Raw genomic sequence first — 144,179 nt, forward strand, 5'->3', positions numbered from 1 at the left:
CAATGTTGCCATAAATAGGGCAGTCTCAGTATTTCTTTGGTTAAATACTGGAAAATAATGATATGCCTATGTTATTCTCCATAATAACATAGTATAATGCATATATAATAAAGATTATAATAATGATATAATCAACATGATAATAGATAATATAGATTTGTAGTTGAATATATTGATGCTATTCTTCTTTCAGATATGTTCTTTAGATTGATGTGATGAAGATTCCATGGAAAGAATGATGAATAAAACCGTCAGCTTTGCTATTGAGGATATTTACAGTTTGTACAGGATACTGATTTCTTCTGTATTAATACTTGGCGGAAAATTAACTTGAAAATGCCTTAGTATAAGACAGTTCGTCTACAGCACGACGCAAACATTTAATTAAAAATGATCTAATTATCCGTTTGATCTGATTTTTGGTATATTGATTCCTGGGACAACAAAGAACAATAGTATAAGCGACGCAACTCTATAATCAAGTCCTTAAAATGTAAGTATGTCCATAAACATTATCCTGTATCAAGTAGTTTTTCAACAAATTTACTTACAATTTTGCTTCGACTCTTTCGATACTTTAATATTCTGATTATTCAGTTCAGACACTATACAAGTGTTAATGTCCGTTTGTCCTTCCGTTTCAGTGCTTCGCTTTTATGGATGTTGTCATCCTTGTTTTCTTTTAAATCTAAAATACGAAAAATCGGTTTGATTAAATCTCTTGGGGCAAAGCCCCTAGAGGCTAGGGGCGAAGCCGCTAGTCCTTAAAGTAGTAGGATGTCTTTCTGTCTAACCACTGAACCGTTCTGGTTCTCCTTTACATTGTAACTTCTGAAGAAGGTCCTGGGAAGGTTAACAACTATTTTGGGGGAGGGTACTATCACCCTCACAAAAGAAATCGCCCCTAAAAGAATCCCGCCCCCTAAAAAAATTAACTAAATTTCAAAAAGGGAGGGGTTTAGGGGCTAGCCCGATACTGTCCCTCAAAAACGTCCTTAACTAATTACCTATTTAAAGTGCTTACAGAATATCTCTGCTACATAAAATATAAAAAAGTCTGCATAATATTAAATTATATAATTCTAATGGATGTAGAATATACGTGAATATTATAAAAAAGGAAAAATTGTCATCAATTTAGTTTGCTATTTTCCCTGTCATTTGTTGGTCAATTCGTTCATTCAGTAAGAGGGCATTGGATGGGACATGAAAATCTAGTGTAAGATCCAAGCAATAAAATTTCCATTATAATTCCATATTTAAAATCACACCCAAAAATTAGAATATTTTCCTTTTTAAAATACGGAAAAGCATTTGAATATATATAAGAAGATTTATTAAGATAGATGTGATTTCTCAACTTCTCAGGGATCTCAAGGGATAAGACAATGGAGGATTGATTGGTTGCAAAATTACCCCTTCTGTAGTTAGATAAAATTAACCCTTCTGTAGTTAGATAAAATAATTTTTTTAAGTTTAAACACTGCTAATTTGAACAAGCCAATCAAGTTTTAATAAAAAAATTTAAGCATAGAAATAAAACTTTGAGTACAAGTTTAATTTGTATTCAAATGTCCCCACCCTCATTGCGAATTTTGATAATTGACTCACAGACGATAACTACTCCTGTAAATAAAACTCCCCCCAAAAAGAACTATGCTTACCCCCCCCCCTCTACCCTATTGAGATTAAGTGTACCATCCCCCCAAAAGTAAAAGGCTTGGCCGAACATTCTTGCTCTTATTCGTTGGCTTAAAAAAGTTTGGAAACTTTAATTAGATCTTAGTTGTGTTGTATTATATACTAGCAGTGTCCAAAGTTTCCACAAATATTTTTGACCTGAAGAAAGCTGAACAAATCAGATTTAGCCAAATAAAAAACGGACAGTGCGCGCACGTTATAGAGTAGCCAGGATGCTAAGAAAATATAATGTAATAACTAAACAATTTACATGAAAAATTTGTAATAATTGAAGTCTTTTGTTCATTTAATAATGTTTATCCTCTAATCTCCATCTTTGTTATGTTTTATCAAAACAACTAAATTTTATTCTATTATAATAGCCGTTTACAATTTCATCTTTAGGGATAAGACAATGGACGATATGGATATCGAGTAAAGCTAAATTAAATTACTCTTCTATAGATGTAAAATATTTGTTTGGGCAGTACTATTTTCAAACAATCAAATAAGATTTAATAGAAATACTTAATAAAAGTTTTTATGCCAACAAATGCGAGAATGTGTATGAAAAACTTTGGGTACCAGTGTAATTACCCAGAGAGAGAGAGAGATAATGGGCTGTTTATTACATTAGTCCCCAAAGTTTATAATAACTTTTTCTTATTCGTTGGCTTAACAAATTTGGGGACTTTTTGATGATTAATTCATTAAGTTGAGTGTTCCAACGTTTCAACTACTAATTTTAATCTACAGAAAAGTTAATTTTGTGTAATATCATTTGGGATGTATATTAATTTGTCTGCCATTGTCTCATCCCTTTAGATCCCTGGTAATTATCAATGTCCCCTCCCTCCCTGCTCTTTCTAGGGTAGATTTCTATAGTATCTTTATGATATGATGTAACAGCAACAATTCAGCCTGTCCCTGCAAGCCAATGTACTATAACCCTTCAATAATTTATAGACTTTAGTATCAACCTTGATCTTTGAACCCTACTCTAGGTAAATGACAATCTTACGATGATAGCCAAAGTTAGGCTCCGATTTTGTACTGTATGTACTATGTACATAAGTATGTATGTTTTTTTAGTTTTACCTAATGTTTACTTTCTAAAACGTACAAAAAGAGACTTTTAAATATAATTATTTAAAGTCAACGTTTAGAAATAAGAAGTATTTTGGTGGTTATTTGCCCTTGTACTTTTGCGTATATTCTCGAATTAATGAGTATATTTCACCAAATTTTACTACCGTTGTCTTAATAGGTTTTTTATTCACAAAAAGACTTTGTCTGTTTGTGTCTTTAAAAGCGAAGCTTTCTTATAATTATTGAAAACGAAGCTTATTAACGGTTAGCTCTTATAGTTAATTTAGACATGTTAGAATTGTCCTATTGATTTAGCCTTGGATGATGATTCCTATATCAGTTAGGTACTATTTTTGAAGCGTAGCAACTCTATAATTAGTAATTAGTAAGTCCGTACGTTCATTTAAAACATGCTGTTTTTTTTTAACTTTTTCACATAAAATTTTGTATTTATTTTTATCCTTTTTATTTGATTTTTAGAATTTGATTCCTAGGACAACAAGGTAGAATATTTTAAGCGAGGCATCTCTAAAATCAGCTCTATAATCAAAGTTTGCTTTTTACTGTATCCTGCATTTAATCATTTAAGTTCTGACACTCTACAAGAGTTATTGTTCGTTTGACTTTCCTTCTGATTTTATGGCAACGCTTTTTATGGATGTTGTCATCCTTGTTTATTTATATAATGCAATAAATGCAGATAAATCTATTTGTCTAGCTGCTGTATTTTAAAGTACTAGCGACTACGCCCCTAAAGGCCTCTAGTATCCCTTAAAGTGGAAGTCGACCATGAAAAAAATTAAAAAAAGATTGGGAAGGGTTTCTTTTTTTTGGGAGGGGGGGGGGTTGATTTCTCTTATGAGGGTAGTTGTACCCTCCCCCAAAATAGTTATAAACCTTCCAAGGACCTGTGAGAAGCTACACTGTATATAAGAACCATATATGTTTCGCGGTTACAGAGATCCTTCGCTACAGATAAAACTAGATTACTATTTTGTATAACTAGCGGCTTCGCCCCTAGCTTTGCCCCTAGAGGTTTAATCAAACCAATTTTTCGTATTTTAGATTCAAAAGAAAAATTTAAAAAAAAAATTTAGGGGGGGGGGGGGTTGTCGACCTCACTAATTTAGTTTTAAAAAGAAAAAAAAAATTGGGGGGTATTTTTCATTTTTTGGGGGGATTAGGGTTGTCTCACCCCCCAAGAAAATAGTTATAAACCTTCCCGGGAAAACATCGTTTTACTTTGTATTATAGATAGGAAAGCTAATTAAATTTTGAATTGCGAATCTACTTTATTATTCACACAGTATGTTCGTCCGTTCTTAAGTCTGTCAGCCCGTAAGGCATACATAACAATCATAGGATCATGGAAAGAAAACGAAGTTGCCGGTTTCATCGTATTTTCACAGTGGCTTTTGAAGGGTTATTTAAGGTTAGGTTAGGTTAAGTAAATGTTAATGATTGCCCCGCAGGGTTAGAAAATATGCTTCGCAGGGCTAGAGCCCCCCGCAGGGGCTAGAAATAGGAGAAAGGCTACTGTAAAAAAAAAGACGAAACCGGAAACTTCGTTTTCTTTCCATGATCCCAATCATATATGGCAAATTCAAAAATACTTGCTTAGTGACTTAACGATTATAATTATAAAAAAAACTTCGCTTTAAAATAATTTCTTTTTAGAATTTGATAAACAAAGAAACTCTTGTTAATGCAAAAAATTAATGATTTGAAATTGAAATAAAATGATTATTCTAATTTTAACATTTTCCCTAATGATTTGACATATAAGGTTTAACAAGTAAATATTGCTTTATCATTAGCTTTAAATTATCAGGAATATAAGATATTTTGGGTCATGTCAAGGAAACAAAGTTTCGGGTTTCTATTTCTAGCACCTGCGTGGAGCTCTAACCCAGCGGGGCCAATTGCCTAAACCTGCGGGGCAATCACCTAACCTAACTTAACCTAAAATAACCTTTCAAAAGCTATCGAGAAAAAACAACGAAACCCGCATCTTCGTTTCCTTCACATGAATCGAGATTTTTAATTCTTCTTTATTTAAGTTCGTCTGTACGTCTGTAATGGATAGCTTTATTGGTAAGTTGAGGCATTATGATTTCTGTATTAATTTAGTAAATTATAGAAAGCATCACAACTTTATATTTATTACCAGCATAAATTTTGTGATGTTGATTCATAAGAAGATTTGACACAATAATGTAATTAAGTGGCAAACTGTAAAAACTGCCATATCAATTATATTGTATTTTAAGAAATAGTATTCAACTAATTAACAAATTATCATTAAATCTTATTTTAACATTAAATTAAAAGTGTAAATTCCATATTACATTAAAGTAATAAAAGAATTAAAATATAGCTGAAACACGCTTGATATAGCACCAGTAGGTCATATTTTCAACGCTTCTAGAACATAAAATTAAATAAAATAAAATTTGCCTTCATTCCTGTTTCTTATTGGGGAAAATAAGGTAGGGCACTTTATCTAACATTTTTTTGGTTTCTCCTTTTTTTCTCCCAACTAATCGATATATAATTAGTGGATGTTGCACCAGATTTTCAAATACTCTGATAAAGTAATACTCACCACTGGTTAAAACAGCGTTACCCCCCTATCCACCCTATTTACCACACCCACTCCCTTTCTACTGGATGAACAAACTGACCAATAAATGAGGTCTATATTAGCAACCTAAATTGATGGCAAATTTTCCTCTGTCAATATATCCATGTATATTATATCCTTTTCTCTACTTAACGATCTTTATGATAACAAGGACAATCATGCAGCTTCACTTGATTGCATAGCTAAATCTGTAAAGAAATAAAATGATATAGTACTTTCCCTCAAAGTGCATATCAATTCCCATATAATGGGTTCCTATGTAAAGCTAGCTAATAAAATCTAAATTCTACGATTAAATGATTTGAATAAGATTTACAAATTATGGACGTATCCCTGTATCTCTAAATTACAACTTACTAAAAACTAGTTACAGAGTAACTATGCTATCAGAAATAAAACACTAAATAATTTGTTACCTAACATGCCAGCGTTCGTGAAGTTGAGACGCTTTTTCGCTTGCGCATTTACGCGCACATTAAGTGAGCGTCGCGCGCCTTCGTAGTTTACGTGCATGTGCTTTCTAATATTGTAAGACAACAACCAAAAATTAGGCGCTTAAAGATGAGTATAAAATGGATAGAAAGAAAGAGAAAGCGAGCGCGGTAGAGAGAGAGAGAGAGAGAGAGAGAGAGAGAGAGAGAGAGAGAGCGAGAGAGAGAGAGAGAGAGAGAGAAATAAAGAGAGAGATTGTGAAAGGGAGCGGAACTTTTGACAATAATTATAACAAATAATCAAAGTATCTAAACAAAAACAATTTATTACATAAAGTAGTAAGGTTTTTTATTCGTCTGTCTGTTAAGATCTCGTTAAATGACCGAGTTATCTTTGCTTAGTAAGATCTCGTAAACTGCCTGACCGTTCGATTAACAATTTTCAGATGAGCCTGAAGTTATTCCAGGGCAGGTTTTAGGCTATTTTACAAGATGGGGAAGGGCAATTAGTATTTTTTGTCATAATCTAAAATCCAAACTAAAAAAACTTAATTCTAATTTGCAATACTTCTTATTTAAAAATGTACGACAGCATCTTCTGTTGAAGTGCGATATAACCAAGGAGGGAGGGATTACTGGACTGTAAATTATACTGGTACCCAAAGTTTTTGAGAACAATTGTTCCCTTATTAGTTGGATTTTAAAAAATCGGTAATTTAATTGAATTTTGATTTGTTGGTTCAAACTGCCAGTGCCCATCATTTGGAGTTTATTCAATTTATCGTAAATTGTCTTATCCCATGTAACCATGAAAAAACAAGACAACACGAAGAAGGTTACGGCTTCTACGGCTTCAAAAGGGTGCGTAAAATTTTGGTGTTCCTTCATTATTTATAAAAATACCCAAAATCAGATAGCAAATTTAGCAAATTGAGTTTTAAATTTTTAGAATTAAATTAAAGAAGATATTTGTTTTGAAATATTTGATATCAAATCAACTATTTAAGTTCTCTAATTCAGTTAGACTAATATAAAAACCAATCAAGTTTTATCTTATTTTTTTATAAGAGTGTCTATTGGTGCAGACGCTAGCCTTAAAAAAGAAATTTTAAGACATTTTGTAGCAAATCATATAAAATAAATAAACTTCAATATCGCGCCCTCAGCATTTAGAAGTTAGAAGGTGGCAGTAAATAGCCTAAAACCAACAAAACATTAAATCTAATATATAATAGCCTGAAACCATTTTGGGACGTATTTAAAGCTTCCTGAATATTGAGAACTGTTCGGTGGTTTTTGAGTTCTTAAACGAACAAACAAAAAACCTTACTAATTTAAAGAAATTGATTAAATGTTTGTCATGAAAAGTTTGGTATGTTTACATGAACATCTTGGTAAAAATGGGCCGGAGAAATGTTGCGCTACGGGGAAAAGACACTCCTAAATTTCAACTTAATTTCATCTCCCTCCCTTGCTATCTCTCTATCTCATTTTCTATCTTTTGCTATCTCTCATTACCCCCCACTACCCGTCCCATCAAATTTCCCCCCTTTTTTCTAATTTTTTAATTCTTTATCTTGATATATTTTCCTGTCGGTTATAAAGCATTAAGATTTTTGGATGTGTCAGTTTATAAATGTCATTGGAATTAGAATGATTATTCAAGTGAAAATTTTTTTAAAAATCAGTGATTATTTATAATTTTGTATCCTATTATATAAAGTAGTAAGGTTTTTTAGTTTGAAGCTTAAGATTTCAATAGCTACCAAACTGATTAAGTTTTACTTTTTAAGTAAGTTTCACACATGTTAATGTAAGGTTTAAGGATATTTCATTATTAGGTTTAAGACTTAGGTCATTTACTGCCCCCTTGTTACCCCTTTGAAAACTGAGCCCCTAGATGCTAGGGGCACTATCACTAATAAATAAATGGTAATAAATGTCTGTAAAATCACCTAATAGACAGAATGACTTAACTTTACAGAGAAGCACTTAATAAGCCAGCCTCTAAATCTAATTGGGTTGTGTGCCTCTTAATGACGTGATTCCATATGTGCTCATTTCTAAACCACCAAATCACAAGGATGACTACATCCATAAAAGCACTGAAATGATAGGACAAACGGACATCAACACTTGTATAGTGTCAGAACTGAATAATCAGAATATAGATGAATAAGAGTCAAAAGAATAAGCAAAATTGTGAGTGAATTTGTTGAAAAACTTCTTGATGAAGGATAAAGTTTATGGACATACTTACATTTTTAGGACTTGATTATAGAGTTGCTTTAATTATAAAATTGTACTTTGTTGTCCTAGGAATCAGTATAACAAAAATTAGATCACATAAAAATTTGATGTTAAAAAAGTAAAAATCAACATGTTTAAAATGGACGTACGGACATTCTGGTAATGATTATAGAGTTGCTACGCTTTCTAAATCGTACCTAACTACTACAGGAATCACCATGCAAAGTTTGAAATTAACGAAAAAAGCTATCCGTCTCGGACGTACGGAAGGACGGACGGACCGACCCTAATTATAGAAAAGCTTCGCTTTTAATAACCTTTAAAGTTGGTGAACTAATTATATGTTTGATCATGCTTTGGCCATAACTCTGTCAAAAATAATTAGTTGGCGGACTTTAATTGCACAACCTTTGTCTGAATGTTCTTACATCTCCAAGGGAAGAGGAATCGTTCTTAAAAAAATACCAACCCTTTAAAAAATTACATTTTCTTTTTAAAACTAGCTAAAGTTATGATTTTAACAAAAGCCATTTTCCCGGGATAGACTAAAACACATTTTTAGATAAAGTCTACAGTTGGTTTCAGGCTATTTTCTTGCCTTCTCTACCCTTTTCGTTTGTCATTCAAGATCTAACTAACCACTGCTACGATTGAGATCTCTATTATAGAGAAGATTCACATAAGTCCTGGAATTGTTTTAGGAAGCGTTTCCATCCTCACCCCTCATTTTAAATACACAGCGTTATATGATCCTTGTACATATAATAGTGTGAGTATGTCTTTCAGCCTGTTTGTCTGTGATAGAGAAAGATCTCGGTAACCGCTTGACCGATATTGTTATCCTTTACACAGAAGCTTCTCATAGTTCCAGGAAATGTTTATAACTAATTTTTATTCCCTTTTCATTTTAAAGTTGAGGGTGAACTCCAATCCCCCTTCCCTCAAGTGCTCCTAGAGTCCACTAGGGGCGTAGCCGCTAGAAATGTATAAAGAAAGACAGTACAGTATGAATATTGGGTTAATGGTAATTGTAAGATCATATCTACAAAATTTATATTCCAGTCAGATATTTACTGCAGCAGTTATTTTCATACCTAGGCCTAGCATATAATTTTTTTTGGTGGAAAAAGTTTTACTTTAATGCTTCTAAAATATAATTTATTGGCGATTATAATTTTTAATTCACTAAAAAAATTAGAGGGGGGTGATACCTACCCTTAAAATAGCTGTAAACTTTCCCAGGACCTACATATGAAGCTACGCTGTAAAGGAGAACCATATAGCTTCAGCGGTCAGTGAGACCCTTCTATACAGACAAAAAAGCTTACTACTTTTTATAATAGGATTAGTGATGATAGCTTATAATTCACTTAGCCTGTCTCTCAGTCTGTAACTCTGTTGGGAAATGTTTGATTTTCTCAATTCAAATTTCAAATTGAAGGTTAATAAAAGGATGATATTATTACCGTCCAACATAAAGCTTTTACTATGGTGCTATTGGCAATTATGCAATTTGGAAAAAAGGTGAGGGAGAGGAAAGGTCACAAATCCGTCCCCTTTTTTCAGAACATTCTAAAAAGCATTTTAGGTAAACTCAATAATGTAAATCAAGGTATAGCGGTAAGCAAGATTTTAAGTTTCTGACGGAGGGACATCATTCTACTTTGGGGTATAGTCCCTTTCGTGGCAACGCACCTTAAGGGGCGATTCTTCGTATTTTTCACAGTAGCTTTTCTCCTATTTCTAGCCCCTGCTGGGGGCTCTTACCATGTGTGGCCAATTGCCTAACCCTGTACTGTGGTGCAATCACCTAACACAATATAACCTAAAATAACCTATAAAAGCCATTTTAAAAATACCACGAAACGCCTCTTAAGGGGCGTTGCAACGAAAGGGACTATTTTCCTACTTTGTGCTATGATCCAAAATATCGTATAATATATTTTTACTTTTTTCTAGTAAAGTATTACTCGCTAAAATGAGAATACCCCTCATTCAAACCCTATAAAATATCATCTTACTTCCTACTGGATGAACGAACTGACCAATAAATGAGAACCATGTTATTTAGCAAACTTTGACGACAAATTTTCCCCTGTCAATATATCCACGTATATTATGATCATATTTATTATCTTCAGAACACATATCCCTCTGTACACATACACACACACACACACACATGCCAAAACAAACATAAAAAATGTTGTCCAAAATGTTTATTTTGATAACTGTTATGATTTGTGATAATATTGTGTCAACACTGGCCACCCAAGATCATCATCAGCATCAGTTTATGAGGCAGGACACACAAATTAGACAGGAATCTAAAGGGATAAGACAATGGCAGTTAAATTGATGATGATAAACAAAATTACCTTTTTTATAGATTAAAATTAGTAGTTAAAACGTTATAACAATCAACTTATTGAACTAACAAACAAAATTTACAATGAATTGAAAACGTTGGGGACTAGTGTATTAAACAGCCCATTGTCCCCTATCTCTCTGCAAATTAAAAGTTTTCATGGCAGCGTAGCTTCTCTTCAAGTATTGGGTGTTTGTTTGTCTGTTAGCGTAAAGTTGTGTGGAATCTCAAACTTAATTCCCTTTAGTTTTTAAAAGACGGTTGAGAAGGGGGGGGGGATGGTACACAAACATCCAATTACCTTATTATAAGGATTTCTTTGAAATTAATGCTGGAAAAGGTACTGTTTTAACAAGATGACGATAATGACGAATGAGTTTTGGGAGGGGGGCCGTGGGGGTACAAATCCCAATACAACTTTCTGGAAAATTGTCCAATAAAGACCTATAATACAGTTATTTCATTGGAATCATGATGACACAATTTAGATTTTTAAAATAGTCTAATGACATTGCACATATCTCTACTTTTTTAAGATGCGCACAAAGACAGAGAAATAGACAAATATTTGGTAGAATAGTAATAATTTAATTTTTGGTAGCAAAACTAATCTATGTCTATCTTTCTGTTTGTCTGTCATTGTGCCTGTTTGTCTTTCAGTTGTTAAATTCTTATGTCTACGTATAATGGATATAGAATAAGAGGATATTTTGTGACAAGGAAATATTTGTCATTAATTTTGGTTGGTAAAATATTCCTCAGATATTGTCAATACGTTCCTCCATGGTCTTTCGAATGATTCTCGTTTGCCTAGAGACTGTAAATTACAATTAATAAATGTATTCTTTGTAAGCACAAAATTTAAAATTAAATTTATCATTTATCTATTTTTCTTAATACTCGATCCAATTTTTTGACAAAGGATTAAACAAAGACTGGATATTTGCTCAGGGATATTAAGGTGAAATACAATGGATATACAATACATGTGGATATATTGACAGCAGAAAATTTGTCTTCCTAATATGGACCTCTTTTATTGGTCAGTTTGTCCATCCAGTAGGAGGGGAGGGGATGTGGTAAAGGGGGATGGACGGGGGGTATTGTTATTTTAGCCAACTGCGAGAATAAGTTTATCAGAGTACTTGAAAACCTGGTGCAACAACCAAGTAATAACATATCGATTGCAGACAAATTGATCTTAAAGACAAAAAATTATTTTTATTATTGGTTGAAAAGTTTTGACACTGCTAGTTGTAATCAACCAATCAATATTTGAATGCCCAAAGTTTTAAGCAAAAGATAGTACTTTGAACACTTTGGGTACCAAAATAATTTACAGTCCAATATCCACTCCCTTACTGCCATTTCTTTAATAAAAGGCCAAATCATAATAAATATTAATCAGAAACAAATTGATAAATAAATTGGATTTTGATAGAAATATTTTTATATCCTATTTTTTTTTCAAGTTTAAGTTTAAGTATTGTAAAGGTCATCCTTATATAGAAGTTTTAGATTTTAGTGAGTATATCTGTCCAATACGAAGAATCTCGATAACCGTTGAATCGATATGGTTCTCCTTTAAATTTTATCTTCACATAGGTTATGGGAAGGTATATAACTATTTTGGTGGAGAAAAGAAATCACTTCTAGAAAAAATGAGACCCAATCCCCCAATTTTCTTTTACTTTTTTAATTAAAACTAAAATTAAAAACTTATGAGGGGGAGGGGCAACGTTCCTCCCCTATTAAAGTACCCAACTATTGAACAATTACATTAAAGTATTAGGTTGAAAACAGCACCTGAGTTTCTGGTATTTAACTAAACTTAGACATCACGCATGATATTGTTTCTATGAAAGTATTTGTCAGGGCTCGGCAGTAAGAATTGTGTAACAAGTCGACGTTTTTACATCGTATTATATAATTTATTGAGAATGGTTTTGAGGTATTTTGTTTTTAGTTTAAAGTCAAAGAATTGTTTAGGCTTAATTACTAGTAATTGTATAAATCAACTAGATGTCTTTACTTGGTTCCTATTAAAAGCGTAAAGTGGTTAATAAAGGTTCCTATCCGTTTACTTTATTCAAAACTTGGGTTAAGTCCCTGTAGTGGCAACGCTCCTTAAGGCGAGTTTCTTCGTTTTTTTTACAGTACCTTTTCTCCTATTTCTATGCACCTCCGGGGGGCTCTAACCCTGCGGGGCCAATTGCCTAACCCAGCGGGTCAATCACCTAACCCTATCAAAATACGATGAATCGTCCCTTAAGGACTATACCCCAAAACTTAACTATCCCTTGATTTCTGCTGATATTAAATTTGAAATAAGAAAGACTAATTGACAGTTCTTGTATGATTTGTTGTTTTTTCATTGTATTTATTTTATTTAATACCTTTGCGAGGCTTGGTCAAATGAATTGGCAAGTTTCTTCAAAACTTTAGTGATATACACATACCCCCCCCCCCCCTCAGAAATGTGTTCTTTGGTTTAGGGGAAGGATCTCATTTGAAAAGAAAATAGACAATAAATTCATGTACATCCCGAATGATGATAAACAAAATTTTTTTTTTTTATAGATCAAATTCCTGGTTGAAAGCTTGGACAAAATTAATTTGAAGCAACAAATCAATATTTTATACTTTTTATGTCAACGAATATGAGAATGTGTTTATAAATATTTGAGTACCAGAATATATACTGTCCATATGTTCCAGACGGAACAAAATGATTGACTTGTAGTGTAGTTTCGTCACAAAAACAAGGATGACAACATCTATTAGTAACGAAGCACAAAACGGTTATTGATGCACAAACACATAAAGTGAATTATAGAGTGAATATCAGTGGTAATAAAAATTACAACGAAAGTTCAGTATTCTATCATAAATAGCAGACAATAAAATCTTATTTTCATCCTAGCTTTAAGGACTGACGGGCAGACAGTCAAAGTGAATTATCGAGCACTTTAGGTAACAACAAACAAAAAAAATGGAATATCTAATGTAAAACAACAATAAATTATTGTTGAACACAGCTTTAGTTTGCACTTTTACTTTTACTTTAGAATTATTTAGTCTTACCATGGAGGGAGGGGTCATTTGACATTTTAAATTATACAGTACCCAAAGTTTTATAAATAGGCTGTCTTATTCGTTGGCCTTATAGCTTAGTGTTCAATATGATTGGTTAGTTGTGTCCAAAGTTTTGGAAAAATAGTTTTAATCTTCATAAGGGGTAATTTTGTTTTACATCGTTGGGGATTTACAATGTACACTGCACAATCGTCTTTTTAACTTATCCCTAAAGGTCCCTGAGGCTTACACATTCTAATTTATTACCGCTAAACTTTGCTACCATTTCTCACAAATTATCCTGTATTCTGGTTAGCTACTAGGTAACTAAACTTGCATATGCAACAGATCTATATTATAGATATATACAGGCAACTACCTCCCTTCCTTTTTCAAAGACCTCTTTCGTCTGCTTCTAAATTATTTTCTGCTACTTGGCTGTGTTAATATAAGCGACACCCTTGGTTGAATTTCAATGACCCAATAAAATTGTTGCACATGAAGAGATAAAGTTATAATTAACCTTTTCTCCTTTCAGTGTTTTACTCTAATCATATGACCTAGATAATTCTTACACGGGGGGTGTAAGAATTAAATCAAAATTGAGGGAAAGCGAGCTTAAAGGAGTATAATACAACCTAGAAGATGGGTGTAGTTTGATTGTCAGGGAGGTGTACACACCCTCTACAAATGAATATACTCAAAAGTGAAACAATCGTTCTACGCTAGTTAAATTGACGCAGAAAGATCGGATTTTTTTACCCCCCCCCCCCCTCCCCCTAAATTTAGGGGTGTGTTATTTTATTTGATTAGTTCAATCATATGGAAATATTTATAAAGATGGACAGAATCTAAAATAAACCTCAAAGCCTTTTAAATGGACTGCGCAATTTCTTTTATCGGACACCCTTAAATTTTAAGGGCTGTTTTTGAGCTTGTATCACAGAGATGAAGACCGCTTATAAGGTGTTTAAGTTGTAGTCCCTACAGTACCCCGTCCCGTTTTAGAAAAATTTTGTTAAAATTTTTGCCCCCAGCCATAATATGGTTGATTTATGCAAAATAATGACCCATGCAAAATAGTTTTTCTGTAATGCGAAAATTGTGATGGTACAAGCACTGCAAAGTTTTTAAAATTTGCAAAAAGACCTGTTTTTAAAGCTCTTGTACCATCTCAAATTAAAAGATTTTTACAAAATTTAAATTCTAGTGTGTCGATATAAACCTGAAATTTACCAAAAAAAATGGGGGCAGTCTCAATTATAACATATTAAGGACAAAGGTGCAGCCACTAATTTTCAAAAGTAAAAATTGCCAAATTGCATACACAAATAATAGGGTTGGGCCAGATTGGACGGATACAGATAACCAACTGATTTAAAATGCTGGATATCCGGTATTCAGGTTTATATTGGCACACTAGAATTGAAATTTTGTAAAAAAAATTTAAAATTGAGATGGAACAAAAGCTTTAAAAACGGTCTTTTTGTAGATTTTAGAAAGTTTGTACCATCTCAATTTTAAAGATTTTCACAAAATTTCAATTCTAGTGTGTCAATATAAACCTGAATACCAGATATCCAGCATTTTGAATCAGTCGGATATCCGTATCCGTCCAATCCGGCTTAACCCTATTATTAATGTATGAAATTTGGCAATTTTTACTTTGGAAAATTACTTGCTGCACCTTTGTCGTTCATATGTTATAATTGAGACTGCCCCCATTTTTTTTTGGTAAATTTCAGGTTTATATCGACACACTAGAATTTAAATTTTGTAAAAATCTTTAAAATTGAGATGGTACAAGAGCTTTAAAAACAGGTCTTTTTGCAAATTTTAAAAACTTTGCAGTGCTTGTACCATCTCAATTTTTGCATTACAGAAAAACTATTTTGCATGGGTCATTATTTTGCATAAATCAACCATATTATGGCTGGGGGCAAAACTTTTAACAAAATTTTTCTAAAACGGGACGGGGTACCCTACAGGGTGTATAAATCCTATATCCTCCTACACCTCCCTTCTGTAGGCTTTAACAAATTTGTAATCATTGTATTTTTATATTATCTTCGCTTCCTTTGTAAATTCTGCTCCTTAAATTTAATTAGTTTCAATGCGTAGTAAAAAGTTTGGTTTTGCTAATTCATGGGGTTTTAAACAAAATGGCCGGAAAAATTAATTCTTGAATGCAAAAGTTTTTAACAGTAGGCAAGATATTCATGTTTTTGTAGTGCTCAAATGAAGATGTGTAGATTTGATTATCATTTTATTCTTTCCTAAAAAAAAAGATTTTTAATGCTCGGCAGCAATGCATCATCCGCGTGTAAGCCTCCGTGAAATCGTCATATTATAAATTTTAAATTCGGCTGGATGTCATAACCTGTTCCTAAAATCTATATTTTCCGATTTTTTTACTTATTACAAGGTGGTTTAATTTTAAGGCCGAGTCTTGCAAATTTTTATCATAAACTTGATTATATCAAAAAGATCATAAAATTTTTAAAAGGTTACATTTTTTATTAGTTTTTAGAATCTCAAATTTAAATATAAGGTATACTACTAGCAGTATAATCGGCTAATTACAGCAGGTTTCCTTTAGTTTAAAACTTATTTATTTCGAATGTGGACTTTTCAAAAAATGGCCCTTCATATTTTTAGGAGGGCTCGAAAGAATTAATAATCAACCCAATAAGCCTTACAATTAACTGCACGGCTCACATAAGCAACCAAATAAGCGTCAGCTGCAGTTACAATTTATCACTTCCAGCCAAAGCTAACCACAACCAACCTCATTCAGGCTGTTGTATCCGTTTAGTTTTGACAAGGTAATAGTCGCCCAAATACTTATGGAGAGGACTTTGTCACTTTCAATTTTATGGTAAAATAGGAAGATGAAGAAAGTTTCCATAAAACGATGGATTCTTCATCTCTTTTTTTAGGGATTTTCTTTCCCACTCCTCTTCTACTCACCCCATATTTTTATGACGTCAGAATTTTGAGGGACTTTCTCTGTCTTCCAAAATTGTTAGGAGGGTTCCCCTTTATTACACCCCTACCCTTGATTAGAGGGGTTAAAAATCAGTTTTTGACAGGACTCGAACCTTAACCCCATTGCGTTTTTTTGCATGTTCCTAATTAGAAAGAGACTTGAAAAAATATACATGAATCATTAAAAATAATACATATTAATTTTGTTAGTAAATAACCTAATTTTGTCACTCATAAGTGTCATAAACCAATAATTACCTCATTAACCACCAAATTATTATTTCTAATTGTAATTACCTACAGAGATAAGGATAAATGAGTAGAGAAGCACAAATAAATATCATGGATCGACCAGCGGACAAAGTTAGTTAAAACTATCTTTCAGAATAATAGATTTTTTTATAGGCTTGTATATTAATGGATATAGAATACGTGGATGTTGTGTGAGATTCTCGCATACCCTGAAAAAATATGTTTCTCGCAGCTGGCTAATGTAATGATACCCGCCATCCCCACCATCTTCTGACTTTACATCATCCCCTTCCCTGACCATGGAGGAACGTATTGACCAATCATTTTAGTGGTGAGCCAGATCGGGGTGAGCCAACTTTCCACCAATGAGAGCACAGCATTTACTGAAATGCCACGCTGTGATTGACTGAAATTCTGCGCACCCCGATCTAGCTTACCACTAAAATGATTTAAAGATCCAGCTCAGGAAAAGTTCCCTGTCACATTTATAAATTGGATAACAACTATCTTCAGAGCTGGATTTTTAAATCATTTTAGTGGTGAGCCAGATCGGGGTGCGCCGAATTTCAGCCAATCACAGCGCGGCATTTCATAAAATGCTGTTCTCTCATTGGTGGAAAGTTGGCTCACCCCGATCTGGCTCACCACTAAAATGATTTAAAGATCCAGCTCAGGGTTCTAAATATTTTCTTTAAAGGATATATATTTAAAGAAAATATTTTTCGAAAACACAACTTTTAGCATTCCTATTTCTGTAAAAATTTAGTATGACATGTAGTAAATAACTAATTATGAAAGAAATATTTAATTTTTTATGAGTGTAGAGTATTTTTTACCCTATCATGAGTATGACACCAGTAGAAATAACATAACAAATTAATTTTGGAAGCGTAGCTACTCTTTCTCGTATTCATTCGAATCCGGTAGATAGGAACCGGTTCTCATCCATACGAAAAAACTATGTCTAGCATCGTATTATATCCAGCTTTCTACGAATATAAAAATGTACAATCATAAGATTAAAACCAATTTTTTTAGCCGGTACCTTCAGCACCTCGGGGCTAAAAAAACTGGTTTTAATCATATTATTGTACATTCTATATCCGCGGAAAGCCGTTTATCTCTGTCTATCTTTACGTCATGCAACTTGGTTTACATTTTTTTGGTTTTTTTAGTATTTTCATAGTAGCTTTTGATAGGTTATTTTAGGTTAGGTTAGGTTAAGTTATGTTAGGTGATTGCCACGCAGGATTAGGCATTTGGCCCCGCATGCTTGGAGCCCCCACAGTGGGCTAGAAATAGGGTAAAAGCTACTGTAAAAATATGACGAAACGCTTATTAAGAGGCGTTGCCACTAAGGGACTATATCCAATTTTTTTGACAAAACTAAGTAAAGGAAAAATCTTTACAATATACTGGTATCCTAAGTTTTAGTAATGTGGTAATACGACACCCAGACGGACAGGCAGTTTACAGAGTTGCTTCGCTGTGACTTATGATAACAAACCCCCTGCACTAATCTTATTATATCACCATCTATCTCATGACCGCTGTTGACCCCGCAACCCAGCGGTCAAACTGGCCTGCCTAAATGTGGGGAGGGGACTCAAACATGCAACTATCACGCGTCCCTCACGCGCTTATATAACCGGGAGGCGCTGCCTCCCCTTTTACCACCGCTGCCCCCACAGCCTGTCTACCGCCGGGAGCTAAGCCCTAGCGCCCCACACCCCCTTCAAACCTAACCATTGTTATAATCTGTTGTATATATATAGTAAACATTGCTTGTAAATATTATTCAGTTTAAATATATAATTTCTGTATGATTGAATCCTGCTTGTTTGTTTTGGTAGAATAATTAAAGGCTAGGGCTCGTTGAACTCGAACTCGTTACCCTGTGGGCCGAGAACGCTCGGCTTACCAGAACTTGGTGTCAGCGTGTTTCAATCGAGCCTTACAGAACTAGCCTATTCTACCTCTGATTGGACCCTTTGGCAAGTAAGGGGACAATCAGCCGCCAACTGAGAAGCCAACTGACCCGTGAGACGGCCTTTTTAGGTCGAATTTCCATCATTTTGAACGCAATATGTGGGCCTCTGGCCTACGGCAAGCAGATTTAGCCTGCTAAAAGCGCCAGTTAAGACGCTTTTTCCGTGCCGTGTAGGAGTAGCGCTAGGTGCGCAGCCATGGCAATCGGATAATTTAGCTCAGACGGCTACAGAACTGAGTCTAAATTGGCAAGTGTAGCTGGGACAAGCCCCAGGACACCCAGGCCAAACCTACGAGACAGACAGCTGGGTGCTGGTCTCCCTAAGAAGGCAATGTGTGGCTGCGAAGCTTCAGCACACAAGTAAGCCCTACCACTGCGACGGATAGCAAATTTTGAGCCACAGGCACGGCAGGACGGGACATTCCCTGCCGCTGCCTCCCAGGATTCGAACCCGAGGCGCTGCAGGACGGGCCATTCCCTGCCGCCATTTTCGGGATTCGAACCAGCGGCGCTGTAGGACGGGTCATTCCCTACCGCCGTCACCCCTCTGAACCTTGCAGGACGGACATTCCCTGCTGCCAGTGCTTCCAGAATCACACCTAGAGCTCCTAGTGATAACAACACATAAGTGTGTATAAATGTCAACCAAGTGATAAAAATAAATATAAAATTGTTGACCCAGTGATAATTAATAAGCTCTAGTGATTCGAAGCTACAGTCTAAGCCACCATGGTAAGCGATACCACCATAGCTGCGGTTCGGCCACCACCGAAGTTTCTGCCAACCCCAGCCGAACAAGAGGCCCCCTTGTCTCAAGGGCAGGACCTCCACTTCCCCTGCCATGTCAGCGTGAGGTTTCCTACTCCTGACCCTGCCCAGCATGTACAGGTTGATGCCATGATCGATTCTGGCAACCGTGTACCAGGGTCTGCTGTAATTTCTGAACACCTCATGCACGCGATGGGCGTGCAACGCATGTTGATTCCGGACAACACCCAAATCCTGACTGCTAACGAGGAAGGCCAGCCCCTCCAGGTAATAGGAAAATTAAAAGAGTTATATATGGCAGTCTCACACACCCTTATACTCCATCTATACCACGTGACTGTGGTCCGGAACCTCTCACACCCTCTGAACCTAGGAGGGTATTTTCTCAAGGAGTTCGGAACTAGGCTCTGTTTCGACATGCAACCACCTTGCTTGTGGGTGCGTGGGGAGTTTATCCCACTCCGTGGCGTCCCCATTGACCGGGAGACAGCCGAGAGAGAGCTAAGTTATGAGGGGCCTCTGCCAGGCCCCCTGCCAGAGCAGCCGCGTGTGGTTGAGAAAGGCACGCACTGGGTGGACGCTGAGCTCAACGCACACAAGGGGGCCAACCTGCTAGCCATGGGGTTGCCTCCAGTGCCCAAGGTGCCGAGGGAGAGCCTGCCAACAACGTTCCCTGAGATTGCCAGCCCTCCAGAGCCCATCTTCTCCGCCGACACCTTTATCAACGGCCAGCCGTGTCCACCTGGCCCCCTCTACCTGGGGCCCCCGGCCAGTCAGCCAGCCCAGCCTGAGCCCAGACCCGTCAAGTCGCGGTCTGCGGCACCCGGAGCCACACTCAACCCCCAGGCATCAGCCTCTCCCGGCGCCGAGCCCGTCAAGTCGCGGCCGGACGCCCACGGAGCCAAGGCTGGACCCAGCACCTCAGCCTCTCCCGGCGCCGAGCCCGTCAAGTCGCGGCCGGACGCCCACGGAGCCAAGGCTGGACCCAGCACCTCGGCCTCTCCCAGTACCGAGCCCGTCAAGTCGTGGCCGGACGCCCTCGGAGCCACCCCTGGCTCCGACACGTCAGCCCCTCCAGAAGCCGAGCCCGTCAAGTCGCGGCCGGTGGGCCCCGGAGCCAAAGCTGACCCCGCACCAGCCACGTATAGGCTAAGCGCTGTCACTCCAACTGATGGCCAGCCACCCCAGCTCCGCACAGCCAAGCGGGTGGTCCTGCCTGGCCGTGGGGTCATGGCAGTCCCTGTTGAGCTAGTAGGCCATCGCACCAAGGATGCCATCCAACTAGCTGCCCCAGAACAGAGGTTTGGGGAGGATCTTGTCATCCCAGAAGGCCTGTATGCCCACAGGCCTGGCTCCGCCACTGTGTTTCGAGTATTGGTGGTAAATGAAGGGGAGGTGCCCCTCCTGCTGGACGCTGGCCTCCCAGTGGCTGGGGAGCTGGTCAAGCCTGACATACTAGAGGTTTCTGATACGCCTCCCCCACGCCTCCACTCGTTCCAAGAGCCTGCTGAGCCCCCAGAAATGCAGGAGTTGTGGGAGGCTCTGGAGATGGAAGACAATGAGTTCCTACGCAAGGACCCCTTGCTCAAGAAGGAGGTCTGGACTATGTTGTCAGAATACAGAGACGTCTTCTCCAATTCTACCCCCGGCTGCACAGATGTGGTTGAGTTGCAGCTGCGCCTCAAGCCAGGGACCCAGCCGATCCGCCAGAGATTTAGGGATCTGAACCCGCGGCAAGAGGCTGAACTGGAGAAGCAACTGGACACCTGGCTACAGGAGGGAGTTATAGAGCCGTCAGACTCCGCCTGGAGCAGCCCCCTGGTGCCCATCAAGAAGAAGGACGGGAGCACCCGCTGGGCCGTCAACTACAGAGCCCTCAACAAGTGCCTGGAGCTGGACAGCTACCCCCTGCCTAGGATCCAGCAGTTGGTAGAACGAGCTGGAGGGCACCGCGTCTACAGTGCCTTAGACGCGGTAGCCGCATACTACACCATCCGTGTGTCCGAGGACAGCCGGCCCTGCACTGCCTTCACCACCCCCAGGGGCTTGTATCAATGGAAAAGGATGCCCTTTGGCCTGGCTACGGCACCGTCTGTCTATTCCAGGTTTATTGCAGGGGTCCTAAATCCACTAGGCACAGCCAACCTCCAGTCATACCTTGACGACGTCCTGACCTTCCACCAGGATACCTGGGCCCACCTGGCCAGGCTCCGAGAGGTCTTGGAAGCCCACCGCAGGGGAGGAATCCGCCTCAAGCCAGCCAAGACCAAGCTGTTTCGATCCAAGGTAGATTATCTGGGCCACACCCTCAGCCGTGAGGGGATAGCCATGCAGGAGGACTATATTGACCGTATCCTGGACTGGCCAGCCCCCAGCACCCCCAAGGATTTGCTGGCGCTGCTGGGGTTCTTTGGATACTACCGCTTGTTCATCCCAGAGTATGCAGACCTCACCTACGAGATGAATCGGCAGAAGACGGCCAAGACCCTAACCTGGACGCCTGAGATGGAAGCCCAGCTGCTGCAACTCAAGGACAAGTTCCGCAAGGCCCCCATCCGAGCGCCGCCCAGGTTTGATTTGCCAGCGGTATTCCAGCTCACCACAGATTTCAGCAGCCGCGCCATCTCTGCCATACTGAGTCAATGCCAGGATGGCAAGGAGAGGCTGATTGCCGCCGTGGGGCGCAAGACAACCGACCCTGAGACGCGCTACCCGTCCTGGAAAGGAGAGATGGCCGCCATTATGTATGGGATCCGAAAATTCCACGGCATCTTGTCCTACCGCAGCTTCCAGATAAACACTGATTCCTCAGCCTTGCTGCAAATGAAATCACTGAACACATCAACAGGGATGGTGGCCCGCTGGCAGGAGGAGCTAGCGGCCCTAGATTTTACTGTCTGCCACCGGCCGGGCACCCAGAATACCAACGCCGACGCCCTCAGCCGCCGGGAAGACGCCAACATGCCAACGGCTAGCGCCGAAGAATTAGCAGAGCAGGCTGAGTATATCCACAACCTTTGCCAGCTAGGGGAGTCCACAGCTAGCCGGCCCCCTGCCGCCCGATTGGACCCAGCTAGAGTATTGGAGGCCCAGACACAGGACCCCCTCCTGCTCCGTGTCCGCCAATGGGTGGCTGATGGCAAAGCCCCAACCAAGGCTGAGCTGCGTGGCAAGGAACGAGACGAGCAGCAGTACGCCAGCCGCTTCCCAGCCTTGGGGCTTGACGAGCATGGCTGCCTCACCACCACTGACCAGACCCTGACAGGGGAGAGGACAAGATACCTGCTGCCTTCGGCCCTCCAGCAGGACGCGTTCTTTCTAGCCCATGGGACCCCCATGGCTGGGCACTTTGGGATGGACGCGACCATCGCCCGCGTGGCCATGCACTTCTGGTGGCCCAACCTGGCCCGTGACGTCCGTCTGATGGTTCAGACTTGCCCTGAGTGTGTCCAGAAGGTTACCAAGGAGAGACTGAAGCAAGGGATACACGTGCCCTCCCGCCAGGGGTATCCACAGCAAGTCCTATTTATCGACCTGGTGGGGCCACTGCCAGAGACCCCAGCTGGGAACCGCTATATCCTCACCTGCCAAGATGGGTTCAGCCGGTTTGTCAGCCTCTACGCCATCCCCAACAAGCGCACCCTCACGGTGGCCGAGACCCTGCTGCACCGCCACCTGGCCACGTTCGGATGCCCCCTGAAGATCCATTCCGACAATGGAATGGAGTTTACTGGCCAGGTATTCCAGGAACTGGCCTCCAGGCTTGAGATTGGCCTGACACATCCACCACCCTACAACCCGCAGTCCAACCGAGTGGAGCGGTTCCATCGGACGCTCAATACAGGCATGCGTCTGTTCCTAGACAGAGACGATAACAACTGGGAGCCCCACTTGCCTGCCATTGCCTTTGCCTACAACACCAAGGCCTGCAGATCCACTGGCGTGACCCCGTTCCTGGCCTTCTTTGGGAGAGAGGCCAAACTTCCGGTGGACATGGTACTACGGCTGCCAGAGACCGAATATGCTTCAGTTCCAGCCAACGTCCAAGCTCTCTTGCAGCGCTACTATGCAGTGTATGATGCCATCCAGCAGAAGGAGGAGGGAGCCATCCGGAGGAGCGCGGCAGCTTACGAAGGCACGGCCAAGTATGAGGTTGGAGACTTGGTCTGGTACCTGGCCTTCCGCCTGGTGCCAGGGAAGGCAGCCAAGATTACCAAGAGATGGACTGGCCCCTGGAAAGTAGTGAGGCAAGCTACCGAAGTCCATTATGTCATCAAACCTGCCTCTCCAGTAGCCAGGATCTCAGAAGTTACCGCGCATGTAGGCCGACTGCGCAAATACACTGGAGATGTGACTGCCCACCAGATCCCAGCAGACATCCAAGTTGATGTGGACGGCGACGAGGATGCCACCGAGCTGCCAGTTGGAGCGGCGGCGCCCGCAGCTAGCGACCCAGGACAGCTCCCAGTGCACCAGCCAGCCGCAGCCGCCCCACAGCCTAGCGGCCAGGATCGTGACCCAGTAGAGGAGAACCTGCAGGAGCAGCCCAACAAACCACCGCCGCCGCCGCCCGCTCCAGAGCCACCCAGAGATGCCATCTGGAATCCTGACGCGGACATGGAGAACCTGCCAGCCAGCAGCGAAGACGAAGACGAAGCTGAAGCCATGTGCCCCCTGTTGATGACAGCCATCCCCATCCGGGTAGGAGCTAGGAGACCAAGCAACCTGAATCAAGCAGGCGCCCCCATGGAGTTCTATGCGCCCTCTGCCATCGTCATTCCCCCCTTAGGAACCACCAGAGTCAGCCTAGGCCTCCGTGTCCAGTTACCAGCTGAGGCCGAGCTAATCCTGCAGACGAGGCAAAATTTCCAGCGGCGGGGCTTGGCCGTCGCCAACCCACGCCTAGAAGCCAACCAGGAGCTGACAATGCTGATATCCAACCACAGCCAGACTGAGCAACGAGTGTCCCGGGGAGCCTGTGTAGCCCGAGCTGTCCTCCATCGAGCTGTGCCCCAAGAAGAGCCTGTCCTGCGCAGGCATAGGCTGTCGTATCCCCAGGTTCAAGGCCTGGTGGCTCGGGAGCCACGCAACCCTTGAAGGGGAGGTTGTGGTAATACGACACCCAGACGGACAGGCAGTTTACAGAGTTGCTTCGCTGTGACTTATGATAACAAACCCCCTGCACTAATCTTATTATATCACCATCTATCTCATGACCGCTGTTGACCCCGCAACCCAGCGGTCAAACTGGCCTGCCTAAATGTGGGGAGGGGACTCAAACATGCAACTATCACGCGTCCCTCACGCGCTTATATAACCGGGAGGCGCTGCCTCCCCTTTTACCACCGCTGCCCCCACAGCCTGTCTACCGCCGGGAGCTAAGCCCTAGCGCCCCACACCCCCTTCAAACCTAACCATTGTTATAATCTGTTGTATATATATAGTAAACATTGCTTGTAAATATTATTCAGTTTAAATATATAATTTCTGTATGATTGAATCCTGCTTGTTTGTTTTGGTAGAATAATTAAAGGCTAGGGCTCGTTGAACTCGAACTCGTTACCCTGTGGGCCGAGAACGCTCGGCTTACCAGAGTAACACTATCTAATTAGTAGAATTATACACATTTTTTTCATATATTGGATTATTTAAACTAGCATTGTCCAAACCATTAACCTATAGTTGTAATCTAAAAAAAGGAAGAAATTTTGTTCATCATCAATGGGGATATACATCAATTTATCGACCATTGTCTTATCCCCTAAGATCCCTGCTAATTTGTTTGTATAATAAAGTGAGATTGAAATGCTCGAAGAAATGAATGAAGTAATGACTGATTCAGGTACGACCAAATTAAATCGGGAAAAAAATCACGAAACCTATTTCAGCTGTCGTTGGGGTGCCAACACTAATTAAAATTGATGACCCTCCATCTGCCATCCAAATATTATTTTAGATTTATTTTGCTTATTGGTTAATTATACATAACACCTGAGGTACTTAAGTTATTTGTTGACAGGAAATACTGGTTCTTTCCTCAAAAGTGCATTGACTCACCCCCCACGTTCCCCTTTTATTGATAAATAGAAAAAAAGGAGTGTTTTTTTCTATGCCTAAACCAAGCGGGGACTTCATTTGCCTGGTTACCCAATAGCCAAAAAAAAAGCTAACCTAACCTGGCATAAAGTAATAAACAAACAAACGAAAACTTACCACTCCGCCCCCCCCCCCTTATTTTTGTTATTTTCATGGGAAACTACTCTTACTAGTAATAGTTAGTTGGGATAATCTAACCTAACCAATAATAATAATATCTTGGATTCATTTTTTTCTGTAATGTGTAATATTGTTCAAAACAAAATGTTATCCACTTTGAATAAACATTTCTCGTATTTATTCGAATCCGTTGGATAGGAACTGGTTCTCATCCATACGAAAAAACTATGTCTAGCATCGTATTATATCCAACTTTCTACGAATATAAAAATGTACAATCATAAGATCAAAACCAGTTTTTTAGCCGGTGCCTTCGGCACCTCGGGGCTAAAAAAACTTATAATTGTACACTCTATATCCGCGGAAAGCTGTTTATAATACGATGCGAGAAATAACTATTAAAAATTCAGATTTTTTCCTTCTAGAATACGTGTATGCTCGAATGCGAGATAAATTTGGTGACTCTAAGCGAACTGTTCAACCCCAACCAGATTTAAATCGACAAGGTAGTAACTAATTTATTAGTAGCTACTCTATAATTATGTTCTGACAATTTAACTCATGTAAAAATAACAGTTCACATAAATATATATATGTATATTGCGTAATTTCTTTGTTAATGTCAATTACAACATTATTAACATTTTAGACATGACTTTTTAAGTAGCTACTCTATAATTCACATTGTATGTCCTTGCGATATGGAGGAAATGTGATTTTCACGTCTACTATTTAAGATAGATAGTAGGAGTAATTATTCAAGATTTCCTGTATTTAATTTACTTGGTCCGTGAGCTTGTCAGCCATGGTTTCCAAGACATAAATACATCTCTTTTTTTCTACATTATAAGAACTGAACATCTGCTTTATATATGACTTAGTCCGTTTATCTATTCATGATTGTGCTTTTCTACTTATGATTGTTGTCATCCTTGTTTAATATCAGAATAGAAAAGTCATAATTGTGCTATCATAAAAAGGAAGCTACGCATAAAAACAAGGATGACAACATCCATAAGTAGCGAAGCACAAAAAAATCGTGGATTGGAATACGTACAGGTAGAGTTAAAGAGGCTTTGTTAGAATCAAGACAGACCAACGTTTAACGAACAGACGGACGGATGGACAGACGGACAATTGCAATTATAGAGTAGCTTCGCTACTAATAAATAATTCAAATTCTTCCACTCAAATATTTAAGAAATCGTGAGAAAGGGCTTTATGCATACAGGGCAATAGGGAAAGAACAATAGGAGATAAATCAATTCTCCCCCAGTATTCAAACAGTATGAAGTTTGTGCTTTTCTTTAGTAGATTTTTTGTCAATTTTTTTAGGGGAAAATTTTAATGATGGTGAGTAAACAAAGTAGTGGGTTTCGATCAAGAATTAGGAAATTGGCCTCGCAGGGTTAGATACCCCCGTATGGCTCAGAAATAGGAGAACAGCTACTGTGAAAATACGACGAAGGCTCGCTAGCTCATTTTCTTCCTATGATCAGAAATTTTATGTTCTTCAATCAACGTGTTAAGAGAATGCAAAGATGATTTTTTCCATGGACCTTTCTCTTTGTCCCTGGCTTACGGGGAGTGGTTTTGACTTTAATGTTGAAATATCCTGAATCCTTATTCAAATAAATTAACTTTTATTTATTAAAAATATACTGACTCTATATCTTGCATTATCCGTTCGTCAGATCAGAAGCTACAAGTAAGGATGTTAAAAGTTTTATTTTTTTCGAGGAATAATAAAATAATCTCATTAGGGGGGCAACTAAGCTTTTTTGGGGGGAGAGGAGGGAGATTTATTTTTTCTTGAACTTTTTAAAATAAAGATATAAATTTTTGTAATTTGTTCGTTTTTGCACATTCATAATAAAAAGTAGTGAGATGTCCGTCTGTCCATCAAAAACAAGGGGCAAATCAACTAGACTTAAAATAAAGAACTATCAAAATATTTTTTATATCAATCTATAAGTTTTGCTCCTATGAAGCTTACCATTCTTTTTTATTGTATGTAGATAATCTTTTAATGTATCTTTTAAAAGATACCAAACCTTAATTTTTAATCAAAAGTGTTAAAAAGAATAATTTTGAATTTATCTTATAAAGGAGAATTTAAGTTAAATAATACGATAAATATGATTGTATGCTTTTTGAAAGTTTGATTAGGTTTAGAAAGCAGTTTAAGACTCGACAGGGCGAGACATAGGAGTAATACCTAGGTAAAGATGTACAATAATAATTTGACTGAAGGAAGAAATGTATAATATTTTACTTACTCAATTTTCAGAATTTTGTTTTACATGAATGAATGCAGCTTATACCAATAACGAAATTAATTCGGAATAAAATCACGAAACCTATACGTGTTTTTTAGTTGTCGTTGGGAGGCAACACATCGTAAAATTGACGACCTCTCCATTTGCCCCCCAAATATTATTTTAGATTTATTTCGCTTGTTGGTTATACCTTATTCCTGACATGAATGTGCTTTCTAAAGAAAAATATTAGATCGTGTCTCAGCTGTAAAGAACTAACAATTTATCCTACAATCATGTAACAGGATATGTGTACGTCTTTTTTTTCTGTTTGTGCCAAAGAATATCGCTAACCAATGAACATATATGGTTCTCCAGTAGCTTCACATAGGTCACAAGAAGGTTTATAACCATTTGGGGGGAGGGTATCAATAACCTTCCAAGATAAATCGCACCTAGAAAAAAACCTCAATCCAAATTGTGTACACCAGGAAAAAAAATTAAAAAGTTATTTTCCTAATACCTTGTTTTAGGGGTGTGTTGACACCAAATTTACTCAAAAACTGATTAGTATTCTATAAAACTGTTAGACGATTCATCAAGTCTAAAATCGATAGGACAATGAAAACATGCCCAAATTAACGATAAGAACATTCGGATTCTTCGTATTTTTCACAGTAGGTTTTCTCCCATTTCTAGCTCCCGCGGGGGGCTCTAACCCAATTACCTAATCCTGTGGGGTAATCACCTAACCTAAAGTAACCTATAAAAAGCCATTTTAAAAATACGACAAATCGCCCCTTAAGGTGCGATGTCACGAAAGGGACTATTCCCGAACATTCCCTTACGGTCGCACGGACCAAACCTGTTTATACAAATAGCTCTGGTTTTAAAATCCCTCGTATGCTCGACTCTTCCAAATTACATTACTATTCCAGATGTAAAGATATTTTTCTAGGAATATAATATTTGTATATTACTTATCTAAGAAATGTATCTTAGGAAAGACAAATTTAAAAGAAAACAAGGCCCTACACGGATTCATAACAAGCAAAGATGAAATTAAAATTATGATTAGGAAATTAAGAATTAACTAGGAGTTAAATAGGAATCTATCGTATCGTTTTATAGACAGCTTTCAAATTAAAATTAAAAATTAGAATATTAAAACTTTTTTATTTCAATATTTGGAGAAAAATTGTCTGTATGGCTGAAAATCGGTTCTAATCCAGTGGAAATTAATCAGCTTCGAAGACATCACCATCGTAGCGGATACAAAAAATAGCGAAACTTTATAGAACACACATTTGAAAAATATCAACAAATTCTGTTGCTTAGAAGTTTATTTCTAAAAAGTTTTTTATTATACAGAATTTCAATATTACAAGTAGATAGCTATTTCATAATTTTCAAATGTCTGTCGTTTGTCATTCAGTTCGTAATCTAAACTCAATCAATCAAGTCACAAACCATTGCGAAGAAAAAATATGTAAAGCGTTAAACAAAACGTAGGTGCAATATAGATTCTTATTTATGGTCTATATTTTAATAGCACAAGCTACACCTTAAATAGGATCCATCTGAAAGAGTCGGTCGATAGAATTCAAATTTTTTCAGAGGTTATAAACGATATATATCTCCTTTTTTAGTGAAGATTCTCTTAACTTTAGGGCATGTTTATTCAATACAACATTGCGATTTTATAATGCAGCGCCTGTGCTATTTTTATACATATTGTCCTTGTTTAGGAAAATCTTCGACGGATCTGACAAATCTGCGAGTCTGGCCAAATGGACGTGTACCTTATCAGTTTGCGGATACTATAGACCACAGGTAAATAATTTTATTTTTCTAGTCAGACTGTTTATTACAATAGTCCTCAAAGTTTTATAATAAAAATATATAATAAATAAAAGTTTTCTTATTCGATGTCTTAACAACTTTGGGGACTTTTGATTGGTTCAAAAATGAACTATAGAGCAATGTCATTAAAAATAAACATTAAATTAAATAAATCAAGAAACCTTTTAAAATTCATAATGTGAAAATCTAGGAACCTTAACCAATAATCAAATCATAATGTCAACTTTTTAAATCAGCCGTCTATCTTAAATAGGAGTCGAGGAAATTATGAAAACTTAAAAATCTAGGAACCGAACTAGCACCCCAACCAATAAGCAAATCTCAATAAAACTAAATAGAAGTAAGCAGAATTTGAATATTTTCTTGGTTTTAATTTATGCAAGGTATTTTTGTCTTTTATTACTGCGCTACTCATAAACATAATTTTCCTTGTTCTTAGAAGAAGCTTATAGTACATAATAAAGAATGACGTCATACAATACAAATGACCAATTAAAGGCCAGTATCCATTTTAATTGACAAATGGTAAAATGCATACTTGCCTAATATTGGTTATTTGTATTGTATGACGTCATTTTTTATTAGCCACTATAAGCTGCATCTTGTTGTTATCTAGATTATCATCTTTTCTTCTTGTTTATATTTGATTGAATTATCTGTTGACCTAGTATTTTTTCTATGATTCTATTTTCTTACATTAAAATTAATAATGTTTTAAACGTACTTTTTGGTGCCATTTTCCTCATAGAACCCAGTCGAACATTGAAAATCTCCTACCCCTTATTTTTAGAAATAAATTAAATTATTTTTTCATGTGTTATATTTTTTCCCTAAGGAAAAGTTAGGTTATATTGGGTACAGGGTAGCCTCACAGGGTTTAAGCACCGTCAGCATTGAAAAATATCTACTCTACCTCCCCCCCCCCCTATTTTTAACTTGCTCTGTATTGTTTAAGCACTGTCAGCATTGAGAAAAAATCTACTCTACCCTTCCCCCTATTTTTAACTTAATTATAAAAATACAGGAAGGTGGGAGGGGTTCTGTATTGTTTATATAACTGTTTTTATATTGTGCTATTGAATTTTCATAAATGTTGTATAATCATTTAGCATATATTAGCATATTCTAAAATACCCTTTGACATACTGTAATGGGAAAGATAGAAAAAAAGTACATTTCAATTTCTAAAGGAAATATTTTTTATATATAACTCAGGAACGGAGGGGACATTTGGGCTATTTTTATGCTAGTCCCCAAAGATTTGTAGTAATGTTTTCTTATTTGTTAGGTAAATAACTTTGGGGACTTTCATAGAATTTGGATAGGTTGGTTCATTAAGTAGTGTGTTAAAACGTTTCAACCACTAATTATAATCTACATAAGGGGTAAATTTTCTGTATCATCATTACAGTACACTAATTTATTGGCCATTGTCTTATCCCTTTAGATCCCTTACATATTTATGCAGTGTACTTTTATATATTTGGAAAAATTGGAATTTAAATTATACTGGTGCCCAATCCCATAGTTTGTAAATATGTTCTGTCATTCGTGTTCGTAAAATCTGAAAGGGACTTTTATTGAATCCCGATTATTTGGTACAAGCTAGCAGGGATCAAACTTCTCCACCTACAGAAGAGGTAATTTTGTTTATCATAATTTTAGTTTATCGCCTTTAGTCTTATTAGCCTTTAAGATATTCATAACCTAGGGTAATGAAATGCACTATGTCCCAATTTAGGTTCTGACACAAAAGTCAAAGCACCTTCATTTGCACTGTGTAAAGTGAAAATAACGTATTTTTTTTAAAGTGGGGAAAGTAACTTTTGTAGAGAAGCTACGCAAATGTCTTAGTGAGATGTCAATAATTATATTTCTAAAAAGAAAATATTAATAACATTTTTGACATTTCTATTACTTTTTACCAATCAAAATCATTATTAATTTTACTTTTATGCTTCCATTATAGCAGCTTCCTACAAAAATGACGTCATAGAATACAAATGACCAATGATAGCTGCAAGTATACATTTTACCATTAGTCAATTAAAATAAATACTGGCCTACTGGTCATATGACTTCATTTTTTAAGGCACTATAAGCTGCTTCGCTTCTATTCTTTATAGTAGCTTAAAGCTACTCAATAGATAAGAACCTTTCATTATATCTATCATCACTACAAAGTAAGTTAAATTGCTGCTAGAAAATGATTCTAATTTTTAAAAACATTTTGGAATCATATGGACAAAAAATAGCATAAAACCATCCCAAGAGATCCCCTGAAAAACATGAACATATTGGTACAGCCATTTCCGAGATCTTTTTTTTTCCTTGCTTAATTTAGATAAAGTACATTTGATAATGTACACTTTATTATGTACTTAATCAAAGTATATACAATTTCTTCAGGAAAACTTTGGTAAAAAAGCATTCATTTTCCCTAAACATAATTAGTTTGGGCCTTTACAGACTTTATCCTTTTGTATTGATATGTTAATTATTTTGTATGTCAATTAAGATCTCGCTAACCACTAAACCAGTTAAATTCTACATTTCAGAGAAGCTTCAAAAGCTATGTGATTTAGTTTGGGCTATTTTAAATTAAAGTCTTTGCATGATTCTTTATGCTAGATTCTTGACTCTTAACCCCCTCTAACTCTTCGAATACAAATCCCAATGGGAAATTATATTAAGCTAAGCTACTGTTTTGGAAGAGATTTTTATTGATTTTATTTTATAAGCCTGTCAAGGTCCTAACTGTAAAAAAACAAAGAAAGAAAAATCGACTTTCTTTCAAAGTGCTCATCAACACCCCTCCCCCAACCCTTATTTTTAAAATGAATTGAACCTTTGTGGGGAGGGAGAAGGGATAATGGTTATTTTCTTTTATATCTAACCCATGCGGTGCCCTATGCCTACGTGGTTACCCAAATGCCCTCTTTAACCTAACTTGCTCTGACCAAGAGTAATAACAAACAAACAAATCCTCTTCCCCTGTTATTCAATTTAAAAAAAGGGGGGAGGGTCTTTGTGCTCGACTAGGCACTTTTAGGAAAAGCAGCAACTATTGTAATAATCAGGGAGTAAGGGAGGGGACAAAGGATCAAATATTCAATTTTTAGGAGTCTCAGATTTTGGGTACTGGATTAAAAGGAATGTGCAAGAATCTAGCAGGTTCTGACCAAATGCCGCTAACTCGCTTTGTTTCGGTACTTGGGCCAAATATCTCGGTACTTAGGCCTACGTGGCCGTCTACGAGATCTTAAAGTGCAGAAGCACAATCAACCTCACTACTTCCAATGAATAAGGCACTGATTCAGTTACAAATAGTGTATTTACCACTATGAAACGGTGGGATCTAAAAAAATAATAACAAAATTAATACAAAATATTAAAAATGTTTCAGTGAATAAGAAAACGTGCATATTTTTTAATAGAAACTGATAAATTTCAAACAGAATCATTTTAAAAATATATAAAATTATTCGTAGGTAAAAATAAGTCAATGATTTGGTCTATTTTAATGAAAAAATAAAGAAATCAATTTGCTATATCTTAAACCAAAAAAATCACTTTAATCTTCAAAATTCAAAGGTTAAAAAGAAAGAATACTCACCAGTCTTAATTCATATCAAGCCAGGAAGTATTAGAGGTAAAATCATAGCACAGCAAACCACGCATTTTATTACAAAACATGATTTTTCGTCACACACAACGTGCTGAGCCCATGGTATAAACAATACAAAGGAAGAAAGCGCGTGGGGCGCACACATATGGCTATGCCGCGCTTCGTTGCTTAGATAATATGATTTCAAACTACAAAAGTCGTCTTCTACTTATATTTCTTGTAAGGTTTAGGTAAAATTAGGTGACGGTTCGATCCCGCAAGGAACACACTATGAAAGTACCAAGACACGCTTTTTAGTTTTGAATATAGCAGACAAGTATCAATAAACTTAATTTGTTATGATGTGGCTGGTTTTAAAATTTTTTTTCTTAAGAAAATATCATTTCATAGATAAAAACTTTATTGTGATATTTGTGTAATAAACAATCTAAGAACCATTAAAATTTTGCGTTATGGGGCTATGGGTTGAACGGGTTCCAGGGAAGATTTTTCTAGCAATTAATTACAGTGTATATACGTCAGTCTGATGTGCTGGTAATCTAATTTTCAAATGAATGCTTTTTTTCTTGGAACTTTTTTCTTATTTTATAGTTTTCTAAAATTTTCTAAATATTTTCTAGATAAATCTGGATATCATGGTCTTTCAGCGAAAACTCTTGAATTGAATTAATTGCCCATTGTCCCCTCTCTTATTCCCTGTGTAATAATGCAAAACAAAGTTTTGAAAAGTAATTACAAATATTTGGCTAGATAGGACAAGTAATTAGTCAGGGAGGTAGGGAGAGAATATTGGTCTGTAAGTTATGCTTAAAAAATTTTTTGTGTAAAAAACTTTTCTCATTCGTTGACTAAAAAATTTGGTAATTCTTGATTTATTGGATTTATAATATGTGATGCTTTCCTAGATTTCTATTATTTAATCAATATAAAACTTATTTGCAAATTTGTCCTGTTTTATTAACCATGTTTCTTATTAGAAAATATTGAAAATATTTATTAAATTTATTCATAAAAAAAGGAATAATTATAAAAGCAAAACTGCTCTAAATGTTAGGTTGTTGAAATAAATAACAGCTTTTTGCTGATATAAAATTTACAATTATATGATTAGAAACAGTTTTTGTAGCTAAGAGATGCCGAAGGCTCGTGCTAAAAAACTGGTTTTAATCTTATGATACGTATGGCTGAGAACCGGTTCTAATATTAATCGGTATTGAAGTGATACTGGAATAGTTATTTCTCGCATCGTATTATAAACGGCTTTCCGCGGATATAGAATGTACAGTTATAAGATTAAAACTAGTTTTTTAGCCCCTAGGTGCCAAAGGCACCGGCTAAAAAAAACTGGTTTTAATCTTATGATTGTACATTTTTATATTCGTAGAAAGCTGGATATAATACGATGCTAGACATAGTTTTTTCGTATGGATGAGAACCGGTTCCTATCCACCGGATTCGAATGAATACGAGAAAATAGTTTAAAACACAACAAAACCAGTTAAAAACTTATTATACGCATTTTCTGAGATTTTTTGCTTCAAATGTGTTGACATATGAACAGATAGAAAGAACTGGATGTTCATGGAGGGAGCGGACATTTGACTGTAAATTACACTGGACCCAAAGTTTCATAACAAGGTCATCTTATTCGTGGGCTCAATAACTTCGGGTACTTCAATTTGATTGGATGGTTCCAAACATAAAATGTCTAATCTTTTCAACCAATAATTACTACTCATAGAATAAGGAGGAATAGAAATGAAAACCCTAAATATTTCTGGGAAATTTGAACGAATCTTTGACTTGCGCAGTAAAGACAATAATGCTAAAGTACAAATCACAATGACTAGTTGTCACTAGTACATACTCTTGTTTTAATTTTGGTAAGTACAATTGACCACATTTGTAATTCTAAAGGGTCAGCTAAATGGGTTCAGCCCCTTCCTCCCCCATCCCCCCTTCCACAAGTTAATGTATGGATGTAGTTGCTATCATGTATAAATCAGCTGTTTAAAAACAAACATAAGAGCGCAACCTAGTTTTATAATATAAATACTGAGACCAATATTTTTTTTGTAAAATTTACATAATTAAATTTTTTTAAGGCTTAATATGCACATTTTTAATCCATTGTGAATAGGGAAGAGGAAGCTGGATTCTTGGGTACATGGCTTTTAGTAAACTATTGCAAAAGGAATTTATTCTGAATATTTTTTCTGAATAATTACTGAAATCATGTTATTTACTAACAGCCTTATAGCCGTTTTGGTCTTTCAAAAGTTCCAATTTTACTTCAGGCTAGCCAGGCAGAATCTTCTACCTGGATTCTATTCTATACTTTATCTTCTTTGTTACTACTACAGAACTGTTTCAATTATGATAATTAGAGACGTTAGCAATATATTGTCCATTGTCTTGTCCTTTAAAATACGTAAATCCAAATTTTTAACAATCTAATATTTGTATTTTTAGAGAATGGGTGACGATGCAGCTTATTTTCTCAAATATTAGTAGTGTTACTAATATTCAGTTTATACCAAGGTATGGTTATATCCTTATAATAAAGTAACAGAATGTCTGTTTGTCTGTCTGTTTGTGTGTACCGAAGGATCTCGCTAACCGCTGGACCGATCGGGCTCTCCTTAACAGGGTAGCTTCTCATAGGTCCCGGGAAGGTTTATATCTATTTGGGGGGAGGGTAACAACACCCTTCCGAGAGAAATCACAATTTTTTTTTAAAATTTACCTATAGAGACTCGAACGCAACATAGCAAGGTATCGTAGAGACTTGAAAGCAACATAGATAGGTATCGTATTATTTTTTAAAAAATATATAAAGTGCCCCTAGAGGCCTCTGGGGGGGGGGGGGGCGTAGCCGCTAGTATTAATATATACTAGTTACTGCACGCTTAGCATCTATACACTTTATTTTCTCTAATATTAGTACTGTTACTAAATTACTAAGTACGGAGAGGGCACATTAGGCTGTTATTTACACTATTCACCAAAGTCTTATAATAACGTTCTCTTATTCTTTGGACTAACAACCTTGGGGAATTTTATTGAAATTTTGATTAGTTGGTTCATTTAGTTGAGTTTCCAAACGTTTTAACCACTAATTCTAATCTACAGAAGCAGTGGCGTGCGAAGCACTTTGTCTAGGGGGGGGCATTTTGAAGATTTTGTAAAATTTTGCCCCCCCCTAAAACAAAGTGCCCCGGGGGGGCACTTTGCTTTAGGGGGGGGCATTTTGATTATATATACTAATTTTAAATAAGGGCGTTTTAAGGGGTGGAATTATTTGATTATGGGCCTTCTAGTCCTTATCCCTTCTTCCCCATCCCTTCCCCCATCCCTATTTCCCATTTATATCCCCCATCTCTTCCCCCCCCCATCTCTTCTCCCCCATCCCTTCTCCCCCATCCCTTCTCCCCCATCCCTTCTCCCCACCCTGTAATGACCGAAGGGAAGGGAGCTAGAAAGCATCTTCGAATAACCATAAAAACCAAAGATATAAAGACTATGTAAAAAATAAAAAAAAATTACTTGTCCTTTCATCTACAGATATAAAAATCTCTTGAAAATATGGAAAACTTTGGGGTATAGTCTCTTTTGTGGCAACGCCTCTTAAGGGGCATTTCGTCCTATTTTCACAGTAGCTTTTAATAGGTTATTCTAGGTTAAGTTAGGTCAGGTGATTTCCCCGCAGGGTTAGGCAATTGGCCCCGCAGGAGCTATAAATAGGTGAAAAGCTACTGTGAAAATACGACGAAATGCACCTTAAGAGGCAATGTCACAAAATGGACTATACCCGAAATTTAAAAGATACAAAAATAGCCAAAAACGTCCTGAAAAGCAGTCCGACCTCCATAAATTTTTAATAGTTAATTATACTCCATAATGATTGGAATGTTAACATTCAGTTTTAGCCTTCTATCTTTAATTGCAGTTGAAAAAATCACATTTCCACCTTAGCATTACATACTGACAGCCATAGTGAATTATAGAGAAGCTAAAAAGTTATATTAACATATCCTACCCTCTTTAAATGGCACTATAAAACTCTGTTAATTTTTGATTAAGTGGTGTTTCCAATGATTTATAAGGGCGGTGCGTGAAGCGCACCTAAAAATATTTACTCCCCCTTTGAACTAAAATCAATTAAAGACAACAAGAGTGGCGTATTTTATCAAGTTAGGAATATAGAGTGTAGTTAGTTTTAAGGGTTTTTAATGAAAATTGCCATAAAAAATCTTTTTGTAAGGGTATGTACACAAAAAATGATAAACTTATCCTGAAAATAATATGACATCATATATAGTTATTCATTTAGACAGACATACAGTGTTGAGAAAAAGGCTTAGATAAATATCAACGCTGTTATTTTTTTATATAAAATAACTTTTTGATTAAATATTTGTTTTTTACACATGTTTTTATAGAAATAAAAACAAATATAATAGTGATAAAAAGCAGAAACCATTTGGAAGGGCGCGAAGCGCAAATTTTTTTCTTCAAATATGCAGGGAGGGAGGGGTTTTTGGGCTATTTATTACACTAGTCCCCAATATTTCATATAAAATTTTCTTCTTCGTTGGCTCAACAACTTTGGGGACTTTAATGGAATTTTGATTGGTTGGTTAATTTAGTCAAGTTTCCATACATTTCATCCATTAATTGTAATCTATATAAGGGGTAATTTTGTGTATCATCATTGGGGATGTACAAAATTTCTTTGGTAAAAAGTTTATATTATACAAAATAAAATACTTCCTATTACCTGGTTTGTTATGTTCAGTGAAATAAGATTATAACCTAATTTCTACACTAATTAAAAAATTTGGTAAGGTTAAATGAATTGTAACTGTCTGTTTGGCGCGAAGCGCCAAAAAATTTTTTTTGTTGAGTATTTCTTGATCTTTTTTTTTGGAAACTGGGATAGTTTTGCTTTTTGTAGGGTAAGGGGCAAAAAGGGGCATTTTTGTTGACCAGGGGGGGGCAAAATGAGCATTTTTCAACATTTAGGGGGGGGCAGGGGGGGCGGTGGCTAGGGGGGGGCAGGGGGGGGGGCGTTTTGGTCGCTAGGGGGGGGCGATTGCCCCAAATGCCCCCTTCGGTTCGCACGCCACTGTACAGAAGAGATAGTTTTTCGGCTGATGTCTTATCCCTTTAGATCCCTGATTTATATAAAATAATCTATACTAGTGAATGTGCCCCTAGCATCTACGGTATCTTTTTTGAACGGGGAGGGAAGTGTCGGAAAAAAACTAGAATAATCCTTACAAATACAAATAAAATAGCGGATAGCCTAAAACCATCCCTGGAACAATGTGCAGAAGCTCTTTATGGTGCCTATATAAAATGTTGTCATACAATACAAATGACCAATGATAGGCCAATACACAGACTAAATTACCAATGGCAGGCCAGAATACATTTTGATTTACAAATAATAGGCCAGTATGACGTCATTTATTATAGGCACTATGAAAAGCTTCAATGTGAAGCTTCTCTATAAATGTGTCTATTTATTTAGAACAGCTAGAGACACAGACTACCTACTGATATCTGAAGATATAGAGAAGTATGGATGTGGTTGCTGCTCTATTGGCGTAGGTAATATTAAGGACTTCCCTAGTCAGGTATTGTAAATAAATTTACTACTTTTCTTATAGATATACAATGTGTTTCAATAAAAACTGCGTTTTCCAGTTTTGGGAATCAACCAGAAGGAGCATGAAAAAATAACTATAGGTCCATATTCTCTGTAAAAATGTACATAACATTGCTTAATGTGTTTTTCAATATCTCTAAAAATGCGGCTGTACTGATAGGTACATGTAGGGTAAAAATGCCTGATATTAAAACTGTGATAACAATAATAATCAAATAACTCATTTATTTTGCAACATATAGGTTAAAAAGTACAATATTAAAGTAATAAAAGGTTAAATCAATGTCCCCATTTGAGATTTTTTACATATTTTCTTTTTTTTGGCTACATGCAAAGAGCTTTTTAGTTTCTTCAGAATTTAGTTTTTTCTATTTCTCTATGGCAAAGTCATTTTTAGTAATAAATCTCTTATAATACTGTGCGCATTGACAATTTCAATATCTTTAAAAATAAGCAAGTTATCTTGATTAAAAATTGTCGTTAAAAAGACTTTTTCTTTAATTACTTGTTATATAAGTTAATATGTCATGTATCAATCAAAAGGGATTAGGAGATTAAAGGGGGAGGGGTGAGGAACGAACATGAACTATCACATTGAATCATAACTAAAGCAAGAATAAAGTTTATCATTTGTTCTGTAAAAATAAGCATTTTTAAATTAAATTTTAAATGTAATTATTAGAATATTTAGTTGAGCATTCTATAATGTCGTTTTCAAGTAAAAAGAAGAATTTAGTTTAACGTTATAGCCCTAAATTTCAACAAGAATGAAGCAACACACATACATTTTGAATTCTTTAAGCTCTAAAAAACGCTATTGTTTAAGAGATATTAAAAAAACACCTTTTATAAAATTGATCAATATTTTTATAGAGAATAAGAATATATAATTATTTTTTTCATACTCCTACTGGTTGTTTCCCAAAACCGGAAAACGCAGTTTTATTTGAAACACCCTGTAGTATTTACAAATTCGCCAACTTCCGTTAGGAGATATATGATTTCTTGTAAAAGTCGTTTGAATGCATATCTAAGATTTTCTTTTAACATTTTTTGTCGTTATCCTCTTTTCTAATTTTTTTCTTCTAATTTTTAAAATTTGATTCTTCCCCCCCCCCCCTTCCCCGGTAAGGAACAACTATTTTAGGTTAGGTTAGGTTATAGGCAAGGGGGCCGAGCGCTGCGGCTAGGCAGGCAAGAGGGCCGAGCGCTGCGGCTAGGCAGGCTAGGGAGCCGAGCGCTGGGGCCAGAGTTCATGGTTCTGCCGGGAAGGGGAGGGGGAGGGGGGAATGCCACTCAAATTTTCAAAATCAAAGAAAAAACTCTAAGAGGATATTACCAATTTTTTTTTAGATTATGTTTTTTCTGCAAGTCGGAATCATAAATCTTCTAAAAACATACACAATTAAATTTCATTCTTATTATTATTGGTTTATGAACTGCGGAAGAGGGTTGTAGTTTAGATTTAATATCCTTCTAAGACAAGATGAAAGAAAAACTATCTTTCCTGTTTTTAACCCCCACACGGTGTCACAGGAGATACGGAAAGTCAAGTGTGACGTCATAAAGATACGTCTAAAACTAAAGGATAAGATGAAAAGTGGGAAAGAAAACCCCTAAAAAAGTGATAGATTTTATGACGTATTTTTATGACGTCCCACACGATACTTTCCTTATCTATGGTTTCACATCTTCTTTGTGAATCTCTGTACACGCCATGTTTTATAAGAAGGAACATACCATCACTTTGTGACATATAGGTTTCAGCGAAGGTGCAGGGGAGCATGTTCTAGTCCTGGCACCTGTCAGTCAAGGCGGATGTGGAGTTAATCATATTGGAGGTAGGTTTCATTTTCATTACCGACCAACAGACCATTAGATTAAATAACTGTATCTACAAAAAGAAAAAAAATTGCTAGCAGATGAAAAAGGTCCTTGGAAAAGGGGGGCAGGTAGTTATCTCTATATACATCTATACTATAGATCTTTTAACAGACCAAAGATTTGTAGAGTAGCTTCACTACAAAAATAAATATCCTTTTATTTAAAGTAGTAAAGTTATTTTTTTCTGAAGCTTAAGATCTCGGAAATTACTAGTAGGAATAGATTGTACGTTTCAGAAAAGCGTTATAAATATCTTGGGCTGGTTTTAAGCTATTTTTCAGACACCCTCACCTCCCCCTAGAGGCTAGAGACAAAAGCAACTAGTTTTGAAATATGCTAACGTAAATAATAAGTAATCAAAAGTTTTATTACATTTTTTCTCTTTTTCTGATTAAAGAAAAACAGTTTTTAAAAAGTAAATGAGAATTTAGATTGGGAAAGCGTTACTTGCAAAAAATGCATAAAAAAATCGTTGATTTTCTTTTGATTAAAAAGAAGAAAAAAAAATTTGGTGCTTTCCCTGAAAGTGGCTAGTCGAGCAAAGAGACTCTCTTCCTCTATTAAATTAGGGCGGGGGGAGTTTTGAGTTTATTTGCATTTTACTTTAGGTCAGGTTTGGTTAGATTATTTTGGTTTCACGGTCCCGCATGGTTAGTAAGGGTTAGGGATAAGGAAAATCCTTTTTTTTAGTAGCGAAGCTACTCTATAATTCACTTTGTCCGTCCGTCAGTCCGTCCGTCAGTCAGTCCGTAACGCTATGGGAGAAATGGGATTTACTCAGCTCCTATAAAAGATAGAATGCTGAATTTTTTTGACAACATTCCCATCATTAAGGAGCACAATTAAGTATAAAACATCAATGGCGGTAGGACAGCTTTTTAGCAGGTTTTAGGCTATTTTTGTATTTTTCTCAATATCTTCTGTGTTTATGGTGCGATTTTCAAAATTTTTTCAGTTATAGATATCTAAATTAAATTTCCAGTCCTTTAAAGAAACCAACTATGACGGTCAGACTGCCTTTAAGCAGGTTTGAGGCTATTTTTGTATTTTTCACATTTTTCTCCATATCTTTGGTGTTTATGGTCCGATTTCCAAAATTTTTTTAGTTATAGATATCAAAATTAAATTTCCTGTCCTTTTGAAAAAACAACTATGACGGTCAGACCTTCTTTCAGCAGGTTTTAGGCTATTTTTGTATTTTTCACATTTTTCTCCATATCTTTGGTGTTTATGGTGCGATTTCCAAAATTTTTTCAGTTATACATATCAAAATTAAATTTCCTGTTGTTTAAAGAAAACAACCATGACGGTCAGGCTTCCTTTTTGCAGGGTTTTGGCTATTTTTAAATTTTTCCATATCTTTGATGTATATAGTCCAATTTTCAAATTTTTTTAAAGTTTAGGATTTAAAAATTAAATTTCCTGTCGTTTTAAGAAAACAAGCATTGCGGTCAGACTGCCTTTTAGCAGGTTTTTGCTATTTTTATATGTTTTACATATTTTCTCATATCTTTGGTGTTTTTGGTCCAATTTTAAAACTTTTTTGGGATATCAGTATCAAAATAATTTTTCCCATTGTTCTGAGCATCTTTTATGTTATTTACTTTGATTGTCTTCATTATACAAAATAAAACAGGGTTTCGTGTTTATTTTCTCCAATAAATCAATTAATAAATACACTTTAAATCTACTTGTACGTATTAACATCCTTAATTTTTTTTGTGCTTCGCTACTTATGGATGTTGTCATCCTTGTTGATTTTTAAAACGTAAGGGGGCTTCTGTGCTCGCTAGCCATATTGAGAGAAAGCACCAAACATATAAATATCTTAAAATACTTCCTCTAAATTTTTAATTCTTCCTGTTATCAAGTTTATTTTCTCAAATTAGTAATAGCTTGTCTGTCTGATGCTTTAGATCTCTGTATCTGCTGAGGATATTTGACTATGCTTCAATTGCCAGAAAAATCAGCCCATAAAAAGTAAAAAGTACTTTTCTTTAGTTACGTTTATTATGTTATTTTCATCATAATTTTTAAAAATACAATTTATTATTAAGAAATTTGCATATTTCATTTTACTACTTACGTTTGTCATAAAGCCGGCAATATTAATTCATAAAATTCGTACAGCATGTTAAATGTACTGTCATTTGTTTTAAATGGTACTGTATAATTGACTGTACATTTCTGAAAATAAAATTTTGGTCATTTAGAATCAAAATTTTCAATGTTAATAATAATACAAAATATTTTTATATATAACTAAAAATATTATCTTATTATGCATAATTATATTATCTATTTTCCTATTTATCAATCTATCTATCTATCTATCTATCTATCTATCTATCTATCTATCTATCTATCTATCTATCTATCTATCTATCTATCTATCTATCTATCTATCTATTTATCTATCTATCTATCTATCTATCTATCTATCTATCTATCTATCTATCTATCTATCTATCTATCTATCTATCTATCTATTTATCTATCTATCTATCTATCTATCTATCTATCTATCTATCTATCTATCTATCTATCTATCTATCTATCTATCTATATATCTATCTATCTATCTATCTATCTATCTATCTATCTATCTATCTATCTATCTATCTATCTATCTATCTATATCTATCTATCTATCTATCTCTATCTATATATCTATCTAGGTATGCACGAGATGCTGCACATATTAGGCCTAACCCATGTCCAGAACCGACCAGACAGATGTAACTACATAGGTAAGCTGGCGGTTGCGCCACTAACATCTAGGGGCTCTATATGGATATGGAAGGGCAGAAAAATAGTCTAAAACCATACACAGACTTTTTCAAAAGTTAAAATGAAATAGCCAAAACCCTTCTAAGGACCCCCCAGGAAATAGCTTAAAACCAACGCAGGACCAGTACCTACAACACCTGAAAAGTAGAACCCAATCAATTCAGCGGTTATTAAGATCTTAAGCTTCATAAAGACAGACGGACGGACGGACAGACATCATTCTTCTTTGTACTATAGATATAGGATATTAGAATATCAGATGTAACTTTAAAGGTAAATATTAGAATATTGTAATTTATATTGAATTCGTGTTGTCTTTTTTATGAGCGAAGCCACTCTATTATTAGGGTCTGTCCGTCAGTCCGTCACGGATAGCTCTTATTGTTATATTAGGCATGTTATAATTATCCTATCGATTTCAAACAGTGTACAAGAATACAATATTCTTTGTCCTATCGTTTCAGAGCTTCGCTTTTATGGATGTTGTCATCCTTTTTTCTAATACAATATTTAACCGCTTATGAAAGGTAAAAGAAAAAAAGCCTAAGAAAAGGTATCATTCATAAGAAAACAGGGATTAAGAGGTTTTTAACCTAATATAAAAGTATTATTATCATTATTTAACAATACAAAAGTAACTGGATGTTTGTCTGTGAATTACAAAGAATCTCACTTACCACTAAACTGAAATGAATCCCCTTTCCAGTGTAGCTTTTCATTAGTCCATGGACGTCTTAAAACTATTTTTGGGACAGGTACCTCCAACTCCCAAGAAAAATGGTATTTTCGGGAATAGTCCCTTTCGTGGCAACGCCCCTTAGGTTAGGTTATATTGGGTTAGGTGATTGCCCCACAGGGTTACTCAATTGGCCCCGCAGGGTTAGAGCCCCCTGCAGGGGCTAGAAATATGAGAAAAGCTACTGTGAAAAAAACGAAGAATCGCGCCTAAAGAAGCAATGCCACGAAAGGTACTATACCTACTTTTTCTTTTTTTAAATATTAAAATTAGGGGTCGCTGATCGTCTCCCCCCTCCCAGATAGACAGACCAACCTAATTTGTGAAATAGATTTGCTTTTAAAAATATATTCATTAATATTCCATTTTTTCGTGAACAATATGAAAAGACAATATGATTATATAGATTGATCTAATAATATGTCCAATCATAGAGAGGGAGGGGACATTGGGCTGTTTATTACACCAGTCCCCAAAGTTTTTTTTATTCTGAAGCTTAACAACTTTCCGGATTTTTATTGAATTTTATTTGTTGATCATTAAGTTGAGTGTCCAAACGTTTTAACCACTAACTGTAATCCACACACGGGGTTATTTTGTTTCATCATAGGGGATGCACATTAATTTTATCGGCCATTATCTTATCCCTTTAGATCTCTGGTCCTTTCACGTCAGTATTTACAACAAAGGTTGATAATTTATCACATGTAAGATGGTGGCTTCGGCTCTAGTATCAAGCCTAACATAACTGTATTGGAAATGTAAGGATGTGGTAGAAAATAGCCCTAAACTACCCCGAGACCTATGTGAAGTTTCCTTTAAAGTAGAATTTAATTGTTTTGGCGATGAGCTAGTTCCTAAATCAGACAAATAAATCTTAATACATTTTATAAAAAAAACAAGGATGACAACATCCAAAAAACGCTCTGAAGCTCTGAAACGGTAGGACAAACGAACATTAACACTTTTAGATTGTCGGAACTGAATAATCGGATACTTTGTTGTTCTAGGAGTATTCCAAAAATCAAATCAATCGGATAATGATATCACATAAAAATTTGTTGTTAAAAAAGTTTAAAAACAACATGTTTAAAATGGACAGGAATCGCCATGCAAAGTTTGGAATCGATAGGACAATTCTAACCTGTTTAAATTAACGAAAGGAGCTAATAGTCCGTGACGTAAGGACGGACCAACCCTATCATTAGAAGCTTCGTTCTTAAAAACACTCACTTCCAAAATAAACAAAAACGTGGACTGTTGTTCTGTCCTCATATATAGTTTTATAATATTGTATTTATGAAAACTGTTTTTTAGGGTTATTTTTATCCCATATACATATCTAATATCTATGTCAATATTTGTTTGATTGGTTTCTATCCAGATTAATGCTGTTTGATGGCTTCTAGAGATTTCCGAGGACATGCAACTCTTTTCTTTGTTTTAGATGTACGAACTTCTGACTTGACTGGTTGGGGAGAATGGGCTATAGGTCAGCTCACAGATTCAGCTGATTGGTTCAGATTAAGGTATCTATCTATAATCTATTTACTGAAAGATTCAGCTGATCGGTTCAGATTAAGGTATCTATCTACCTTTCTATTTATCTGAAAGATTCAGCTGAATGATTCAGGTATCTATCTACTTATATATATATTTATCTGAAAGATCAGCTGATTGATTTAGATTTAGGTAAAAAGTGCTATACACTAGAATAAAATATAATGAAACACTATCAAACGCTTTGTTTATATCAAAGTGCTAATTTAAGAAATTATAATTCATTATGTCAAAATTGACTTTGATGGTTATTTTTAATTGATTAAATTAATGTACTAGCGGCTGCGCCCTTAACATCTAGTGGTTATGTGAAAGATTTTGATTTTAAAATGAAATAGCATAAATCCTTCCTGAAAACTAATTAAAGCTTCTCTAAAATGAATTGGTTCAATGATTAGTGAAATCTTAGCGAACAAACAAAATGCTTACTATTTTTGTATAATAAGATGATAATTTGATTTTAGAATTCCCTATGATTGTTCCTCCTATGTCCATTATTATCAATTACAGGTAACCTTAATTTTTGGTTTATCATCACTGGGGATTCTTGTAAATTTAGATATAAAAGGGCGGAGAAAAGTCCGTGTGTCTGTTTGAACTAAATTATCTTACTTAGTACTGTACCAATTGAGTTCTTTTTAATAGTGAAGCTTTTCATAGGTCATGTTTTAAAATCATATTTATGGTATGTATCTTTAACCTCTCACCCACCCTGTAAAAAATATGTCCGTCTGTCTGTTTAAACTAAAATATCTCACTTAGTATTTTATAGATTAATTCTTTTATAAAGTAAAATTTTTTATAGGTAATTTTTAAAAATTATTTAAAGGGAATGTATCTTTAATTTCCCCCCCAACCCTAAAGGGGTATGTCTAACAGCCAATCATTGTATTAAGTAAGGTAGTCAACTTTTTGATAAGTCGATCTTAGTTTGCAAGTCCTAACTGTGATAACTATTGTGCCTGTTGATAGGACAAGGAATTTCCTCTACTCTAACCCCTTATTCATACACATACAAGGACAATTTTGTCCATAAGTAGCTTAGTATTGAAAGTTTATAATTAGCTTTGATGAAAAAAGTGCAGTAAATTTTTGAAAAGGCAAAGAACGGTAGATTTAAAAATATCACGAAATATTGAAAGCAATTACTTTTATGTAGTAACTGAGAGACATATGGACGGATGTACGGTCATAGCATAGTAAAAGAGTGGCTGCGCTACTAATAATTATATATAGAAGTTTTTTAAAGTGCCTATAAAAAATGACGTCATACTGGCCTAAAATTGGTCAATTATAATGTGAACTTGCCTGTCATTTTTAATTTAGTCTCTATCATTGGTCATTTGTATTGTATGACGTCAATTTTTATGGGCAATATAAAAAGCTTTTTATATCCAGGGTGCAGTATGGAAGGAGGATATTATGAAGAAAGTGGATTATTTTATGGAATCACAGGTCAGTTATTTTTCAATTTTAAAAGGTTTCCCTCAAAGTGTCACGTCGAGCACAGGAACCCCCACCTTATTTTGAAATAAATAAAAGTAACGGGTGGAGGGGGTGTTTTTTTATTACTTTAGTCTTTAAGTTAGGCTAGCAAAGGAAACTTAATTGGAAGGATATAGTAACGGTTAATGTAAAAGCCTAATTTTGAATTTTAGACAAAATTTAATTAGACCATCAATATTTATGGAAAAGCTTTGCTTATATTAACAAACTTTTTTATATGAAGTAGTAAGGTTTCTTATTTGTCTATCTGTTGATGTCTCGCTTACAACTTAACAGATATATGTATTTATTAATTTTGGGTAAACTTAATATTGATACTTAGAATGTTTTATGCTATTTTCTACCAACTTCGTTTCCATATCAAATACATAGATCTAGATGCTAGTGGCACAGACGTTTGTATTAAAAGAAAGCAATATATTTGTATAGACAAATTAACCTTAATTTTTAAGGATTAACAAATTAATCTTATTAATGAAAAAACCCAAATAATTCTGTACATTAAAGTAGTTGGATATGCATCCATTTAACTTTTTTACTCTAAAACGGTTTCTCCAATGTTTAAGGTGTCGAATAATTTTTAATATTTTGAATTTTTAGTAGCGAGGCTACTCTTTAAGTCTTTCTGTCTGTCTGTAAGATTAATGATTTCTAGATTATAATTTTAGAAGTGCAGATAATTCACTTTTCTTCATCCCCCCCATCACTTACCCTTCCCTACATATCACCATCCCGTCTGTTTCCTCTCCCCAACCCTTCTAGGGTCTTCACTCTCACCTAACCTAACATTAACTAGAACGTATAAACATTTCAAAATAAAAAAAACACTCTGTATGTGTATATACAAAATAACGCAACTTTTAATGTTTCAGAATTTGAAAATTTTATCATTACTTTTTGCTTGTTTATGCCAGTATTTATTTAAATGGATTTATTATTACTTGGATCTTACACAGGACTATCATGTACTCCAGTAAAGTGAAATTTGGAGCTAGCTAAAATAATAATTCCATCATCCACCCACATTACCTCATTCCCACCCCCTACTGAGTGAACGAATTGCTTAATAAATGATGTCCATGTTAGCAATCTAAATTGACGACAACTTTTTTTCCTGCCATAATATCCACGTAAATTGTATATCCATTGTTTTAAATAATTTTTTTTTAGGGATGTGAGAGTTTCCAGCGGGGAAAATATATTAATTCTTGTCTAGTCGAAGGTATGCTTTTGTCTTATCTCATTGAAATATTCCCGTTATTGTTTAGTTATTTATTGCATCGTATTATAGACAGCTTTCCGCGGATATTAAACGATAAAATTATAAGATTAAAACTGGGATTTATTATACAACTTTTATTTTAATATTAATGGAAAATTGTCTGTAATATACGAGCTATACATTATTTTTCACAATGACTGAGAAATAAACTAAGTGAATCATAGCGTCGCTTCTAACAAAGTGTTTTATAAGAACTACGGGATTGTAAGGACAATAGAGATAAATAAAAATGCCCTCTTTTTTCAACCAATGTTAACTGACTACCAAAGGCATAATTTTACGCATAATGATTAATTATTGTCCCAACCCCTAATCCCTTACAAAAACTACTAAATATTAAAACTGAAACTTGAACTAAAGTTTGTAATAAATGTGTCTCTAACAACTTTACTAATTGCAAGTTCATCTCTTTTACGTTGTTACATATGCTAAAACATTTCTATAAATTCTATTCATTTGTCTGAAAGCACTTGTATCGTATGATTATATAAAAACAATTAAACAGTGGATCAATCCCTTTTTGAATGGAATTTTTAGGTGCAAAGCTTCTCTATAAACATGCCTTGTTTAATGTTTTTTTATGCCTTTTTGTAAACCTAAACGTTATTGTATTAGACGTTTACTCTAAGATTGAATTGAGTACAGGGTAGCCACGCAGCGGTTAGATTACCGCAGACGAGAGGTAATTGAAGATTGAAGTGCTTTTAAATAAAAAAATTTATATTATATCATATTAATGCACCCAAAAGTAAGGGACAGGCACAAAAAAAACTTTTAAGGTAGTATTACCCCCCACCCCCTTCTACCAACCCCCACTCCTAAAAATTGATAAAATTTGTATTTAGGAGGTTTTACAACAGAGGACGGAAGAATTCTTCGTAATGGATATGAGAGGTATGCTGTTTCCCTCAAAGTGTTTAGTCGAGCCCAGACCCTCCACCCTCTTTAACTTTGAAATAAATTGATAAAGGGGGGGGGGGTGACATTTTTGTTATTATAGGTTAGGTTAAATTTGATACTGACTAGTCCCGCAGGGTTAGAGCAACGCAGTTATAGACCCCAACCAATCAAAGTTTAATAACTGTAACCAAAGTTTTAAAACCATTAAATTATAGAACTTTTCTAGAAACATTGTGGACTTGTATTATTTACAGTCCATTGACCCTTCCCTCCCTGTGAATACTGCAATTCTACAAGATTATTACCATCATTAGATAACAATAATAAAAATACTTTAATTTTAGGTGTTTAGATAAATGGGATGCGAAACATAAAAAGTGTGTTGAATATATAACTACAAGGTAATCATTTCAGGGATCTTAAGGGATAGGACAATGGCTGATAAATTGAAGTACATCCTCAATGTTGATACATAAAATTACCCCTTTGGTTGAAATATTTAGACACTCAATGAACCAACCAACCAAAAATTGAATAAAAGTCCCCAAAGTTGTTGAGCTAACGAATAAGAAAACGTTATTTCAAACTTTGGGGACTAGTGTTTTTTATGGGGCCAGTTTAACCATGTAAATATAATATGCAGTTGTTCAGCAAAAATACACTTTAGAATAAGACAGTATTTCTAAAAATGTTTAAAATTAATTTTCTATGAATGAAGGAATGGATGGTTTATTTTAAAGGATTAAGTTTAAGAGATACAAGGATAGGTAACTGGCAAATAAATAAATCTTCTCTCCAATGCACAAAGGGGCAAATAAATTACAGGATTATTTCAATTTAATTTTAAACATAAAAAGATATTAAAATTATGGGGTTCATTTTTTCTCAATGCGGTTTCTCTTAGGAGAATGGTAGTACCTTTTCCCAAAAACCTTCCATAGACCTAATGAGAAGCTCCATTGTAAAAGAGAGCCATATCGGTTCAGTACACACAAACCGACATCCTGTTATTTTTATATAAGAATGGTGATTTATTTGTCATTGATTTATCCCAGAACCACTGATAATTTTAGAAACTGAATTATCATTTCTCTATTTTTTAATGGGTTATTTGAAATTTCCAGAAAACTTGCTAAATCTAAATGCATAAATTAAAAATCGGACACAAAAAGCGACTTAAGTTAGTTAATATACATCTACAGACAGACTAGAACTAGCGGCCCCTCAACTTTTCCTTTAATTCTTTTTTAGGTAGAGGGAAATTTCTTTCAGGTACTCCCCAAAAATAGTACTTGGACTTATCAAAAACTTCACTGTAAAGGAGAACCATATCGGTCTGGAGGTTAGCAAAGGCAAACAGACATACAAACACCCTATTACTTTTATAAAAGAATAGATTTTATTTGTTACAGGTATCCTACATTTGACCTTGTGGATCCAAACGGGCGCTGCAAAGCCAATGGAATCAACAAAACTAAAAGAAAAACCTATGAACTCTCCCAGGTTATATAACAGACATACTGACAGACTAATAAGCCATCGACAAAGAATTAATAGATATTACAGCATGGCTTTCAAACCGATTAATATCTGCTGGATTAAAACCGGTTCTCAGCAATACTGACAAATCGTCTATTGCATCGTATTAAACACAATTTTTCATGAATGTAAAAATAGAAATCATAAAATTAATACTAGTTTTGTAAGCTACAAGGGACTTATCTTTTAATTTTCAATTTTAATATCCGCGGAAAGCTGTATATAATACGATACGATAAATTACTATTATATTTCAAGAAATCACTTATAATGGTGATTAAAAACCCATATTATAGCCACAGTTTGTATAATGCATATATTGGTTACACAGTTAGTACTTTCAGACAAAGGCTGTTAGAGTTGGTTTTCTTTAGGACGTTTGACTGCGTTATTATATACAACAAAGATAGACAACCAGAGTAAAAAAATCATGTAACCAAATGTATTTAAAAATTATGTAAAAATATTTGATTTTTCTCCAAAATAGTGGGACATATGGGCTTTGAATGCGGCATACGGTGGACCTCTACCTAACTGTCAGGTAATCATCTTTCTAGCATGGCTTCGAAACCGATTAATATCCGCTGGATTAGAACCGGTTTTGATCATCGTATCATGTAAAGCATCATATAACAGACAATTGTCCACGAATATTATAATAAAGATAATAAAATTGATACTGGTTTTGTTAGCCCTTCCCGTCGGCTCCTCTTGGATAACAAAACTGGTTTTAATATTATAACTTGTTATTTTAATATCCGGGGAAAGTTCTCTATTATTTGATGCGATAAATCACTAGTCTTGGCTTCATTAGAACAGGGAGGACATTATCCATAAGAAGCAAAGCGATTAATTACACATATAAAAAGAACAGCCACACAGATGAAAGGAAAAATTCAGCATTACATTTTGTTTTGATTAGAAAATTGTTTTGATTAGAAATTTGTTCAGCATATGATATTTTCATTAATATTATTATAAGTAAAGACATTATCTTAATGAAAGCAAGCTATGTTATTAGAAAATAAGATCTGTTACTTATATTTATTTTCACTTTTAGTATCCACGTAAAGTTGGGAATGGAATCTGTGATGCCGGCAATAACAATTTAGGTAAGTTTTAACAATGGGCGAAATTCTATAAAATTTTCTGGGCTAGCTTTAGATTTGGGGTTGTTTCTCAAGTCTTACATAAAATAAAGGAATGTGTAAGGCTAGACTAAACTTTTATTTATCGAAATTGGCCCAATGACATTTACGTCCAATAGAAGAGAAGCTAAAAAACAGATTTTTTTTAGATTTTTTTACCCACTAATCCTAAATAAAAAGTATTTATTGTCTAAATTTATCCAGTCAGTGGTTTTAATTCTATTTTGTTAGCTTTTTGGATTTTATTTTATAAACCAACGTTTTTGTAACATGGATTAGAAAGTTTTTATCTAGTTTAAAGGTATTGGATTCTGAGCTGTTTGTTATTTATTTTGAAAAAAAACTATTCATGATTTACTATTTCTCTCAGAATAAAACTTGATAAGATTATAGATAAATTGTTACATATTTGTTTTTGCTTTCTTTATGAATACGTGTTCATATGATTAAGCTAAACTAATTAATTATTTTATTCTCTTTATTCCGAACTAGCGGCTATGTCCCTATAGTCCTCTAGGGGCACTTAAATGATGGGGGTGGGAAAGTTAACACTTAACTTTTCATTATAGTTTTAAAAAGGAAAAGGGGGTATTTTTCTTAGGAGGGTGTAGTTACCCTTCCAAAAAAAATTACAGATTCTCTAGACTTATAAGAAACTTCACTGAAAAGAAGAAGAATATTAATAGTATCTGGCGAGATCTTAAGCTACAAACACACACACACAGACAGACATTCTGTTACTTTTGTAATATGATAAAGTCGGTACCAGGACAAACGCAGGAGTCCCAAACGTCGGAGTGGACAAACGCAGTAGTGTTAAAATATTAGTTTAGTTAAGTGTTTCTATACATACAGGTTAGATTCGGTTCAGATATGAATATAAAAATAAGCCCCCCGCAGGTGTTAGGCATTTAAAAACTTACAAGATAGTTTAAAATAGGTTAGGTTCGGTTAAGTTTCCATTCCGACGTTTTGGACTCCTGCGTTTGTCCTAGAACCATAAAGTCCCTAACACTAATGAGCTCCTTAAACTTAACTAAAACCAAAGATTTTTTTGTGAACGCTGGAAAATGTCATGTTTGACGTTATGAAAATACATCTAAAAAGAAGGGATGATAGGAGGTTTGGGAAAGGAAACCCTTAAAAAAGAGATGGATAATAGACGTATTTTTACGGCGTCACGCATGACGATGACACTTTCCAACGCTTTTTTTTTGTTCATAATTTTTGGTGATATTTTCTTTTATATACTTGATAGTTGGACAGAATTATTTTTAATTATTTTGTTCTAATTTTAGGATGTAATTATGACGGTGGAGATTGCTGTCTACCTCAGGTGATTATTTCAGGGACTTGATAATAAATAATAATCGATCACGCTGTTTAGCATTGGATTAATGATTAATGATAAGACACTATACATTTTAATTGACCAATGATAAAATGTATGCTGGCCTAACATTTGTAATTTTTAAAATATCACCTTTTTTTAAGATTTATAAGCTGATTTAATATTAAAGTAGATTTTATGAACGTCTAGAGGCCATAGCCTAAGAAAAGCCAAAGTTTTCTTCAACATAAAACTCATACTAAATTTTTAACTAGTGGCTACACCCCTAGCATCTAGAGACCGATCAAGTAGCAAGTAGGCAGAAAAATAGTATGACACCATCAAAAAACTTTAATTTAGAATTAACAGCTTAACCTCTGCATAGCATATTTGACAAATTGGGCAAGGAAGGGCATAAATATAGCTTAAAACCATAAAAATATCCTGAACCTTATGCAAAGCTTTCCTAAAATGGAGAACTCAATCAATTCTGTGGATGGCAGGACAAAAAAATTATTTTTAGAATCCCATTTTCAAATTTGTTTTCATCAAAAATAAAATCTTCATGAAAAGTTTGTAAATAAAACAAATTATAAAAATTAAAAAATCATAATATACTTGATAATCAAAAACAGGAATAGGTGTGAACAAAATTTTTTTTTGCATTAATCAAGTTGTTAGTTACAGCTGAATCAAAAGTTTCTATCAATGAATTAAAGAATAATACCAAAAAGTACTTTCTTATCTATAGAAATCAATTTTACCCTTCAATTTTTCAACTTTTCTGTTATGCATTTTTTACCATTGCATTGAGTACAAACAAAAAGATAATATACTTTTTATATAATGTACTTCTGTACAAAAAACTTATTTTATGTCTACAGGCGCGTCTCTCTATTTGACTTTGAAGTCCAAAAATAGTGGCTACACTGTTCCTCCATGAAGTCCTGTCCTTGTCATGTGTTTCAGCCTCTCCCAAAGACAATCCTAGCTTAACTAGGCCCTTTTCAAGGCTATGCCTCCAGGTTGTTTTTGGTCTTCCCCGTCTAAGTTTACCAGTGGGGTTTCATCTTATTTGGAATCTTATTGCTATAAACCTTTCCAGGACCTATAAGAAGCTACACTGTAAAGGAGAAACATATCGGTTCATCGGTTAGCTAGATCCTTCTGTATAGACAGACACACACACACACACACACACACATATGTATATACTAATTTCCTCTTACATTGATTACTCGATGGAATCTTAGAAATATTTGTAAACATATCTATTGTATGTCTATTTTGAAAGATACAAATACACAACCAACGATAGAAGGAGATTGATGGTAAAATCCTCTTATGTTCTAGTAAATCATTCTAGTAAATCATTCGCGTAATGAGGTGATGGGTTAGAATCTTGACCACACTACGGCATAATAGAGACGTTACAAACGGTACCTAGTGCTGTTGTGTCCAGCGTATGACAGTAGTGGTGAGATATGGGGGAATGCCTTGGCTCATAAACAGGCTCAAAATATTACCATGTACATAAAGAGGCCGTGCTGTCAAGGGGTCGGTTGTCTGTTGGATCATATTTAACCAATTATCCTTGTAACTGTAACGGCTGTTAGAGTATTGCATGTTTCTATCTACCTTTCGAGAGCATTTTCATATCTTTTTAATTCAACTCATTCAAATTTTGAAACATAGGTATAGCAATATGTGAACCAGCTTATAGTATCATCATAAAAAGTGTTACAAAGGATTCAAATTATAAAGTTTTGCAGATCTATGTCGATTGTTGCCTTACTAGACGGGAATATGCCGTAAATTGGCATGATTTAACCAAACATTGGAACATTTTTCCACTCTTTTGGGGGACACTATAAGCTGTTTCGCAATAGGTGGTCTTGTTTCTTTTTCTGCAATGGGTAGGTGTATGTGATTTGTTCTCTCGCGTTAAAAGAGACTATGTTGTGTGATGCAGGAATCTATAGGGATAAGACAATGGACGATTGATTGATTTACATCCACAATCATGATACAAAAAATTACCAATCATAAGTCTCCAAGTTGCTGAGCCAACGAATAAGAAAACGCTATTATAGAACTTTGGAGACTAGTGTAATAAATAGCCCAATGTCCCCTCCCTCCCTGGTTGGTGCATAACAACAGTAAGACAAACTATGAATGTAAAAATAAAAGATGACCATAACTAAGATTCAAGAACATAAATTTTTAATTTTTATTCTAGCTTTGTTATTATTCTTCAGGAGGGGTTAGTTTCAATTCTGTAAATATTAATAATTTTAAATTTTAAGGGCAATTAAGATGTTTGATTTTCGCTTTCTTAATAAGCAAGTAACCAAAACTAGTTAGGTATTCATCTTCAAGGATTAGTTGGTAATCTAATCCTGTGACCTTTCACTAGAGTGTTCTTACCCATCTACATTTACTCTGTATATTTATCTATTGTCGGTTTCATGTCTCACATATCACACAGCTCTAAAAGCTCAGAATTTTTCTTATTTGGCCAGAAACTATTGTCGATTCTCCTGATCAAGTTGAATCCTCATAAAGAAATTACCATTTAAACTATTGAAATCATGTGTAAGATATAAATTCCAAGGACTGGTCATCTGAAGAATGAATTGCGTAGAATACGTAGTGTAGTGCATTGTATATAACAAGGATAACAATATACAAAACATGTATTTATATTCTTTTGAATAATGTGGTAAGGCTTTTTACGATTTCGATAACTGCTGAACCGATTGAGTTCTCCTTTTTAAGGAAGCTTCTTGTAGGTTCCTGGATGATCTTCGGCTATTTCATTCTTATATCTAAATTTGGTTTTAGGCTATTTTTTATTTTCCATACCCCTTCAAATACATAGCTCCTAGGTGCTAGGAGCTCAGCTGTTAGTGCTTAAAGAAAAGTAAAAGCGAAAAAACTGAGTTTCAGCTGTTCAGGGAATGTTTACATGCACTGGCTCTTATATTTTCTTTAAGATTTCTTTTACATTTTATTTTCCTAAAAAAAGGCATTTCTACATTGCACATTGGGGCAAATCAACCAAAAAGGGGATTTAATTATTTAGTACCCTTAAAATTCATCTCACAAAAATTTCATTTTATACTTTTTTGTAATTAATTTAACAACAAACAAATTCGCTTTTATGTTTTTTTCTGTCATTTGAAAGGAACATGGAGATAAAGGTCATTTTATGAAGGTAGATAGAAAATTACCAGATTAACCCGTCCCGAAAATAGTCCCCCCTTACCCTATCCATCTATCTATCCATCAATCTATCCATCTATCTATCCATATATCTATCCATCTGTCTATCCATCTATCTATCCATCTATCTATCCATCTATCTATCCATCTATCTATCCATCTATCTATCCATCTATCTATCCATCTATCTATCCATCTATCTATCCGTCTATCTATCCATCTATCTATCCATCTATCTATCCATCTATCTATCCATATATCTATCCATCTGTCTATCCATCTATCTATCCATCCATCTATCCATCTATCTATCCATCTATCTATCCATCTATCTATCCATCTATCTATCCATCTATCTATCCATCTATCTATCCATCTATCTATCCATCTCTCTATCCATCTCTCTATCCATCTATATATCGATCCATCTATCTATCCATCAACTATTCATCTCTTTATCCATCAACTATCAATTTATCCATCCATCAATCTATCCCTCTATCTATCCATCCATCTATCCATATGTCTATCCATTTACTTATCCATCTATCTATCCATATATCTATTCATCTACCTATCCATCTATCTATCCATCTATCTATCCATCTATCTATCCATCTATCTATCCATCAACTATCTTGAATTTCGTGTTTAAAATGTCTAATTAGGGGTTTTGGTTATCAGAGCAATATGAGATTTTTTAGTAGCGCAGCTACCCTATCACTAGCTTTTTGGGCCCTTTAAAGTGTAACTAGGTTAATTGTAGTCCGATTTTAGTGTTCAAAGTGTCAAATTTGGGGTCATGGAATTCATTTCAGTAGGAGGGGAGGGGATGGTGTAAATGGGGGTGGATGGGGATCCTTATTTTAGCAAGCTACAAGTTTCACTTTATTTTTATGTTTAATAAATCCATTATAAATGTGGGCATGATTAACATAAATTTTTATTAACTAATATCTATATTTATAATGATATTATGATTCTTGTTTACTGTTTATATGTACACTAGCGGCTTCGCCTCTAGGGGATTTGCCCCAAGAGGTAATTAAACAAGGATGACAACATCCATGAAAGAAGCGAAGCTCTGAAATGGAAGGACAAACGAAATTTAACACTTGTGAAGTGTCAGAACTGAATATTAATGCATGTCTATACAAAATTGTAATTAAAACTGATTAAATACATGTTACTGTTTAAGGACATACTGACGTTTTTAGGACTTGATTATAGAGATGCTTCGCTTATAACAATAGACGTTATTGAAATAGGAATCAGTATTCAAAAAATCAGATGAATAGGATATTTTTAACATTCAAAACCATTATTTGTTGTCAAAAAAGTAAAAATCAACTTGTTATAAATGGATGTACGAACTTTCTGGTAACGATTATAGAGTTGCTGTGCTTTCTAAGTCGTACCTAACTGTTGTAGAAATCAGCATGAAAAGTTTGAGATCGATAGGACAATTCTAGCCTGTTTAAGTTAAGTAAAAGAGCTAACTGGACCGACCCTAATTATAGAAATATGAAAAAATTGAGGGGGATTTTTATTTTTTTTTAAAGATCTTTAAACAACCACAGGACCAGTAGATATATTCCCTGAAGAGTAGAATTCAATCAGTTTAGTGGTTAGCGAGATCTTAAGGGATGGGCGGACAGACAAACAGACATCAAGCTACTTTGTATTATATATTAACACCTAGGGATCTAAGGAACAAAACAATAACCGATTAATATGTACATCCCCAATATTGATACATATTTAATAAATTATATTAAAAAATTATTTGTCTGTAGATGACAATTAGTGGTTGAAAAGTTTTGACACTCATCTTAATGAACCAACCAATCAATTAAATTTCCTGAAGTTCTTATGCTAACGAATATAAAAACGTTAATATAAAACTTTGAAGTTTGGGGACTAGTGTAATTAACAGTCCCCTCCCTTTCTAAATAAAACTGCTGACTTTGAACATGAATACCCTGTAACTACATAATTTAAAAACAAAGCATTACCAATAGACAGACAGAAGACAACTTGCTAATTCCAATTTAGAATGATTATAAGAACCTCACGTTATTTGCATAATAACTTTACCTTTCCGCAGTGAGGTAGGGGACATTGGGCTGTTTATAACACTAGTCCCCAAAGTTTTACAGTTGTGTGTTCAAACGTTTTAACTACTAACTTTAATCTACATAAGGGGTAATTTTGTGTATTATCATTGGGGATGTACAATTTATTGACCTTTGTCTTATCCCTTTAGATCCCTGATATTTGTAATAATCTATAGAAACGATTATTTAGTTACATTAAAACATCAAACATAAAGAGGTTTAGATTTAGGTTATGCCCCCCCCCCCCTCTCCATCATTTAGTGCAATAGAACTTGAAAATATTTATTATTAACTTTAATTCTAAGTCATAATAAATATTTCCCAATATGTCTATGTTTTTGTGTCTTTTATTTATTTGAATTATATCTTAAAAACTGACTTTGAAAGCGCATTTAAACGCCTTTTCTTACAAGCTTTTCGTGCACCCACGTTCAGAAAACGGGCTAAAAACCCCTACGGGGGCGCGGGGGGGGGTAAATGAAACCAGTACTGGCGATTAAAATATGTCTTTGGGTAATCAAATATCGTTTTTTTAGCCGGTGGCAACCGGTGAAAACATGTTTCCTCTTACTGTCTTCTTAAATGTTGATTAAAAAACAAACAAATAAAAACTAAAATCTTGACTTCAACTAGAATTATTTAGGACTAATTTCTTCAATTTGTGTTTTTTTCTTTTATACTGTCAAAATATATGTAATGTATGACTCATCAGAAGTTATTTTGTCTAATTACGTTAATTCTAAGAGATTTTATAATACTTTTAAAATTGTTGGTGAAACACAAAAAGTATGCCTTTTTCTGTAAGAAAATTTTTGCATTTCTTGACTTCCATGCATTAGAATGCTTACTTAAAAAGCGTATTTTTACGATTCCTTTGAAATCTGATGTACATTGGGTATGATAATACTCATAGAATGTTTAAAACTTGATTTGGGGGTGGTGAATTGTTGCCCCTTGTTGCCCCTATGTGCATTGTATTGGAAAACATAGTAAAACTTTTAGGATTAGTTTGGTTTTTAATTTTACAAAATTTGACTGCGGTTACATTGGAGAACAATTAAAGGTTTCAACCTTTCATTAAAAAAAAAATTGTCAATTAGATAATAACAACATTTGCTTTTTCATATCAATATAATTGTACAACGAATCAATTTATACAAAGAATCAGGGTTGGCAGCCGCGACTAAGCCTCAAGTTAACCCGTTGGGATGGTTTGCTTTTTTAAAATTAGGGATTATCATTTTTAGGTCAGGTTTAGACTTCTAGCCGAATTTTAAAAATATAATAGGTTGAGGATCAAATGCGGCTGACGCGCCACTGCCGAGCCCTGCTATAAATAGTAATGATGCTAGTTTTTAATAAGATTATATTTTTGAATTTTATATTTTTATGATCATAAAAAAAGATGTTTTAAGAAATAGAGGGCATCTCTTGAAAAAAAATAAGGAAAAACGACAATCAAACAAATACACAAGGCAGAATAGCTACGCTTTAAACCAACACTATATCTGTATAAATCTTGAAGCATTTGTATCTATTCAATTTTTTGTCTTTTCCCCATAGCTTAAAAACTTGGGGCCTCCTTCGAGAATGCAGGGATAGGTTAACTTAATTTTTAAAGTTTATTACCTGTAAATCTTATCAAAGATACACTATACTTAACTCTAGTCGGTATGTATATCTGTTTAATGGGTTACCTGTCTGTAACGTTTTGATTAATAAAATTGTGCTATAATTTTTAATTCCTTTTTCCAAACTATCCCTTACAAATGCAAATGAAATATTCCAACATAAAATTTCAATGTTTTTTTACTACATGGTACATAGTAGACAGATTATCGACATATTACAATTTTCTTAAAATCTTTAAAATTTCAGGATTTTGAAAAGAAAACGAAGTAGCAGGATTCGTCGTATTTTTAAAGTCACTTTTTATATGTTATTTTAGGTTAGGTAAATGTTAATAAAACCTTACACAATCTACTACCAAAGCTTTCTTATTAATTACATACAGTCATATGCTCTTTTTATATTCAAACAATAAAAATGACCAATGATAGGCCAGTATATATTTTACCACTGGTCATTTGTATTGTATGACGTCTTTTTTATTAGGCACTATTAGCTGGTTTTTATAATATTGTCTCTTGGCCATTGTTTGTTTTGGAATTTTATTTGATTATCCTATTTCCGTGGTTTACTTTTTATAAATAAAGTTATAAATAGACTTTACTGTACTTTACAATATAAACAGTAAACAAAATATTTAATACTTGTATCAACACAGAATTAACAAATGAGCCAGTTGGTTTCCACAAATTGCCTAGTCGAGCACTGAAAACTTCGCTCTTATTTTGAAATAATTAAAAATAAGGGATTTAGAGGAGGAAGGAGGGGGGGGGTAGTTACTCGTTTGTTATTTTACTTCAGGTAGATTAGTTTACATTGGTTACAGGGGTGAGGCATATTTTTATGAAAACTAACCCTTGCTTTTTAATTGATTTCAAGATAAGGGGGAAAACATAGCCATAGAAATAAAGCCTATCCCCTACCGACTTTAGAGTTATATGAATTGAGTTGAGTCATCAAATTTTAATCTTACATTTAATTTAATTTAGGCATCAGCCCAAGATTGTATTGACCCCTGCGGGGTCAGGTGGAAGTTTTACAATGGAACCAACAGTAAGTTCATATGTTTTTTATAAAGAAAAAAAATTAAAATGACAACATACATGATAATCGAAGCATAAAAAGTCATGGATGTACAAACAGCAGATGTTCAGTAGTTTTAAAAAGAGAAAAGCAGAAGTTTTTGATTTTGATAAAATAATCACCAAATCTTTTTTACAAATTAATATTTTTGGCATTGTAGCATGAACGACCGACTAACTTACTAAGTAAAGCGTATAATGGGTGCTCTTTGGTTAATAGTACCTTCACAAATAATAGGCAGTTTTTAAAAGCGAAGCTTTTCTATAATTAGGGTCGTTCCGTCCTTCCGTCCGAGACAGTTGGCTTTTTTGTTATTTTAGGATGTTAGAATTGTCATATCGATTTCAAACTTTGCATTGTGATTCCTTTAGTAGTTAGGTACGAGTTAGAAAGCATAGCAACTCTATAATCATTACCAGAATTTACATACGTCCATTTTAAACATGTTGATTTTTACTTTTTTAACAACAAATTTTTATGTGATCTAACTATCCGATTGTTCTGATTTTTGGTATACTGATTCCTGGGACAACAAAGTACAATACTATAAAAAAAATCTATAATCAAGTCCTAAAATGTAAGTACGTCCATAAACATTATCCTGTAGTTACTCAAAAACTATGTTTTTTTTCCTATTTTGATTGATTGGTTTCATTTAGCAATTCTAACTTCTCAACCAAAAATTAAATTTTATAGAGTAGAATCTAGAAGATTTTAAAAACAATTTCCTATCTATAAAATCTATTAGTGTAGTGTCCCTTAAACTACTGTATTTAATTAATTGAAATATAATATCTTAATAGTTCTAATAAGATAAAAATAAGAAGAAAAGGTAGACTATAACGTCAATATATTTTATAAAACAAAAATTTAATAAAAAACCTATCATTAAACCAAGCGATATGACAATTGACGATAATTTAAATCAACACGAATTTTCAATGAAATTTAATGGTTGGTATGTTTGCTAATTTACCACCAATCAATTTTAAATAAAAGTGTTTTAAAAAAATTTTATAACCCAACAAAAGAGAGAACTTGCTTATAAAACTTTAGGTATAATTAAAAGTTTTTGGCCTTTCCTTTTATGATTAAATGAAATTTTTTATCTTTAATACAAGGTTTTTCAAGTTTCACAGAGATTTAAATGACCGTTACATAGAGACGGACTACTAGATAAGGATGACTTGTAGAGAAGTTTCGCAACCTATGGAAAAGCTTGAAAGTGTCATGTGTGACGTCTTTTTAATGGGTTTCCTTTTCCAATTCTCGTCTCATCCCTCCTTATTAGATGTATTTTTTATGACGTCACACATGACACTTTCCAGTGCTTTCAACCTATGCTTGTCCAGGATCCTGCAGGCAAGCACCAGAAAGTGAAGATTTTTGTCGCGACCATTATTGGTATGGGCCTAACAGATGTGATAACACTTATTGTAGGTAAGATTTACTTTGTAGCTGCTTTGATTGCACAATTTTGTCTGATAGTTCTGAGGTGGATTCTTTAAAAAAATTTGCCCCACTAATCGCTTAGTGGGGCAAAATTGTTTTCGTGAAAAATCCTCCAATAACACATATAAAATCTACAAAAATTAAATAAGATCTTATGTTCATAACCCTTCTATGATTTTGTTTATTTTTAATGTGATTTTGGTGGATTTATCACGAAAACAATTTTGCCCCACTAAGCGATTAGTAGAGCAAACTTTTTTTAAGAATCCACCTCTGGTATAAGTTGAAATATGGACGATTCAAACATTCCATCACTTGTGATTGGACCTTATTATATAAAAGAATTGCTTTTAATATAATCAGACAAAATGACCTAAAAACAAAAAAATAAAATGATGAGTTTTCGGTGGCTGCTTTCTTTTATGAGTGAACAGTAACCTGTGAATTGTTGCATATTGGAATTTAAAAAAAGGAGCATGACTTATGAAAGGTTTACAGAAATTATTATAAACTAACAGTTTAAATTTCGGAGTTTTAAATGTGTAACATTTCTATAAGTATCCGATCCCTCACTCATTCTATCAGAAAACAGAGGAAGAAGAATATTCCCCAATTTTAAATTCTAGTTTTAAACATAAAAGGAAGAATTTTTTTGAGGGGGGGAGGATATTTTTCACTTTGGGCGTTTTCTCTTGGGAGGGTTGTTGTCAGGGGCGTCCAAGCTTTTTATTTTGGGGGGGGTAAAATTTTTTTTTATTAGAGATTTTTTATTTTGGGGGGGGGGTATTTACCCCTCCAAAATTGTTTGGGGAGGGTAAATACCCCCCCAAATCGTTTGGGGGGGTAATCGCCCCATTACCCCCCCCCCATTGGACGTCTATGGTTGTTGTACCCACCTCAAAAATAGTTATAAACCTTCCCTGGACCTGAGAAGCTACATTGTAAAGGTTTACCATATCAGTTCGTTTAGCGGTTAACGAGATACCTTTGTACAAACAGACTCATAGACATCCTGTTACTTTTACATAAGGATTACCGTTTTATAAATTTATACATGTAACAAATCCAAGGCTCCAAAATTGTAATTTAACTAATTTAATTTTACAATCTTTACATATTGTAAATTAAATATTCTAATTCAATTTAAATTACGTTTTGAGAAGCGTAGCATCTCTATAAGTATTATATTCCTTCAATGACTGATTCATTTAAACACTCACTCCCTCCTTCAAATCTCCACCCTCCCAGAAGAATTAACCCAATGGAAAAATACCCCCAAAAAGGGTTAATTGGTTTAAACGTTTTCTTTTCAAAACTAAAGTTCATCAAGTTTAGTGTCTAAACGTTAATACCACTTATTGTAATGCACAGAAGGGGTAACTTTGTGTATAATCATTGGGGATGTTCATCAATTTATCGGCCATTGTCTTATTCCTTTAGATCTCTCCTTGACTTGTAGAGTAGCTTTGCATCCAATAATAATATTCATACAATATTGATATAAATTTGAGATAGTGTATAACTTATATCGATATTTTGATAAATGTATGTAAATAAGTCCTCAGATCAAAAGAATCGATATGAAAGATAAATTTTTAAAATTATTTTTGCCGCAATAATTTTTTTAAAAACATAGGAACATGACATTATAGAAAGATAAATAATGACAAAAAAATCCCAAGCCTCATTAAACAGTTAGATGTCCAATTGTTAATGGTAATCTTATTTATTCATGATATAAAACCTTAAAAACTATCAATAACCTAACATGAAAGCAAAATTTTACAAATCATATGGTAGGAAAAATTATCATTGACACTTGTAGAGTGTCAAAACTTATTATTGCTTTATAAGTCTAAACAAAATGTGTATATAGATTTGTTGCAAAATTGCTCATACGATTTCATTTATAGAAATGCTTCGCCTTTAATATTACACCTTATTGTCCTGGCAAAATCAAATGAATAGGATAATTATATCATACAAAAATTAGTAGGTTTTGAATTGATGTACGGACTTTCTTATAACGATTAAAGAGTTACTAAGCTTTCTAAATAGTACCTTACTGTTACAAGAATCTTCATGAAAAAATTGAAATTAATAGAACAATTCTAACATGCCTAAATTTATGATAAGCGTTATCTGTTACGTACTGACGGAAGTACAGAACCTAATTAAAACCTGCTTTATAAAATAATCTTATCATATATTTGAAGGGTGACTGATGAAAAGTTTCTTCAATGGCAATGTAAGAAGACATGTGATCTGTGTAATATTCCACCTGCCAGGTACAGCCGGCGGTTTACCTCAAAGTGCGTAGTCGAGCATAGAAACCCCTTCCTTCCCCTATTTTGCCAATCTTACACCTCCTCCTCCATATATTCTTTTTATTTGAAAAATAATAGAAGGAGATTATGTGCTCGCCAGTCACTTTGAAGGGAAGCAAAATCTGTTACATTTAAAACTCTTATAAATAATAGGATTATTTCGCTCATAATATAAGTAAATTCTTTTAGTCTCAAATAAAGGTTTTGTATAGAAAAATATTTAAAAATTCAAATAACGTGAAAATGTCTAACAAAGAATTTTGAATTATAACTATGATATATATTCATCCTTTTATTTTTATGTTGCTTAATTTTTTTTATATATAAATCAAGCATTTTGAAGTTTAAAAAAAGACTATAGGGGGAGGACAATCTTAAGGTTTATAGAGCAAAAGGGTTATATTTATATAGTTTCCTATAGAGGCTAGAAACATGGTTTTCATCTGAAATTTATAAAAACGAAGGGGATGGGGGGGGGGGGAGGGAGTAGAGTGTCGCAGTGGTACATTTATAGGTAAGTGTGTAAAACAAAGATTTTTTAAAAGGAAAGAGATGGATGAAATTTGTGATGGTTACCTTCCTGAATTCATCAGAAACAAATATTCTCAAACAGTCACTTCAAAGCCAATAGTTATCATTGAGGATAAAAACAAACCTTTTCCTAAGAAACCAATTAAACTTTTCCCTGAAAGACAAGTTATTACCAAACCAAACCAAGAAATCCAGGAGAAACCAGTTTTTACTGAACCTATCCAGATAAAACCAGTTCCAAGGCAAGAAAAATTACCAAAACCTGTTTCTAGTCAATTTATTGAACCTAAACCGGTTATAGAACCAGTATTTGTACCTAAACCAGTTACTAAACCAGTATTTGTACCAAAACCAGTTACAGAGAGAGTATTAAGTCCAAAACCGGTTTCTAAACAGCAGTCAACCAATGAAATTAACACAAATTCTATAGATATTTCTTCAGTGAAAACAAAGAATGTACCCATCGAGACTGTTAGATCCAGTCCAGCAAAACCGAGGTAAATATCAGATAAGGTTCACTTATACCTAGACCAATAGTTATTTGTCTAGAGCAAGAAATAATATTAAAAATAAGATTAAGCAAGATTAATAAAAATACATTCTTTTCAGTCAAGCAGAGGTTCTTTATCTTTGTGTCCTTCCGTCCCTTTTTTCAATCTTAGTCACTATGTTTCTGCTATGCTACGCTTCTTATGTACACTGTACAGTATAATTTTTTTTATGTCCATCGACTGTGGTATAAAACATGGCTCTTCCGTTTGTTGTCTGGTAGGTGATAGGCAGGTTCGAATCTCAGCCTAACACCGCGACATAACCAAATTTAGTTCCTCTACTTCTATGTCAGGTGCGCGACGTAAACAGTTAGAGTAGGGAGAATGCCTTTGCCTAAAACAGACGCAACTCATTACCTTACTAAGAATGATAACCTTAGTTATTGAAATATATATATGGCCTGTACAAAGATGTTAGTTTGATAAAGTAGTCTTGGGTTGAGATGAATCAATAGCTTTTAAAATTACTAAGTTAGGACTTTCAGACAAAGGTAGTGAAATCAAATGGTTAGTTGTCTAAATAGCGTATAACCGTATACATCATGCACAGTAATTAAGCAAGATTTGGTTCAAAGATACACCAAAATAAGATTTCATGTTACGTTCACACCTCATAAGATCATCAGGCTATTGTGGTAAGCGGAAGCGTTTCAGCTCACCGGTTGCGAGTTCGAATCCAACGAGCCCCTAGCCTTGAAGTATTCTACCAAAACAAACTAGCAGGATTTACTCATACAGAAATTATATTTAAACTGAATACATTTACAATGGGTGGTTACTATATATATACAAAATAGATTATAACAATAAGTTAGGTTTGAAGGGGGTGTGGGAGACAAGGGCGTAGCCCGCGGCGGTAGACATCTGTGGGGTAAGCTGTAGTAAAAGGGAAGGCACCATCTCCCGGTTGAATAGTTGCCTGAGGGGCGCGGGGTTGCTAAGTGTCCGTGCCCCTCCCCTGTTTAGCCCGTCCAATCTGACCGCTGCCGACGGGGTCATCTGCGGTCATGAGGTGAATGGTGATATAATAGGATTAGTGCAGAAGGCTTGACTTGATAAGCCACTGCGTAGCAACTCTGTAAAATACCCGTCCGTCTGCTGCCGTATTACCACAACCTCCCCTTCAAGGGCTGCGGGGCTCCCGAGCCACCAGGCCTTGAACCTGGGGATACGGCAGCCTCTGTCTGCGAACGACAACATCTTCCTGGGGCACAGCTCGGTGCAGGACAGCCCTGGCTATACAGGCTCCGCGGGACACTCGCTGCTCGGTCTGACTGTGGTTGGATATCAGCATTGTCAACTCCCGGTTGGCTTCCAGCTGAGGGTTGGCGACAGCCAGGCCCCGTCGTTGGAAATTTGGCCTTGTTTGCAGGACTAGCTCTGTCTCGGCTGGTAACTGAACACGGAGGCCTAGGCTCACTCTAGAGGCTCCCAAGGGGGGAACAACGATGGAAGAAGGCGCGTAGAATTCCATAGGGGCGCCCACCTTGTCCAGGTTGCTCGGCCTCTTAGCTCCCACCCGGATGGGGATGGCTGTCATCTGGAGGGGACACATCGCTTCGGCTTCACCCTCTGGGGCCGCCACTTCCATCTCAGTGGCCGCTTCTTCTCCTGTAGGCTCGCTGCTGGCAGGCAGGGGCTCCATGTCAGCATCAGGGTTCCAGACTGCATCCCTAGGTGGTTCTGGGGCTGGCGGCGCCAGCGGTGGTTCGTTGGGTTGGTGCTGCAGGTTCTCTTCTACCAGGTCACGATCCTGGCCGCTAAGCTGTGGGGCGGCGGCTGCCGGCTGGTACACTGGAAACTGTCCTGGTTCACTAGCTGGCAACGCCGCAGCTCCGGCCGGCAGCTCAGTGGCGTCCTCGTCGCCTTGGATGTCTGTTGGAATCTGCTGGGCGGTGACATCTCCTGTGTATTTGCGCAGTCGGCCGACATGCGCGGTGATTTCCGAGATCTTGGCTGTTGGAGAGGCGGGTTTGATGACGTAGTGGACGTCCGTGGCCCGTCTCACTACCTTCCAAGGGCCAGTCCACCTCTTGGTAATCTTGGCTGACTTCCCTGGCACCAGGCGGGGGGCCAGATACCAGACCAGGTCTCCAACTTCGTATTTACCGTGCCTTTGTAAGCGGCCGCGCTCCTTCGGATGGTTCCCTCCTCTCGCTGCTGGATTGCGTCGTACACGGCGTGGTATCGTTGCAGGAGGGCTTGGACGTTGGCTGGGACTGAGGCATATTCAGTGTCTGGCAGCCGGAGTACCAAGTCCACCGGTAGCTTGGCCTCTCTCCCAAAGTAGGCCAGGAAAGGGGTCACGCCCGTGGATCTGCAGGCCTTGGTATTGTAGGCGAAGGCGATAGCAGGCAAGTGTGGCTCCCAGTTGTTGTCATCTCTATCCAGGAACAGCCGCATGCCTAGATTGAGCGTCCGATGGAACCTCTCAACCCGGTTGGACTGCGGGTTGTAGGGCGGTGGATGTGTCAGGCCAATCTCGAGCTTGGAGGCCAGTTCCTTGATTACCTGGCCAGTGAACTCCATCCCATTGTCGGAGTGGATCTTCAGGGGGCATCCGAACGTGGCCAGGTGGCGGTGCAGTAGGGTTTCAGCCACCGTGAGGGTGCGCTTGTTGGGGATGGCGTAGAGGCTGACAAACCGGCTGAACCCATCCTGACAGGTGAGGATGTAGCGGTTCCCGGCTGGCGTCTCTGGTAGGGGCCCCACCAGGTCAATGAACAGGACTTGCTGTGGATACCCCTGTCGGGAGGGCACGTGTATTCCTAACTTCAGCCTCTCCTTGGTGACCTTCTGTACACACTCAGGGCAAGTCTGAACCATCAGGCGGACGTTACGGGACAGGTTGGGCCATCAGAAATGCATGGCGACGCGGGCAATATTATCATCCTCCCGGCGGCTGAGGGCGTCAGCATTGGTGTTCTGGGTGCCAGGACGATGGCAGACAGTGAAGTCTAGGGCCGCTAGCTCCTCCTGCCAGCGGGCCACCATCCCGGTGGATGTGTTCAGTGACTTCATCTGTAGCAAGGCTGAGGAATCAGTGTTGATCTGGAAGCTACGGTAGGACAAAATGCCGTGAAATTTCCGGATCCCATACATGATGGCGGCCATCTCTCCCTTCCAGGACGGATAGCGGGTCTCGGGGTCGGTTGTCTTGCGCCCCACGGCTGCAATGAGCCTCTCCTTGCCGTCCTGGCATTGGCTGAGTATGGCAGAGATGGCACGGCTGCTGAAGTCTGTGGTGAGCTGGAACACGGCTGGTAAGTCAAACCTGGGTGGCGCTCGGATGGGGGCTTGGCGAAACTTGTCCTTGAGCTGCACCAGCTGGGCTTCCATCTCGGCTGTCCAGGTCAGTGTCCTGGCCGTTTTCTGCCGATTCATCTCGTAGGTGAGGTCGGCATACTCGGGGATGAACAAGCGGTAGTAGCCAAAGAACCCCAGGAGCGCCAGCAGGTCCTTGGGGGTGATGGGGGCCGGCCAGTCAAGGATGCGGTCAATATAATCCTCTTGCATGGCTATCACCTCACGGCTGAGGGTGTGGCCCAGATAGTCTACCTTGGCTCGGAACAGCTTGGTCTTGGCTGGCTTGAGGCGGATTCCTCCCCTGCGGTGGGCTTCCAAGACCTCCCGGAGCCTAGCCAGGTGGGCCCAGGTGTCTTGGTGAAAGGTCAGGACGTCATCAAGATATGACTGGAGGTTGGCCGTGCCCAATGGGTTCAGGACCCCTGCAATAAATCTGGAGTAGACAGATGGTGCGGTAGCTAGGCCAAAGGGCATCCTTTTCCATTGGTACAAGCCTCTGGGGGTGGTGAAGGCGGTGCAGGGCCGGCTATCCTCGGACACTCGGATGGTGTAGTACGCAGCCACCGCGTCTAAGGCACTGTAGACGCGGTGTCCCCCAGCTCGTTCTACCAGCTGCTGGATCCTGGGCAAGGGGTAGCTGTCCAGCTCAAGACACTTGTTGAGGGCCCTGTAGTCAACGGCCCAGCGGGTGCTCCCGTCCTTCTTCTTGATAGGCACCAGGGGGCTGCTCCAGGCTGAGTCCGAAGGCTCTATGACTCCTTCTTGCAACCATGTGTCCAGTTGTTTTTCCAGCTCAGCCTCCTGCCGCGGGTTCAGATCACGAAATCTCTGGCAGATCGGCTGGGTCCCTGGCTTGAGGCGCAACTGTAGCTCTACTACATCAGTGCAGCCTGGGGTAGAGTTGGAGAAGACGTCCCTGTACTCTGACAGCAGGGTCCAGACCTCCTTCTTGAGCAGGGGGTCCTTGCGCAGAAATTCATTCTCCTCCATCTCAAGGGCTGCCCACAGCTGCTGCATATCTGGGGGCTCAACAGGTTCTTGGAACGAATGGATGCGAGGGGGAGGCTTGTCGGAGACCTCCAGAATGTCGGGCTTCACCAGCTCCCCAGCCACGGGGAGGCCGGCGTTCAGCAGGAGAGGCATCTCCCCCTCATTTACCACCAGCACTCGGAACACGCTGGCGGAGCCAGGCCTGTGCGCATACAGGCCTTCTGGTATGACAAGATACTCCCCAAACCTCTGTTCTGGGGCAGACAGCTGGATGGCCTCCTTGGTGCGGTGTCCCACTAGCTCAACAGGGACAGCCATGACGCCGCGTCCAGGTAAGACCACCCGCTTGGCCGTACAGAGTTGGGGTGGTTGGCCATTGGTTGGAGTGACAGCACTTAGCCTGTAAGTGGCTGGCACTGGGTCAGCTTCGGCTCCGGGAGCCACCGGCCGCGATTTGACGGGCTCGGCGCCGGGAGGGGCTGAGGTGTCGGAGCCATGCGTGGCTCCGAGGGCGCTCGGCCACGATTTGACGGGCTCGGCACTAGGAGAGGCCGGGTTGTCGATGCCAGCCTTGGCTCCGGGGGCGTTCGGCCGCAACTTGACGGGCTCGGCGCCGGGAGAGGCTGAGGCATCGGAGCCATGCGTGGCTCCGAGGGCGTCCGGCCACGACTTGACGGGCACGGCGCCGGGAGAGGCTGATTCCTGGGGGCTGGGCGCGGCTCCGAGTGCATCAGACCGCAACTTGACGGGCCTGGGCTCGGACTTGGCCGGTTGGGTTGCTGGGGGCCCCAGGTAGAGGGGGCCAGGTGGACACGGCTGGCCGTTGATAAAGGTATCGGCGGAGAAGATTGGCTCTGGAGGGCTGGAAATCTCGGGAAACGTCGTTGGCAGGCTCTCCAGAGGCACCTTGGGCACTGGGGGCACTCCCATGGCTAGCAGGTTGGTCCCCCTGTGGGCGTTCAGCGCAGCATCCACCCAGTGCGTGCCTTTCTCGACTACACGCGGCTGCTCTGGCAGTGGGCCTGGCAGAGGCCCCTCGTAACTCAACTCTCTCTCGGCTGTCTCCCAGTCTATGGGGACGCCACGGAGTGGGATAAACTCCCCACGCACCCACAAGCAGGGGGGTTGCATGTCGAAACAGAGCCTAGTTCCGAACTCCTTGAGAAAGTACCCTCCTAAGTTCAGAGGGTGTGAGAGATTCCGTACCACAGTCACGTGGTACAGATGGAGTATAAGAGTGTGTGAGACTGCCATATATAATTCATATAATTTTCCAATTACCTGAAGGGGTTGCCCTTCCTCATTAGCAGTCAGGATTTGGGTGTTGTCTGGAACCAACATCCGCTGCACGCCCATTGCGTGCATGAGGTGTTCAGAAATAACAGCAGACCCTGGTACACGGTTGCCAGAATCTACCATGGCATCAACCTGTACGTGCTGGGCAGGGTCAGGAGTAGGGAACCTCACCCTGATGTGGCAGGGGAAGTGGAGGTCCTGCCCTTGAGACAAGGGGGCCTCCCGCTCTGCTGGGGTCGGCAGAAACTTCGGCGGTGGCCGAACCCCAGCTATGGTAGTATCGCTTACCATGGTGTGTGTAGACCGCTGGTGGTGGCTTATACTGTAGCTTCGAATCACTAGAGCTTATCAATTATCACTGGGTCAACAATTTTATATTTCTTTTTTTTTATCACTTGGTTGACATTTATAAACACTTATGTGTAGTTATCACTAGGAGCTCTAGGCGTGATTCTGGAAGCGATGGCAGCAGGGAATGTTCGTCCTGCAAGGGTCGATGGCTGGCGGCGGCAGGGAATGTCCCGTCCTGCAGCGCCGCTGGTTCGAATCCCGAAAGATGGCGGCAGGGAATGGCCCTTCCTGCAGCGCCTCGGGTTCGAATCCTGGGAGGTAACGGCAGGGAATGTCCCGTCCTGCCGTACCTTTGGCTCAAATTCTGCTATCCGTCGCAGTGGTAGGCCTTACTTGTGTGCTGAAGCTTCGCAGCCACACATTGCCTTCTCAGGGAGACCAGCACTTAGCTGTCCGTCTCGTAGGTTTGGCCTGGGTGTCCTGGGGCTTGTCCCAGCTACACTTGCCAATTTAGACTCAGTTCTGTAGCCGTCTCAGCTAAATTATCCGATTACCGTGGCTGCGCACCTAGCGCTACTCCCACACGGTACGGAAAAACGCCGTAAACTGGCACTTTTAGCAGGCTAAATCTGCTTGCCGTAGGCCAGAGGCCTACATAATGCGTTCAAAATGATGGAAAATCGACCTAAAAAGGCCGTCTCGCGGGTCAGTTGGCTTCTCAGTTGGCAGCTGACTGTCCCCTTACTTGCAAAAGGGTCCAATCAGAGGTAGAATTGGCTAGTTTCTGTAGGGCTCGATTGAAACACGCTGACACCAAGTTGTGGTAAGCCGAAGCGTTTCAGCTCACCGGTTGCGAGTTCGAATCCAATGAGCCCCTAGCCTTGAAGTATTCTACCAAAACAAACTAGCAGGATTTACTCATACAGAAATTATATTTAAACTGAATACATTTACAATGGGTGGTTACTATATATATACAAAATAGATTAAAACAATAAGTTAGGTTTGAAGGGGGTGTGGGAGACAAGGGCGTAGCCCGCGGCGGTAGACATCTGTGGGGTAAGCTGTAGTAAAAGGGAAGGCACCATCTCCCGGTTGAATAGTTGCCTGAGGGGCGCGGGGTTGCTAAGTGTCCGTGCCCCTCCCCTATTTAGCCCGTCCAATCTGACCGCTGCCGACGGGGTCATCTGCGGTCATGAGGTGAATGGTGATATAATAGGATTAGTGCAGAAGGCTTGACTTGATAAGCCACTGCGTAGCAACTCTGTAAAATACCCGTCCGTCTGCTGCCATATTACCACACTATTATTATGTTTTTTTTTTAATAATTATAATTAAATGATATTAAGGAGAAATAATAGAAATAAAAACAGTAGAAATAAGAATAACAGAAGAAACAAATCTGAACAAGAAGAAAATAAATCATCAGAGGGTAATTCAGGAGGTAATCTTTAGCGAAGCTTTTATATTATTAGGATTGATCAATCGATCATCCGTAAGTCCACCTAAAAAATGCTGAGTTTTAACTTTTGACCAAATTTTTTTATGATATAATCATCCTATTATTTTGGAATAGTGATTCCAAGGCCAACAAATTAGAATATTTGTTCTAGTCTGATGTTATTGACTGATGATTATGTCCTTGATGCACAACATTAACTAAAATTTGTTTTGTATTTCTTTCAATAGCTTTAAAAATGGATATAAAATATACATGGATATTATGATAGGGGAAAAACTGTGTCTAATTTGGGTTACGAACATGGACATCACTTAATGGTCAGTTCGTCTAGTGTAAGATCTATGTAATAGTAAATTCATTGCTTTAAAATAATTTATCTATAACATGATTAAAAATAATTATATGGACTCACTGGAAGATACTATTAATAAAGTAGATGCGCTGATTTAAAAAGTTTTTATTTAGGTTTTGTAGTGATATCAGACCCTGAGAGAAGATTGGCTATGCGATCTTATTGGATGAGAAGGGGGTGAATACACCCTCCCCATAAATACAAATTATAAATACCCCCTTATCAAATAGTTACAAGTTATTCATTCAGCCAAGAAATACTCATAATTCTAACCTTAATTTTCTTTTTTTTGTCGTCTGTTGAAAATAATCACTTGTTGGATTTGTACAGTTTGAATATAACAGTAGAAAAATTCGGCAATACCAAATTATAGCCTTTTCACATAAATCATCAAAGAGAGAGATGAAAAAAGTTTCTTTGATATTATTGAACCTCCGCTACTTTTAGATTGTTTGTCAATTGGGACATATTAAACAAAAAATAAAATAATTCTGCATATTGTATTTGCCAAAATGATGTTAACCTTTTAAGTTCAAGTCGCATGACAAATTAGTATTACATAGGTAGCATGGCAAGATTAGCAGAAAGTTTTTCATAATTGCTAATTCAGTAACATTAAAAAATTATAGACTGACTTAATAATCCATTTTACTCTGTCGGTTAGTCAGCTCAAGTATGCTATACAGGGTAAATACCTAGGTAAGGGACCAGTCGATAATGATCCTCTGGCGACTCTTAAACCTAACAGGGTCAGAGCTGTCTATTATCAGAATACCTGTCCCTGCCCCTCTCATCTTAATTCAGTCTGCTAAACACATCTTATATGTGATACACTATTTTTTTAGAGGCTTTATTGATGACTGGGCTAGGGGAATACCACAGGATCTGTGTCTTGAGTTATAGGGGCAATACCAAGGTAAGGGACCAGTCGAAAATTATCCTTAATTCATCCTCTGGCGACCCTTGTACCTAACAATGTTAGAGCATGCTGCTCTTAATAAAACTGTCCCTGCCCAGGATCTGTGACTTGAGTTATAGGGGCAATAATAAGGTAAGGGACCAGTCGAAAATTATCCTTAATTCATCCTCTGGCGACCCTTGTACTTAAAAGTGTTAGAGCAATCTGCTCTTAATAAAGCTTCCCTGCCCCTCCTTTCTTTATTCAGTTTGCGAATCACACCTTAAATGTGATCCATTATAATCTGAGGAATTAAAATATGACTGAACGAAGGGAATGTCACAGATTGTAAAAATCATTTTTATTTAACCAATGTAATTTTAAAATGATATTCTTTCATATATGTGTACATAAACAATTTTTATCCAACTTGAATATTTTAAATGAGTTTTAAATTAATATTGTTATACTTTTAATGTAATCTTTGTAAGTAAATGATAAAGACAAATAAAGAATCAAATAATAATAATAATAATCCATTTTATTTGGTATTTGAACGTTAAATCATAGGACAATAAGACAGACATAAAACTAATGATTCTATTTTGTCATAAAATATAAATGTGATAAATAAAACACACAATTCAGCTTGTTCTCTAAGCATAAAAATAAACGAAGAACTTCATATCAATTGAAAAACACCCTCTGTGATGTTTCATGGAAATAATTATGTAAATAACTGTGAGTACTGTACTGTATATTGTATAATAAATATTATTATGATGCTTAATGTGTTTTCATAAATGGTTTAGGTCAAGAAATATCATAACTAACATTATTAAGAATATGGAGACCCTAGAACAATTATATGCATGGGTTGCGCAGCAATTACAAGATATAACTAGATTGTCTTTTTGTTCTATTAAATATTATTATCATGCATAATAAGTTTAAAAACGAAAAACTCTATTTTTAAAAAAGACTGCTATGGCATACAAAGAAAGAAAAAGGAAACAGTAAATAAATCTACAGTTAAAATAGAAGAAAACATGCAGGGCTTGTCAGTTGCATGTAAGCCACAACTAAGCCTCAAACTTGTTTGGTTATGTCAAAATTTTTTTGTGATAAAGATTGCCTTGTTTGGGTTAGGTTTAGACTTCAAACAGTTTTTTAAGGTTGTTACTTTCACCTACAGACAGACATACAGTTTAGTAGCAGAACTACAATAAATCTCTTGAACCCTCGTCTCTGGTGAGAAGAGAGTCTTCATGATTTATGCTGGAAATATTCAAATAGGGATAATTATAAAGAAAAAGAGAAGCAAAAGTTAAGTCATAAATGATATACTGGTGAAAAGTACTAAAATATCTCAGGCCTTATTATTGGCCATATTAATAAAAAGAATTGTTTAATAATTGTTGAAACTTATAACCTTGTTCAGATAAACATTCAAAAAAGCTTTTTAAAAAATATTGATGATTTTACACTGAGCAGATTTAAAATCACTCAACTTTAAGCATATAATTGCATGCTAGAATAATATACTTGCAATGCTGATAGATATCATAATACAATATTCAACAATCTATTTTTCACTAAGAAAACCCTGTCATCTGATAAAATATTCTTAGCAGGTGATCAGAGCATTCATAATGGTGAAACATTATTTATTTTCAAGATTTGTTGTTTTTAAATAACTGGTAGAGAAAAAAAATTAAAGACAAAAATAGCTAAAAACCAGCTAGTGCTCAATAGTGCCAGGCTTTAGTAAGATCTTAATGGACAGTCCAAAAAGCCTTATTACTTTATAAAAAAAACTAGCGGCTACGCCCCTAGAGGCCTCTATTGGCATTTAAATGTTTTTTTTTTGAATATCTAATTTGAGAAATAACTTGTCTATGTTATCAGCTGTTAAATTCATGCTTCTACGCAGCGCGACTATGCTAGTGAGACTATGCTAGTGGCTAGCAAGACTACGCTACTGAGACTACGCTAGCGAGACAATGCTAGCAACACTACGCTAGCAAAATTACGCGGCGGAAATATTTAAATTTATTTGATTTTATTGTGATTTCTCTTGGGAGGGTGGTGGTACACTCCCACAAAATAGTTAAAACCCTTCCCAGGACATATGAGAATCTACCCTGTTAAGGAGAACCCAATTGGTTCAGCGGTTAGCGAGATCCTTTGGTACAGACACACAGACAAACATCCTGTTACTTTAGTATAAGGATAGATATTGAAACATTGAAATAAGAAGACATACAGACAAATTTAACCATATGGTCAGAAGCACAAAGTATCTAATAAATTATCTGAAATTCTGTTTTAAATTTACAAGTTACAAATTGTACATATATCAAAAATAAGTCTTAGTTTTTCCCCCTTTGACTTAACAGTACGAATAATAGAGAATTTATGATTGGAGACATATTTACGAATGAGTATTAGACACCATATTATCACACAATAAATCCGTTTATTTTAAGTACCTTACAGTTTCATTAATTAAACCAATTTTTTAACTTCTTTTTAGATATTTTTTCTATTTAATATTTTACAGAAATGCAAAGTAATGACGCTTTAATATTCAACAGTATGTAGATATCTGAACAAAAGATTGATAGGGCAATTCTAACATTTCTGAATCAACGATAAGATTTATACGTTACTATTGGGTATGGACAGTTCTTAAATCATAAATGTAGAAAAGCATCTCGTTAAAAATTAAACATATTTTTTTTATTTTTAACAGTTAGACATTAACAAAGCTTTTGACTACACGAATTTCTTGATTTGAATAACTTTTTGATCACAGACGCCCAAGCTTTTTTTTAGAGGGGGTATATAAAGTTTGAATTTTTGTTGGGGGGGGGGGGATGGGGTGTAAATTTGTTTGGAGGGTAATTGCATTTCAATTCCCCCCCCCCCCCCCCTACCTTGAACGTACCAGTTTTTTGATTTAAGGAAAATGTCAAATATATCTTTAGTAATATTTAATGAAACAGAATTAACCATTTATTGATTATATGTTTTTTGGTGATTTTTTTTTTTTGGGGGGGGGGGGGGCAAAGCTACTCTACAAGTTAAGAATGCTGTACGTATTGGTGCAAAAAATGGGGACAAATTTCAAATTGTTTTGGCGTGTGACGTCATACCCCCATCTCTTTTCTAGGGGGTTTCTTTCCTCCTTCCCTTTTCTTTCCCCTCACTTGTGACGTAAATAAACAGCCCCGTCAAATCAATTTAAAATTGTCCCCATTTTTTGCACCAATACGTACAGCATCCAAGTTAAGTCAAATGGTCACGTGTAATATCACGTGAATTCTTAACATTAGCTATTTATCTCTTTTTGTATCTCTTAAGTCAAACAGTCTAAAATGCGTTACACATACATACAAGTAGAACGCACCTACTATCCATTTTCTCCACAAGAAAGAAAAAATAAAACATCCGCTATATACGATTCAACAAAGCAATAAAACTTCATTATAAAGCTTGGTAATGATCTTAATCGTCCATGCTAACGTAAAAACACATTATTTATATAGAAATGGTCAAGAAACTTTGTCACCATAAGTGGCAATTTATTAATAGACTGTCAATTTTTACACGGATTTAGTTATACATCAATGGTCTGATATTTTGAATAGTTTTATTGAACAAAGTTATGGAACTAATCATAAATTTTGTAAGTACAAAAATAAGAATAGGTTACATTCTATAAGAATTATAAGGCCATCCAAGGCATTCGAGTTTCTTAAACCTTGTCTATGAAAACCCAAATTCCTAGGCTAACCGCAGAAATTGTAAAAGATTTGCCCTTACAACAATTGTTTCTTAAGTAGCACAGCAAAAAAAAAGAGAATTGCCAGTAAATAATTATCTGTAAAATAGAGAAATTGATCTTTTTTGTCGGTACCTCTTTGTTGCTTTGAAGGACTTGAAATTTCCTTGTTGCAAATATCATTTTAGCAGCAGATATTTAAGGTAGATGTCTACAGGTTTTAAAAAAACCTGCTAAATAACAATTATGTTTTAAATAGTTGTAAATGACTCTTCCATTTAAAACATCTAGATGTTTAAAAATAACTATACAAATTCATTCCTCCTTTCGTTTTTTTTGGCTGTTGTGATAATAAATTGACTTATATTTTTAAGAATCATTAATGAATAGATGTTGTCATTCTTATTTTTGTTCAAATTAATAAAATTATATGAATTTTACATTTTCTTTTTTCCCAGAAAACTTATCATTAAGTATAATTTAGTTCAATAAATTCAATAAAACTCGAATATTAATCAAAAAATTCATAAATTAATGTAATTTTCTACTATTTTTAAACAATACACTTTGTCAGCAACCTTTTTTGTTTATGAATTTTTAATAAAATATTTTTTATGAATGAAATAAGTATTTTTTTTTTGTAAAATGAAATAAAATATAAGTAAAAGAGATATATTTATTAGTCTTGCTTAGACGTCACCGAAACTGTCCCAATTTTGTATAACTTTTGCGGAACAAGTTCCAATTACGTCATATTTTTCTTTCCCGAAAAAGAGAAGGGGGAAAGAAAAAAAAGGGAAGGGGGGAAGAAAAAAGAGATGGGAGAAAAGGGGGTTTTCCCCATCTCTTTTGAAGAGATTTTCTTCCCCCCCTCCCTTTTTCGGGAAAGAAAAATATGACGTAATTGGAACTTGTTCCGCAAAAGTTATACAAAATTGGGACAGTTTCGGTGACGTCTCTTGCTTAGGCATATTTTGATTATTTTCAAGGAGAAGTTAAAAATTACAAGAACTATATAGAAAAGACTTCTTTTCTGTAGGGTTGGGTCTAGGGGCGTACACAGGGTTAAACAGTGAAACCTAGTGAGGGTAAAAAGAGGGAAATCAGACCCTTAATATTCAGGAGGGGTTTTGATACCCCACTTCCCATGATTTGTCAGGAACGAAGCCTATTAAAATATAACCATATTTTTTCAATTTTGTTTGCACAAATTGATTAAAATGCATCGTCAATTCGGGACAATTTAGTTTAGTTTTAATTTGGTAGGAAAGCTAGTGTATGATTGATTCACTTTGTCTGTCTGCCAGTCAGTTAGTAACGCTACGGAAGAAATGTGATTTTCTCGGCTGCTATTAAAGCTAAATCATTGTTTTGTCCATCTGTCTGTCGGCCATGCTCAAAAAGACATAAATATGATTATTTAAAGGTTTCGTGATTGTCTTTCAGCTTTTATATACTATCTCTCTTTATTTTCTTTGTTATGACAACTGAACATCTGATATTCTCAATTTATCCATTTGTCTATTTCGTGATTATTTGTACTTTGCTATTTATGGCTGCTGTCAACCTTGTTCAACTATTAAAACTATAACAAAGGGTAATAAAAAGTAATAAACATGCAAAACTTCAGTGTCATAAAACTATACAAAGAAACGTACTTTATAACTATATTTAGATAGTAGTGGCTACGCCCCCTAGAGGCCTCTAGGGGCACTTGAGGAGGGGGAAGTTGAATTCTTTTACCCATTTTTTTAGATTAATAATAGAAATAAAAAATAAAAATAATTTGGGAGGGGGGGTTCTAGTGTTAAACTCCGCCAAAATAGTAATAAAACCTACCAAGACCTATGTGAAGCTACTCTGTAAAGGATAACCATATAGGTTCAGCGGTTAGCGAAATCCTTTGGTACAAACAGACAAACACCCTGTAACTTTATTATGAGGATTATATGTACATTTTAAAATTAAAGTTTTACATCAGCCAATAATCAGTAAATTCCAATCTTACAACTTTCTTAAATTTTCCATTAACTTAAAACCTCAAATTATGTGTTCAACTAAAGACACGATTGAATCTTACAAGTTAGTAAAGATTTACATAGCTTCCAATATTTCTTTTATGAAATCTAGGGAAGGTTTAAGCTGTTTTTCTGTCCTTGTGGGAAGGGGGCGAAGCAAAAAGTCCTCAAAATATCTTGAATGAGGGGGGGGGGAGATTATAATTCGACCTCTTGAAGAATCAAGGATCTAGCCCATAATCCACTGACATTAAGCCACAAAGATTTTGTACAAAACCTGCTATCAATTATTACAGGACTGTAAGGTATAGGAAAATGAGAGAACTTTCAAAAAAAAGGGGGGGACTCTGGACTAAAAAATTTTAGGGCAACCGCCATTTTCTTTTGAGTTCTTTGATAATTATAGCTTGCCAAACCTCAAACACTCTACTATATGTAGTATAAACACAAATAAAAATGGTAATGGCTGACAAAATATAATATGCCTGAATAATATCGATTATATTTTTTATGTTTGGCCAAAGTAGACAGATCCATAGTGTTCTATTCATGGTTACCCGAGCAGAACTGATTAGGATTTAGATTGTTTATTGTTATATTAATTTTTATTGTATTTGTATCTTTTAATATTTTGATTTTATGACTATGTTTTAATCTTAATGTCCGAATAGATATGTTTATGTTTTATGGTATTTACTTATAGTCGTCATAGCTGAAATAAAATCGACTCATATTAATTTAGTAATCCAAAGTCTAACAGACCTTAAAACCTTTGATTCCATGATCTGGAGGTTCCAAATGTTACCCAGCTGTTGATGAAACAGGGGCTGCTATTCAGCCAATTAATTCCATTTGAAATTGCCGAAAATTAAATATTTTAATTGAGTAAAGTTGGAGTAAAACTTATTTTTTTTGTGTAACTGAAAGGAAAGTGGGTAACAAAGGGGAGAAAAGGGGAAGAGGTTTGGGGGAAAATTTCACCTAGAATTGTTTGTCAGAATCACATTTCCCTGATACAATTTTAACGTCTCTTTTCATGACATGGTATGTTACAGGCTCAAACCCGACAGCCCCTAGACGATTGCACTAAAATAAAATAACACTTTGACATTTTTTAATGTTTTTTAAGATTTATTACTTTATAATTATAGTTTTGGTGATGAATTAACAGCACATGTAATATAAGCATAATATGATCCTTATATTCATGTTGTTCACATTATAATGACGTCAGCTATTCATGGATTCAACATATAAATCGCCTGAGCTGAAAGAGATAGTCCTAAAGCTTAACGGATAAGACAAGGGACAATGAATAAATATACGTTTTCAATGGGGATAAGCAAAATTATCCCTTTTGCAGACTAAATCTTTGGTTGAAAAGTTTATACACTACTAGTTTGGAAACAACCACTGGAAATTCAATAAAAGCACCCAAAGTTTTTAAGCCCACGAATAAGATAACGTGATTATAAAACTTTTGTTATAAGTGTAATTTACAGTTCAATGAAATTTATTAAAAGATTTAAAAGACAATATCAGAGTGACTTTTCAAAGGCATAATGTAAAGACATGAAACCATTCTAATCATATATTCAACATTTTATCCAGGCATCTAAAGGGATAAGGCAATGGCTGATAAATTGATAGACATCCCCAACTATAATACAAAAAATTACCCATTCTATTGATTACAATAAGTGGTTGTAACGTTTGGACACTTAACGTAATGAACCAACCAATCAAAATACTACAAAAGTCCCCAAAGATTTTGAGCCAACGAATAATAAGAAAACGTTATTATAAAACTTTGGGGGACTAATGTAATTAATAGCCAAATGTCACCTTCCTATCTGATTTTTTTCCTTAACCATTAGCGGATTTTTCTATCTTATTTTCTGTGTGTTTGACACATAACTAAGAGATATCTTTATCCTGGCGGACACAGGATGCCAGCAAACCTGGCAGGGTCATCCAAGTAAAGAGCAAAAATATTTTTTGACTTTAACAAAGCATTTTATCTTACTAAAATACTAAATTATCCTATAGCAGTAAATCCTTATTAGAAATATAGGTGTTCAAGTCAATTTCAGGTTCCAGGTATGATCCTGCAGGTCCTGATCCTCCAGGTATCCAGAAGTTTTCAAAAGCCTCCTGTGACTGCAAATTTTGACTTAGAGACTTCAAATTTAAAAATTAAGTGATATTACAGCATGAGAAAATAGAAATAGAAAATTATTCCTGATAAATGAACCTTAATTGTTCTTAATTAATAAACATTGTGATGTACTTTAAGTTTTTGTATATTGGACCTCAGTCTTTTCTTTGTTATAACAACTTAACATCTGCTCTACATCTCATTTTGTCCTTTGTCCTTTCGACGTTTTGTGCTTCGCTTCTTATGTATTTTGTCATTCCTGCTTTTTTTATTTCTGTTTATAAATGTGTAGTTTAATGGACGTTATTGTATGAACACTTTTTTTAAAGCCCTTTAGAGGTTAACCTCTTTAGTATTTCTACCATTAACTAACACCCATGATCAAATGAAAGAGAGAGAGATAGATAGAGAGAGAGAAACAAAGAGAGAGAGATAGAGAGATAGAGAGAGATAGATAGAGAGAGAGAGAGAGAGAGAGAGAGAGAGAGAGAGAGAGAGAGAGAGAGAGAGAGAGTGAGAGAGAGAGAGTGAGAGAGAGAGAGAGTGAGAGAGAGTGAGAGAGAGTGAGAGAGAGTGAGAGAGAGGGGGAGAGGGGGTGTTGCTAGAGGCTGAAAATGAATGTAACTGCCATGTTAATGGTTAGTTTTCAACGGACCATTGGGCCGACCAGTGGTAACTTCTAAGTAAGATATTCATTTTATATTTAAAACAAACTTAATATTTTTAAATATCTAAAACAAGGATCAAAACTCAATAAAAAATTTACTTTAAAAAACTAAAATTACAAGCGCTTTATTTCATCCTATTGGCTGAGCATCTCACATCTTCAATGTGGGAAAAGACGGCGGTAACATAGCTTACAAAGTAAAACTATCCCAAGCCTTAAATCTAAAACTAAAATTGCCTGAAACCAGCTGGGACTTATGTCGAGATTCCCTGAAAAAGAAATTTCAATCAGTTCCTAAGTTTTCGAAATCTTAAGCTACAGACAATAAAAATATCATTACTACTTTAATAAAAGGACTAGCTGATGCCATTATAAGAATGACAGTAAACTATCATAAAACCATCTCAAGACATTTATCTTTCCCTAAAAATTACAATAAATTTTAAATCGGCATTTTCTGAGATCTTTAATTTCACATGGATGGACAGACTGGCAGAGTGAGATTTTGGTAATATAAAAGAGAGGGAGATAGATAGACATGGAAATATATTAGAAATTCATAATTTGAAGATCAGAAACTTTTGTCGTTCAAAGCTCTCAAAAAACCTCTAAAAGTTGGCAAATTCTCCACAAAAAAAGGCAGTATTTTTGTCATTTCTAAGGCTAAGAAAGAGATATTATGAAATGAACAAAAGTTCCTGATTCTACTCCTCAAGGTTCTTTCTTATTCAATAAATTGTTTACTCCTATTAAAACATAGCTATACAATGACATGTGTGGAAATCAACAGTTTTTTGACTTAAGATAAATTTTAAATCATCCAGAGGTGTATTATACTTATGAAAATGATGTGCAAGTTCCCGCTAAGGTCTCAGATAAAAATGTCCAAAATCGACCCACCCTAATATATAATCAATTCTCTTTGGTTCTTTGAATCTTAGCAAAATAATAAGACATATTTAGCTTTAATGGCAGTTGTAAAGTAAATATGGTTTTCATTTATATTGAAGCTGGGGAAGGTTTACAACTTTTCAAACCTCCACCCTTCAATCAACCTTGGAAAAAATACTCACCACTATTTTTTTTTACTTTCGTGGTGACGCCCCTTTCTTCGTATTTTCACAGTATTATTTATCCTATTTCTAGCCCCTGCGGGGCAATCACCTAACCCAATATAACCTAACCTAACCTACTAAAAGCCATTTTGAAAATTCGATAAATCGCCCCTTAAGGGGCGTTGGTACGAAAGGGACTATACCCAGAAACTAAATTTAAAGGGGAGAGTCGACTCCCTTCCCTCCTAGGGAGTAAATGAATATCTGAACTTTCAAGTAGCATTGTGAATATTTATACTAGTTACCCAACGAAAACAGATATAAAAACTTTTGCAATTAAAAGGATCAAATTTTCTAATTTGAAATGAATGATTATTTTTCTTTAGGAAAGTTTTAAATTGAAAAAATACTTTGTTACAATTTCTCACCTAATTTTAGAATTTTAAGATCATAAATTCATAAATATCCTCTTTTAGTAGCAAAAGTCCATGAGAAAAAAATCTTCTGCTTAAAACAATCTGTTATCAAACAAAACTAACCAAGCAAAGTATAGATTGAAAAAATTCTTAGAAAATGCTAGAAAAGGGTTAAGAGGAAAAATGACAAAAGTCAAAGAAAGATGAAAGAAAAATAATATGTAATCAGAAAAACTCATGATATTGCAATACCAATGGATTATTACTTGGATCTTACACCAGATTACGTTACTCTAATAAAGTAAAACTTGTAGCTGGCTATAAGAACGATAGTCCCCATTCCACCCCTTTGTCAATGTCCAATACCCTTCCCTCTACTTGATATACAAAATTGACGAAATTTTTTCCCTTGTCATAGTATCCACGTATATTCTACATCCATTGCAATACCTATTACATTTTAGTCGTTCTACATTTAGACAACAATCTTGTACCGTTTGGAACTGTTTTATAAGAACGTTAAAACTACTAGCAGTGTCTAAACTTTTCCTTCAATTATTTTTATCTAAAGAAAGGTTAATTGTAATCCAGTATGGCTTCGAAACAGATTAATATCCAGTGGATTGGCCTTACTAAAAAATCATGTATAGCATCGTATTACAGAAACTTTTCACGATTATAAAAATAAAAATCATAATTTCGATACCATTTTTGTTACCCCGGGACCCCTCGGGGCTATCAAAACTGGTTTAATATTTCAATTTGTCATTATAATACAAGCGATCAATAACTATTCTATTTTAGACCTTGGATTGAATTGAGAAAATTTAGTTTGAGAAAAAAATGTTGAAAGAAGACACTAATAATATTTTAACTTTTTTTTCAGATTTGTTATGCTTGGTCGCCTAGTTGTAATTCTCGGTATCCTTGTCCCTCAACTCAACGCTTTATTTATTTCAAGGTACGAGTTGTACAAAATGACCGATAAATTGATGACATTCTAAATTACCCCTTCTGTAGATTAGAATTAGCGGTGTAAATGTATGAACACTCTACTTAATACACCAATTAATCAAAATACAGTAAAAGTTCCCAAAGTTGTTAAGACAACGAATAAGAAAACGTTATTAAAGAACTTTGGGGACTAGTGTAATATACAGCCCATAGTACCCTCTCTCTCTGAGTTGTAGAGTAGTCATGCGCCTCACGCTACTTCATTGATATATTTTTATTTGGATCTAACATAAAATTATTATGTACTCTAACTAAGTCAATCTCTTAGTGGGCTTAAGTAATGAACGCATCGCCCCCCATACTCCATTACCCTATCCACTCCCCTCTTACTAGTTGAACGAACTGACCTAAAAATATAAGGGGAAAAGGCAACCTAAACACGCGACAATTTTTCTCTTTTTTATGTTATCTTTGAAAAAATTATGTATTTCATTTGTTATAAAGCCCTAGTAATCTCTGTCTCAGCAATTTACCTTTTTTTGTGCTTATATAAGCATTTTTGTCAGATTTAAGTAGGACGTGCTCACATCGGGAAAGTCCGCACTTTACAACAAAAGTGGCTTACTTAAATCGGACATGTCGGACTAACGAACCATTTTCGTAGGTTAATTGCTTACTTGAAGAACTATTATTGCCCTATAAACCCCTAAAAAACCCCAAAAATAAGGGTGGCTGATAAGAATCAGCAAAATCGGACGCTTTTGAGGTAAATGTCTTACAGATTAAGATTTTAATCCGGATTATTTTACCTCAAAATTTAATCCCTTCTCAGCCATTTAGGCTATATTTGTAGTTGATTGCTTACTTATATCTTCCATTTTTGCTACAAAATCCTTACTTAAACAAGCCATTTTTGTGATTAATGTCCTACTTATATCTTCCATTTTTGCTACAAAATCTTTACTTAAACAAGCCATTTTTGGGGTTGATTGCTTACATAAATCCTCCATTTTTGCTGCAAAACCCTTACTTAAATAAGCCATTTTTGGGGTTGATTACTTACTTAAATCATCCATTTTTGTTGCAAAATCCTTACTTAATTAAGCCAATTTTGGGGTTGATTGCTTACTTAAATCATCCATTTTTGTTGCAAAATCCTTACTTAATTAAGCCAATTTTGGGGTTGATTGCTTACTTAAATCATCCATTTTTGTTGCAAAATCCTTACTTAATTAAGCCATTTTTGGGGTTGAGTACTTACTTAAATCATCCATTTTTGTTGCAAAATCCTTACTTAATTAAGCCATTTTTGGGGTTGATTGCTTACTTAAATCATCCATTTTTGTTGCAAAACCCTTACTTAAATAAGATATTTTTGGGGTTGATTACTTACTTAAATCATCCATTTTGGTTGCAAAATCCTTACTTAAATAAGCCAATTTTGGGGTTGATTGCTTACTTAAATCATCCATTTTTGTTGCAAAATCCTTACTTAATTAAGCCATTTTTGGGGTTGATTACTTACTTAAATCATCCATTTTTGTTGCAAAATCCTTACTTAATTAAGCCATTTTTGGGGTTGATTACTTACTTAAATCATCCATTTTTGCTACAAAATCCTTACTTAATTAAGTCATTTTTGGGGTTGATTACTTACTTAAATCATCCATTTTTGTTGCAAAATCCTTACTTACATAAGCCATTTTTGGGGTTGATTGCTTACTTAAATCATCCATTTTTGCTACAAAATCCTTACTTAAATAAGCCATTTTTGGGGTTGAGTACTTACTTAAATCATCCATTTTTGTTGCAAAATCCTTACTTAATTAAGCCATTTTTGGGGTTGATTGCTTACTTAAATCATCCATTTTTGTTGCAAAACCCTTACTTACATAAGCCATTTTTGGGGTTGATTACTTACTTAAATCATCCATTTTTGTTACAAAATCCTTACTTAAATAAGCTATTTTTGGGGTTGATTGCTTACTTAAATCATCCATTTTTGCTACAAAATCCTTACTTAAATAAGCCATTTTTGGGGTTGAGTACTTACTTAAATCATCCATTTTTGTTGCAAAATCCTTACTTAATTAAGCCATTTTTGGGGTTGATTGCTTACTTAAATCATCCATTTTTGTTGCAAAACCCTTACTTAAATAAGACATTTTTGGGGTTGATTACTTACTTAAATCATCCATTTTGGTTGCAAAATCCTTACTTAAATAAGCCATTTTTGGGGTTGATTGCTTACTTAAATCATCCATTTATTTATTTTATGCTTTCTTTAATTCAACCTTTTTACTGTGAAATATGTGCTTGAACACCAGCTATCTTATGCTTACTTACCTTTCTTTTGAGCTACTAAAACCTCACATAAACTTGCTCAAACATTTTTAAAAATTGTTTTATATATTTATTTATAATACAAAAGACTCTGATGAAAATTTATTCAAGTTGATACAAATTAATTTGATGTTTCTGATTAAATGAAGTCTATAGGAGTTCCAGCAAAACCACTCTAACAACAGACTGAATTAAAAAAAAACAACAATCTATTTTTAAAGTGATTCTAAATGCCCCCTATTATTTTTTCAGGTGATAAGTTTATGTTCTTCACTGAAGTAATCTAATGAAAAATAATTACAGACAAACAAAATATATTCAAATGTACTAAATAGGATTACATAAAAATATTTCTTAACAATTTCCAATTAAACATTCAAGAATTTTTATCAACATTTAATAACAATAAATACTAATAAAATACATCAAATATAGAAACAAATAATATTCCAATGCCTATTTGTTAATAAACCTGAATAAATTTCAAGAAAAGTATTTTAATTTAGGGTAAAACTTTTAGAGGAAAACTTTAAAACATTTTGATTATTATTGTGCCTTGAATACCAGTTTTTTCAGCCATTTGTAGTTTAAGAGCTACATTGAAAATGTGAGAAAAAAGTTGAAAAGTTTTGAGTAAGGTGGAACATTTTACCATGTAGCTCCTATACTAAACTTAGCTCAGGAATAGTTCTTACATATACAAAAACTAGAGCTTAAGACAATTCACAAATAGCTATACAATTGAATGTGTGGTAACCAAGAGTTTTTAGACTTAAGATGAATCAAATTCATCCAGAGGTGTATTGTAGTTATATAAATTAAGTGTAAGTTCCTGCTTTAGTGTCAGATAAATTACCAATATGAACCCACTCTAATAAACATAATGAACAAACTAAGAAACAAACAGACAGACAGACAAATTTTGAGATGTCCCAAAGACCAGACAAAATGACATGAGAGCATTGAAAAAATATTTTAAATTGGTGGAGTTGAAAACTTGATGCCTTTTTTTCTAAACATTAAAAAAATATTTATTTTCCTTTCACAGAAAGATAAACAGACAGATGGACAGACAGTCAAACAGACAGATGTAAATATAGACAAACATAATAACAGACATTTAGATAGACTGTCAAACAGATAGTAAAACAGATAGTAAAACCCCCAATTTATTAGGGTTAATATTCTTGTTTAAGAAGGTATGCTTGTTATGTTGCCCTACTTATATTCTAATTATTCTTGTATTGGAAGGTATAGCTTGGTATTGCTGCACTACTTATAAAATAATTGTTCTTGTTTAAGAAAGTATAGAATGTTATTTTGTGCTACTTATTGTATACCTTGGTATTGCTGCGCTACTTATAAAATAATCATTCTTGTTAAAGAAAGTTTAGAATGTTATTTTGTACTACCTATAAAATAATTATTCTTGTTTAAAAAGTATACAATGTTTTTTTGTGCTGCTTATTGATATAATTATCTTTGTTTACAAAGTTGTAAATTGTTATTGTTGCACTACTTAAAAATAATTAATCTTGACAGAAGACTAACAGACAGACAGAAAAACAGTTCAAATACAAATAGATAGATGGACAGACAGATGGACAAATAGATAGATGGACAGACAGATGGATAAGCAAACAGATGGACATTTAGAAAGACTTCAAGACAGATGGATAGACAGAGAGAAAAATGAATAGAGTAACAAATAGACAGATAGTCAGATGGACAGAGAGATGGTTGGACATATAGACAGACAGACAGACTGACAACAGTCTGACATACAGACATGCAGACAGATTTTCGGACATACAGATAAACATATGAACATACGGACATTTAGCTAGTCCAGACATATGGGATTTACATACAGACTTACAAGAAGAAATACAGAAGTGCAAGTAAAAAATTGAAGAAGGATGACAATATCCATAAGTAGCAAAGCACAAAAATTGTGGATGGGAATACCTACAAGTAGAAAGAAAGAGTATTCTTTAAAATCAAGAATAGATTTAATTAATTGGAGAAAATAAACACAAAACCTTTTTTTATTTTGTATGATGACTGACATACAAATGCTCAAAGTAAATTACATACTGGATGCTCAGAACAATTGGAAAAATTATTATGATACTGTCATCTTAAAATTGAACCAAAAACACCAAAGATATTAGGAAATATGTAAAAATATAAAAATAGCCAAAAACCTGCTCAAATGCAGTCCAATCACTATAAATGTTTTTTAAAACAACTGGAAAATTAATTGATATTCTTATCTACAAAAATTTTGAAAATTGGACCATAATCACCAAAGATATGGGAAAATCTGTAAAAATATAAAAATAGCCAAAAACCTGCTAAAAGGCAGTCCAACCTTCATAGATGTTTCATTAAACAGCAGGAAATTTAATTTAGATATCTATAACAAAAAAATTTTTAAAAATCAGATTATGAACACCAAAGTTTTGGTGAAAACAACAAAAATAGCCTAAAACCTGCTAAAAAGCAGTCCAACCGCTATGGATGTGTGAAAGTTAATTATGTTCCTTAGCGATGGGAATTTCGTCATAAAGTTTCAGCCTTCTATCTGTCATAGGAGCCGAGAAATTCATGTTTTCCCACTTTTTCTCTGACAGACAGAAAGACTGACAGATGGAAGGGCGGGCATTTCGAATTATAGAGTAGCTTCGCTACTACAAAGTAATCAGCTATCTATATAAAATTGATTAGGGTTAATATTCTTCTTAAAGAAGCTATGCTTGTTATTGTTGCCCTACTTATAATCTAATCATTCTTGTTTAACCCATTAGTGCCGAACCGGGTTTTAAAACCCGGTTCCAGAAAATGTAAATAAACCGGTTTCCGGCTTCATAATTGCATCATTCTCAGTATGAATCCCCCCTCTACTACCCTGGCTTTCATTTCCCCCTAGAGCAGGCAATTTTGCTTACTTCCGTTTGCCGGTATAGATCAACAAAGTTTGAAAATCATGAAAATTCAAAATACCCCATCTAAATTTTTTGTTTTTATAGTAAAGTCTCTGATTTTTTTCGTTAAATCTAAAGTTTATTGACAAGTACATCTATTTGTGAATTCGTTTTATTTAAATTATTATTTTTTATATGATTTTTTTATCGTTTTTTTACGCCCTATATAAGCCCGGTTCGGCATTTCCATTTGGAGTCTGAAATTTTTATTACCCGGTTTCACTAATAGATCTCTTTTGACAACAACAACAAAACAGGGTTTTTTTACCCGAAATCGCCGGCTAAACACTAAATTTGAAATAAATCGCTTCGTATTATACTTGTAGCTCTATAGATTACATGAGGTTGTGTAGTTTTCAATTTCGGATCGTATCAAAGTTCTAAAAAGTGTTCATCTCACTTTTGGCGTTCAAAAATTACATTTTTCGATTTTTGTCAAAATAACCGGGTTTTTACAGGAAAACCGGGTTTTAACGCCGGGGGAAAGCACCAAAACGGTAATAATGCCTGGTTGGTATTTATGGCCGAGCCGAACCGGGTTTTTTTGCAACTTTCCTGTTCACGCCACTAGAGCAAAACAAAAAATACGAATTCCGTTTTGACCATTATAAAGCTTCCCTGAAACTTTCAGCTCGATCGGCCCATAAAAGTGGCGCTCGGCACTAATGGGTTAAGAAGGTGTAGATTGTTATTGTTTCGCTTCTTATTAAATAAATATAAAGATTTAAAAAGGTTGAATTGTTATTGTTGCCCAACCTATGATCTTATTATTCTTGATTAAGAAAGTCTACTTTTTATTGCTGCGATTCTTATGAAATGACTATTCTTGTTTGCTTATTTTTTAAATGTTAGTATTTGAAATATATAACAAAGGAAAGGGTTATTTTGTCTTTCTTAATGATAATTAACTAGCGGCTACACCCCTAGAAGCATCTAGGGGTAGGAGGGGGAAAAGTCAACCTCTGCCTATTTTGAATTTGAGTTTCAAAAGAGTAAAAAGATTTTTTTGGTTGGGGGGGTTGAAGATACCCTCCCCAAAAATAGTTTAAAACCTTCCCAGGTCCTATAAGAAGCTTCACTGTAAAGGAGACTAATATCGGTTCAGTGGTTAGCAAGATCCTTCGGGATAGACAAAAAATGCTACTACTTTATATGATAGTATAGTGCATCATCACCTTCGTCAAAATGATAGAATATTCAGAACCACAGTTTATTACTTAATCTTCCCATTTATATTTACCTTCATCAAACAAAATTCTATTCAAATATGTATGGTCTTATACTAATTTGCAAAAATATTTGTTTTAAATATGACAATATGCAGACGTGAAGGCCCACCACAGGCTTTAATGCAGGGATCTAAAGGGATAACATATAGGCCGAGAAATAAATGTACATCCCCGATGATAAAACAAAAATCTTCCATTACAATTAGTGGTTGAAACTTTTGGACACTCAACTTAATGAATCAACCAATCCCCAAAGTTGTTAGGCAAGTGAATAGAAAAAAATTATTATAAAACTATGGAGACTAGTGTATAAAACAACCCATGGTCCCCTCCCTCCCTTTAATGGATTGAACTATCCCTCTTTTCATTATAGACTAAATATTTGATCTTACCAGGAATCTAAGGAGATAAGACAATGGACGTTAAATTTATGTAAGCACCTTAATTACAATAAATCTTTTTTGTAGGTTACACTTTTTTAGTAGAAAGGTTAAGACACTGTTGGTTTGTACAACCCAAAAAGAAACATACTAGTTTTTTTAACAACAAACAACAGATTTGTTTTTGGGACAAGTATAATTTCCAGTCCAATGTCCCCTCTCTCCTTTTTTTATACAAAGCTTTAATAAATTTTAAAACAGAAAGAAATATTAAATATTTATTATTAAATGATATAAGGGGAGGGGACTTTTGACTGTAAATTACACTGGTCCACTATGTTGTGTTTGATGGTTTAAAAACTTTGGGTACTTTGAAACAATAATTTTAATGTAACATTTCTCTATACTCGGAAATCTGTCTATAATATGATTCGATAAATAACTTATTATAATAAATTATCATTTCAGAGATCAAAAATGTACTGAGAAAAACACCAGTATTTTTTATAGCATCGCTCTCATGGATTCTACATGATTCTTGTTTTTACTTTAAACTAAATTTCATTTTTACCAAGAATCTTAGGGAATTAGAAAATGAAGTATAAAATTATAAAAATATCCAATTACAATACAAAAAAATTAATAGTTATTTATCGCATAGTATTATAAACAGCTTTCCGCGGATATAGCATAAACATTAAACAATTATAAGATTAAAACCAGTTTTTTTATCCCCGAGGTGCCGAAGGCACTGTCTAAAAAAACTGGTTTTAATCTTATGATCATACATTTTTTATATATTATGTTGAAAGCTGGATACAATACGATGCTAGACATAGTTTTTTTTTGTATGGATGAATACCGATTCCTATCCAACGGATTTGAATGAATACGAGAAATTAAATTAAGGGCCAAAAAAATTTAAGATTCTGCTTGTTTTGAACCAATAAATCAAAATACCGAAGTTATATTAAATTATAGGGATCTATAGACAATGACTGATAAATTGATGTACATTCCCAATGATGACACACAAATTTACCCCTTCTGTAGTCCCTAAAGTTGTTAAGCCATCGCACAAGAAAACGCTATTTTAATCTTAGGGGACTAGTGTAATAAACAGCAAAATGTCCTCTCTCTCTCTCTGCTAGTTCCCAAAGTCTTATAATAACGTTTTCTCATTCGTTGGCTTAACAACTTTGGGGAATTTTACTGAAATTTTAATTTTGATTGGTTGGTTTAACCACTGGCATACTTAACAACCTAATCATTCAAAATCCAATAAAAGTCCCCAAAGTTGTTAAGCCAGCGAATAAGAAAACATTATCGTAAAACTTTTGGGATTAGTGTAGTAAACAGCACATTGTCCCCCTCTCTCTCTGCTAGTTCCCAAAGTTTTATAATAACGTTTTCTTTTTCGTTGGCTTAACAACTTTGGGAACTTGAATTTTGAATGGTTGGTTTAACCACTACTATCCATAATACAAAGTAGCTTGATGTCTGCCCGTCTGTCTGTCTGTCCGTCTGTCCCTTAAGATCTCGGTAAACACTGAACCCCATTTTTAAAAAAATTTGCTGAAGATTTCCCTGGTCCTTTTACGAATTTCGACATAATTTTTTAAAATCCCCTCTTGGGGCAAAGCCCCTAGAGGCTAGGGGCGAAGCCGCTAGTACCTAATAACCTACCTATTCAAAATCCAATAAAAGTCCCCAAAGTTGTTTAGCCAGCGAATAAGAAAACGTTATCTTAAAACTTTGCAGACTAGTGTAATAAACAGCCCATTGTCCCCCCTCATTTTCTGCTAGTTCCTGATAATTCAATTATATTACAAGGAGGACACAGAGAGGTAACTTAAAATAGATCTCAAAATAGAACTTCAGATAAAGTTGTTATAAAACTTTGGGTGCCAGTAATTTACAGTCCAATGGCACCTTCTTCGTTGTTTTTGCTCAAAGATACACATTATCTAAAACATTTAAAGTAATACAGCCCCCCCCCCCCACCCTCCCCTCCTCTTTATACAACCTAATCTAACCTTGCCTAGTTTCAGTGCTCAACAAGGTACTTCAAGTGAAAGCGTTAATGTTTTTTTTAAGCATTTATGTATGTTTTTTCTTGTTTTTACTTCAACCTAGATTTTTTTACCAGGAATCTTAAGGAGTAAGACAATGGACGATAAATTGATGACAATTCTCCCATTTACGAAAGGAAATAAATAAATCATTGGTCAAAAAGTTTTGACACAGGCTCAGCTATTTTTGAACCAAGCAATCAAAATTCGATATAAGTTATTAAGCTGACCAATTGTGCTGTTTATTACACTAGTCCCGAAAGTTTTATGATAACGTTCATATTTTTTGAGGACTTTTATTGAATTTTGATTGGTTGGTTTATTAACTACAAGTGGCTTTGCCCCAATCCCCTAGGTGTCCCACCCCTCAAGAAAATAGTTATAAACCTTCCCGGGAACTATGAGAAGCTACCCTGTTAAGGAGAACCTGATCGGTTCAGCGGTTAGCGAGATCCTTCGTTACAAACAAACAGACAAACAAACAGACATCGTTCTACGTTGTATGGATAGTGTCCAAACATTCACCCCTAATCGTAATCTATAGAAGGGGTAATTTTGTTTACCATCATTGAGGATGTACATCAATCAATCTCCCATTGTCTTATCCCTTTAGATTTCTGCGATAATAAAATTTGGGTATGGTCCCATATTGTTTTGTTAATTTGTTAATTGGGGCATGTGAGATTTGTCCTATCGATTTCAAACTTTGGATGGGGATTCCTGTAATAGTTAGGTACGATTTAGAAAGCGCAGCAACTCTGTAATCATTACCAGAACGTCCGTACGTTCATTTTAAACATGTTGATTTTTTTACTTTTTTAACAACAAATTTTTATGTGATCTAATTATCCGATTGATTTGGTTTTTGTATATTGATTCCTGGGACAATAGTAAAATAAAGTACAATATAATAAGCGAAGTAACTATGATGAAGTCCTAAAAACGTAAGTATGTCTATAAACATTATCCTGTATCAATCATTTTTTCAACAAATTTATACATATATTTTCTGATTATCCAGTTTTGACCCTATACAAGTGTTAATGTCCGTTTGTCCTACCATTTTAGTGCTTTGCTTTTATGAATATTGTCATTCTTGTTATATTAGATTTTGATAGGTTACATTAGCTAGGTTAAGTTGGGTTAGGTCAGTGGCGCGACAAAAAAAGTTTGAGTATGGGGAATGTTTTTACCTATAATCAGGCACAACTAAGGGATTAGATAATAGTGATAAATAAAGTTACCCCTATTGTGGATTTAAATTTTTAATTTAATTGATTGAAGTTTGGGCACAACTAGTTAAAAACAAAATATTCAAAATTCAAAATCTCTAAAATTATCCAAAGTTTTTTTTATAAAATGTTCCCTCCTTCCCTGGGTATATATCTAAATGATCCTTTTAATCCAGTTAAAATAAATCATATCATGTTAATACCAACTTTTTAGGGATATTAAAATAAAAAAAATATTATGAGATTAATTCCAGTATAGTTGGCTTTAAGGTCCGAAGGCTTAGGCTATCAAAACAAGTAAAATGTTTTTACTTTATAATTAAATATCTTTTGAAAGTTGTCTATAAAACGACAATACACATTATTTTAAAAGTATGGCTCAGAACCAGCAGAAATTAAAAGTATACGATGCCATACTGGTAACAATCATAGAGTTCTTATGATTTCTAAAGTCTACCTATCTACCACAAGAATCACCATACAAATTTTGAAATTGATAGAAAAATTCTGACGTGCCTATTTTAATTTAATTTAATTTAATGCATATTTAAATTAACACTCAAAATATTCTTAAAAGTATATGTCCGTCTGTCTGTCCGTCAGTTTGTCGGTCTGTGACTGTCCATCTGTTTATGTCTGTATGTCTGTCAATACCTTTTCGTTAATTTAGGCATGTTAGAGTTGTTCTTTAAATTTTTTAAAGGTTTCAGAGTTTTAGTGCTCAACAAAGTACCCTGAGTGAAAGCGCCAATTTTAATTGGGATAAAAAAATTAATTTTTAATTGAAATACATCCCCAATGATGATAATAGTTATCTATTGCATCGTATTATAGACAGCATTCCGCGGATAGTAAATTTAAAAATTAAAAGATTAATTACAGTTTTGTTAACCCTGAGGGGCTGAAGTCCTGGGCTTACAAATCTGGCATTGATATTATGTTTTTATTTTCATTTTAATATTCATATAAAATTGTCTAACATTTTTCCAGTATGGCTTTGAACCGGTATTAATCCCACGTATATTAATCGGTTTCAAAGCCATACTGAAAATAAAATTACCCCTGTTGTAGATTAAAATTATTGATTGGGCAATACTTGTTCAGAACCAACCAATCAAAATTAGACAAAAGTACCCAAAGTTTTTAAGCTAACCATAGAGCAAGGATAGTAATGAAGCTTTGGATACCTGTGTAAATACAGTCCAGTGTACTCTCCCTCCTTAGGTAAAAATGTAATTTACTGCTCAATGATCCCTATATCCCTGGGTATGGTGTGTCTACAAAAAGGCAGTGTCCAAACTTTTCCACCGATTATTTTAATCTAAAAAAGGGGTCCCATTTTTATAATTGTAATTGTGCTGTGCATATTGTAAACAGTTATCGCGCAATCAATGATTCTACAATATAATACATGTTTTTTCATATGACTCATAACCTATCAAGAGGGAAAACTTAGATTCGTAGCCACACTAAAATAGTTATTTATAGTATCGTATTATAAACATTAAACAGCTTTCCGTGGATTTTAAAATGTACCATTGTAAGAGTAAAAATATTTTTAAAATAATTATTAAAAAAACTTCATTTTATTTGCTCAAAGATATGCCTCAAATAAAAAACGTTTTAAGTAAAATGCCACCCCCCTTCTCCTTATACAACCTATCCTGACAACCTGACCCAAAATTAAAGGTTTCAGTGCTCATCAAGGTACTTCGAGTGAAAGCGTAAATATTTTATTTTATAGCATCCCATTTATGGATTAATTTTTCTTGTTTTTACTTTAAACTAAATTTTCGTTTTTACAAGGAATCTTAAAGAATAAGACAATGGACGATGAATTGATGAAAATTCCCTATTTACAAACAACTTTGAGGACTTAACTAATCAAAATTCAATAATTTATCATTATTATCTTAAGTGTTCAAACGTTTCCAACCCTAATTGAAATCTACAGAAGGGGTAATTATGTTTACCATCAATATGGATGTATAATAATTTGACGGCCATTGTCTTATCCCTTTAGATACCTGCGATAATAAATCTTTAATATAAGTACCTAAAGCTTTTGGGTCAACAAACAAGATAACGTGGTTATTAAACTTTGTATATACTTCAGAGATAATCTCGCCCTTACAAGGTAAGGTATAATTCAGGGATCTTAAGGGATAAGACAATGATCATCAAAATTACCCCTGTTGTGGAATTAAATTATTTAATGAATTGATTAAAGATTGGGCAAAACAAGTTAAAAACCAACTATCAAAACCCCTAAAAGATCTTTTATAAAATATGCGTGGTTATAAAACTTTGGGTATAAATAATAAAATGGTAGAGATATGAAAATGAAAATAGAAATATCCAGAATGGGAGGGGACATTGGGCTGTTTATTACACTAGTCCCCAAAGTTTTAAGATAAAGTTTTAATATTCTTAAATTCTAATTGGTTGGTTTATTAATTTGAGTGTCCAAAGTTTTCAACCACTATAGAAATTATACAGAATTCGTAGTTTTGTGTATTATCTAAGGAGATGTACATCAATTTATCGGCCATTGTCTTATTCCTTTAGATCCCTGATAAACAACAGAGAAACAAAGATGACAAAATTAATAAAATCGAAGCTTTGATGTCCTTGCTTAACCCCCACCACCCCCCCACCCCCCAATATGGACTTAGGAATGCACGGACCGACTCCAGTTATAAAAAAGCTTCGCTTGTAAAAATTTATAATACATTTTCCAGTAGAGCTTCAAAACCGATTAATATCCGCAGGATTAGGATCGGTTCTAAGCCATACTGATTTATGTAATATATAGCATTGTATTACAGACAAATTTCTATGAATATTAAAATAAACATAATTATTCTTTTTATATATATTTTTTTTCATTTTAATATCCATAAAAAGCCGCAATAATAATAAAACTTTATAAACTTCTCATTAAAAATGTTCTTACCTTAATCATATAGAACTGCCAGTTTTCTTTTCAATACAGTTTGGCTTCAATAATGCGTAGTTTTATTTTAACGTTACGGCTTTAAATAATTTATATATCCCTAAAAGTATTACTTAATAAAATATAAAATTATTTAGAGGCACCGTTAAAAATACAGTTAGAATTTACTCGACTGAATTGTTTCATTACTTATCAAATAACTCTATTTATAACTAAAAGATACATTGCACATAATTATAACAATTGCGTGGTTCTCCTCTGGTTGCCTTTGGATAACTGACGCGACCCGACACTCATTGTATTGACCGGCGCGCACTTACAAAACACACACACACGCCCGCACGCACGCACACACACACACACACACACAAACCATCAAACTAACCATTCCCTATTAATCACACAAATTTACCTCTAGTTTTCTCTTCTCTGATTAGCTATATCCTTAAAATAATAAAGTAACAGGATGTCTGTACTGAAGGATCTCGCTTACTCTCCTTTACAGGGTAGCTTCTCATAGGTCCTGGGAAGGTTTATAACTATTTTTTGGGGGGGGAGGGGGTAACACTACCCTCCTAAGAGAAATCGCCCATAGAAAAAAAAATTCCCCCCAAAAAATTAATCTATTTTTTTAAAACTAAAAATAACAAGGATGACAACATCCATAAAAGCTGAAACGGTAGGACAAATGGACATCAACACTTGTATAATGTCGGAACTGAATAATCAGAATTTAAATGTATGAGAGTCGATGCAAAATTGTAAGTAAATTTGTTGAAAAACTGCTTGATATAGAATAATGTTTATGGACATACTTACATTTTTAGGACTTAATTATAGAGTTGCTTCGCTTAAAATATTGTACTTTGTTGTCCTAGGAATCAGTATACAAAAAGTCAGATCAATCGGATGATTAGATCATATAAAAATTTGTTGTTAAAAAAGAAAAAAAAATCCACATGTTTAAAATGGACGTACGGACATTTTGGTAATGATTATAGAGTTGCTACGCTTTCTAAATCATATCTAACTACTGCAGGAATCACCATGCAAAGTTTGAAATTGATAGGACAATTCTAACATGCCTAAATTAACAAAAAAGCTACCCGTTACGGACGGACGGACGGACCGACCCTAATTATAGAAAAGCTTCGCTTTTAAAAATAAGGAGCGTCAGCCCCCACCTCCAAAAAAATTTAAAAAATTCAACTCCCCCCACCTCAAGTTTCTCTAGAGGCCTCTAGGGGCATAGCCACTAGTCCTTATAATAAAGTAACAGCATGTGTGTTTGTACCAAAGGATCTCGCTAACCGCTGAACTGATCGGGTTCTAATTAACAGGGTAGCTTCTCATAGGTCCTGGGAAGGTTTATAACTATTTTGGGGGAGGGTACCACCAGCCTCCAAAGAAAAATTGCCCCAAGAAAAAAATTATTCCAACTCCCCCCCCCCCAAAAAAAAAAAATAAATAATTTTTTGAACTAAATTTAATAATCAGGGGCGGGGGGACACCCATCCCCCAAAATTTTTTACTTTTTCTTTAAAAATCTGAAATAAGAAATTGGGTTATCAAATTCGACTTCCCCCTCCTCAAGTGCCCCTAGAGGCCTCTAGGTGCGTAGCCACTAGTAAATAATAAAATGCTTACTTTTTTCAGCATTCTACAACAATATTGTCTGACATGTAAGTTAACAATGGGCAGATAATATTAATCCTCACACATTTATAGTAAAAGTTGCTCATTTCAGAAGAATTGAAGAAACATTATCATTTGGTTTATAAGCCAAACAAGCAATAATTTATATAGATTGTCTATATATGATATACCTATAAAAAAAAATATGATTTGGTAAATAAGTCAAACAAACATTAATTTGAAATGATGATTATTAGTAATTTATCAATAAACAATATTATTTGGTATATAAGCCAAACAAACAAAATTATCAGGAGGTCTGTGTGTCATTCTGTGACCGTGTGTCAGAGCATTTGAACCAATGTTATCCTTTACAATGAATATTATCAAAGGTTTAGAAAATGTTATAACTATTCTAAAAGATGTTACCTTCACAATCCAAGAAACAAATATCCCACCCTCCAAAATTATTTCATCTTTTAGAAACTAAAATCCTAAAGATAAAGTAACAGGATGTTTGTCTGTCTGTTTGTACCTAAGGGTCTGATTAATTTCTGAACTAATATGATTCTTCTTTACAGGGTAGCTTTTTTTCCAAGTAAGGTTTAAAACTATTTTGGGGGAGGATACCACCACTCTTCCAAGAGAAATCACCAACCCCAAAGTTTTTCTCAATTTTCTTCAATCTAAAATAAAAATAGGGTAGTCAAAAGTCCCCAAAGTTGTTAAACCATGAATGAGGTAACGTTATTATAAAACTTTGGAGACCAGTGTGATAATTAGCCCATTGTCCCCTCTCTCTGGTTATAAAACTTTAGGTACTCATTCCCTACTTTGAGTACTTAACTCAGTGCGACATCAGGATGTAACCACATTAGCGAGGCTGGCCTCATGGACTAAAACAATGATAACCCAGACAGCAGATGACTCAACCGAGAATCTTGCAGGAAAGTAAAGAGCAGGATCTTTAAATCATTTAGTGGTGAGCCGGATCAGGGTGCACTAGAGGTGATCCAGATTGGTGCACCCAATATTGATCTTTAAATCAAAATGGTGTTAGCAATATGGCTCAGCAAGTGGATCACCTCTGGTGCACTGGTTACACTCGTTTGGTATAGCTACTGAGCCGGATCAGGGTGAGCCGTATTTGATAAATTGATATTTTTTCAATTAGTTTTATACTGGTACCCAAAATTTTATTCTGATATCCAAATTTTTATACTGGTACCCAAAGTTTTATACTGGTACCCAAACTTTATTCTTGTACCTAAAGTTTTAGACTGGTACCCAAAGTTTTATACTGGTACCAAAATTTTATACTGTTACCCAAAGTTTTATACTAGTTCCCAAAGTTTTATACTGGTACCCAAAGTTTTATACTGGTACTCAAAGTTTTATACTGGTACCCAAAGTTTTATACTGGTACCCAAAGTTTTATACTGGTACCCAAAATTTTAGTCTGGTACCCAAAGTTTTTTAATGGTACCCAGAGTTTAGTTTATTGATCATTTGGAGATTTTGTTTTTTTGGGGGTGAGTCAAAAAAAGTATTTAAAGATCAATATTTTATTGAGTGTCGCCAGCGATCTGGCAACATCAAGCCAAAAATCTTTTAAAGATCTGGCTCACCACTAAAATAATTCAAAAATCCAGCTCATTTAATTTTGTCAGGGAGGGAGGGGACATTGGGCTGTTAATTACACTGGCCCCAAAGTTTTATAATAACATTTTCTCATTCATTGGTTTAACAACTTTGGGGACTTTTAAAATATTAAGATTGGTTGAGTGTTCAAATGTTTCAACCACTAATTTTAATCTACAGAAGTGGTAATTTTGTGTGTCATCATTGGTTATGTACATACATTTATTGGTCATTGTCTTATCCCCTTGGATCATTTCATATAATGCTATTTTGTTCAGGGATCTAAAGGGATAAGACAAGGGCCGATAAATTGTTGCTGTATATCCCCAATGATGATACACAAAATTAACCCATCTGTAGAATGAAATAAGTGGTTGAAATGATTGAACACTCAACTTTATGAACCAACCAATAAAGTTACAATAAATGTCCCAAAAGTTGGCATGCCAACAAACAAGGAAACGTTATTATGAAACTTTGGGGAGTAGAGTTTTAAAAAGCCCATGGTTCCTTTCCCTCCCTGTTTTTTGTTTTATACTAGCGGCTACTCCCCTAGAAACCTTTAATGGGGAAGGGGTAAACCATATTGCTTCAGCGGTTAAAGAGGTTTCTTTGTATTAACAGACAAACTGACACTCTTATATAGACATCCTGTTACTTTTAAAAAGAAGAAACAAATATATGAATTGTTACTTTCAATATATAGATTACCATTACCATTACCTCATAAGGGCGGGATTCCCCTTCAATTTGAGGGATCATTTAGAGAAAATAGAGCATCATCCACATGTTATGGGATGCGATACTCTAACACTAAAGAATATTAGGTTAAGTTACATCCATCAGACAACCAACACTTTAATTGCACGCAGTTGTCTGAGAATTCCTAACTGTGCATGGTAGTTTGTTGCACCTGTTTATGAGCCAAGGCATTCTCCCTGCTCTTACTATTTATGTTCTGCACCTGACAGAGCAGCTGTAGGAACCATTTTAAATGTCTATAGTTATGTTGGCCTGAGATTCAAACCTATCACCTCCCCAGTGGAAAGCAGAAGTGCTATGTGTTGAGCCACAATTGCAGTTACTTCAATAGATAGATAGTAAAGTTTAAGTTTTAAAAGGAAAACTAAAAATTTATATAGTTGGAGAAAAAAATGTTGCATTGTATCTTTTTAGATTTTTCTTTTTTAGTATTTTTTTAGATATTCACATTTGTGATTAAATTTACGAGCATTTTGATAGGTTTGCCATTATTGTGGTTTAAAATAAACAATAAAGTTATGATTTTAAGCTTTCATACTAAAACACCAAATTTTAGAGTAGCTGCGTGAAAAATGCTGTTTGAGTAAAACTGATTTTTCAAGAGAAAGAACTTTTGAAATACATATTTAAAGCTTGGCCAACAAAAAATTGTGAAAAAGAAAAACGGGGAAAATCAACCCGCCTAAATGTACAATTTCTAAAAACAAATCATTTGGATAAGGCATTCTTTTTAGGCACAGAAAACATAGAATTTTACCATAATTATCTCTAATACAAAAAAATATAAATATTTTGGTGATAACACTTTTACCTTTAGGAAGAAGTGTTTTGAAAGAGAGAGAGAGAGAAAGAGAGAGGAAGAGAATTAAGGGGGGAGGATTAGTTTAATACATAAGTATTGCTTTGAAACCAACAAATATCCTGTTGATTGGAACCAGCTCTCAGCCATCCTGAATAATTATGTAAGGCATTGTTTAATATCCAGGTTTGCTATAATTAAGATTTAGCCCATGCCTTTAATCTTACAATTGAACATTTATATTTGCAGAAATCTGTTGTAATCAGTGCGATAATTGAATAATACAAACTTGATACAAAAAAAGATTTACTACTACTAGATAATCAATCCCATAATAATTAGATTTTAGACATCATAATGTCCCTAAACAACCTTAATCTTCAGCTAAATTCCAATATTCAAAGTTGTATTAATGAAATATTGTAAAAATACCTGGCAAATTGATTACTCTCAATTTAATTTTTATTGTGGTATGATTGTGTCTACATTTTATTCCTACTCCTCAAATTAACCCTTAACGGTCGGGGGGGGGGGGGGGGGCGTTGAACGCCCCCCCATCCGATTTTTTCTATCTCATTTTCTGTGTGTGAAAGATAAAGAGCCCAAACTGCTTGACTTTTTAAGTATGGGTATGACACATAACTGAGAGTTGGAATTTTTTGAATATCTCCATCCTGGCGGGCACAAAATGCCAGCAAACCTGGCAGGGTCATCTAGGTAAAGAACAAAAATTTGTTTTTGATTTAAACAAAGCATTTTATCTTACCAAAATACTAAAATATCCTCTAGTAGTACATCCTCATATTAAAAACAGGTGTTCAAGTCAATTTCAGGTTCCAGGTGTGATCCTGCAGGTCCTGATCCTCCAGGTCTCCAGAAATCTTAAAAATGCTCCTGTGGCCGCAATTTTTGACTTAGAGACTTCAAATTTTAAACTTAAGCTTTTCTTACATGTCTACATAATGTATTAAAATTTCATAAAGATCCGCCGCCGTTTTCCCGCCGACCGCCGACTGCGGCGGCTGGCAGCTGCCAAGTACAGCTGTGGCCACTGAAACTTATGTTTTGATATTTCAAATATAAAATTTAAATAAAATAAACATTTTCTGCAAAAAAAAAATTTTCTTCTAGCTTTAAAAATAAAAAAATTACAGCCGTTTGAAATTTTTAAGTAAAAAAGGACCTAAAAACAAAGGCTGTTAAATAAAAGGGTGAAGGAAGCGGAAATTGACCTTGACTTAATTAAGGTCGGAAATTCACCATAACACAGGGGACTTGCACAAAAAATTTTAGCCCTCTAGCTCTAATAGGAACTGAGATAATGAGGGGGGGCGTTGAACGCCCCCCCCCCGACTGATTAAGGTGCGGCAAGGGGCCCGACTGTTAAGGGTTAAGTGATTTGGGATTTAGCCATCCTACATTTATTATCACATTAAACCTTTGAATATGCAACAGATAACATATAAGGAATCAATGAAAGATTTTGCTTATTTGGCTTATATACCAAATCATGCTATTTTTGATAAATTACTTATAAGCAATCAATGAAAGTTCACAGTGGGATCAAATGACAAATACTTGGACATTAAGAGTAGACAAAAGTAAACTTCAATAAATAGGCTTGTTTTTGAAGTAATGATGTAATTTCTTTTGCTTTAACTCGGAAATAACTTAAATTTTGCTCCTGTTAACTTCTAATTTGCATTTGGTAAGTACGTCTGGCTGTTTTGGGGGAGCGAAGCTACCCTATTTTTAGAAAATCTATAAACCTTCATAACTTAAGTTAGGATAGGAATATTTTAACAAAATCAACGTCTATGTAAATATTTCTTCAATGCAAACAATGTTTGTGAACAAGAATATAGCGCCAGGTGCACCCAGTTTGAGTCCCGGCATTTCTAGGTAGGTCCAGAATAAGTAAAATAGGAGACTTGTAAGGCATGTTTTCAAATATTTTTTTTTACAGATATAAACAACAATAACATAATTTTCAAAACACTATTGATTTTGTACTAATACCTTATTTCTAAGTGTAATTATGTTCATTTAAAGTTTGTATAAGTTACTTATATTATTTTCTCTCAGAAAACATATATTGCTCTCTCTCTCTCACGCATATATTAGGTTTTGCAAGTATTATAAAAAATCCCCCAAATTGAATTTCTGCTGGAACAAAATCAGTTAAAAATAAACAAATTTTTTGAAAACATGAAATTTAGCAAATTTAATTGCTAAAATAAAAGATTTATAGGTCATGTTTATCTAATGACTTCTTTATTCCTTAAATGTCCATTAAGACCATAGGAACGGCAAAAATAGTTAAAAATCATGCTATTGGCGGCAAATAATGGCAAAACCAGAGGCAACTAATGCAGAAATAAAGAAAGATCCGCCTCAAAAATATTGCAGAGATGGCTTTGGGCTCTAAAATGACTCCTTCCCCCTCTAACGGGGATAATTTGTTCAAGTCATGCAAAATAAAATGCTTAATTACTCAAAAACAGCCGGGTGGGCGCACATAGTGAAAACTGTTTTATACACAATACATGTTGCATATTAATATTATTATTGCAAAAACCGCGCCCTACTGGCCGTTTTTGATTAAATGGAGAAAACTGATTTTTTGGGGTTAAAAATCTTTATATTTTTGTTGAAATTTTCTCACAAAATGTCAATTTACACCCCCAAAAAAATATTTGTGAAAATTTTTCTTTAATTAGACATTTGTACAAGTATCTGAAAAGTACCTTAACCAAAAAATATCTTTATAAGATGAACATAAATGTATTTTTTATTGCTTTAAAAAAAGTGGGTAAAAAAATCTGGAAAATCATGAAAACTGACAAGAAGTTTTTCACTACCCTTTTTAAAAATGGCATAAATCCACCAAAAATTAATATTTCTAATTTATAATTTTATGTTTCCAAAATACTAAATTATCGTCAAGTAGTACATATTTATATAAAATAAAGGTGTCAATTCTTTCCTTCCTGTAAGCAGTTTATGAAAAAAAGAAATGATTTGGCTGATAAAAGCCAAATAAGCAATAAATGTGATTGATTGCTTATAAGTTATTAATCAAAAAATTGCTTGATTTGGTATATAAGCCAAATGAGCCATAATTTTCATTAATTACTTACAAGTAGTTTATCAAAAAATAGCATGATTTGGTATATAAGCCAAATAAGCATTTATTGTGATTGATTGCTTGTAAGTGATCTATGAAAAAATAGCATGATTTGGTATATAAGCCAAATAAGCAATAAATGTGATTGATTGCTTATAAGTAATTTATCAATATATTGGATGATTTGGTATATAAGCAAAATAAGCAATAAATGTGATTGATTGCTTATAAGTAATTTATCAAAAAAATGCATGATTTGGTATATAAGCCAAATAATAAATAATTTTCATTGATTACTTATAAGTAGTTTGTTGAAATATTGCATGATTTGATATATAAGCCAAATAAGCAATAAATGTGATTGATTGCTTGTAAGTAATTTATCAAGAAATTGCATGATTTGGTATATAAGCCAAATAAGCATTTATTGTGATTGATAGCTTATAAGATATTTATCAAAAAAATGCATGATTTGGTATATAAGCCAAATAAGCAATAAATGTGATTGATTACTTATAAGTAATTTATAACAAAATTGCATGATTTGGTATATAAGCCAAATAAGCAATAAGTGTGATTGATTGCTTGTAAGTAATTTATCAAAAAATTGCATGATTTGGTATATAAGCCAAATAAGCATTTATTGTGATTGATTGCTTGTAAGTGATATATGAAAAAATAGCATGATTTGGTACATAAGCCAAATAAGCAATAATTTTCATTGATTACTTATAAGTAATTTATCAAAAAATTGGATGATTTGATACATAACCAAATAAGTATTTATTGTAGTTGATTGCTTAAAAGAAATTTATCAAAAAATAGCAAGATTTGATACATAAGCCAAATAAGAAATAATTTTCATTGATTAGTAGTTTGTTAAAAAAATGCATTATTTGTTATATAAGCCAAATAAGCAATAAATGTGATTGAATGCTTATAGGTTATTCATTTTAAAAATGCAAGATTTGGTATATAAGCTTAATAAGCATTTATTTGATTAATTACTTATAAGTAATTTATTACATTTATTTCTTATTTGGCTTATATACCAAATCATCCAATTTCTTTATAAATATCTTATAAGCAATCAATCACAATAAATGCTTATTTGGCTTATATACTAAATCATACAATTTTTTTTATAAATTACTTACAAGCAATCAATGAAAATGATTGCTTATTTGGCTTATATACCAAATCATGCAATTTTTTGATAAATTACTTATAAGTAATCAATCACAATAAATGTTTATTTGGCTTAAATACCAAATCATGCAATTTTTTGATAGATTACTTACAAGCAATCAATGAAAATGATTGCTTATTTGACTTATACCAAAACATGCTATTTTTTCATAAATTACTTATAAGCAATCAATGAAAATGATTGCTTATTTGGCTTATATACCAAATCATGCTATTTTTTCATAAATTACTTATAAGCAATCAATGAAAATGATTGCTTATTTGGCTTATATACCAAATCATGCTATTTTTTCATAAATCACTTACAAGCAATCAATCACAATAAATGCTTATTTGGCTTATATACCAAATCATACAATTTTTTGATATATTACTTAAAAGCAATCAATGAAAATGCAAATTACTTATAAGTAATCAATCACAATAAATGCTTATTTGGCTTATATACCAAATCATGCAATTTTTTGATAGATTACTTATAAGTAATCAATCACAATAAATGCTTATTTGGCTTATATATCAAATCATGCAATTTTTTGATAGATTACTTATAAGCAATCAATCACAATAAATGCTTATTTGGCTTATATACCAAATCATGCAATTTTTTGATAGATTACTTATAAGCAATCAATCACATTTATTGCTTATTTGGCTTATATACCAAATCATACAATTTTTTGATAGATTACTTATAAGCAATCAATCACAATAAATGCTTATTTGGCTTATATACCAAATCATCCAATTTGTTGATAAATTCCTTACAAGCAATCAATCACAATAAATGCTTATTTGGCTTATATACCAAATCATGCAATTTTTGGATAAATTACTTATAAGCAATCAATCACATTTGTAGCTTATTTGGCTTATATCAGCCAAATCTTCTCTTTTTTTCATAAACTGCTTACAGGAAGGAAGGGATTAATTATTACTCCTCCTTCTTTTTCTTCAATTCAACTTATATAAGCCACTTTTACTGTAAATGACTGATTATTTATTTACTCCACCCTCTTTTATCTCACAAGTAAGACCAAATTGTTGTAGAATGCTGATATAAGTAAGCAATTAGTATTCTTTATGGCTTATCAGTAATTTACCACAAAAATAGCACAATGGCACATTTAAGTAAGCCAAAAAAAATGTTAATTGCTTACTTACACGTTTTGAGATTACTAGGGAAGATTATTTTATGTTTAGAGAAAACTCAATTCCCGGATATATATATCAACTTGAACAAATCAATAATAATCACAACACAGGTAATTTATTCCTTTTGATTGGTGGAAAAGATTGCGATATTAATTTGTATAATGGCATTCCTGTGACAAAAACATTATGCTAATAAATAAAAAATAATAATAATTGTTATTGTTTAGATTCTCAGAACTCATTATCTTTGCCTGAGGAGAGCGATTATGAATACGAAAGGTACAACCCGTACAAATTATTACAACAAGGCCTGCCGCCACGCAGTCATCAACAACAGCAACACCACAATTATTACAAATCCCCGCCACAGTATGAAGACGACTTTAGAGACTATGAGACATCTATGACGTCACGAACTGGATCAGCTGTAACTGTGACGTCACGCGATGGGTCGGCTGCTGTGAGAGGTCCTGTGGCATCACGTGATAGATCAGCTGTTCAGGCAGATTTGATGACGTCACGGTCCGATTCAGCTATGCCGTCAGGCGCACTTTCTTTTACAAGGCAAATCAACTTTTTATAGCTCAACTGCAATTTTGACAAAAAAAAAATTTAAAAATTATACCAAAACTGTGTTTTAAAGCCAGGGAAGAGGGGGGGAGGATGGACTCAAAATACACAAGTAGCCAAAGTTTTTTTAGACACGTTTTCAAATTGGTTGACATGATATTTATATTTTTTTAAAAGAAGCGCAGAATTACAGAAATTTCTCATCAATTATATGTAATTGTCTTATCCCTTAAGATCCCTGAGAAAAGCTCTAATTAATTGCAAGAATAATGACAATAATGAACAATATTAATTTTAGGAATTAACGAATAGGTTATGGATGCAAGAAGCACAGCAATAAAATTAATGTCAGAAAATAAATATTTCTTTAATTTGTAGTTATGCCCTTTTTTTGTTAACTTTAATGTTAAGGAATTTACATTTTAAAATTTTGGAAATCTAATAAAAACAGGGATGAAAACATTCTTAAACAGTGAGCTGAAAAATATCGTTGTTGGACAAACTGATCAAGAGAGCGATACAGCAGATGCTCAGTGGCCTTGAGAAAGAAAATCAAAGAGACATTATATTAAATCACGAAACATTCATACATAAAACACAATACATATATCTTTTTTAGCATTTTCTACAGTACCTCATGCCAAGTACTGTATGCCTCTTTTGCAAGGGATTTCTTCCTGAATTACAGACAGAAGGACAACACTATTATAGACTAGATGCGCAAATGTACTTGAAATCTTCAAATAAAATATCAGCAGTCTATCTTAAATAGTAGCTGAAAAAAATATATTTCACCAATAGCCTTCGGGACGGACTGATGGACAGTCATACAAAGAGAATTATAGAGTAGGTTCACTGTTAATATAATAATGCTTTTAGCCTTGCTATAGATTAGCAGCAGATTTTTACAAATCTATCTTTTTCAATAATATAAATGCTACATTTTTGGGATACTTAACTTCTCCCATGTCTCTGGTATTAGAAATATTAATATTGTACTTCATTAAACATGAAAAGGAATTAGGAAAATTAGATAATCATAATTGTCAATGGTCATTTACATACAGTAGGGTTGGGCCGGATATCCGGTCTGGCCGGTTATCTGGCTGGATATCCGGTCATTTTCAATATCTGGCCGGATACCGGATATTAAAACTATCCTGTTACATGATATCCGGCTGATTTTTGACGCCGGATATCCGGTAAATTGCCGGATATCGAACGTTGGCCGGAACTGGATATCCGGCATTATAAATAGCCGGATATCTGGTATCCGGTATCCGGCCAAAAAAGTATCCGGCCCAACCTATACAGGCATGCATTGGGCTATTTATTACACTATACCTCAAAGATTTAAAATAACGTTTTCTTATCGTTGGCTGGCTTAACAACTTTGGGGACTTTAATTGAATTTGATTTGGTTGGTACATTAAGTGAAGTGTCCAAACGGTTTAACCACTAACTATAATCTACTAATGGGATAATTTTGTGTTAAATCATTGAGGATGTACATCAATTTAACGTCCATTGTCTTATCCCTTTATATCACTGGTAGGCATGGCAGTCTGAATAACCACATGGAGGGAGGGGACATTGGGCTAAACATTTTTCTGTGCTCCCATAATTTAGTCTTATAACACAATTTCTCATTTGTTGGTTAAAAACTTTTGGTGACTTTGATTGGTTGGTATAAACTTGCAGTGTTCAAATAATTTCAATCTACAGAAGTGATAATTTTGTTTTTCATCATTGGAGAGGATGTACACCAATATATCGTTCATTTTCCTATCTCCAAAGTCCTCTTAAACAAGCAAAAAACTAAAACTTATTGATTAATTTCTTGAGAACATTTCTTATTTCGACATGAATATAATTTTAATTAGCACAGTTGTTCTTTAATTTGAGTATGTATGTCTAACCTACGTTTAATTTTTTATTATCCTTACATAAAAGTAACAGGATATCTATTTGTCTGTGTGTTTGTGTGTGTGTCTCACTAGCCTCACCGCCGATAGGTTTCTTTTAGGTCCAAGGAAGGTTTATAACTATTTTGAGAGCAAAACCTCCACTTCTCCAAGAGAAATCACCCAAAAGAACCCCCCCCCCTCAATTTTCTTTACTCTATCTTTTTAGAGCTTAAATCGAAAGTGAAGGATTGACTTTTCCCCTGAAGTACCCCAATAGGCGCATCCACAAGCTAAAGCTATTTTTTTTTGATTTTCTGTTTTCACAGGATAGAAATACTTTTTTAAAAATATGATATAGCTTTATTACTAATGGGCATAATTGTCTTTGTTAAATTTCAATTGATTTAATTTATCTTTCTTTTCAAAGAAATTGATTAATTGATTTTTAAAGTTTTTAAAATGATCAGCAAAAAACTTAGTTTTGTTTTGGTTAGAGTAATCACTTTTTTTCTGGTAGACATTTTCATTCATTTTATTCTAGGGCCCAGCTGTGGTTTATTACAGGGAGGGAGTGGACATTGGACTGTTTATTACACTAGATCCCAAAGTCTTATAAAAGCGTTTTTTTATTCGTTGGCGCAACAACCTTGAGGACTTTTATTAAATTTTGATTATTTGGTTTATTTAGTTGAGTGTCCAAAAGTTTCAACCAATAATTGTAATCTAAAGAAGGGGTAATTTTGTGTTTCATCATTGGGGATGTATATCAATTTATGGGCCATTGCCATTGTCTTATCCCTTTATGTCCCTGGGGTTAATTAACTAAATACTGCAATGGCAGATGATACACTTCGAATAATATAAAGTAGTAAGGTTTTTGTCTGAAGCAAAAGATTTCGGAAAATGCTGGTCTGAATTAGTTTTACCTTTTTAAGACCACTTTGGATCATGGAAAGAAAACGAAATAGCGGGTTTTGTCGTAATTTCACAGAGCTTTTCTCCTATTTCTTGGCCCTGCTGGAGGCTCTAACACTGCGGGACAAATTCCTAAACCTGCGTAGCAATCAGTAACAATACCTAACCTAAAATAACCTATCAAAAGCTACTTGGAAAATAAGACAAAACCCGCTAATTCGTTTTCTTTCCACGATGCGAAAATATTATATTACCTTATGAAAGGACAATATAATTGTTTTATGGATGATATAAGGCTATTTTATTATCTTTCCTGCCCTCCCGTTGAGTCTATTGGCATACTTATAGTAATACTAGCCTCTAGGGAATTTGCCACAAGAGGTGATCTAAAAAAATGAAGGCAAAGTTCGTAAAAGGACCAAGAAAATCTTCAGCAAATTCTTTAAAAAATTAATTGTGGGGGATTTTTTGCTTTTGGGTGGTTGGGGGTGTCCCACCCCCCAAAAATAGCCTAAAACCACCACAGGACCAGTAGGTATGTTCCCTGAAGTGTAGAATCCGATTAGTTCAGTGGTTACCGAGATCAGACAGACAGACGGACGGACAGACAGACGGACAGACATAATTCTACTTTGTATTATAGTTTACCGGCTACGCCCCTATTATCTAGGAGCTTTGAATTTAAAAGGTTAGGAAAAGACAGAAAAATAGCCTAAAACCATCCAGGGATAGAAGCTCCCCTAAAATGGAGAAATTAATCGGTTCAGTAGTTATCGAAATCTTACGCTACAGACAAACAATATAACAAATGATACAACTTTATAATAAGGAGTAGCTATGCTACTAATATAAAAAAAAGTGACGTCACATATTAGGACAATTACAATACTTATTATTTGTAAACATGCAACTTAGAGATAAAATTAACATTTATTTTCATTTTCACAATTTAGGGACAGTTAGATTTCATAGATTTATTCTTTATATACAGATGTCAATTTGTTATTTCGTCTAACCTCAAGCATTAAATACGTTGTAACTTAAAGTATTTCTGAAAAAGTGGACAAATGGTCCAACGTTTGGCCGAACTATCCCAATTGACGTCACATTAGAAGGGAATAGATCGGCCAAAAATAGTATATGCGTTTTCTAAAGTTTTTTTTCTCGTATTCATTCGAATCCGGTGGACAGGAACCGGTTCTCATCAATACGAAAAAACTATGTCTAGCATCGTATTAAAAACCGCTTTCCGCGGATATAGAAATGTACAATCATAAGATTAAAACCATTTTTTTAGCCCCGAGGTGCCGAAGCGGTTTTTAATACGATGAAAGAAATAACTATTAAATCATTCAACTAGAAACAGAATATAAAAAAATATTTTTTTGTATTTTCTTGGCCGTTTGTCCGTGATTTAATTGTAATCAGAATAAATCTTGTAAAAAAGCAGATGTTACTAAGTTACAAACAATAATGGATATAGAATACGAGGATATACTGACAGGGGAAAATTTGTCTTCAATCTAGGTTGTTACAAGTGTCCTCGTTTATTGGTCAGTTCGTTCATCCAATAGGAGGGGAGGGGGCTGGTTAATGTCGTTGGATGGGGGGTATTGTCATTTTAGCCAGCTGCGAGTATCACTTTATTAGAAAAACGTGAAAATCTGGTAAAATTTCCAAGTAATGATATTCAAACAATCAAGACAAAGGTCTTTGAAAAACTTAAAGTACCAAATCTTACTAAGGACAATTAATACTTCAATTCAAGTTTTTTCATTAAATTTTTTGTTGTTGTTAGGATAATAGTATTACCAGTATGGCTTCGAATATTTGCTGGATTAAAACCGGTTCTGAGCCATATTGAAAAATTATGTACCATGTTACAGACAATTCTCAATGAAAAATAAAAAAAATTAAGATAAAGATTAAAAATTCTAATTAAAAATCTGAACCTTTTAGGAAGGTTTCGTGAATTTAGATTTTTAATCGCAATTTAGAAGAAAAGATACACACATTGTAATTGTTTTGCTTTCATTCCATTGACGGATTGACGGACATAATTGATTGTTGAGTAACTGCAGTAAAAAATTAAGATTTAAATTAAAAATTCTAATTAAAAATCTGAACCCTTTAGAAAGGTTTCGTGAATTTAGATTTTTAATCGCAATTTAGAAGAAAAGATACACACATTGTAATTGTTTTGCTCTCATTCCATTGACGGATTGACGGACGTACTTAATTGTAAAGTAGCTGCGGACTTAAAAGTTTCTCTAAGTTGATTGTATTGAATACTAGGCAGAGAAGATTATATCTACCAATCAGAATTAACAGGCAATATTATTATCCTAAATTTAGAAGGTTAGTTTTAGTAGCGAATTTAGGTACAGCTGAAAGTGTCATATGTGACGTCATAAAAATACGTCTAAAAAGCAAGGAGAAGAGAAGAAGTGGTAAAGGAAACCCCATAAAAAGAGATGGGTTTAGACGTATTTTTATAACGTCACACACGAAACTTTCCGCTATCACGCGAAGCTACTCTCTATATCACTTGGTATGTCCTTCCATCTGTAACGCTATGGAGGAGATGTGATTTAATAGGCTGCTATTTAAGATGAAATGCCGATTTTTTTGTTAAGATAGCCCTTTCTAAAGAGCATCCTCTATTTAACTTGGAATTAATTCTGTCAGTCTTTTTGATAGTTGCTCCACTGAAAAGTGGTTTAAATGAAGCTTTGGCTAGGGTTTGACTCTTCCAAGCCACGCGGCTGCCGAGCCCTTTGGGGGGAGATTAAGTAAAGTATATAAAGTATGACAACAATTATTGTTTATAAAAAATCTGCTGGTTCTTTTGTTTAACTTTATAAACAACAAACTTTCCTTAAAGTTTTAATTAACTTAATTATTTTTTCAAAAAAATTAAATAATTAAAGATCTTAAAAGTACAATTTCAAGTACAAAATTATCAAAAAGACTTTAAATAAATTACTGTAATAGAAGCTCATCCCATCATAATTTGAGGAAATGGGGGAAAAGCAAAATTATTGGAGCCTAGTGGCAAATAAGCCAGAAATTAGGCTATGTTTTATTCTTGTTTATGAAAAATAATTTTATCTATAAATTTTAGAACGGCACAACGAGGAAATTCCGGAATTGGTTTGAGTATAACAAACAGTCTCGACGTTTTAAGGTAATTTTTATCAACAAAAAGCTGTCCTGTCAAGTAAAAAGGACCTTAAAACAAAGGATATTAAAAAAAGGGCGAAGGGAGCAAAAAATAACTTGGACATGCACAACATTTTTAGCTGTCTAGCTCTAATTCAATGCCCCCCCCCCCCTCAACCCGCTTTTCTGACGTATCAAGTTCCGGCAGGGGGCATGACTGCTAAGGGTGAAGGTTGATTTGATTGTTTTTTTATATTTTTATAAGGTGGGTTATTATAACAATGTTTATCAAATTAAATGATTAATTATAAAAATTCTAGTCCAAATTATTTACACATTTCAGTAAAGCTTTATAAATGTCTTGGTATTGATGTTAACTTATTTGCCCCTAGAGACAAGGGACGAAGCAACTAGTTACTATACAATTTACATGTATAGTCTAAGAATAACTTTGACAATAAGATTGTTTATAAAAGTTTGTAATCTAAAAATAAATTTGTATCAAGCCAACATGAATACAATGCACAACATTATGGATATAAAAACATTCTATTCATGTGTCTCGAATTATAATAATGGATTTATTAATTGTGGAGCAATATATTCTTTACTTGTATAGGATTTAATACTTATAAAGCAATATATTCTATTTATGTGTCTTTAATAACAATAATGGATTTAATAATTTGGAGCAATATATTCTTTCATGTGTTTTTCCTTACATTATGGATTTGATACTTATAGAGAAATATTATTAGATTCTATTCATGTTTCTTTCTTTACAATGTTGGATTTAATAATTCAGGAGCAATATATTCTTTTATTGTGTCTTTTCTTACAAAAATAGATCTAATAATTGTGGAGAAATAGATTTTATGTGTGTGTCTTTACTTACAAAAATCATAATGTAATTACGGTTATAGTTAATCAATCATAATACATTTATATTGCAATCTCCATCAACATTTGTTTGAAATATCAACTAAGCCTTAACGGGGAAAACTATAAAAAATTTTAGCATATACAACATACAAAGTTTTTTGCACAACAAAAAATATATGTAATCTTATACGTTTATATTCATATTCTATACGAGAATATTTTTTTTTCATAAGTAGCGCATCAAGAACCAAATATCTTTCCATCCAAAGTGCACCGGAAGGATTGAACCCCAGCGTAGCCAAAAAAAAATATTTTCTCTGATTTAGGGTTTCTGTGATCAACAAAAAGGTTTGAGAGAAAGCATATAAAATTTAAGCATACTTTAACAAACATAACGTAGTTATAGAAAGGCTTCCCGCTGTATGTAATACTACCGGCTTTGCCCCTAGCCTCTAGGGGCTTTGCCCCAAGAGGTAATTAAAAAAAATTGGAGCTGCCCCAGTATCAATTTTAAAGTTTTCGGGAAAAAAAATTGGAGCTGCCCCAGTATCAATTTCAAAATTTTCGGGGGGAAAAAATTGGAGCTGCCCCAGTATCAATTTCAAAATTTTCGGAAGAAAAAAAATTGGATCTGCCCCAGTATCAATTTCAAAATTTTAAAAAAATGGAAGGGGATTTTTTTGTTTTTTGGGGGGGTTGTGGTTGCCCCCCCCCCCCAAGAAAATAGTTTAAAACCACCACAGAACCTGTAGGTATATTCCCTGAAGAGTAGAATCCGATCGGTTTAGTGGTTACCGAGATCTTAAGGGACAGACAGACAGACATCAAGCTACTTTGTATTATAGATGTAAATGTAAACAGGAAAGAAATGATTTTATTTGCATTTTTTGTAAGTCTGCAAAATTTATATGTTGCTGTTTTACTACAATAAAACCATTATATTCATTGAAAACAATATCTGGTTCTTACCCTAAAAATGCTTAGCGAGCACAGAAACCTCCTCTATTTTCTAAATAAATTTAAATCTTAGGGGGTGGGTTGGTTTTCCTCATGCCTAATGTCTGTGGGGTCTAAACCTGCGGGGCAATCCTTCATCCAATATAACCCAACCTAACCTAGTCTAAGATAAAATCACCCTTTCAAATTGTTTCAAATAAGGGTGCGGTGGCAGAGGCTGTGTTTTATGTACTAGACTCAGTACTTTATGAAAAACAGCCTAAATTAATTCTTAGTATAATGCTCATTTTAACCCATTTCCTTCAATTAAAAGCTATAGTGAAAGATATGATAAATTCACAAATTTTTATTTTACTTTAGGAGAAGATGGCAAGAACGAGTCGGACCAAAGGTAGACATTAATTTAACACTAAGCATAGCTCAGTAATCTAACCTCCTAAGACGCCTTTCCTAGATAAAGACTGCTTCATATGCCCTTTTTTGATTTCCAGAAATAAGCAATAAATGCTAATTTTACTACTTGTAAAATAAGCACAGCTAGTAATTTTTAAGAAAGTCCTTTTTAAAGAATAGTGTTTCAAATCTATCTATGAACGAGATGTGAGAAAGCCCAATCTTTCCCGCTTTTGTATTACTTTTGAGGAGTACGATTCCAGTTACGTCATATACGTTTCGGGAAAGAAAAAGGGAAGGGGGGAAGAAAATCTCTTTAAAAGAGATTTTCTTACTCCCTTCCCTTTTTCTATGACGTCACAGGAATCGTACTCCTCAAAAATTATACAAAAGCGGGAAAGATTGGGCTTTCTCACGATATGTGACTCTTTATACTTGACAATGGTTAAATATTAATATTCATAAAAAAATTACTACCTCCTTTAATAGCAATAATATATAATGAGCAAATCAAAAATATCTATCAAATGCCATAATAAGTCAAAAATACATGAAATAAAATTAACACATTAATGTCAACTTGATATCAACAAAGCATTTGATTCGTTTAAATACAAATTAATTAAAACAATATCTTCAGATTTTCTATACCAATAAACTAATGCCTGGTGCTTGAATAGAAAAAAAGAATTAATTCTTGGATTTCCATCTTAGTACAAATCTTATGTATGCAATTACCATTAGAATACAAATAAAAAAGATTTGAAAACCGATTTGCTTGATTTCAAAAGCAAAATTGCAAAACTTAAATGAAAAAAAAATCAACAAAACCTTCTTATTAAAATACCTTTACCTTTATGGAAGGAAAATTATTTTTACTCTTATACATATGAACAAAAAACTTTATTAGGTAACTGATAAATTGGGGGATGATTGTTAATGTTATATGTGCATCTAAATAACTTTTTTTTATAGAACCCAACATTCACAAATGACAACCGTGGACCCATGGCCAACCCTCAAGCCGACTTCCTTAACAAGATTGGTTAATCAGCTGATTACCAAAGACGACATTTTCCCGCAAAAAAATAAACCACAGCGCGGACATGGCTACAAAAAACCAGATGATTTTGACATTTTTTCCCGCCAAATTCCAATACAAAATTAGTGTAGTTATGCAGCTAATCCATAAACTAATTCTTTCAGTAGGCTGTCGATGTAATTTATTAAAATAAAATTTATTAATATAATTAATATGATTATTGAATGATAATATAAATAGACTTGAACTGATAAAAGTTGCATATTTACCTATCAATAATTAATAAACGTGTACTGCTAATTATATGATGTCTTAAAGACTGTATGATAATGATAAGATAATTCCTGCAATAAATGTTATAGAAAGCCAATTTTATTTGCTCTTTAGCGAATTTACTTTATTTATATCTAATGGCCTTCCCTTTAATAAAAGAATATTACTCGCGACTGTAACATGGTTCACAACCGTCGATGAGGTGATGTGTTCGATTCTCAGTTCAATAATAAGTAACCAATGACGTTAAAAGTAGTATGGTCATTGATAGTATTCAGTGATCTTAAGGGATAAGACAATGGCTGTTTTACAATGTACATCCTAAATAATTTTACACAAATTATCTCTTTTATAAATTAAAATTAGTTGTTGAATCGTTTGGACACTTAAATAAATGAACCAACCAATCAAATTTCAGTAAAAGTCGTCAAAGCATTGTTTAGCCAACGATACGAATACGTTATTATAAACAGCCCAATGTACTATCCCTCTCTGTAGTGTGTACAATTTAATTAAGTCCCCAAGATTTCATACCAGTTTACTGTTTAATGCCCCCCTACTACCCTGAAACAATGTGCAATAAATAAAACTACCCGAACACTACTGGGGCAATAAAAGTCTGAAACCTACCTAAAAATAAAGGAACCCATAGTTTTTCAATCAACGAATAAGATAAAAAGGTTATGAAACTGTGGTTACCAATGTAATTTACAGTCCGATTTTCTTTCCCTTCTATGGCCTTTGTCATGGTAACATCCTTATAATAAAGTAACAGGATGTTTGTTTGTTTGTCTGTACCGAAGGATCTCACTAACCACTGAACCGATCGGGTTCACCTTTACAGGGTAGCTTACATGTAGGCCCAAGAGACTTGAAAGCAACATAGACACGAAGAAAAAACTACTAGAGGACTCTAGTAGCATAGCCGCTAGTATAAAATAAAGTTGTTAGCTTTTTTTTGTCTGTAGCGAAGGATCTCGCTAACCGCTGAACCCATATGGATCTCCTTTACAGTGAAGCTTCTTATATGTCCAGGGAATTTTTATCACTATTTTGGGGAAGGGTATCTCCACTCACCCAAAAGAAATGCCCCCTAGAAAAAAATAAAATTTTTTTTACTTTTTCTTTTAAAAATTATAAGTAAAAGTGGGTGGGGGTCAACTTCATATTCACCATCCACCTCAAATGCTCCTAGAGACCTCTAGGGGCGTAGCCGCTAGTAAGATATATAGAAAGAATGAATAAGTACTGGACTGGTCAGCAAAAAGTAATTAAGAAACACGTTCCATAAATATTTTATTATTCCCTCATTTTCTTAATGATAGTTACCATTAGGAGTCTTTTAAAACAAGGGTTACTTACGTATGTGTGCATTTATTAATGAAATTAATAATATACTAGCGGCCGTGCCCCTAAAAGGCCACACAAAGAAGGATGGGGGGAATCGATTCCTGCATATTTTCAATTTCAAGAGTGTGAGTATTTTTCTACCATTTACACAAGCCGCGCAATTCGTGTTTAAAAAAGGATGCAGTTTTTGCACACCTTTTATAAAGTAGTTTACAGCCAAAAAAAAAAACCTTCCCAGAACTTGAGAAGCTACACTGTAAAGGAGAACCATATCAGTTCAGCGGTGAGCGAAATACTTCGGCACAGAAAGACATCATGTTACTTTTATATAAGAATAAAAAAGATGTTTTTGGATTATTTTAGTTATGTTTGTTTCGAGGTTACTATATAATCATTTGTGTCTGTTTTTCTTTTCTTAACAGTAACTCCGTCGGAAACGATGGATTAACCCGTATGTGACATGCTTTGGGAAGATTTAAACCCCCTTGAGGTGCAATAGGGGATCAAAATGGTGTGCTCGCCTTTATAAATTATTTTATCCAACTTTAGTTGTTTCTGTTGTAATATGTCCCTCTGTCTATCATGGTACTATTCAGACAGCATAGCAACTGTATAACAATTACAAGAAATTCTGTATGTCCTATCGATTTCAAACTTTGCATGGTGATTTCTGTAGCTGTTAGGTACGATTTAGAGAGCGTAGCAACTCTATAAACATTACAAGAATGTCCGTACGTCCATTTTAAACATGTTGATTTTTTTGATTTTTTTAACAACTAATTTTATGTGATCTAATTTTCCGATTGTTCTGATTTTTGTATACTGATTCCTGGGACAATAAAATACAATATTATTAGCAAAGCAACTCATACAATCAAGTCCTAAAAATGTAACAAATTTACTTACAATTTTGCTTTGACTCTTATTCATTATATTATTCAGTTCTGACACTATACAAGTGTTAATGTCAGTCTGTCCTACCGTTTCAGAGCTTCGCTTTTATGGATGTTGTCATCCTTGTTATATGAAATGAATATCATATCATCTTTATTTTGGAATATTGTTTCCTCGTTCGATGAAGCACAATATCAAAAGCGAAGCATCTCTATTACTGAGTCTTAAAATGTAAGATAGCCCACCCCCCTGCATTTTGTTTATGCTTCTAAATAATATTAATATTGTTTTTACACAAAATTGACATTTAATAATATTATAAGTAGTTTAATATTTTTTTAATTAGTTAATTACCGATTTTTATGTAAGTAAAAAAAATCTATTTATATATATTTTTCATTTGTCAAATGGTCTTCATTCTTTCTAGGTATTGACGTCAAAGTAATTATTAATGATTGTTTTTGCTTCGCAACTATGAATACTTAATCTTGTTGTGTCTTGTGGATAATTATAAATCAGAGAGAGAAAGAGAGACAGAGGGGACAATGGGCTGTTTATTACACTAGTCCTCAAAGTTTTTAATTACGTTTTCTTATTCGTTGGACTTACAACTTTTGGGACTTTTGATGGGTTGGTTTATTAAGTTGAGTGTTCAAACCTTTTTAACCACTAATTTTACGCTACAGAGGGAGTGATTTTGTGTATCATCGTTGGGGATATCAATTTATCGCCCATTGTCTTATTCATTTAGATCCCTGACTATAATAGTTATTTCTCGTATCGTATTATAAACGGCTTTCCGCGGATATAAAATGTACAATTATAAGATTAAAACCAGTTTTTTTAGCCCCGAGATGCCGAAGGCACGGGCTAAAAAAACTGGTTTTAATCTTATGATTGTACATTTTTATGTTCGTAGAAAACTGGTTATTATACGGTGCTAGACATAGTTTTTTCGTATGGATGAGAACCGGTTCCTATCCACCGGATTCGAATGAATACGAGAAATAGTATTAGTTTACTGATATCGATATTATGTTAACAATGGCCAAATTTTTAGGCTAAACCACTGCAGGACCAGTAACTATATTTAGTTTTCTATATAGTAGAGCACAATCGTTTCAGATTGACAGACAGCCGGACATTCTACCTCGTATCATAGTTAGAAATTTCTTTAGAATTGTAGAAATTATGAAAAGAAGTTGTTGACATAATTATTAATCAGTAAAGTCATAAGAATAAAGACATGTGGATGGTATGTAAATCATGGCCACTTAAGACAATTATACAATAGAATATAATCTCTTGAACCATAGACGTCCAAGGGGGGGGGGGTAATGGGGTGATTACTCCCCCCAAAATTTTAGATTTTCAATTTCCCCCCCCCCCCCCCCAAATTAAAAAATGCCTCTATGAAATAAAGATTCCCCCCCCAATAATTAGCTTGGGGTTGCCGTAGGCACCCCCAAAATTTGTTTTCTTCAAAATTTTACCCCCCCCCCCAAAAAAAAAAAAAAAAGCTTGGACGCCCCTGTCTTTTTTTGAATAATAAACTAAATTACCCATTCTGTATATTAAAATTATATTTGTTGAAAAGTTTGGACTATACTACATTGAACATAAACAATCAAAATGAATAAAATCACGATGTTTTTGATAATAAAATATCATAGTTTTAAAACTTTGGGTTCCATTATAATTTACAGTTTATAGTTTCCTCCCTAGGATTCAAATGAAATATATCCTGTGGAAAAAGTTGCCTAAAGAGAAGCTTCGCTTTGAATAATTGAATCTCTGCGTAGGAAATATTGGTGATAAAGATATTGATAAGCTGATTGTACTTTGCATGTTTAATAAAGGCTGTGCTTCTAGCTTCGCGGAGATTTTTACAGCCTTTATAAATATCTATTACGTTATTGTAAAACTTTTGGGAGTAGTGTAATAAACAGCCCATTGTCCCATCTCTCTATGATTGATTCTTGTACACAATTTTTAAAAGCAAAGTTTTTCTATAATTAGGGTCGGTCCGTCCGTCCGAGACAGATTTTTCGTTAACTTAGGCATGTTAGAATTGTCCAATCCATTTCAAACATTGTATGGTGATTCCTGTAGTAGTAAGGTACAATTTAGAAAGCGTAGCAACTTAATATATAATCATTACTAGAATGTCCATTTTAAACATGTTGATTTTTCTATTTTTTAACAACAAATCTTTATGTGATCTTATTATCTGTTTGATCTGATTTTTGGTATATTGATTCTTGGGACAACAAAGTACAATATTATAAGTGAAGCAACTTTATAATCAAGTCCTAAAAATGTAAGTATGTCCATAAACATTATCCTGTATCAAGCAGTTATTCAACAAATTTACTTACAATTTTGCTTTGACTCCTTTGTTCTACCGTTTCAGTGCTTCGCTTTTATGGATGGTGCCATCCTTGTTTCTTGTTAGCTAGATAATAAAAATTAGCAAACCCTTTAGAAACTATCTGAAATCAAGAGTTGAAATCTCATTTCATGCAATTTGATTTTAATTTTGTTGTTGATATTTAAATGGAATTTATATTCATTTTTAAATTCGAATATTTTCTATAATTAGGGTTTGTCCTTCCGTACGGTCGGAATGGATAGCTTTTTCGTTAATTTAGGCATGTGAGATTTTGCCTATCAATTTCAAACTTTGCATGGTGATTCCTGTTGTAGTTAGGTATAATTTTAAATTTTTTAACTTTTTTAACAAACTTTTATGTGATTTTGTTATCCGATTGATAAATTGGTTTGATCAAACGTCTTGGGGCAAAGCCCCTAGAGGCTAGGGGCGAAGCCGTTAGTACTATAAATACTAAAACCTATAAAACTCGCATGACAGGTATAGTTTTTTCTTCAATTAAAATTTTTTTTTTATGACCATTTAACATCTGCTCTTCAAATCACTATGTCCGTATTTTCATTTATGATTTTTTTGTGCTTCGCTACTTATGGATATGTTGTCTAATTACTTTTAATGTTAACTTGCTTTGTATGCTGTTATTGATATAGAAATAAAAATTTATTCTCGGGAAATAAAATGTTTAATGACTGTTGGAAAAGTTTAAGTTCAAACATTTTTTTAGACGTTTGAGTTACTTTTTTAGTCTATCAAAACATTCTAAAGTAATGGCTATTCTAAAGGGTGTACAAGAAATGTGTATCTTTTTACAATCCAAATTGCTCGGCTTGTGTTAATAATAGAAAAATGTTATATTAGAACCTCCATAAGCTTTACATTTTTGAAGTATAAATTTAAGTTTTGTTTAATTGTTGATTTGAGATAGTTTTGTAAAATATGAGGAAAGGTGGAAAATTCAGATTGCGATTCAGATTAAATGAATAAAAGTTCAATTTTGAATCTTTAGTTCTATGCTTGGCTATAGTTTTTTAATCAGGGATCTAAAGGGATAAGACAATGGCCAATAAACTGATTTACATCCCCAATGATGATACACAATTTTACCCCTTCTGTAGATTAATGGTTGACCCCTCACCTTAATGAAGTCCCCAATGTTGTTAAGCTAACGACTAAGAAAACGTTATACTGTATTAAAAAGTCCATTGTCCCCTCTCTTTCTCTCTGCTTTTTATAGCAATGATGGAACACTAAAAATAAGGTTATTTAAAAGAATGACTAAAACTTTACCGTAACCATTCTAAAATTAACTACAACATCCAAGGACAGAGGTATAAGTAAACTTTAACCCTAATTTAAAATAAAATTTTAGCTTTTTTGTTTTATTTGTTAATTTACTATTTGTTAATAGTAAATTTTATTATAACTTAGGTATATTTAATTAAAAGAAACAAATCTAACATGACGTTGTATTGCGTGACCTCTATTTAGTAGTGAAGCTACTCTATAATTCACTTTGTATGTCCATCTGTCAGTCAGTCCCCGTAACGCTATGGGTAAGATGTGATTTTCTCGGCTGTTGATGAAGAGAGACAGCTTAAAGTTTTAGTAAAGATTCCACTGACATATGTACATCTAGTCTTTACAAATTAGTTTGTCCGTCTGTCTGTTGGTCATGCTTCAACTTACATAAACCTTATTCTTTTAAGGTTTTATGATTTTAGATAAGTTTTTGCATATTCTCTTTTTTTTTGATGTGTAAGCTTAACATCTGCTGTACAACTCACGAAGATGATTAAAGTCCCTCCACAGGTTATGACGTTATACCATAAAACAACCTATGAGAGGCCAGCATAAATTTTACCATTGGTCAATTACAATGTATACTGGTCTCTCATTGGCTATTCTATCGTATGACGTCATAATCTGTTGAGGGACTCTAAACTTCTCCCAACTCACTTTTTCCTTTTATCCATTCCATATCTTTTATGCTTCGCTACTTATGGATGTTGTCATTCTTGTTTAATAATTAATTTGTCCAGTAATGGCTTACTAGCTAGCTAGCTGCACAGTCCCATTCCCAACATTTTTATTTTAACCATCGCAAAAATCAATAATATTGTCAGGGATATTTAGGGATAAGACATTATGCTAATTTTTATCAAGAAAAAAAAACAATAACATCTTCCACAAAAAAAAACTGAATAACATGTAAAATTTTCATAATCTTACTATATAAACTTTTCTCTTTCTTCAAAAATTTCATACATTTTGATAATTATAGAGCCAACAAGAACAAAAAATGTCCAAGTTTGTTAATTTTAAAAATCAAAAATACTCCACAATTTTTTTTTATTTGTAAATTAAATCCACGTAAATGTTAAAGTTTTTGATAATGATATGAGATAATATGGAGTTCAAAATAAAATCTAAACCCTGTTAGTAACTAGCCTTTAGTTTAATTGACAAAACCTTTTTTTGCAGTAGAAAATCATTTTTCCTTTTTATTGACAAAGTTTTAGATTTCATAATTATTCTAAAAATCAGGACAAATCCATACGTCCCTACGTCCATTCGTTCTTAAACGTATGTCATTATGTAAAAAAATGGTATTGATGCTTTACATCAAAGTGCCTAGCGAGCAAAAAAGACCATACATCCACCTTATATTTAAAATGAATTGAAAAAAAAGGGGTGGGGGCAATTTTTTTTTGTTAATCCCTTCTAGGGTCAAAACTCTTTGTGGCTACCCTTTCCCCAATATAACTATATCTAAGGTTACAATTTACGCAAGAAAAAAAACTACACCTTATTTTCAAATTATTTCAAAGTACGGGGTTTGGGGTTTCTTGGCTTGACTAGGCGCTTCAAGGGAAACTGCCATGAAGGTTAACTACCACGTTCTACAAAAACTACAATGATGACTTTATGAAATATAACTTTACCAAATATAATAACAATATCCGTGTAATTTCAATTGACCCATAGCTTAAACCCCCTGTAAAAATTATTTTATTCTTGAATCTATTTTGTCCTTAACATTTTAAGTCAAAATGCTCATTGATACAGGAAATCTTCACCAAAAATTTCAGCTGTCTATCTAAAATAGCAGCCGAAAAAAATCACATTTACCCCTTGTCTTACATAAAGGACCGATCTTTAAAGGGGGTGGTATCAAATAATCAAGTTGAGAAATATTGGATATTGGCAACATAATTAACAAGGTGTAAAAAAGGAAAATGATGATATAAAAAAATAAGCCTTGATGCGTCTAGAACATATCAAAGAACCAGTAGAAACTAGATGTAACAAGGATTTAAAGTAGCAAAGCTACATTATAATTCATCAATTGGATTTATCTGTTGAATAAAGAATGTCTAAGGGGGGATAGGGATGAGGTGGTTAATAAGCTATTGCACCCCCGTCCCTCCCCCCCCCCCAAAAAAAAAAAAATGTTCAAAGCCCTTGGCTACTTTTTTTACATCTCCAACCAAAATTGTAAGTGTGTACCCCCTACCCACCAAAGGAGATAAATGTAAATGTAAAAATGTCTGCGAGGGGCGGGATGAAAACCAATCTTGAGGCGCGAAATCACCCCAAAGCTTCGCTGCAGTTGTTCTTTTTTTACTTGTTTTGTCCGTCAGTCAGTTAGGGACGTTTAACACTTTAATTCCATCTTTTGATGAGTTGATTCTCTTTCCGCTAATAGTTTTTTTAGCAACAGACATTAATCAGTGATCTTTAAGAAAAAGGCATCATCACCACAATTACAATAAACAAAACTACCCATTCTGAATCAACAAATAAAAAAGTCATCCAGAGCTTCTTTAAGCTTCTTTAAAATAAATAACTCAATCGATTCAGTGGTTACTGAGATGTTAACGGACAAACATTAAACCGACTAACCGGGAGATCTGAGATAAGCCTAAAACCATCTTAATTCTTAAAGTAATAGTTATTTCTCGCATCGTATCATAAACAGCTTTCCGCGGATATAGAATGTACAGTTATAAGATTAAATCCAGTTTTTTTAGCCCCGAGGTGCCGAAGGCCCGGGCTGAAAATACTGGTTTTATTCTTATGATTGTACATTTTTATATCCGCAGAAAACTGGATATAATACGATGCTAGACATAGTTTTTTCGTATGGATGAGAACCGGTTCCTATCCACCGGATTCGAATGAATACGAGACAAAATTGTATTGCCTAAAACTATCCCGAGAACTATATAATAAAGCTTCCTAAATATGGAAAACTAATTCGTTTTAGTTATTAGCGAGATCTTAACGTACAATAACAATAAGTCGTATAATAACATTTTCCTATTCGTTGGCTCAACAACATTGGGGACTTTTACTGAACTTTGATTGGTTGGTTGATTTTGTTGTCCAAGAGTTTCAACCACTAATTGTATCTACAAAAGTGGTAACTTTGCATATCATCATTGGGAGTGTACATCAATCAAACGGCTATTGTCTTATCCCTTTTGATCCCTAAACTTATTGGACTTTGACACGAAAATGATTGGTAAATAAGATTAATTCTAACATAATTAAATGTCGCTAGCAAACTTTGTCTGGAAAAAATATTGTGTCAGGTATAAAGTAGCATGACATTTAGAACAATTTTTCTAGTTTGGCTTCGAAATCGATTAATATCCGCTGGATGAGAACCAGATCTAAGCCATACTGAAAAATCATGGATCGTATCGTATTATATCCACGAATACAAAAATGCACTATGATAATATTAAAACCAGGTTTGTTAATCCTTTCTCATTTTGGACTAACAAAACTGGTTTCAATCTTAAATTTGAACATTTTTATGTCCGCGGTAAGCTTTTTAAATACGATGCGATAAATAGCTTTTTATTTTTTAAACCATCTCACAAGTATTTAAAAAGTAAGCTATATCTCTCCAAACAGCCTAAAATGAGACCTTGCCAAAAACTAAACAAAAGTAATAAGTTCATCAGTTTACTAGGTTTCTTCCAAAAACATTTTTCTGCTATAGTACATAGGATTTGGACTGAACCCCCAACCCCAACCTCCCTTATTTTCGAAAATAAATTTTAAAAAAGGGGAGTTATACCTGCAGGGCCATAACCCGGTAGGACTAACCAGTACCCAATATAACCTAACCTGCCCAAAAGTAAACACACACAAATCAAAAACCGCTACCCTCCCTAATACTTTTTATTTTACTAGTGGCTTCGCCCCTAGCCTCTAGAGGCTTTGCCTCTAGAGGTTTGATCAAACCAATTTTTCGTAATTTAGATTTTAAAAAAATCTAAAAAAATGTTTTCTTTGGAAGGGAGAAATTTTTTTTTCAAAGGGGGTTGGGGTTAGTCGACCCCACTATTTTAATTTTAGTTTTAAAAAGAAATTTTAAGAAAATAATTATAAACCTTCCCAGGACCTATGAGAAGCTACCCTGTAAAGGAGAACCCGATCGGTTTTGCGGTTAGCGAGATCAATCGCTACAAACAAACAAACAGACATCGTTCTACTTTGTATTATAGATAAAAACAAAGGGGGTACTATCAAAGATCAACAGGTACTTTGTGTGAAGGGACTTATCCTTATATCCCTGATTTTTCTCCTTTTGCCACCACGTCTAATTTCCAATTAACAGGGAATAAATAATGTCTTAATTTAATGAAAAAAAAACTACAGAGATAGAGGGAAAGTAACAAAGATTTCAAAATATGAAGAATAGTTATTTCTCGCATCATATTATAAACGGCTTTCCGCGGATATAGAATGTACAATTATAAGATTAAAGCCATTTTTTTAGCCCCGAGGTCTAATATTCCTGAAAAATTTATTAATTATATAAAGGAAAAAACGATTAAAAACAATCAGAAATAGAGTATACATACATCTTTACAAAATGAATTTATATTGAAAAATCACCAGAGCTGGATCTTTAAATCATTTTAGTGGTGAGCCAGATTGGGGTGAGCCGAATTTCAGCCAATCACAGCGCGGCATTTCATAAAATGCTGTGCTCTCATTGGTGGAAAGTCTGAAAAATGTATGGGGACGGTGTTCCTTTATGGTCAGGTGAGGGGATGTAGAAAAGCCATAATGGGGGGCGACCGGGGGAGGGCAGGGGGTCGTTATATAAGCCAGCTGGAAGAAACTTTTGATCAGGGGAATGCAAGATTCTTTCCAATATCTATGTATTCTAAACAGTTTCGCGAAAATTGGACTAGTCGTCTTTTTGCAATATTCCTTTTTTTAAACTGAGCTGGATCTTTAAATCATTTTAGTGGTGAGCCAGATCGGGGTTAGCCGAATTTCAGCAAATCACAGCGCGGCATTTCATAAAATGCTGTGCTCCCATTGGTGGAAAGTCTCAAAAACGTCTGGGGGCGGTGTTTCTCCATGGACACAAACAGACACAAATTCTTACAGAGTAGCTTTGCTACTAAAAATAGTAAACTTTATTAGTAATACATGAATATTAATATTTTGAAATATTTAATTTTTCAATATGATTAATTCAGCTATTTCTGAGATCATGCGTAACTAACAGACAACGGTTTGTACTTTAATAACCTTGAATTCTTCATAATAGCCTAAAACCATAGTTAGAAAAGTACGAATTCTCTTAAAAGTAACATTGTAATAATCAAACAGTTTCTGAGATAACTAGCTTCATACATACTTATTATATAAATACATTGCCTTGAGTAGAACATGTATAGTACATATAATAAACTGTATACTTTTTTGTTTCTAAATGCTATAACATGATATTACAAAATATTGCCACAAAATGCTACAATTTTCCAGTGATTTAACCAGGGCTCGGCAGCCGCGCGTTAGCTGCCTGTAAGTCTCGGGGAAATCGACCTTTAAAATTTTAAAAATCAGCTTGAAGTCCACACCTGACCCAAATATGGCAATCCCTCTATTCAAAACATTTTAAAGAATCCAAGGTTTAAATTTGAGGATAAGTCGCGACTTATTTGCGGCTGCCGAGTCCTTGTTTTTTCTTTCTAGCTTTAATACAAATTGTACAGTGATTCGTCCAAAAGCAAAGATTTTTGAAGAATTATGGTATGAGAATAAGTTTTTCGTTTTTTTAAAAACTCCCATCTCAGGTATTACTAAATTCTCTTTCTTGTATTCATTTGAATCCGGTGGATAAAATCCGGTTCTCAGACTCATACATAAGAAAAAAGGGGGGGGTGCGTAATGACATCTATTCTTAATCCGTGAGCAAAATGGTCTAAATATTGAGCTAGACCCTTCAAACTTGGTATATAAGCCTAGTCCTGTAGGTATTACATCTAAATGGCAAAAAAATCCAAAATTTTGTATTTTTAGGTTAGGTTAGGTAAGAAAAACCCTGCGGAAATGGGGTATTTAGGCTTTTTTTGGTCTATATTGATGTGGAAACTTACCTTAAATTGTGTTTTCTTAGGGTTTTAACTTAAATACACTGTGTCTATTAATAAGGACATTATTTAAGATGATTCAGCAAGTTTAGGACCGACCCCATCCCCAGGGGGCTAGGTGGGTGGCCCGCAAGGGTTAAGTGCATATTTTCCAATATACATGTTGTGACACATCAAATTATAGGTTTTTTAGGTCAAGGAACTCAAATTCAGAGCTAAAATAAGCATTAGACTAATCTGAAGCTAGCCCCAGCGGGCTAGGTTGGTGGCCCGCAGGGGTTAAGTGCATTTTTTCCAATATATATCTCGTTATATATCAAAATATAGGTTTTTTAGGTCAAGGAACTCAAATTCCGAGCGAAAATTAGCATTAGACTAACCTGAAGCTAACCCCCCCGGGCTAGGTTGGTTTTCTGCAGGGCTTAGGAGCATTTACCTAACCTAACCTAGAAACTTACTTATATTTTTACAGGTTTTTTTCTTGAATAAACTGTGTCTATTAATGAGGACTTTATTTAAGATGATCCAGCAAGTCGGGGACCGACCCCAGGGGGCTAGGTGGGTGGCCCGCAGGGGTTAAGTGTATTTTTCCCATTATACAGGGTGGGGCAAATAAGACCGGACAAACTTTAAACGGCCATAGCGACAAAATTACTTGGCCAATCAGGACGTTTGACCACACTATAAAAAGCTTAGGTAATGACCTTTAAGCACAAAAAAATCTTTGGACGAAGATGGACGTGTACTACGAGCTGGCCGCGCATATGTTCAACAAGGCAGATTCCAAATGCGCCGGTGGTTTAATCTGGATTCTCAACTAAGGCCCACTAAATCTGACCTCAGCCCATCTGTAGGTGAGGTAGAGTTTTGCAACTTGCTGGGGATACTGTTAGATACATAAGTAAGACACCAGAAAAGACTAGAGCTCTCTATCGGAAAAGGCTTGGCCGTAGTACTCCAGCAAAGTGAAACGGGGCAGATTTTGAGATGTAAAAAACGTCACAAAACCTTAAAATTTCTCAGTTCTTGACTTCAGGGACCCATATTGAACTTTAAAACTCATTTTAGACTATGGGTTGCGCTGACAACCTTAGCTGAAACTTTATGCCATTTATAAAAAGGTAAAGAACGTCGTTCTAGCTCAACTGTGGTCCAAATAAGAGACTCCGTGTATAAGGGTAGCTTGAAAGTTGGGCGAATTTGGATCCTGCGGTTACTCACGTTCCTAAGGAAATGTGGCCTCCCAGCAGCCCGATCTTAATTCAATGGACTTTTGGGCCTGGGGCTACTTTGAAGCATGCACCAATAGACGTGCCCATACCACAAAGACCTCCCTCATTGCTACTATCAAGGAGAACTACGCCAGTTTGGACAGGTACATTTTGACCTGGACCTGCCGGCGGTTGAGAAGGCGGGTAGAGGCAGTTATTAGGGCTGGTGGCGATTTTATTAAATAATCTAATAGTCATATACCTATTTTGCTTGTCAGTGTTTAAAACTCAATAAAATCTTTAAAATTTACGATTTTATGTTCATTTGTTTAGATTTAGGAATTTGTCCGGTCTTATTTGCCCCACCCTGTATATGTTGTGATACATCAAATTATAAGTTTTTTAGGTCAGTATCTCAAATTCAGTTGGTTTTCTGCAGGGCTTAAGAGCATTTACCTAACCTAACCTAGAAACTTACTTATATTTTTATAGGTTTTTTCTTGAATAAACTGTGTCTATTAATGAGGACTTTATCTAAAACTAGCGGCTACGCCCCCTAGAGGCCTCTAGGAGCACTTGAGGAGGGGGGAGTCGAATTTGTTAACCCAATTTTTTTATATTAGATTTTAAAAGAAAAAGTAAAAAAAAATTTTGGGTGGGTGAACATTTCTTGTTGGGGAGTTTGGGGTGTCCCACCCCCCAAGAAAATAGTTATAAACCTTCCCGGGACCTATGAGAAGCTACCCTGTTAAGGAGAACCCAATCGGTTCAGCGGTTAGCGAGATCCTTCGGTACAAACACACAGACATCCTGTTACTTTAGTATAAGGATGATATAATATAATCTGCAGGGGTTAGCCTTAGGTCAGTCTAATGCTTAAAATAGCTCTGAATTTGAGTTTCTTGACCTAAAAAACCTATAATTGTATATAATTGTATGACAACACATACTTTAGAAATAATGCACTACACCTGTGGGCCACCCACCTAGCCCGCTGGGGTTGGTCCCCAACTTGCTGGATTATCTAAAATAATGTCCTCATTAATAGACACAGTTTATTCAAGGAAAAAAACAAAAAGAATAAGTAAGTTTCTAGGTTAGGTTAGGTAAAATGCACATAATCCCTGTGGAAAATCTACCAAGCCCGCGGGGGTTAGCTTCAGGTAAGTCTTATGCCAATTTTAGCTCTGAATTTGAGTTTCTTGACCTTAAAAACCTATATTTTGATATATAACAAGATATATATTAAAAAATAATGCATTTAACCCCTGCGGGCCACCAACCTAGCCCGCTGGGGCTAGCTTCAGATTAGTCTCATGCTAATTCTAGCTCTGAATTTGAGTTACTAACCTAAAAAACTTATAATTTGATGTATCACAACATATATATTGGAAAAAATGCACTTAACCCCTGCGGGCCACCCACCTAGCCCGCTAGGGTCGGTCCCCGACTTGCTGGATCATCTTAAATAAAGTCTTCATTAATAGACACAGTTTATTCAAGAAAAAAACCTGTAAAAATATAAGTAAGTTTCTAGGTTAGGTTAGGTAAATGCTCTTAAGCCCTGCAGAAAACCAACCTAGCCCGGGGGGGTTAGCTTCAGGTTAGTCTAATGCTAATTTTCGCTCAGAATTTGAGTTTCTTGACCTAAAAAACCTATATTTTGATATATAACAAGATATATATTGGAAAAAATGCACTTAACCCCTGCGGGCTACCAACCTAGCCCGCTGGGGCTAGCTTCAGATTAGTCTAATGCTTATTTTAGCTCCGAATTTGAGTTCCTTGACCTAAAAAACCTATAATTTGATGTGTCACAAAATGTATATTGGGAAAAATGCATTTAACCCCTGCGGGCCACCCACCTAGCCCCCTGGGGTCGGTCCCCAACTTGCTGAATCATCTTAAATAATGTCCTTATGAATAGACACAGTGTATTTAAGTTAAAACCCTAAGAAAAAACAATTTAAGGTAAGTTTCCACATGAAAATAGACCATAAAAAGCCTAAAAACCCCATTTCCGCAGGGTTTTTCTTACCTAACCTAACCTAAAAATAAAATTTTTTGGATTTTTTTGCCATTTAGATGTAATACCTACAGGACTAGGCTTATATACCAAGTTTGAAGGGTCTAGCTCAATATTTAGACCATTTTGCTCACGGATTAAGAATAGATGTCATTACGCACCCCCCCCTTATGTCTAGCATCGTATTATATCCAGCTTTCTACAAATATAAAAATGTACAATCAAAATATTAAAACCAGTTTTTTAGCCTATGCCTTCGGGCTAAAAAAACTGGTTTTAATCTTATAATTGTACATTCTATATCCGCGGAAAGCCGTTTATAATACGATGCTAGAAATAACTATTATTTCGTTGGGGTAGCTCAACATTTCATATAGCTAAGTTTCTTTTTTGTTCTGCATATTTTTATCCTTATATATTTTACTGCTCTAATAATGGATATATGTATATTATATATGGCCTTACAACTAGCGTATTTGTATAATTAATGATTATAGAAAAGCCTCGCTTTTGAAAATAGCCAAATTAAATTCTATGATTATTATTTATCGCATCGTATTATAGACAACTTTTCCGCGAATATTAAATAAGAAGAAAACAATTTAAGATTAAATCCTGTTTGCTTAGCCCAGCTGGGTCAAAACCCGGACTAACAAAACTGGTATTAATTTTATGATTTTTTTTCAAAATTCGTGGAAAATTGTCTGTAATTCGATGATATACATGATTATTTCAGTATGGCTGAAAACTGGTTCTAATTTAGCGGATATTAATCAGGTTTGAAGATGCTTAAGTTCTTAACCTTTAATTTCTTTGCTATTTTGTAAGCATTGTTCAAAATTTTTAAGATAAAAGCTTCTTTCTCTTTTCATTTTACAATAATTGCTATTTTAACAAGGATGACGGACATTAACACTTGTAGAGTGTCAGAACTGAATAATCAGAATATAAATGTATAAGAGTCGAAGCAAAATTGCAAGTAAATTTTTTTGAAAACTGCTTGATACAGGATAATTAGATCATATAAAATTTGTTAAAAAAGTAAAAAACAACACATTTAAAATGGACGTACGGACATTCTGGTAATGATTATAGAGTTGCTACGTTTTCTAAATCGTACCTAACTACTACAGGAATCACCATGCAAAGTTTGAAATAGATAGGACAATTCTTGCCCAAATTAACGACGTACGTACGGATGGACGGACTGACCGACGGAACGACCCTGATTAAAGAAAAGCTTAGCTTTTAATATACTATACATAAAAAGAAATATTTTAGTTAATTAGTTAATGGGTAAATGAAGAGTTTTAAAGGTTTGAAGGGGTTAATCTCATGTTCTGTTTATAATTCTGATAGGGGTAAAATTAGTATATATAAAATTTGAGGTGGGGGGGGGGGGGGGGGCTACAATAGTTCCAATGCATATCCAAAGAGAAAATCAGCTAAATGGAGCTTCCCTAAAAAATTAGAAATTTAACTTAAGCTGGTGGGTTTTTTTTCAGTTTGAATCATAGTGCTTTCATGTACATGTTTCTGCAATTTCATGAAAGTATGAAAAAATGTATTGAATTTCCGTAATACGATTAATTAACTATATAATTCCATGTACAAAATCGTCCTTGATAGTAAATTAACGTGGTTAAAATTGTCATGATAATGTGCATTGTAACCAGGGTTGTCGTGGAAAGTTGAAAGAATAACAAAAAATCTATATCAGGTTCTTACCATTAAAGTGGCCAGCGAGCACACCTCCTCCCCTTAATGTTTTGACAGTGCTTAATAGGTACAGAATGGCTGAGAGCTGGTTCTTATCAGGTGGATCTTAATCGGTTTAGAACCCATCCTGTAAACTATTATAGCAAAATATATATCAGAAATCTACTTATAATATTTCTATTTTATACAAAATAACATTCTATATGATTATTGATATACTTAATAAACAAGAAAAAGTTGTCCAAAACAAGCGCAGCATTAGCAATCTTTAAAATACAGTTAACTGGAATAAAGTAAAAATAAAGAAAATTTTGACTTATGCAAGGCTTATGATTCATCAATTGAAATTAATATGAAATTTTTACTAAATTGAGAATTTTTTTGGTGTTATGATGGTGTAAACTTGGTTGTGTGATGAAACTAAGGGGAAGGGGACTCTAAGGAGAGTCATTATTAAAGCTGTATGCAACTCTGCCCACAAAGCGGGGACTCTGTTCTGATATTGTATTGGGTCTCCACAACTTGGGCCAGGTAGTTGTCTGGATTATACATCCAATCTAAGGTAAGGAGTGGCTGCGCTTCTTTCAATTATTTGTAATAATAATATCTTTGGTTTAGACATTTATGTATACTCACATTAAGGAAAATAAAATAATATGCAAATAACACTATTATCAAATACAAAATCTACTTACATAAATAGATATTTTACAAATAAAAAAGTGTGTAAAAAATATGTAGGTAGTGGTAGTTTTTTGTTTATTAAAAAAGTTTCAATGTTGTAAATATGTTTTTTTTGAGACTTGATAAAAAAAAATATCCATTTTTTTGTATTATTCTATTATGTAAAGTAGTAAGGTTTTTTGGTTTGTTTGTTGATTCTCTCTAACCACTGAACCAATTGAGTATTCTTTTTTTAGGAAAGCTTCACATTGGTCCTAAGTTGGTTTTTTCCATCTTTAAATTGTGGATTGTTCAGCCCCCTTTCGAATACAGAGCCCATAGAAATAGCCACTAAAAAATATAAAATATAAGCCCTAAAAGTTAAACAGTTAAACATTATACGACTGTACGTTTTTAAAAAGCCCCAATATTAAGGTTTGTTTCAAGACCAATTAACATATATCGTCAAACTAAGATAACATTTCAATGTTTATTTTTTATTGTTTTCGGAGTTTTAAAGTTTATTGTTTTTGGAGTGAAGCTATTCTGTAATAGGTATATAATGTATGTAAATCAAAATTTCTATAATATATCTACCATTCACGCGAATTATACGATAGAGAAATATGAGCTTTCAAAGTCAAAATTCCACGCCTAATAATATGGAACTGAATAAGATAAAGAAAAAACATTCAAATGGAAATCTTTCTTATACCAATTTACAAGGAAAAAGTCTACTTTATCATTCCAAAATGTATTTCAATTAAAAAATACTCATTATCAGTCGCATTTCTTAAAGAAGTAAATCAAACTGTATTAGTCTGGTCCTTCTAGACAAAAAATAAGAATACTGTTCTATATCATTAATATATGTTAAATTGTTTATTTTAACAAAATTTTTATATAAGTTCGTTTGTTCTACCGTTTGATTTTAGATCTTCGCTTTTTAGGATGTTGTCAACCTTGTTTTATAACATTTTGACTATTCAATAAATCCACTTTTATTCGTTTAACAGCTCAAATATCATAGCAACGAACATAAGAAAAAGAGGCAACAAATCATAAACCAAGGACAACAATATTCTTAAATTCGAGCTTAGTATATCAAACAAATCACAGGTCTCCTTAGCAAAACCTTAGATTAAAAAAAATCTCGAAAGAAACGGACAACAGGGCCTTCAAATAGGGTACAGTGGTGGTCAGAATCTGTTGGAGATTAAATCTTAGCTGCTCCTTCTTGCCAGATATTGCAATTTGAAGTTTTGTGGTAAAAATTCAAGAATTCCAAGGATATATGCATAAGTGAACACCTTAATTCATCAAATAAAAAGGGTGAGTCTAACATTTGAGGAGTTTATATGTCTCTGCATATGTAAAATACACAGTCCCTCCCCATTTAGAAAATTTTAATACTTGAAAGAAATTATTCAATGAAAAAGGTACATTTTCCAGTTTACAACTTTAAGCTAGAGGCTGTTACCCTGTAACCAGTAGAGAAAACCTCAGTTCAAGTTTACATATAGCTAAAGTTAATTTTGAAAATACTCTCACCCCCCCCCCCTTCAACCCCCCTAGCAACCCATAAATTTTGGGGGGAGGGGTTGGGAAAAGGAACAGTATTATGTTTTACTTAAAACTACTTGAAGTATTGTGAGAAAAAATTACATGAAGAGTTCTTTAGATATCACTAAAAAAATATATAAGCTTTAGTACTTAAACTTTAGTAGGCATCAAAATATCTTACAAATATTGCTGCAACAAACCCCCTCCCCCCTTCTTAGACCAAAAATTATTAGGAGGTGGCAGTGGATGTGGAAAATACTCTTGTGTTACTTTGAAATCACTGAATTATATTAAGCAAACTTTGGATTTAAGCTTTTTTAGGATATTAGTTACTTTCACAAATATTACTGAATCCCCCCCCCCCCCTCCATCTGCTGGAAATATTGGCTAGTGACATAGGTTAATAATATTGTATATCATTTAGAAACCTCTAGAGATATTCAGGGTTAATATTTTAACTAATGTAGGCCCATATTTACTTTTATAAATATCTATTCCAACTACAACCCTCTCAATCTAGTACAATTGGACTTATAAAAGAAATATTGTCAACCCATTGCTACTTCCCCAAAGCAATTTGGAAAACTAAAAGCTTTATTCCAAAGTTTGCTCCTTATTGCTTTAGTGGTTCCTGAGTAAAACACAGGTGGTGAGGTTGTATGGAGGATAGCTGGAGAGGGCAAGCAATATTCTAATATTTATTTATGGGAGTGGAGGAAATTGTGTAACAAAATAATTTTTCAGGATGGGGTTGGTTGAGGTTGGGGAAAGGTCAGCAATATTGTTCAAGTATGAAGTAATAATGGACCTACTAAAGTTTTAATCCAAAAGCCCTCTGTATCTTAAGTAATCTCAAAGTAAGCCAAAAGGGTATTGCTATACTCCCTTCTATTACTTAATTTGAGGGAGGGGGGGGGGGGAGATTGTAAAGCAATAGGAAGGGTAGGGGGTCTTGAGGAAAGTTTCAGCAAAATTTGTAAAAGTTACTTTTGACCTAACAAAGCATATTCTAAAGGTTTGCTTTGCTGCTATAATTCTAGTGGTTTCTTAGTAACACACTATAGCAGTACCCTTTCAACTGTAACCCATCCCCTCCCCCCTTTCTCTCTTTACAAAATGTTTTTATTTATAAGGGAGGGGAAGAGGTAGGCAATATAATATGTAAAAGTGCTTTGGGTCCTACAACAATACAAATCCAAAAGCTTATATATATCTCCAATAGTTTTTTAATACACATTGGAATGATCCTCTGCCACCCCCTCCCCCCATTTAGGTCAGGACAAGGGGGAGGGTTAGAGAAGGTGGTCAACATAATTTCTACAAAATTTTGGCCTATAAACCTTACATAAAATTTTTTCCCACTATACGTCAATTAGTATTGAGAAACATATAATAGTATTACTATGCTCCCCCCCCCCCCCCTCCACCCTAGGTTGTGAGAGTATGGGGGTTGGGGAGCAGAATTACTAAAAGCAACTACTATATGTAAACTTAAACTGAAGTTTTTTTCTACTGGTTCCAGGGTAACAGCCTTTAGGATAAAGTTGTAGATTGAACAAAGCTCTTTAAGCTTATTTATTACTCTTATTGAAGTTAAAAACATCACTTATAGTAGTAAAAATTTTTTAAAATGGGGATGAAGTTTGTAGTTTACATGTGAAGAGATATCTAAACTCCTCAAATGTTAAACTCGCCCTTTTTACTTGATGAATTAAGGCGTTCACTTATGAATATAACCTTGGAATTCTTGTAATTTTAGGCATTTTTACCACAAAACTTCAAATTGCAATATCTGGCAAGAAGGAGCAGCTAAGATTTAATCTCCAACGGATTCTGACCACCACTGTACCCTATTTGAAGGCCCTGTTGTCCGTTTCTTTCGAGATTTTTTTTAATCTAAGGTTTTGCTAAGGAGACCTGTGAAATAAACATCAACATTAGCATTTAATATCAAAATTATTTAGATAAAAGGACATATATGTATATCTTTTTAAGACTTGATTATAGCTTATGATAGTGTACCTTTTCGTCCTGGGAATCCCTATGCTAAAGATTGGGTCGTGCAAACTTACAGTGTACAAAAACATATGATATCAATTTACAGATGAAGGGTTAATTTTAAACTTAAATCCTTGTCTGTCTGGCGGCACCCTTACTGCACTACTTATGAATGATATGTCCTTGTTAAAAGCGAAGCTTTTCTATAGCTAGGATCGGTTCGTCTCACGTCCGTACGTCCGTCCGTAACGGTCAGATCATTTGATAATTTATACATGTTACAATTGTCCTATTCGTAGCGTAGCAACTCTATAATCGTTAGAAAGTTTTTTTACTTTTTGACAACAAATATTTATTTGATATAATTATCCTATTCATCTGATTTTTAGAAGACTGATTCCTATTACAACAAGGTACAATGTTATATATATATATTTTGTTATCTAGTTCTGACATTAATGTTTTAATAAATGTTCGTTTGTCCTACCGTTTAAGAGCTTCGCTTTTATGGAAATTGTCATCCTTGTTGACTTTATAAACTGTACAAATATGATTTGCACATTTTCTATATGATTGTTGCATTATTTCTATATTGCAATTTTACAATTATAAATCTCCAAGGATCTTTACGGATAAGACAATGGATATTAATTTGATATACAACTCTTTAGATCGATTTATTGGTCGAAAAGATTGGGCACTACTAGTTTAGAACCAATCAGTCCAAATTCAATAAAAGTACCCAAGGTTACTAAGCCAACAAATAAGGAAAGTTGTTCTAAAACTTTGGGGAGTAGTGAGGTACGATTTAGAAATCGTAGCAACTCTATAATCATTACCAGAATGTCCGTACGTCCATTTTGACATTGTTGATTTTTCTAGTTTTTTAACAATAAATTTTTATGTGATCTAATTATCCGATTGATCTGATTTTTGATATATTGATTCCTGGGACAACAAAGTACAATATTTTAAGCAAAGCAACTCTATAATCAAGTCCTAAAAATGTAAGTATGTCCATAAACATTATCCTGTATCAAGCAGTTTTTCAACAAATTAACTAACAATTTTGCTTCGACTATTATGCATTTATAATTATATTCTGATTATTCAGTTCTGACACTATACTAGTGTTAATGTCCGTTTGTCCTAACGTTTTAGTGCATCGCTTTTATGGATATTGTCATACTTGTTATACTACAAGCCTGAAAGGCCTCTAGGAGCACAGGAGAGAGAGAGAGAGAGAGAGAGAGAGAGTGAGAGAGAGTGAGAGAGAGGGAGGGAGAGAAGGGGTAGGGAGAAAGTCAAACCTATACATAATTGTGTTGAAGGTCATTTTTTATGTTGTGATTCCTCTTGGGAATGTAAAAGTACCTTTCCCCTCAAAATAGTTAGAAACTTAGACTGGCAACACCTTAATCAATTTTGTTTGGTAAATTGCAGGTAACTAAAGGGATAAGACAATGGCTAATAAATTGATGTACATCCCCAATGATGATACACAAATTTGCCCCTTATGTAGATTACAATAAGTGGTTGATACTTGATTAATAAACCTACCAATAAGAATTCAATAAAAGACCTCAAAGTTGTTTAGTAAATGAATAAGAAAACATTAGCATAAGACTTTGGGGACTAGTGTAATAACCAGCCCAATGTCCCTTCCCTCCCTGGGTAAATTGTCCTAATTGATTTCATTGAAACCAATAATCATTTTATTTGTCAGTGCACAATATCAATTTTGTCCAAGATTAGCGCAGCAATAATTAAAAACAAAGATACTAATAGTGAAGATATATTTGTTTGTTTTGGGTGCAGATTAGGTACAAGATCTCAACTTTTTTTGAGAGGGGGAGGGGGATTAGGAAAATAATGCATGATTTTACTGCTAACCTAAAACTTTTTGATTGGTTTCAGTTAGTTTTTCTTGGGTAGAAAGGGGGAGGGGAGGAACCCCCCCCCCCCCAACGTCTTTGCAGGATGACATTTATATATTGATTTATTTGAAAAATGTTGTTTTAAATGAATTTTGAACTGTTATTTTAAAAGTTTTAATTAATTCACAAAACATTGCATAAAATATTAAGTTCTTTACTTTTAAATCCACCAATAACAAAAAAGGAGTAGATTTTCTTAGATTAAGACAAAAATGCCTTTAGTTATAAAAATTGATATAGAATACGTGGATATAACGACAGGGGAAAATTTGTCGTCAATTTAGGTTTTTAATATTGACAACATTTATTGATCAGTTCGTTTATCCAGTAGGAGGGGGTAAAGAAGCTGGGTGGGAAGGATATCGTTATTTTAGCCAGCTGCGAATATCTTTTTTATTAAAGTACATGAAAATATTGTGCAACATCCAAGTAATACTAACTAGATTGTTATAAGTAGCTTTGCTACTTATAAAATAAAGATTATTAACTATATGACAATTAAAAGACCATACACGTACCATGTTTATTACAATGGAAATTCAAAATGCATTTTGGAATTTTAGTACAGATGATGATTCTCTATAAGCCTTGGTATGTTCAAATATTGATGTTGTTTTGATATTAATCTAATTAATATCCTTATTTGAAAGTAATAGGATGCGTATCTCGAACCTCTAAAAAGAAATAATAAAAATAATAAAATAATAAACACCCCCTCCAAAAAATCTATATCTTTACTTTTTCTTTTAAAAACAACTGAAATCAAAAGTGGAGGGTTAGCCCTTCCCCCCCCCCCCCCCCTATTCCCACAAGTTCCCTTAGAGCCCTCTGGTTTTGATAAATCTTCAGCTCAACAAACCGCCCAAAAAGCCTAACTGTCAGCCGCGCAGCTTTCTAAGCCTTCCAAAAAGCCTCATTCTCACCCGAAAATTTGTATTACTGAAGCTTTACTAAGCAGCAGCCGCATACACGCGGCTA

General features: G+C 34.7%; 2 protein-coding genes across 3 annotated transcripts; both read left to right on the forward strand.

Moving 5' to 3' along the window:
* Positions 1–10,239: 10,239 nt before the first annotated feature.
* Positions 10,240–75,723, forward strand: LOC145328513 (uncharacterized). Its single transcript, XM_080172223.1, has 24 exons — positions 10,240–10,395; positions 25,331–25,377; positions 26,177–26,257; positions 29,758–29,842; positions 35,973–36,041; positions 39,037–39,116; positions 40,935–41,015; positions 43,737–43,808; positions 46,032–46,113; positions 46,609–46,654; positions 47,543–47,599; positions 48,821–48,872; positions 49,778–49,826; positions 50,177–50,233; positions 51,245–51,335; positions 51,859–51,912; positions 52,432–52,483; positions 53,818–53,855; positions 61,810–61,873; positions 63,256–63,343; positions 65,572–65,643; positions 66,228–66,710; positions 73,997–74,091; positions 74,575–75,723. The coding sequence occupies exons 1-24, from the start codon at positions 10,298–10,300 to the stop codon at positions 74,640–74,642; spliced, it is 2,061 nt and encodes a 686-aa protein (XP_080028349.1). The 5' UTR covers positions 10,240–10,297; the 3' UTR covers positions 74,643–75,723.
* An 8,222-nt stretch (positions 75,724–83,945) lies between these two features.
* On the forward strand, positions 83,946–120,139 carry LOC145328515 (uncharacterized). Of its 2 annotated transcripts, none has more exons than XM_080172224.1 (8): positions 83,946–84,005; positions 86,347–86,421; positions 109,990–110,051; positions 110,169–110,505; positions 115,629–115,691; positions 116,458–116,520; positions 118,695–118,725; positions 119,703–120,139. In XM_080172224.1, the coding sequence occupies exons 2-8, from the start codon at positions 86,354–86,356 to the stop codon at positions 119,775–119,777; spliced, it is 699 nt and encodes a 232-aa protein (XP_080028350.1). In that variant the 5' UTR covers positions 83,946–84,005; positions 86,347–86,353; the 3' UTR covers positions 119,778–120,139. The 2 variants fall into 2 exon arrangements, with proteins under 2 accessions (XP_080028350.1, XP_080028351.1); XM_080172225.1 differs by having other exon boundaries at positions 115,629–115,664.
* Positions 120,140–144,179: the final 24,040 nt, after the last annotated feature.

Source organism: Acartia tonsa, chromosome 9 (genome assembly GCF_053477335.1).
Source record: "Acartia tonsa isolate MP-2025a chromosome 9, ASM5347733v1, whole genome shotgun sequence".
Classification (NCBI taxonomy): Eukaryota; Metazoa; Arthropoda; class Copepoda; order Calanoida; family Acartiidae; genus Acartia; species Acartia tonsa.

Bases quoted from the DNA above. Each gene is read 5' to 3' on its own strand.
- LOC145328513 (XM_080172223.1), top strand. From the start codon at position 10,298: ATGTTGTCCAAAATGTTTATTTTGATAACTGTTATGATTTGTGATAAT. The intron at 29,843-35,972 runs GTAAATAATTTT...TTGTATTTTTAG, and splicing joins GCGGATACTATAGACCACAG to AGAATGGGTGACGATGCAGC. The intron at 51,913-52,431 runs GTAATCATCTTT...TTTCACTTTTAG, and splicing joins GACCTCTACCTAACTGTCAG to TATCCACGTAAAGTTGGGAA.
- LOC145328515 (XM_080172224.1), top strand. From the start codon at position 86,354: ATGCTTGGTCGCCTAGTTGTAATTCTCGGTATCCTTGTCCCTCAACTC. The intron at 116,521-118,694 runs GTAATTTTTATC...ATTTTACTTTAG, and splicing joins AACAGTCTCGACGTTTTAAG to GAGAAGATGGCAAGAACGAG. The intron at 118,726-119,702 runs GTAGACATTAAT...TTTTTTTTATAG, and splicing joins AAGAACGAGTCGGACCAAAG to AACCCAACATTCACAAATGA.